This window comes from Pinus tabuliformis, chromosome 5_1 (assembly GCF_031772625.1).
Source record: "Pinus tabuliformis cultivar Carrire ecotype Pingquan chromosome 5_1, CPIR1, whole genome shotgun sequence".
Lineage (NCBI taxonomy): Eukaryota > Viridiplantae > Streptophyta > Pinopsida > Pinales > Pinaceae > Pinus > Pinus tabuliformis.
This window is the reverse complement of record NC_142305.1, coordinates 564464774-564608952: the sequence shown is the minus strand read 5'-3', so window position 1 is coordinate 564608952 and position 144179 is coordinate 564464774.

Below are 144179 nucleotides of genomic sequence, written 5' to 3'. Positions count from 1 at the left end.
ATTAATGCATGTATCTTATATAAATATAATTATGCATATTTTTTGTAATGCAGTATCAACTTTACACCTTAATGGTTTTCAACGAACATCACAATGGGGTTCCAATAGCTTGGGTGATATCATCACGCAATACTATAGCAGATCTTTCTAAACGGATGTTGGCCTTACCTGCAATTGGAAACAGAGAGCGACCAGATTGGCATGTTCTTGCCTTCATCATGGATGATGCTACTGCTGAAATTGAAGCATGGAGGTGATGTGTTTATTATTTTTATAAGAGGCATAAAAAATATTGTTAATGTATAATCTCTCTAAAAATTATGTTATTGCAGGTCTGAAATCAAGTGCAAAGTATTATTATGTGTGTGGCATGTTCGTCGTGCATGGTTGAAAAATGTTGGAAACAAGGTTAAAGGGAGGGAAAACCAAATACGCGTTTTTCGTGGATTAGGTGAAATCATGCACATGTGTACAGATGATGAATCTGTGCGAAAGAAAGTTTAAAGCTTATTTGAAGAATTCAGTGAACAAAAAATATTTTTGGAATATTTTAGAAATACTTGGCTTTCCAACAACAAAATATGTAAGCTTCTTATTGGTGGTTTTAATGACTTTATTTTTCATGTCATATGTATACTTATTAATATATAACTAATAAATTTCTTTCTAGAGTTATGTGGGCAAAAGCATACAGAAATTTTCCACATTCAAATCAAGATACGAACAACGCCATTGAATCTTACCATCGGTATATCAAGGAAAGGTACCTATGTGAGAAGAACAATGCATGACACAGAAGGGTTGATTCGTTAATCTATGTTTTGTTGACAAAGGTTGTATTATTTTACAATCATATGCACCGTTTAAAAGAAGCCAGTTTTGTACGACCCAGAAAAATACAGGAACAACTGAATTCATCCAAGTGTAGAGCTAAGAAAATCCCAAATGAAGATTGTCTGCCTGATGAAAAGAGTAATGACTACTGGGTTCGTAGCCAAAATAAGGATACTCATGACATTTGGTACAATGTCATATATAAGGGTTCTAATCTACACTTCTTCCGTATATGCGCACATCTTCCGTATATGCGCACATATTCCGTATATGCCCAGTTTCCGTATATGCGCACATCTTCTGTATATGCCCAGTTTCCGTATATGCGCACATCTTCTGTATATGCCCAGTTTCCGTATATGCACACATCTTCCGTATATGCACACATCTTCCGTATATGCCCAGTTTCCGTATATGCGCACATCTTCCGTATATGCCCAGTTTCCGTATATGCGCACATCTTCCGTATATGCCCAGTTTCTGTATATGCGCACATCTCACGTATATGCCCAGTTTCCGTATATGCGCACATCTTTCATATATGCCCAGTTTCCCAGTTTCCGTATATGCGCACATCTTCCGCATATGCCCAGTTTCCGTATATGCGCACATCTTCCGCATATGCCCAGTTTCTGTATATGCGCACATCTTCCGTATATGCCCAGTTTCCGTATATGCGCACATCTTCCGTATATGCCCAGTTTCCGTATATGCGCACATCTTCCGTATATGCCCAGTTTCCGTATATGCGCACATCTTCCGTATATGCCCAGTTTCCGTATATGCGCACATCTTTCGTATATGCCCAGTTTCCGTATATGCGCACATCTTCCGTATATGCCCAGTTTCCGTATATGCGCACATCTTCCATATATGCCCAGTTTCCGTACATGCGCACATCTTCCGTATATGTACAGTTTCCGTATATGCGCACATAATCCGTATATGTCCAGTTTCGTATATGCACAAATCTTCCGTATATGCACAGTTTCCGTATATGCACACATCTTTCGTATATGCCCAGTTTCCGTATATGCGCACATCTTCCGTATATGCCCAGTTTCCGTATATGCACACATCTTCCGTATATGCCCAGTTTTCGTATATGCGCACATCTTCCGTATATGCCCAGTTTCCGTATATGCACACATCTTCCGTATATGCGCACATCTTCCGTATATGCCCAGTTTCCGTAAATGCGCACATCTTCTGTATATGCCCAGTTTCCGTATATGCGTACATCTTCCGTATATGCCCAGTTTCCGCATATGCACACATCTTCCGTATATGCCCAGTTTCCATATATGCACACATCTTCTGCATATGCGCACATCTTCCGTATATGCACACTTTCCGTATATGCGCACATCTTCCGTATATGCCCAATTTCCGTATATGCGCACATCTTCCGTATATGCCCAGTTTCCGTATATGCGCACATCTTCTGTATATGCCCAGTTTCCGTATATGCGTAGTTTTTGTATATGCACACATCTTCCGTATATGCCCAGTTTACGTATATGCGCACATCTTCCGTATATGCCCAGTTTCCGTATATGCGCATAGTTTCCATATATGTGCAATTTCTGTATATGGAATTTGTACACATCTTCGGAAGATGTGTGCATATACGGAAACTGGGCATGTACGGAAGATGTGTGCATATACAAAAACTGCGCATATACGGAAACTGGGCATATACAGAAGATGTGTGCATATACGGAAACTGGGCATATACGGAAGATGTGCGCATATACGGAAACTGGGAATATACGGAAGATGTGCGCATATACGGAAACTGGGCATATACGGAAGATGTGGGCATATACAGAAACTGGGCATATACGGAAGATGTGCGCATATACAGAAACTGGTCATATACGGAAGATGTGCGCATATACGTAAATTGGGCATATACGGAAGATGTGCGCATATATGGAAACTGGGCATATACGGAAGATGTGCGCATATACGGAAACTGGGCATATACAGAAGATGTGCGCATATACGGAAACTGGGCATATACGGAAGATGTGCGCATATAAGGAAACTGGGCATATACGGAAGATGTGTGCATATACGGAAACTGGGCATATACGGAAGATGTGCGCATATACGGAAACTGGGCATATACGGAAAAAAACCAGAAATCCAAAAATCACAAGGACTAACCTGTTTTCAAGTGAGATTGCACTTTTTGGGCTAAAAGGTGCGCTCTAGACTTTAGTTCCCACTTTTTGGGCTAAAAAGTGCAATTTCTGCTCCTTGATTCTCATTCAGAGAATCTCGGAAAAAATTGTCATCTCTGTCGCAGCTAGTTCCTGTGACCTGCGGAAAAGAGCAGAAAGCTTGTGAAACTAAAAATTTTAACATATATAAGATTAAAAAGCTAGGAAACATTACGAGACTTAAAAAAGATGAAACTCTAAGCTGAAAACTGAAGGTCACCAAGGTTTCTGGATCTGAAGTATAATTCCAGTGGAGTCACCAATTTTGTTGTAGTGTTTTCTTCTCAAACATGTACAAAAAGAACCCACTTAAGATTGTGGATGACAAACAATCTCAACAACATAAATGGTTGCTAAACATTATAGATCTCCAGCAACTCATAGAAGCAAATCCTACCAAAATTCGGATCTATGCCACAATCATAGTTAAACAACAAAAATAAATAGTAATAACTCCAATCATCCAATAGAAACCAGATATACAAAGAATAATTTTGTTATAACACCTGTGAAGGGAACAAATAAATGTTGCCAATCCCCCTCTATGGGATGGGTTCGTGGCTGTCCTCAAACATCTTCAACTTGTATAGAGTCTCTCTCCTCTATAATGTGTAAACCCGACAAAAATATCGTGTGCAACAATGAAAATAGTCAGAGTTACAACAATGAGTGCAACAATGAAAATAATCAGAAGTGAATAATGAATGGAAAACCCTTCTATTTATAATAAAATATTGAGTTATTCTCGAATAATGAGAAATAATAAAAAATTATTAACCCCATTCTTAGAATAACCACTTGAAATACTTTATTATATTTGGTTAGGAGGGAAAAAGTGTTTAAACTTTTATTTAGAAATAATAAATAAATAAATAATTTATTTATCATCTCGAGGAATTAGTTGAGGAATAATAAACAAATAAGGATTTATTTAATTATTCCTAAGGGTTTTAGTTAAATTTGACAAAGAATAATAATTAATTAGTGATTAATTAATTATTCTTAGAGAAAAATAAGATAATTTATGATTTATCTATTAATTTTTCATGATTGGGTCAAGTATGACAACGAATAATAATTTAAAAATGGTTTAATTAACTATTCCTAGAATAAAATCATATAAGTAGTAATTTATTTAATTATTCTTCATTAGTTTAACTATAAATTACTTAACAAATGAGGTTTATTAAGCAATTTCTCACAGTGAAAGCAATTTTACTATGGTAAAATTGGCTTTACATGGTGTACTTCGATCCATCTAGTAAATTAGGCTAGATGATCAATTTTTTGGTGATAACACTCCATTTGTTGTGTTGATGCTAACTATGAAACAATAATTCTGATGACCTTATAGATATAGTTAATAAAAATCTTTGGCAACAAGAATAAGGGGATTATAATTGTGTATATTATATATATATATTTCATATCACAATCTAAATCCACACTTTTCATGACTATTTGTGAGCGGAAATGCAAGTAGAAATCATTGAGGAAAGCCATGAATCAGATTGTTTGAGCTTTTTCGACTTGAACATTCTCTATAAGAAAATTTATCTTCTTTGTTACAACTATATTTTGCATTTATGTGGGATGGAATTACTAATCATATGATTCCTAGTATGTGCATTGAGCAATATTTACTCTTATCACCATATTAAGCATCTTCAATATAATATGATACTGAGTTATTTTTCCTCGTTACTGATGGTCATCTTAAAACCTCTTATTCATTAAAGTTAAGTGCAATTGGTCATACACAAACAAAATTTGAAAAAAGTAGGAAAAGGACCCCATATAGCATGAGCTACTCTTTTTCCCTCAAGATTTAGAGGCAAGGATCTATTAGGAGAGTGATGTATAAAAGTAAGTTTATGATTAGATATTTTGTATATCGATTCATATTTTCGACAATAATATTTATTTTTAATCATTTGATATTTCTTATAAATAAATTTTTATTACATAAGACCTCAAATAGATCATTGCCATGTTTAGTATTTTAATTAGTGTAATAAATCCTCACTACCCATTGAATCAATTTGGAGTACAAGTTACGGATTTAGTATCGCTCTTTCATCTAAATCGATAGGGTGTTCCCCTTAACTCGTATCATCCTTCTACTAGTAAAAATAAAATATAATTACACATTTAAATACCATTTTGAACATGGATTTGTCCACTTTTTTAAGACTTTTAAGTCATTCCTACTTGTGGAGCAAGTTCTTCAAACCATTTTTTTTTTCTTTCTTATATTTTTTATTATTAGTATTTGGTGTAATGGTATTTCTCACATGTGATACACTTCTTCTTATTGGTGTTATTTAATGACAACAATGTTGGTGAAATCTAGTTGTGTCATCTACTCTCATAATCATGTTACAGTTATTAATGGTAAACAAAAATACATCCACACCTTATCATAGGATAAGTATTTGACGTAATGCATTAAAAGTATATTTTTATACATAATGGACTAAAAGTATTTTTTTTATATGGTATCATCATGATAATTTCATTGAAGTGATCCACAACTAAGATAAGATAGTCATTATCCCTATTAATGGTCAACAAACATCCAATAAATATATTAAAATTAATTCCCATGGTTTTCTCATTAATAAAACTCCAAGAAATTCTCACAATTTTTAAATTATTGAATTAAATGTTATTCAGAGAAAACAATATTTGAAAAATGTGGTTACCATTTGTGTCATCTATGAAAATAAGAAATATATTTATAGTATGGTATTCTTCTCCACCCCAAAGTTTCCTAATATTTTATTTGTTTGAAATTTATTCTCCAAGAATGTAAATTTAACATATAACTTGTAAATGAGAAAAAAAATCTAATTGATCATGGCTAGGGATGATATATTTTTCCAAATTTACCAGAAAGTGCATTGATCTCCATCCATATGAAGTGGTCCCTTGTGGAGGCAAATTAGCCATGAGAAACAAGCATGTACTTCATAGGTAATCAAACTTAGATACAAAGGAAAATCACACACTACTTTAACCACCCATGCTAGACCCCATTGACCATGTTTGATATTTTTGAGAATGGTGTTCCTCATGCAATGGTGGTAATATGTGAAATCTTGAAGTAGCACAAACAGAATTCAACTTTAACAAAATGTTTTTTTTTTCTAGGTTGTCTTATAGTTATTCAAGTTTTGTTTTTATCATAAAATTCCATAGAATTTGTATATGCATATAAAGTATAGACACACTTAAGCTTATTTGAAAACATTTAAACCATAGTGTTAAATTGCAAAACCATCATCAATCCAATTGCTAGTCACCATGATAGGAGATCATTGTCATTATTTGTGCTTTCCTTTTGGTAATTAATCATGATGTTTAATTTATACTAACAAATAAGTGATTGACTTCACGTAACATTCATCATAATGCTATTCTATGTTTGTGGAATTTCAAGGTGCTTATCATCATTGTGAACAATAGTTTATTTCTTGAGTAAATATTGTAGTGAATGTTCACTACTTAAACCAATATATACATATGTTGGTGATGGATCTTGAACATTTAATTAATACCACCCATATGGCATGTTTATAGGAATCCATCTCAATCTCAAATGCTAGATGAATATCATGTGAGATGAGAATCATGGTAGTCTTATGAAATGACACATTTGGAAGAGCACCTCCTTGATAGAGGTCAATGTGGTTCTCCAACTTATAGGGTAGATGACTTTGCCTATGTTTCCCTATGATAGATTTTAGAAATAAATCAAGCCAATAATAAGAAAAAGAAGTCTCATTCAAAATAAATTTAAATGTGCATTGTAAAACCTATTATATGGGGTGTTAAAAAAGTAGGAAAAAAGAAAAAAAGGAAAAAGATATGAATAAAAATTAAAATTCATTTGGATAAACATTTTTAGAATAATAATTAGCACCATGTAACATTTCATTAGCTTGAAATGCATTTGTTTTGGAGATAGAAACCATATAAAATTCAAAACAGTTAACCATTTAAAGTGATTCACTAACCACTTAACTAACTTAGGGATACCAAATTTCCATATGTATCTTATTTATTATAATACATTACATTTTTTTATAAAAAATAAAAAATGTTTCATGCGATACTCAATGTAAACTAGCTAATATACCATTTAAGAACATTGCTTGAATCATAAATATTTTGATAATAATCAATTTATATGATAAATATTTTTATATAAATAATGTAATTTTTTTTAAATAGAAATTTATTTTTAAATACATTTTCTTAAAATATTTCCAAAATAACCCATTTACTTATAGAATTTATTTTACAATTCAAAATAAAAATAAAATAATACCTATATAAATATGAATAAAAAAATATCATTACCCTTTCAACTATTAAAATTGTTTGTATATATACATAATACATTTCACAATACTGGCCATATAAAATTCAAAACAGTCAACCATTTAAAGTAATTCACTAACCACTTAACTAACTTAGGGATACCAAATTTCCATATGTATCTTATTTATTATAATACATTACATTTTTTTATAAAAAATAAAAAATGTTTCATGCGATACTCAATGTAAACTAGCTAATATACCATTTAAGAACATTGCTTGAATCATAAATATTTTGATAATAATCGATTTATATGATAAATATTTTTATATAAATAATGTAATTTTTTTCAAATAGAAATTTATTTTTAAATACATTTTCTTAAAATATTTCCAAAATAACCCATTTACTTATAGAATTTATTTTACAATTCAAAATAAAAATAAAATAATACCTATATAAATATGAATAAAAAATATCATTACCCTTTCAACTATTAAAATTGTTTGTATATATACATAATACATTTCACAATACTGGCCACACTTACAAAAGAATAACTTGAATGAGAAAAAAAAACTTGAACCCGAATTAAAAAGATGATGATAAACTCTTGCAATAATATTTTAAAATCACTTTATTAAAATCGTTTACAAAATAGAAAATATTAAAATTGTGCTGGGTTCATATCACTCGTTTACCGAAATCTAAATTTTTTGGGAATTTAACAACAATGTTGACAACTCTGTCAAATGGAGTGAATGAAATATCAAATAAATCTATCTAATAAGCAAATTCAAAGACGAAGGTTGGTCAAACAAATCCACATATTAAGAAAATTCAATGACAAGCTTGTTCGCCAGAGTATATTTCCAAATATTCAACGTTGATTTCAAAGATTTGACAGTGAGGATATTTCTTTCACCAATTGCAATTGCTATATAAAGTAAATACATATATTATGTAAATTCAATAACAAGGTAAATTTAACATTTATTTCTAAGGTTCAAGCTTGTAACTTCCTCCAATCACAACTTGCTGGAATGTTTAGCCTTCAAAGTAACAAGCCTAGTGGGTTTAGTGAGAGCAATGCTAGTTGAGCATATATGCTCTATGTATTGTTTGCGTGACTTGAACCCACGTGCTTTCAAGTCCTTTGGCGTGATTTTGGTCCTTTTAAGCATAGCATCAACATTTATCTTTTTTGTTTTCTGTGGAAATTAAAACATTATCAATAAATATCAAAATCCACATAGATATAATGAAAATATGGGGACCATGTAACGAATATGAAAAGACAATGCATTGACTAGCTATCAACAAATATCAAAATCTATATAGATATAATGAGAATATGGCGAACATGTAACGAATATGAAAAGAAAATGCATTAACTAGTCATAAAAATATATGTCAATGTTATTATGAGCTAAGATATGTAGTATATAACTTACCTCTCTTAATTTATTTTGAAGTCTAGGTGAATGCCGCAATGGTTGAGGAGAATGTGATTTTTGGTGACTATCATGTCCACCATCATACATGTGCAAAGGTGTTTTAGGAAATGTATATTCATTACTCTGAACATTAGATTATACATAGATATAAATATGACTCAAATAGAATTAAATGTAAAAATATGCTAAATTTACAAGAGTATAAATAACTTACCTTGCATTGTGACATTGGACGTGAAGATGGTTCTAGCATTTGAACCATTTCATTTCCATTCTTCTTAAGACTTCGACAAGGGGTTTTCATTGATTGTGATGGTTCCAAAGGGAACACCTGCACCATAAATAAGAAATAACACACACACACATAATCAAAACAAATCAAGGATAACGATATATAATACAAAACATCCATTTCTCATCCCATCATTATGGTAAAACATAACAATTTATATATTAATGTTTTTAGTGGAATAGGTTATATGGATTAAAAACTTACTGGCCCAATAACCCCTTGAAAACCTTGAAATCTAGGTGAGCGGCGTAATAGTTGGTGGCTTGAACTTGGGGAATTTTGTTGATTAGGCTACCCATATCAATAGCAATGAGAAATTAGTATACAATTATAATAAATATAAATATTATTTAATGTTAAAATGTCTAAAAAATTAATATACGCAAAAAAATGGACTCAACTGTGTTGTGAGTGTCCTGATTAGTTTCATCAAAGTTTAATATATAGTTGTGCCCATCTAATCTTTCTTCCCCCACATCATCAGGAACCTCAGTCCTTGCTTTCTCTTTTAAAGCAATGTCTATGCGCTTCATTTTATCCATACGTCTATGAGGTAAACTTTGATCCCAACGTTGAATTTTTTCACAAATCCTTTGCTTTGAAGTATCATTAAGCTGATCAAATGTAACAACTGACTGTGAAAACAAGTGTCAATGAATTTAGTCCACAACAATAAATTAATATTAATAAAAAACATATACAGATAAATACTAATAAATACTTACAGCTGAAAGAATTTCTTCATTGACAATATTACTAAAAAAACATATACAAATAAATACTAATAAATACTTACAGCTGAAAGAATTTCTTCATTAATTTTTTTTTTTATATGCTTGTTGTCGTGCACGACATAGCCTTGCATCTAAATCATATTGTATTTTGGCATTTTGCCTTTTTACTACACTTGTAGATTTAACCGCCCATGTAGCATTTGCATCTCTTACTCGACCTCTTTGACGTGGAGGAATTGGTGGGAGATTGTGGTTGGTAGCCCGATGATGATTATGGCAAAATAGCTTAGATCGACTCAAGTTCCCCGCACAATCACCAACAAGACAAGTGAACAATTGCTTGGTGCCTTTGATAGTTACCTTCCATTCATGTCTATTGTCCTCCATTTTCTTACTTCCTTATAATGAATATGTAAACAATATTGTTGTTAAAAACATCATAAAAACACTTTAAAATAAAAATCAATATTCATATCTATTTTTTGTGGTTACCATAACTATCAACTTTTAAATAACACTGAAATATTTCCAAGATTTCATGGATAAAATTGAAGTAAACCCATTATTCTCATTTTTACCCCTAAATAAATATGAGATCTACCTTCAAAATAAAAATATAAACATGACACATAATTTGAACAAATTTTATTTTCGAAGAATAATGGATAAACTGAAAATAATGGGGAACTGAACTGATTTGATAACAGTTACGACAGGGTAGTTAAAATTTGAAATATGCAAATTATATCACTGAAACATGGAATGTTAAGAACTATCAAATTTGAAAATTAAGATTCTAAGAAGTCCCAAATTTCCATGAGAATAATTACCCTAAAGAAGACAAAAAAAACATCCGATAATTAAAATTACATGAACTTTTTTTTTTGAGATAATTAAATAAAACTGAAATATTTCCAAGATTTCATGGATAAAATTGAAGTAAACCCATTATTCTCATTTTTACCCCTAAATAAATATGAGATCTACCTTCAAAATAAAAATATAAACATGACACATAATTTGAACAAATTTTATTTTCGAAGAATAATGGATAAACTGAAAATAATGGGGAACTGAACTGATTTGATTTGATAACAGTTATGACAGGGTAGTTAAAATTTGAAATATGCAAATTATATCACTGAAACATGGAGTGTTAAGAACTATCAAATTTGAAAATTAAGATTCTAAGAAGTCCCAAATTTCCATGAGAATAATTACCCTAAAGAAGACAAAAAAAACATCCCATAATTAAAATTACATGAACTTTTTTTTTTTTGAGATAATTAAATAAAACTGAAATATTTCCAAGATTTCATGGATAAAATTGAAGTAAACCCATTATTCTCATTTTTACCCCTAAATAAATATGAGATCTACCTTCAAAATAAAAATATAAACATGACACATAATTTGAACAAATTTTATTTTCGAAGAATAATGGATAAACTGAAAATAATGGGGAACTGAACTGATTTGATAACAGTTACGACAGGTTAGTTAAAATTTGAATTTAAATTGTTAAATCTATATAAATTCCAGTAAGTTAAGTTTTCGTTTTTTGGCTTTATTCATTTCTACATTGAATAATATATATAAAAAAATTACCAACTTTAATCGTATTATATACAAGTATTTGGATGTATAATCATGTTTAATTTTGGAAGAATTAATATTCTATTTAAAAATTTAGGTTGAATATAATCTCATTTTATTCTATTTAAGAATTCAAATGTAATTACATCCTTGTCAAGGCAGAGAGACAGAACCGTGGATCATCTGCGGAGACAGGATGAGGAGTTCACTGAAACAATCTGAATAGTTAGCGGACTTGCTGCAGGGGCTGAGTGGAACAACTCAATCAAGAAGACAGAACAACTCAATCAAGAAGACAGATTACTTTTTATGTGGATTGTCGATAAAAAGTTAGAGGTTCAAAAGTAGAAGAGTTGGGTATTTATATTTTTTTTAGAAACAAAGGGTTTCATACATGGTTTTTCTATCTGGTATCGAATGATTTTATAACTTACAAAAATAGAAAATCAGAGTAAGAAGCTCAAGGAAAGTAAAAAGATCTAAGAAAATAAGAAACTTCAATCATGGAATACACAATGAAAGTTCAGGCTAGGAATACCAACCACATTAAAAATCACTCCAGAAAATGGACCCAGTTCAAAATAGTTAACTTGAGTGGGTCTAATTTGATAACTGTGCGAATAACCAATGAAAGTTGAGGCCAAGAATTGCAACAACATTAAAATAACCGTGATTTCATAACTGTGCAAATACCCAATGAAAGTTCAGAACACCCAATGAAATTTCAGGCCAGGAATACCAACAACATTAAAAGTCAATGCAGAAAATTGATGCAGTTCAAAATAGTTAACTTGAGTGGGCTTGATTTGGTAACTGTGCAAATACCCAATGAAAGTTGAGGCCAAGAATAGCAAGAACATTAAAAGCACTGCAAAAAATAAAGGCATAAAAGAAAATCTCTAACCAGTTCAATGCAATCCAGTAATGGCAGCGAGAAAGTTCAATTTATGACTTGGAAAAACGGAGAATATTGTAAATGGAGCCATTGGAAAACAGATTATAGAGTGCAGAGTTAACGATATATTTATCGTCCTACAAAGATAGATATCCTATAGAATATTTTTATCAGACACCCTCATAAAACCAAATTCTGAAGTACAGAAGTATAACAGTACTAGCATGCATGGTGGTAGAGCGTTACCAGTTTCCAACGGCTGCAGGGGATCACCAATCTCTGTTCGCCGCTGCTCTACCGTGCTCTTCTTCGATGGTTGCAGGGTCTGAATCTTGTATGTAGTTTATGGATCCCGGCAGAGTTTACGAACATTAATGCGTGGGTTGATAAACTACGGAGGCGTGCAAACTATGGATCCCGGCAGAGTTTATGAACATTAATGCGTAGGTTGGTGAACCTCATTAAGTCCTCACACCGGAGGCGGGCAGGGACACCCGCGCCATACACGGGCAGGAACATGCATTGCCGGAGCTGAGTGATGAGATGTAGATGCATGAATGCATCCCCATGATCGGCTCTTCAGGTGACGTCAATCTGGTGTCAGGTAGGTGCATTAATGATGCTATAGGGTATGAAATAGGACTTGCCCTCTCTTTCGGCCAAACCTGTCATAATGCATTGAACAAAGTTACAGGACATGATGTTAAGATTGAATGCAGTAAAAAAAGAACGAACTGCATCAGATTTATTTATATGTCGATGAGACGCGCAGCTAACTTTATCAATCGCCTTGGAAGACGTGACAAAGAATATAAACCACCCTACATCACATTTCCTCCCTTAATAGACCGTGGATGTGAGCGGACTTCAACCCACACCAAGTAACCACCCGGTATCAACTATCAAGAAACATGTCCACAATTGAGAGCTGAGAGTTTATATCTCACTCTATGTTCTGCGCATGTCTCTGGGATCAACAAATATAATAAGCATACCCTTCTGGTTTGAATTTCCATTTAATGTTTACCTTATACAGCTATTTTGGATTTTATTATTTGATGTGTAGGTTAATCTGGATTTTGGATATTTTTGATATATCAGATTTTACTTTTAATTGAACTCTGATGGTAAAGTGATTTTGGGTTGTCGTTTTATGGACATGGACAGGAGTCTAGCTTGAAATTAGTTCAGAGAAATAGCAATTTTATCCCTCCTTTCATTGGAACGAGTTTAGAGTTTATTATTTTATGATATTTAGAAGATTGAGAATGGAAAATATATTTTTTAATTAATCCGCTTATATATATAAAAAAAAAAATTATTTATTATTTTTTTTAATATTTTAAGTAATATTTTATTATATTGGTAGCCTAATTTAAGTTTTATTTATTAGTTTGTTTTTTACCAAAAAAAAATATGAAGTTTAGGTATAATTTAATATTAGAAATTTAATTTTTGTTATTATTATTTAAATTTATTTATTTGTAAGTTGCTTGGTTGAATACTTATTATGAGTTGCTTAGTAATTTTTATTTCTATTAATTATTATTTTACTTTTTACTTTTATTTCTTTTTTATTTAACTTTTTTTTCTATTATTTATATTTTCATGAATATATTTTTTTTCTGTTTTTTTTTCTATTATTTCTATTTTCATGAATTATATTTTTTTCACAATATTTTCAATTTAAAATATCTTATTATTATATTAACAATATATTTTAATAAATTTAATTCTAAACAATTATATATATTAATAAAAATAAAACACACATAAATAAATAAATAAATAAATATATTTGTATGTTAAATGAAACAATATTAATATCATATATATGTTAATCATATTTTATAATTTTTAATGATAAAATATAATATTTTATTAATTATTTTATTTTTAAATAAAATCTTTATCTTTATTATTTTTTTATATAATTAAACTATATTTAAACTAAACTACAAATACTAAGTATTATGAAACTCATATTTTATAATATACTTCAATCTTAATAAACATCATATACATAATTAAATATCCATTATTTAATTATCTTAATGATCTTTCCATAATAATAAAATTTGCCATCTTTTACCCTATATTATTCTTCTGCACATAATTAGATCATATCGGATAGATAAAGATACGCCCAAACTAATCTGTACACAATTTTTACCAAGGTTTTTTCTACTGTCTCTTTTCTTTTCCATTTTAAATTTACGTTCTATTTTTAATTGATTTATTCCAATTTTAAATTTACGTTTTCCTTTTATTGATCTATAAGCACAATGCGTTAGCTTTTGGATTTGGACCGTCGCGAGCTGACTGTACACGAATGGTGGGTCAGATTTTAAAGTCTAAGGGATTATATTTCTACAGCTTGGTAGAGGCAAATGGGTTGTGACATCTATCATACAAGATGTGAGTTAGCTTTCAACAACTTTATATGATTCTAATAGGACAACCCAGCAATTACAGGTAATCACTGTAGTTGTGAGTCAGTAATTACGGTGATAAGTGAACCGCATTGTTAAGATATAGTGTTAGTTTTGAGAAGTAGTTTTTAGATTTTTAAAATATTGATTTAAATTACTAATTTTTTTTATTAATTACATCATCAGGATTTGGTTGATATTTTGAACTAATTAATGTGGTTTATGCTCAGGGAAAAATGAGAAAATCATACAATCTTTAAGAATAAATAGCAGGGATACATCATAGCATGTGTCAGTCATTGAAAAATTAGCCTTTGGAGATTAGTGAAATAGGTAAATAGAAATTCTACAAAGTTAGATTGGAATTATTTGATATTCTAAGTTTAGTTATAAATTATTTAATATTCTAGTTATCCTAAATATAGTTATAAAGTAGTTGTTATGATAAATAATAGTAATAAGTTGTTAAGAAAGTTAGAATAAGTTCTTAATAAAAAGAGGATGAGAGAATATATAATAATAAAATAAAAATAGTTGTTATGTAATTTTAATTAATAATCAGGTTATAATGTTAAGAGTAAGATTCAAAATATTCTAAGGAATGATTTATTATTATAAATTTAGTTATAAATTAGTATGGTTAGGAATACTCCAAAAATTAATAAGATGGTTAAGAATAACCTACAAATATCACTAATAACAGTTGTTAGGAGATTATAAAAATATTAAATACTAATGAGGTCTACATCTAAAATATTATATACTATAAAGAATAAGGTAAAGAGGAGTTAAGATTTAAAATATTATATGTTAATGAAGCAATGAGGAGTTAAGAGTTAGATTCAAAATATTATATGCTAGTGAAGTAATTAAGAGTTCAATAGTATATATTAATTATGTTAAAATAGGGCCATAAAATGAATAAACATAAGGGATAATATATGTTATCAATATATAAAGAAAAGGAGAGGAGGTAATTTACTTAAAATAAAGTACTTAGGAGCTTGAGAATTATTATAATTATGTTAAATAATAATAAGATAAAATATATAAAGAAAAGGAGCGTGAAGGAGGGACGAAAAATTACGAGGACAGAGACAAGAGGATCATAAGGAGAGGGTTGGAATCCAACTCTTACTCAATTTCCAAACATCCTCTCTGTTGAGATTCCTAATATGCCTTTCAATTTTGATCACCTCTCTAAGCTTCCTATGGTGGAAATGATCAACCCTAGCAATGACTCTAGAATCCTCAATATAGACATGGTGTTTGGATTTCTCCGCATGCTCAGCCACAGCCAAAGAGAGGGAACGATTTTGTCTTATATCTGTAGCGTGCTCATGGATCCTCTGGTTAATTTCTCGACCCATTTCTCCAATATAAGGAATACCACAGGAGCATGGAACCAGGTAAAATCCTTTCATGTCCTTCAGGTTGATAAGGTCCTTAACCGAGCCAAGAGAATTTCTAATGGTCCTTAGAGGTTTGAGGGAAACATTATTCCTTCTATGGATATGGGCAATACTCTTTGTGGTCCCTTGAATAAACGGGAGATGAACCTTCGAGTTAGGATCAACATGAGCAATTTTAACTCTATGTCCTTTACAGGATCTTTAAAAGGCCTTGAGGCTCTGACTTTTGCTATACCCATTATTTTTAAAAACTTCAATGGGATGAGATTTCTCCTCCTCTAGGTGGTCGTCATCAAAGATTCTCAGAACCCATGTAGCCAAGGTGTTGAGAACACCAAATTTTTTTAGCAGGAAAATCATGAGAGCTAGCATGAAGATATCGTTTCGTGTGAGTATTTTTGTGAAAAACTTGGTGAGAAACGGAGCCATCATTCATTCTATAGAGGAGAATGTCAAGGAAAGGAATGCATCCATCCACCTCAACTTCCATCCTGAACTTTATGGATTCAGATTGAGAATTAAGGTGGTTTAGAAACAGATCCAACTTCTCATGATCGTGGGGTGAGATGGTGCAAGTGTCATCAACAAACCTCTTCCACTTCTTAGGGAGAAATTTAGCTGAGGATAAGGACTTGAACTCAAAATCTTCCATAAATAAGTTAGAAACAATAGGGGAAAGAGGGGAACCCATAGCAACACCACATGTTTTCTCATAGAATTGACCCTAGAAACTGAAGAAAGTTGAGGTGAGGAAGAGGCCAACCAATTTGGCAGTGTCCTTGCCAGTGATTTGACTTATGAAATCAATGGTCTCTTGAATGGGAATTTGGTATATAAGGAAACAACGTGAAAAATAACAAGCAGATCACCTGGGTCCAGCCTCACATCCTTCCATTCTTTAAAAAAGGATGCAAAGTCCTTCACATAGGAACCAGTGCGACCCAAAAGAGGATTAAGCTTAAGAGCTAAGAATTTAGCTAGGAGATAAGTAGGTCCACGTATTGTGATAACAATAGGTCTCAAGGGGACCCCATATTTATGAATCTTAAGAAGGCCATAGATTCTAGGGGTGAGGGCATTGCTTTCAATAAGCATTCTGGAAAGGGGATTGAGAGACAGATTCAACTTAATGGCTACCGCTACATCCTTAGAAACAAACTAAATGGGATTCTATGTAAGCTTGATGTAAAAACCACTATTAGAGAGATTGTCAATCATTTTGTTGACATAGTCAAATCTATCCAAATGACGACGACTACATTTATTAAATTATTTAATGTTTTTTATGGTGTCAAAATTATTTGTATATTTGAAAATGTTTGTATCACATAACGTATAGAGAGATGGTGGCATCTAAAGACATTGTTTTTTAATAGGCTACATTTCACATCAATACCATGAAAAAAATTATGGGTGCGTATAAGTGTGAACCTACCGGTAACTTGACCGTGTCAGGTTTACTCTAACAACCCTAACAATCACCCCTTAAAATTCACTCCCAAGATTGACCTATTCCCAATAATTAACCATCTCATTAGATTTAGAATCACAAAGTATCGAGAGAGTAGTATCTAAAGACAACCTTGTTTGATCTCACTAGTCAACAAGACAAACAACCATGGAGTTTTTTGCCCTATAAATAAGCTACATCATAGATAAATACCATGTGAAAAGAAATGGGTGCTTCTATATTTGGAGCTCAAAACCACTGGTAACTCAAACAACCTTAACAATCCCCCCCTTAAACATGACTCTAGGAGATTGACCTTGTCCCATTCATCAACCATCTCATCTAAGTTTTCACATTCCCCCTCCTCAAACCAATATACTAATACACCTACCACCCTAGTACCTCTCCAAGTGGCCTATTCCACAACTTGATGAGTATATGCACCTCTGCACTACATGTATGCATGAGCAAGCTCTTAAGGCCTTATAACCATGTGTACTCCACACATCATGTATATATGAACATCATGTCTTACAGCTTCCTAGAGAAATGAGTTTTTTGGACCAAAAATCTTAGGGTGCTCACTCATTAGACACTATCTCCTTCATTAAACTTTAGCAATCTCAACTCCATCTCCATTCTTTTATTTCTCTTGTGCATACCATATCTCTTTCTCCTTCTATATTAAGAGATCCATACATTGATTAGCCTTGAATAGATTCCAGAAAATGGCATTGACAAATTTTGAATCCATGGCATTTTCTATTCTTCAAACTTTTATTTTCCTTTGGCTAAATTTTGCGATGTAGTTTTACATTTTGATTTCTATTTATTTATTTTGTCTTTGGCTTAAAAGTGCCTAATATCTTTGGTTTCCATTAAATATATGCACTCTTCCATTGGATTTACCATTGTTTATGAACCAATCAACACATATATAGAGTACAGAACAAATTTTTAGACTCGGCAAGTGTCGCTTCATCATCTACTAGAACCTTTCTTACCTCCTCTAAAATGTACTTATTTCAACATTGTCACATTGTGTCTTATACAATTTGAGTAACCGCTGCACTTGGTAGGTGGAGAAACTTCTTCGTGCAAACTCAAACCTACCCATAATGGTTCTTCACATTTCATAGCTTGAAGAAAAGCGTAAAACACTTTGCCACTCTGAAATTTACTCCTTCAAGCATATATTTGGGCCTAAACCACTGTAGGGTTATGCAATCCCTGAGTCATCTTAACCATTGTTGTGCCCTCAATTTGTCTTCGTCAGAGCTCCACAACCTAACCATCATGGCTACTAACAAGCTTGCAATCAATTTCATTTCCTTCATTACTAAGAATGACAACCTGCACTGGTACATCATATGTCATTCCTTATTCGTCAACACAATCCTGCAAAAATATTTGTTCAAGGCCAATTTAGTGCATCATATGCCATGCTTTATTTGTCAACTCAATCCCACAAAACTAATCATTCAAGGCCAAATCTATTTTACATTGCTTTTTTTTCATGGAGTTTCCAAATCCATGGAAGATATTCTTAGCATTTCATTCATATAAGCATATGTGATCCAGGTGGATATGAGTGGCCACCTTCCTATCCCACTTGGACCCCAAACACTGTCTCTTTCAGTTTTTCGGTTTCCTTAATTGTAGCGCACTTTACATTTCTTGGTAGTTTTTCGGGTCCTGAACTGCCGGAGCTGTTTTGTGGCCCTGAATGGTGTCCTTAGGGAAACCTAAGAGACCTAAAATGTCCCAAACTGGCTTGCCCATTTGTTTTTGGCCTTCTCTTTGAGATATTTGAAATGAGGTATTGTGATAACCAAACACAAATCGTATGCCAAAGTTATCACCCCAGGAAGTCGATGTACCAATTTACCCAAACGGGGCACATAGTTTTGCAGCTTCATCTCCTAGGGTTAGTGTTTTGGATGTTTAGGGGTTTCCATTGTTTCTCAATAATAAATAGCTCTTTGAGCCTAATTGTAACACAGTTCAGAGGCATGTAGCTGCCACTTCTCTCCTCAAAGATAAGCTACCATCGCCCAAGCTATCTTATTTCCATTCTGTTTGTAAGCATAGTTTAGTATTTTTCCATTAATGAAATGAAGTTTTTTTATGCTGCATCTCTCTGTTTATGATTATCATTGTAAGCTGTTGCATTCATGTTTAAGTTCGGATTAGTGGTATCATAGAAGTATTCTCTTTCTCTGTTTTTCTTTTCACTTCTGCAACGAGGTCAAGGTATAAGGAATTAGGGCTCAATCTGGTTGAAACATTGCAGGATCAACCTCGCAAAACCCAATGACATCCCATGGTAGAAGAAAAGAAAGATGAGGGGCCAAGAGATCCTTTCAAAAATTTTATCGAAGAAGCTCTCAAGTGACAGAGGGACGTGATGATGGATAACTTTGCTCAGATCCTTCACCGAATTGCCACAGGTGATGCATATTCGTTTAGCAGCCACTCTAGAGGTGCCTCTCCTTTTAAGGTACAAGTTAACACCGATATTCCCGTATTCGAAGGCTTGATAGATGTAGACATCGTAGACAAATGGTTAAATCTATTCGAAGGATATTTTTCAGTTCATGACTTTTCCAAACAGGAAAAGATTACATTTTCACTTCTCAAAGCCACCTCACACCTCAAGGACTGGTGGGAAACCTTTTGTGAACAAAAGGACGAGAGTGAATCCTCATTGTTTTCAACTACACCCACTTGGAATTTTTTCCCATATTCCATCAAGGAACAGTATTACTTTGTCGGGAGCTATGAAGATAAATTCATAAAGTGGACCATGCTACGACAGGGAAGGGACCAAGATGTGGCAGAGTTCACAAATACTTTCCATACCCTTTGCACGATGCTGGGTATCAATGATATGGAGCAGCAGTTGGTGTTCAAGTACCGTGGTTGTCTACACAAGTACATCCAGGACAACATGAAGTTCCTGGACATTTCCTCGCTCACCACGGCATATCGGTACGTTGTAAAGATTGAGCAGAAATTTAAACAGAAGAAGCAGGACTTTGGAGCTACGAATCCTAAGCAAGGAGAAGATGCCCCCAAACTTGAGAACAAGGGACCAAGCCAAGGCGAGGGTACCTAAGACAACCTACCGAAACCGCAAGCAAAGAACACACCATCAAGACGAAGAAGGACACAAGAAAATGGTGTGAGTTTCATAAGAGCTCCACTCACAATAAAAGTGAGTATTGGGCCAAGCATTCACTGGTGGCCGAGATGAAGGCTTCTTAACCATATGTAGGTTTTGACTCTGAATCAGAACCCAATAAGTGGACTGACAAAGGGAAGTAGATCATTGATGTGGAGCCTAGTGCCACCATGGCCACCATAAAGATCCAAAAAATTGAGCCTGAAGTTCCAGAGGAGGGTGAACGCCTCTTCCACTCACAAATGTGGGTGAAGGGTTCTCCACTACAGTTCATTGTTGACAGCTGGAGCCAAAAGAACCTCATTTCTACAGAAGGAGTGAAGCAGCTAGGCCTAAAGACTACAACACATCCATAGTTGTACACCATTGGGTGGCTTCACCAAGGACAAGATCTTCGTGTTAGCCACCAGTGTCTCCTTACCTATAGCACCAAGCCCTTCACGAATGAGGTATTGTGTGACATTGCTACTCTTGAAGTTTTTGATGTATTTTTAGGACAACCATACTTGTGGAAGCGACATGTTGTATATGAATCTAGACCTCACTCTATGATTATTACTTTGGCTAATAAGTTGTACAGGATACCGGAGGTAGCCCTGCATACCACCATCTCTTTGATCACTGCAAAGAAATGCAGTAAGATCATTTCCCAGAACAAGAAATTCATTTTCCTTATGATTCACCCCCAAGGCAAGAAGAAGGTTATGGCCACAGCTTCTAGGCAGGGCTCCTCTGCACAACAAAAACAAATGGACAAGGTCATGGATGAGTATAGGGACATTTTCGCCTCACCGACATGGGTACCTCTGCACTGTCAGGTCATGAACTCCATCGATCTGACCCCGAGTGCACCTCTACCCAATGGATCAACCTATCGACGCTCTGTTCTTGAGAACGATGAGATCAAGAGGAAAATTCAGGAACAACTACAGAAATGGTAGATCAGGCCAAGATCATCACCCTGTGGAAGCGTGATTGTATTTGTACAAAAGAAGGATGGGACCTAGAGATTTTGCATTGACTATTGCGCACTGAACAAGATCACTTTCCAGAATAGGTACCCGATTCCACAGATTGATGACCTTCTAGACCAGCTCAAGGGGGCCAAATATTTCAGCAAGATTGATTTGAAGTCACGTTATCACCAGGTACCTATCAAACCCTCCAATGTGTGGAAGACTACCTTCAAATCCAAGGAGGGCCTTTTCGAATGGTTGGTCATGCCGTTCAAATTGACGAACACGCTTGCAACCTTCATGAGACTGATGGAAGACATCTTGTGGCCCTTCACCAATGCATTTGTGGTGGTGTGTTTATATGACATCTTCATCTTCATCCAAAGTTGGGAAGAACACCTACACCATATTCGAAAGGTCCTTCAAACACTTCGACAACACAAGCTCTGTGCTAACTTGGAGAAATGCACCTTTGGCCTGACCCAAGTTCAATATCTTGGGTACATCATTGATGAGTAGGGTGTACATGTGGACCCATCCAAGGCATAAGTCATTCAAGATTGACCAGCCCCAACCACTCTAACATAGCTCTGCAGCTTTTTGGGTCCTGCCAATTTCTACTGTATGTTCGTGTTGGGGTTCTCTCATATCACTTAGCCTTTAGGTCAAGTCACCAAGAGAGGAGAAAAAGAAAAGTTCTTTTGGTTGGAAATCCAGTAGCGAGCATTCTCTGAGTTGAAGAATGGCCTCTGTTATGCACCAGTGCTCACATTACCAGACCTGCAACAACCATTTTAGATTGAGACATATGACTCCAACTATGCTATTGGGGTAGTTCTTACTCAACATGGGCATCCAATGGCTTACCATAGTGACACACTTCCAGAGATAGCCTGAAAGTACCCCACCTAAGAAAAAGAAATTTATTCCATTGTGCAGGCCTGTCATCAATGGAAACATTACATTCTGAGGAAGGAAAGGGTCATCCACACGGACCATCAACCTCTATAGTTCATATAGACATAAGGTAGGGTGCAGAACAATCTCCATCAGAATGGTCCACCTATCTGCAACAGTTCCATTTGAACATTAAGTATAAGAAGGGCAACACCAATAATGTTGTTGATTACCTCATCAGACCACCGGTCATGGCACTAATCACTGTGCTCAACTCATGTGGGCACAAGGCATCAGGGTAACCCCATGTTTACAAGAGCGACCTAGAATTAAGTAGCATATACCAGACACTCCTGGAAGGGAAAAAAGTTCCAAATTTTCAGCTTCATGAATCACTATTATGCCACTTGCGACACATATGTGTTCCTTCAAGAGAGTGTGCCAAGATGATTTAGGAGGCGCACTCCAGTCGGGTCGCTGGACATTTCAGAGTAGAGAAAACATTGGTGGTATTACAAACGTATTTTTATTGGTCGAAACTTCATGAGGATGTTGGGAAGTACATTAGGTCCTACACCGCCTATGCCATTACCTAACCAATCATCAAGAAGAAAGGTCTAAATAATCCTCTACCTACTTCTAACTAACCTTGGAAACCTGCCTCCATGGATTATATGTCGGGCCTTCCATCTACTAAGCATGGCAACAATTGCGTTTTCGAGGTCATGGACAAATTCTCTAAGATGGCCATCATGGTGGCCTGCAAGAAGAGCATCTCAATAGAGGCCACTACTAAACTCTTCTTTTAGCAAGTGTGGGTACACTTTGGGATCCCATAGTCCATTATCTTAGATATAGACAACAGATTCCTGAGTGCATTTTGGTCAAGTCTCTAGTCATTGATGCATACAAAACTCACTAAGTCCACTACTTTCCATCCCCAAACTAATGGCCAAACAGAGGTTGTCAACTGAATGATCGTACACATTTTGAGCATGTACAACTCAAAGAATCCATGCACAAGGGATGAAAGTCTCCCCTATGTCCAACACAGCTACAACAGAGCTCTCCACAGCTCAACAAGCCACAACCCCTTTCAGGTAGGGTTGGGATTTTAGCCATTATGCCTCATCGATGTGGCCATACCATCTACAACCACTCAGGTAGATTCGGCTCACATGCAGTCTAAAGCTGAAAGGGCTAACCACTTCATTAAGTGTATTCAACACATTCGCCAATAGGTCCATGATATATTTCACAGATCTAATGCTGAGTACAAGCAATGTCATGATCACCATCAAGTGCCGCACGAGTTCCAGGTGGGTAGAAAAGTTTGGCTTCATTTGTAGAAAGAGCCCCTTTCTGGGCCCCACCGCAATCTTCGCCCACTCCGATATGGGCCATACACCATCACCAACGTCGTTGATGAAAATGTCTTCGAGCTCAACATCCCACCGTTCCTTGGTCTACACCTAGTGTTCAATGTAGATCGCCTTCGATCATACTTCCCACCATTGTTGGACACATCTCACATTGTAAAACAACTCACACCAACAGAGCTAAACCAAGCCTGCATGGAACAGGCCACCACTCATCGGATCATGGACACACTGATCAAGAGCACTCGCCAGAAGAAGATCCAACTATATAGGGTTCTCAAAGCTGGTCAACTCCCTCACCAAGGCAAGTGGCTCACCAGGGACCAAGTTCAGCAGAAGTTTCCCCATCTCATGAAGGCACTCAACACAATGGGGACCATTGCTTCCTAAGGGGGGAGGAATGATCTGGGTCGATATTGGTGGCCACTTTAATATTCCACTTGGACCCCCAACATTGTCTCTTTCAGTTTTTCAGTTTCCTTACTTGTAGCACAATTTACTATTTTTGGTAGTTTTTCAAGTCCTGAACATCCGAAGCTGTTTTGAGGCCCTAAACGACATTTTTTAGGAAAACACAGAGACTGAAAACGTCCAAACTGGCTTGCCAATTTGTTCTTAGCCTTCTCTTCGAGATATTTGAAACAAGGTATTATGATAGCCAAACGGAGATCGTATGCCAAAGTTACGACCCCCGGAAGTTGATGTACCAATTTACCCAAACGGGGCCCACAGTTTTGCCACTTCATCTCCTAGGGTTAGGGTTTTGGATGTTTAGGGTTTTCCATTGTTTCTCAATAATAAATAGGCCTTTGAGCCTCATTGTAACACAATTCAGAGGCATGTAGCCATCACATCTCTCCTCAGAGATAAGATACCATTGCCCGAGCTATCCTATTTCCATTATGTTTGTAAGCATAGTTCAGTATTTTTCCATTAATGGAATGAAGTGGTTTTCTGTCGCATCTCTCTGTTTATGATTATCTTTGTAAGTTGTTGCATTCCTGTTCAAGTTCGCATCAATATGGACTTAGCACCAATTTGCACTGCATTTTTACCACAATAACAGTGCACAACCATGTCTTTGATTCTCGACACTCCAACTCGTTAGGATCATGTGCCAACTTTGATACCAAATGTTAGGATCACATAACACTAAGAGAGATGGTGGTGACCAGTAATACAAATAATCACTATTTTGTTTTCTATAAATAGGCTACATTTCATAGCAATACCATTATTACATTAATACCATGAGAAAAACCATGGGAGCAAGGCCGAAACTACTCATAACTTGAGCAAGTCAAGTTTACTCTAACAATCCTAACAGGAAATTCAATTTAAGTAATGTAAAATTAAATTCTCACTTAGAATATAAATATGTTTACATTCTATCTATTACAAAATTATAAAAAAAATATACCAAAAACTATGAAATTAACTTTAAAATTTAATAAATTAGACTAATACTAAAAGAAATTAACATATTCAACATGATGATGTTAACCCTGCGGAATGATTTACCTTTTTAAAATAAAAAGGTAAAAATATTGAAAAATAAAAAATAAAAGATAAAAATATATTTTTTCAACTTATCTCCTTACGTTTTTACTCAAATTTCGAGTAGGAGCACTTGTTGGATCCAAAATTTAATTCCTTATCCAAAGAGTACCCATGCAACATATTTTCAATGTACCCCACTACAAGAAAAATGAGAAATACATGAAAATATTATTGCAATCGTGTGTTTTCGTGTATTTCTCATTTTTCGTGTAGCAGGGACCATCGAAAGTATGCAACATGGGTACTCCTTGGATGAGGAATTAAAGTTTGCATCTAAGGAGTTCTCCCACTCAAAATTTGAGTAAAACCATAGAAATATAAGTTAAAAAAACAAGTTGAGAAAGTAGTTTTTTCATTTTTTCTCTCTAAATTTTGATGATGTAATCTAATTTTATTTTATTATTTCCAATATTATTTTATAATATTCCTTAGGGGGTCCATTTTAGACCTCAAAATTTCTCTAATGTTTGATGGTAAGAGAAATGTTTTTAGCATTTGAAAATCACTTAATTTTTATTGAAATGAGTTTGTTTTATTTTTTATTTTCTTTCCTAAGAAAAAATGTAATTTTCATTAATAGTCCTAAAAATTACATTTTGCATATGCACAAAGATGCATTAAAAATGGATGTTTAAAATCATTTAACCGTCCACAAAAAAGAATATAAGGTTTGTCCAGCCTTTTCCAAAGTATTGTGTGATAATTGCATCACTTATATAATAAATATTGAAAATGAAAAGCTTACTACCATCCATGAAATTTCTCAGAGAAGAAAAAAAATCAAAAGACATATATGTCATCAAAACATGATCAAATCTCTAGTTGCAGTTCTTCTATAAAAGGTCAGTGGCAGTACTCATAGTGTGTGTCTCTAGACTGTTCCATGATCTTCCAAGAACCCAAGTTTTGTTCCACGCTTGCCTTAGAAAGGGCACCAGTTGTGGTATTCCTCTTCCTATAGATATGATAACAAGAAATCTAATCAAAATCACTTTTTAATTCCATGGTCTCATCAAAATGGGAATAGTGTGACCATGTGACATGTGGCGACGCCATAAAGTCAATTTATAACAACAACAAAGTCCTAAAAAATCTGAAGTTTTCTACCACCCTTTTTTGTAACAAAAAAAAGAAAAAACTTTAGATTGTATAATTCAACATAATTATTGGTGCCACTGCCAAGCTCACCTTGAAGTTTAATCAAGTGAATTTCATTTATATATAGAACTATACCCGTGCAATTGCGTTCAGTAAAGTAAGGCCCATAAAAATATGCCCATGGATGGGAGTGATCCACTACTTTTGGTGTTACATTCTGTGGCATGTGGAAAACATAATATCACAAATCAAATCATAAGTAGCTAAAACTTGAGTGGCCACATTTTCAAAAGTTATTGTTTTTTCTTGGAAAATGATGTTGTTTCGAGCAATCTTAATGCCCCCACTCATAATTAGAAAATTTATGATTTTTTTGAGTTGCTTATTCCCACTATAATGGCCAAACATCCTTACAAAAGATACCTGCCACATAAAATTTAAATTATTTTTAACCAGCATTATTTATTTATTTATTTCAAATTTTATTTTTATTCATTTTTATTTTTATTTTTTTATTAAAATATTTTTTATTTATATTATTTTTTTATCATATTTTTTTTATTTAAAAAAAATATTCGTATTAATTTTGATTTAAAAACATATATATTAAAATATAATTAATTATTAAAATATTCATCTCATTGATTGGTAATTATAATACTCACGAGTAATTTTGTAAATAAAGATAATAGTAATATGAAAAATTAAACCACTTTTAAGATAAGGATTTTCACCATTATGATGCCACTTGATTTTGCAAACATTGGTTGATCACCATTCTATTATTTGGTAACTAGGTGATTCGAGAACTGAGTGCTATTGGTAAGAACTGGGTGTGATGAAAACTGTAGATTGAACGCTGCACGTAAGGCGAAAAGCAGCATCAGAATTAACCAGTTGTGATTCGAACGGGTAGAATAGAGACCCATGGGCAGTTGTTAATAAAGCAGTAACTTAAAGCAGTAACTTCGGGTCTCAATTTTTTTTAAATGTCATGGTTGTGTAATTAGTTTTACATGTGGTAAGAAATCTTTAAACCTCGTGGATATCCTTACCACTTAAGTATGCTCGCGTTTCATTTATAGAACATTGTCATCAGATTGTTTTTATAATATTATGTAAATCTTTTTATAGAATGGGTATTTGGATATATTTAGGTATTTAGGTATATTTATGATTTTTTATTTTATTTTTTATATTTTTATCATTTAAAATAAATATATATATTTTGTTTAAGTTATATTAAATTCATAATTATAACATTCCTAAAATTATATTGTATGAGTTTTTAGAATGTAGAAAATTGAGAATGTAGATATAAGTATCTTGGAAAGTTAAAAGGTTTGTTTAAATTTATATAAAGAGTTAAGTTGGGAATGGCATTATTATATATTAAAAATTATTTTAAATTACAATAAATTAAATGTGTTAGAATTATTGTATCATATTATGTTAGATTTTATTATTTTATTATGTTAATATATGATGTAGGATGATTTTATGTATATAATTATGACAAGAATTTAATTTCCACTTATGGAAAGTAAAGTTACTAGTATGTTAATGTGAATGCGACATAAGTAAAAATTAACACATATAAAAATGAAATTGAGAAAAATTCAGAAGAGACAAGATAAGAGATTAACATTTTTTTCATTGTGTATTCACATACACATGAATTTATTCTTATAATTAGTGTACAATTGTTATATGTGTTATATTTTAGCATATGTGCTATCTATTTCACACCAGGTTCAACAAATTTTATTTTATTTGAAGTTCCGACATCCTTTTCCAAGTATGCGAGCTCCTTCATGTTTCAGTGTCTCAAGCTCTTCTTCTTTCTTTCCTTTTTTCCTTTCTTTTTTCCAACTTCCTTAGCTCTCCTTTTCTCTTGTCTACTCAATGCCTCTAAACAATGACCAAAAGGCTAATTTGTCACAATGGTTCAACTTCCCTAGTTATTTCCTAGTTTATCAAGCATTCTTACATATGTTGAACATTCATGGTGGCTCCACTCCCCAAGAAATCATTATTCCAATTGGTTATGGAATTTGGATATTTTCTTGATTCAAAGGTCTTGTTTTTATCCATGTTTGGGCCCCATATCCTAATGTGGGGTGTAGGGAGGCTTTCCCCATACTATTTTCACCAAGGGGTCTGGGGCCATCGGGGCAACAAACCTTTGGAACACCCAAAATTAGGATTTGTGGATGGTGCCACCAAGGAGAAAATTTTAGAAAATTTTCCTTGTGAAATATTTCTATTTTCATGGTCAATTTGGACCATACATCGTTAGGTCACAAATATGATGATAAATTTTATTTTAGGGTTTTTTTTCCCTAGAAGGAAACCCTCCTTTTATGAGGGAATTCTATTATAGTTGTGTAATATTGAGAGAGTATTGTAATTGGGAGGGAGGATACCATGCCACAGAGAAGAAGAGGTTGCAGTGGATATGATATTGGTTGCAATCCGTTCATTTTGTTGGCTCGTATAAAAGGAGAGATTGGTTATTTCTCCATAGATATAACCCAAATTGGGTGAACCACATATATTGTTGTTTCCTTCGTATTGTTTTATTCTATGTTTTATTTCCACATTCATTTTAACTTTATTTATCTATGATTTTATTCCTAATGGTTTCCTCATCTGGTTTCCCATCTAATCATAACTTATTTTTTTGATTCCACAGTTGATCATTACTTCTTCACACAGGTAGTCCCAAATCTCCATGAACCATTTAATACAAATGAAATTGTTGTAATCAAGACCCACAATGTTTAGTAAAGTTGTAACACAAAAACAATATTGGACATCACTCTAAGGTGGTGTTGTTGCAATGGTTCCATAACAATGTAATAGTAAGGTCATGTTGCAGTAGTGTCATAGAAATTGTACCACAACAGTGTCACAACAAGGTGTTGTTGCAACAACATTTCCATGGCAATGGTGCCGCAACAATGTAAGAACAAGATGGTGTTGCAACAATAGTCTCACAACAATGGTGTCACAACAATGTAACAACAAAATAGTTTTGTAGCAATGGAAAAATAGAATGGTGCTGCAACACTCCTATTTCATCTAGTAAGCTACTAATTGAAATCATTTGATTCCATATTTCATTTGGCTAAGTGTTATATTACATCAAACATTGGTAGGAATAATATGATATTCAACTCATGTGGAGTCAATTATAACTATTCTAGAGGATGAAGGTCCTTGTAGGTGTGCCAACTCTTCTTTAGAAACCCATGATGCATCCTTAGAACCTATTTCCCCCCACATAACCAGATGCTCATAATACTCCTTGCTTTAGGTGGTCTTGCTAACCCTCTTCACTAGTACCTGCTCTAATTCATTAGTTGCCTTGATGATAAATTGTTTATTCTTCACATCTATGGCACCTCCTTCACCATCCTTTTCCCCTTCATGAAATTCGTACAAGTAAACAATATTGAATATTAAATAAATGTCAAATTCCAACTTATAAGCATTATAGAAAGTCCTCTTCAAGACTCAACATGGTCAAATTTTTTGTACATGATTTTATTATATCTACCTTTGGGAAATTGTTTTTTCATTAAATGTTCCATTACCATCTCTCCTCTTCAAAATCATTTTTCTTCCTTTTTATATTTATCCTTTTCTTATATTGTGCATTTCTCTACTGAATCTTCTATTTTCCTTACACATGCTTTTATTTTATGTCCTATTCAAAATCATTTTCATCAACACTCCTTCTATATTCCAAATTTGGAAACTTAACCAAATCCAAAGTCCTCTTGGTGAACTACCATAAGCAATATGAAATGGATTCTTTCCAACAAATCTATTTATTGAGTCATTGTAAATGAAATTAGCATGTGCCAAAACTAAATCCCATTGACCTAATTTTTCCCACTCAAATTCCTTAGCAAATTTCCAAGACTTCTATTAGCCACCTTGGTATGTCTGTCCATTTTTGAATGGTATGTGAAACTATCCAACAACTTGGAACCCATTTTCTTCCAAAATACCCTTTAAAAATTCCCAAGAAATCTAATATCTCTATCAAAATTGATACCTCTAAGAAGTCCACGTAATATCATAATTTCTTAGAAGAATAAAATAATAACCTCAACAGCTTCATTGGTTTGCTTTCATGGTATGAAATGTACCATATTTGAAAACATGACTACTACAACCATCACAAAATGGTGACCTTTTTATGTTCTTGATAGTACCAAAATTAAGTCCATAGTTACATCTTCCTAGGGCCTCTATAGTACTCGTAATAAAGTATAAAACCATGTCTTATAGCTTGTTTCTTTTGCTAACAAAAAATATTATAACACTTGACAAACTTTTTTTATATCCTGGTTGATGTCGGGCCAATGTTGAACAAATTGTTGTTATTGATGACAACAGTGTTATATCATTTACATTATATGTACTTATCCAAGTATATTAAAATGGGGATGCTCTTAAAGAGGTGAAGTCAAAATAAAAACTGAACTTACAAGGAAAATGTGTAAAGTGAATTTATGTAAAAAAAGTAAAAAATTGAAAGGGTGGTTTCAAACCCATGGTTTGGGAAGCCATGCTATTTTACCATGGTATTCGAAAAAGTGAAATAAAATGGGAATAATTATTTAATTAATGAATTGACGTGTCTTATGAATGGACATGTATTTTCAAGAAGGGTTATGATAATGTATAAAAGGAGAAAGTATCAAAAGGAAAGTGTGCGTTTGTGTAATATTATAATTTATGGATTGAATGAGTCATGTTGGCATTTTTAATATAACATTACTTTCTAAGATGCTTCAAATGGTAAATTTTTGAGAATGTTTAGAAGAGATCAAAGGGAACATCTCTTAAAATTTTAATTTTTTCTTTACTATACTTCAAATACACACTGTTGAAATTAGGGTTTGTGATTAATGTCGATACGTGTTTCAAATGAGTCATTTCATGATTTTCACTATAGTTTCTATTCTAAGATATTTCAACACATGAAATTTAAAGAAAATCAAGAAAACGTCACATGGTACTTGTAACATAAGTTTCATATTCTAGTTCACTAAAATTCTAGAGATATACCATGTGGAAGTTAGGGTTTTTAAAAGGTCCTAAAACTCTTTTTAAATGAGTGATATTGAAACTTTTTCTACAATTCTATTTATGTGAAGAACTAGATTGTGAAATTTTGAAGATATTGAAGAAATATCTCAAGGCACATCCATGAAAGTCTCATATTTTGATTTACTATAAAATTGGAGATATACTCTTGGAAAATAGGGTTTTTGAATGGCCTTGAAATCAATTTCAAAATAATAATCATGGTATTTTGTATAATGTTTTTTATGCATGTTATGCAACCAGCTCACAAAAAAGATAGATCAATGACTTACAAATTATCCTCTTCAACGGGGAAGCTCCTTTACATTACATAAATGAATAATTCTTGGATGATACAAATGGAAAGATCTCCTTGGTATATATAGGATTCTAAGAGGTCATAATATAAGCAAAGACTACATAATAATAATAATAATGTAAGGGCACAACAGTAACAATAGTGTGCTTCTACGGGGCACACCAATAACAATATGGGGGCTATATGGGTACAACAATAACAATAGGGGGCTACACTAACAATAAATATAAGGGGATTGCACACTAGTATTATAGGGATATAGCATGCCCCTCTCCTTCCAAAACATTTTGTCCTCAGCGCTTAAGTAGTTTTAAATGCTTATGTATAAATTTCTCATCCTCCCTTGTGGAATCTTTAGTGAGGTCCAAAAATTTCTAGTGAAAATGGGATCTTTGTCACATAATAACATTTGGGTTTCCATGTAGCTTTTGAATTGTTTCCATAAATGTAGTAACAACTATGCTGGATTTAAAAGGATGAGATAATGCACAAAAGTGTGCATACTTGGTAAGTATGTCAACTACCACCATGATGACACTCTTTCCTTCATACATGGGTAAACCTGTGATAAAATACATTGAGATCTCCTCCCAACGTTGACTTGGAATGGATAAAGCTTATAACAAACTCAGGATATTAATTGTTTCAACTTTATTTCATAGACAAACCAAATGTTCTACCACAAATATTTGAATATAAGATTTAAGGCCATCCAAAAAAAAAATCATTCTTGAACCTATGGTAAGTTTTTAAAAATCCTAATTGCCCTCGTAAGGGGGAGGTGTACAATTCCAAAAGAATATTTTGTTTGAGTTGGGAATTCTTATAGAGATATAAGTGATCTTTGTAAATGTATCTGATGTACTAGAATCTTGCTGCAAATTTTGAAGAAGTGTCCACACCACTTTTTCATTCTTAAATTCATCCCTTTTTTCAGTTATCTAATCAGGTTGGATAACAAAAATGGCACAGAGAAATGCTTCCAAATCTACATCCTTTCTTGAGAGTGAATCTACAACAACATTTTTCTTTCCTTTTTTGTAGATGATTTCAAAGTCGTAACCTAACATTTTTGTGACCCATTATTTTTTCTCTTCTAAAGATAATGTTTGTTCCAAAAATTATTTAAGACTATTGTGATATTTTTTTACCTTGAGTTGTCTTCCCATTAGGTAAGGCCACCATTTCTTTAGTGCATGTAGTATTTCCAACATTTCCTTCTCATAAATGTGTAAACACTTTCCTTTGATTGGATAACTTTCAAAAGCAATGGGTCTTCCTTCTTACATTATAACAACACTAAGTCCATTTCTTGAGGCATCACATTCCAAAATTAAGGTTTTTGTAAAGTTTGGCATAGCTAAGACTGGTGCTTGTCATATTTCCTCTTTAAGATGTTGAAAGGCCGTAGTTGCTTCCGGACTCAAAGAAAATGCATATTTCTTTAGTAATGTTGTTAAAGGTGCTGCAATTCTCCCATAATTCTTAACAAACTTGCGATAATGCCATATCAACCTAAGAAATCCTTAAATATTCTTTAAGGTTGTGGGCTTTCCATTCCTTAATGGCTTTAATTTTGACAGGGTCTACCTTAACACCCTTTTGAGGTACAATATGACCCAAATATTCCACCTCTTGTACTCCAAATAAAAATTTGGAGGTTTTTACATATAATTGTTTGTCATACAATAGTTTGAACACCTTGTCAACACGTTGAACATGTTCCTTCCAAGACTTGATGTAGATTAGTATATCATCAAAAAATACTAACAAAAAATTTCTAAGGGTTTTAAAATGGAATTCATCAAACCTTGAAATGTGGAATATGAATTAGTAAGGCCCAAAGGCATGACCAAAAATTTATAATGACCTTCATGAGTTCTGAATGTTATGTTTAGAATGCCTTCAATCCTAAATCTAGTTTGATGATATCCTGAATGAAGATCCAGCTTGGTGAAGTAAATTGATCCATGCAATTCATCCAAGAATTCATCAATAACAGGGATGGGAAATTTATCTTTAATGGTGAGCTTGTTGAGGTCCCTATAATCTAGATACATATGCCATGATCCATAATTTTTGTGCACCAAAACTACTGGAGAAGAGAAACAACTTTGACTTGGTTGAATTATACCAACCTCTTGCATTTCTGCAACCATACATTCAATTTCACTCTTTTAGGCATAGGGATATTGATAAGTTCTAATGTTTGGAGGAACACTTCCTAGAATCAAGTGAATAACATGATCATAATCACAAATTGGTGGGAGGCCTTTGGGAGTCTCAAACACATTGGCATGTGGTGAGCACCAGTATTACAGCAATAATGATGCAACTCTTGGCGCTCCCTACTTTACTTTTATCAACTCGGTAGTTTGTAACAAACTTGGAAGTGACGATGTTGTATGCACAAGTACTGGCTCTTACTGCAGGCTTTCACTTGATCAGCTGGTGCAAGTTTGCTAGGAGCTTAAGCCAACTTCTATGAATTCTCAGAAGAAGCTTTCAACTGTGATGAAAGAAAAATAACTCTGAAGAGGCTATTCTACCTGCGGAAAGAGAAGGAAAACTAAAATGTAACGCAAACCCTAGCAAACCCTAATTTACCCACTAACCCTACTGTTGTAGGAAAAGAGATCAAAACTGATGAAATGAGTGCCATTGACTACTAAAAAGGTAAATTGAATTTTTTCAAGCTAATTCTAAAAAGAAATGAGAAGAAAACATATTTTTGTATTTTTGAGTGTTTTTATGTGAAATTATTATGCTTGTGATTTATCTAGATATGACTAGTTGTGGTTGTGCAGAGGTTTGGTGGAAAAGGAAGATGGAGTTGGCTTTTGCAGAAGGTGAAGAAGGTGTGGAGGGGTTCTAAGAAGCCCCTAGTACCATTCTGAAGACTTCCATTGTGATTATACTTTGAAAAATCACTCACAAGGAATTCTATAGGAGGCTGCACGGGATCTACATGAGGATCTATAGGAGGAGGGCGAAAATGGTTTTTGGAGGTTTGAAGGTGGAAAATTGATGGGAGAGGGGAAATTATGGCTGGATGAAGGTGTTGGGGGTTCTATAATTTTTCAAGGAAGGATCAAGAATGAAGGAGACGGTTGGATTTGTTCAAGGGGCAAGATAGTAGCTTTATGGAAAAACGCAGAAATTAGGGCAAATTGGTGAAATGTTGCAAATGAGCTACGAAATATGTGAGGAGTGAGTAGGAACTGGTTGTTGCATGGATGGATGGTGAGCTGGAAGGTCCTACAATAAATTTGCACAAAATCTAATCAAAGGAAGAACTACTATACCATGAAAATAGAGCTTTTTCTATCTTGGCCTAATTTTTGACCTACAAACAGAAAAAATGTTGAACAGTAACTTATGAATAGAAAATCATGTGGAGAACTATGTTAAAGAGTAGAAAATGATATAAGCAAGTGAATCTGAACTAATATCAACTTTTCCAAATCAAGTTATCACACTAGTAGTTGCATGGAAGAGCAAAAACTGTGTTTTTGGTGGCAGCAATAGTGGCTTGACCTCAAATCATAGTCCCAAGAAGGGAGAAAGGAGATCAGGGCCTATTGTGGCCTTTTGAATCTTATTTTGTCACTGCAACAACCTACCTGAGCAACTGAAACAAAAACAACTATGCTAACCATCAAAAGCAACCTATTCTATCAAAGCAAAATGAATCTATGCAACAGAAATTAACTCATGAATAGAAGTAAGAAAACGTATCAATATACAAAGGAGGTGTTGGGAAGCTTGGTTTGGGCCCTAACCCAAGAGCTTCAGCCCTATGGAAAGGATTATTACTGGCTCAAAAATTGTTCCATCTTCATTTATCAAAAAAATAGTAGTTACATCACATAAACTGTCTTCAAAAGATCTTGAAAATGAGCTGAGTACAAGGCTGCACGAAAGTGAAAAAATATACTAAGAACTGGCTAACCTACTGAGGCTTGAAGCCTTCTTATTTATAGGAATGGGGACTCCCAACAGTCATCCTAAAATTAAGGAACTCATCTTCCTAGAACTAAATATAACAATAGTCCTACTTGACTTGCTTGGCTGCCCCTTGGAATCATCAATGTGGACCTTTGTACTCCAAGATGCTGATGGAGGATTTGAGGAAAGGGGTCATTAATGAAGGAGACACCCTTCCTACAAGTCCTCTTCCCTATTTCCTCGAGTTTGGCTGCCATTTTGCTCATAAATTCCTGGTCCTTGTCCAAAATTATCCAAAAAAATTACAATAAACACTTATTAGACTACATGGCAAAGTGAATAACCCAATCCACTCTACTGACATAAATATATTCAAAAACATGCACAAAACTACTGAGATTGGTGGATTAAATCGAAATAAGAAGCAGAATGAGCCCATATAGTTACCTATTTCTGGGGCTTATCATCAACCCCTGCTAAATGGGTTGCTCATCTTCTGAGCAACTAATCTAAATCTTCATCTTTAATAGCTCTCACAGATTCCCTGAAATCCAGAGCCTCTAATGTGACGTCTTCCTCTCTGTCATGGAATCCTACTTTCCTATCTACTTCCTCCCATTGTTTCTATTCTTCCTCCTCTTTAACTCCTTCCAACAGTCCTGCAGCAGTGGAGGACTGAGTTTAAGACCAATCCAGTTAGCTTTCAAGTTTTGCATTGATTTCTTATATAGGGGCACTCTCCTCATGGCTTCCCTCATTCTAGTTCAGGAGTGATACTCGCTGATCCCTAGGCTATATGACAATGTATTCCACCTTCTCATGCAGGGATGAAGGCAATCATCGCCAAACAATCTCTCAATATCCTTGAAATGGGCAATAGCTTGGGTTTGCCTGTCAACATAGTCAGGGGAAACCTAAGGATTGGTTGCAAGGTGTTGGTGGGCATAGATGAGATCCAAGGGTTCCGTTGGTTCTGCTCTAATCATCAGGGGTTCATTTAACTCTTTTTCCATTATTTTCTGAATTTCCACTCCTCTCTTTTCTTCATGGCTCATCGAAGAAGCCATAGCCATTAGCTGCAAATATCCCAATGCAGCATTCGGATCCCATAAATTCATGTCAGTAAGTGCCATGTTGTGTAGGTAAAATTCTTCTAGCTTTGCTTTATCCTCGGCTAAGTTGTGATCACATGAATGCATAAATTGGCCATAATTTTGAAATGGTATTGTGCCTCTCCAGGTTGGTGTATTAATCTAGAATTGGAGCAACTAATCTTTGCAATACAATGCATATGATTTGGCTGGCTATCTGCACTGCAAGGCCTCCGTTTCCCTGCTGGCCATGCAGGTTAGTTGGGATTCCTTTTCTTGTAGCTGCCTTTACAAGATCAGCACTTCAGTTTCTGCCTGGGATTCTTTTTCTTGCTGCTGTTTCATCAGTGCTTCACTATCATCTGTGGTTCTTCTTCTTATTGTTATTTCTCTATTGCTTCACTATCTGCCTGGGGTCCCTCTTTTTTCTACTGTCCTTCCAAGATTGACAACTTATTTCCTCCTTGAGGTTCCCTTTCTTGTAGTTGCTTTTTCAACAATTCATTTTCCTCTTGTAGTTGAACTCTTCTGATGCTCTCTATGTGCTTTACCATGCCCAATTCTCTACTCATCTCTCTCAGCTTGTTTTCCATGTGCCTTATATCTTTGAATCCTTTAGATTTTGCAATTTGCATCCAGGTGTGGGTCCCGCCTATTCCCTTTTCTAGTTCGAAGAAAAGAGGCACTGCAAATTTTTGTGGGATGATTTTCCCACCTGCTAGAAGTTTGTAAGAGGAGCCTAGGTTAGGTTGAGGTTCAGGCTCAGGTATCCCTTATGCCTTACCTTCCTCTTGGGACTGTTCTTATACCTTCTTTTCCAGTTTTTCAATTTATTTGAGCTTGGCCAGTGTCTCGTATAGAGAGGTTTGTTCCTCTTGTAGGACTGCTTTAGAGTCCATCAATTTGATCATTTCCTTCCAGGTGGAGGTCTTAGGACTCCCTCTCTCATAGGTGATGGAGATTTTGGAGGGAGATTCCTCCTTTATCACAGTAGGGGCATCCTCAATGATAATAGGTTCTTTCGAAGGTGGCTGGGGCTTGCCCACCTTAATTTTGGTGCTCTTTCGGGCTTTGAAATACATCGATGTCTGTCATTTTCTTTTCCCCTTTTTCTTATCTGGAGTGCTCAGTGCAGTAATAATAGCTATTACTTCCCTTGTTAGTGTCTCAGGGGACACTTCTTGTTGTTTTTCTTCTTCATCCTCTGCAGTTTTTCTTGTGCTTGTTGTTTTAGCTTTTGTTTCTGTTGTCTTTGGTGGTGTTTTCTCCTTTTCTTGCTGGGTTTCTACCTTCCCTGTGGCAATCTTTTTCTGGGCTTTCTTGGGCTTCTTTTCACATCTTTTGTTCTCTTCCTCCTCTCTGCTTTTGATGTTGTTTTCTTTTCTGCTTTAGGTTCAACTATGGTTTTGTCATGTTTCTCTTCTTCTCTCTATTTTTCATATTTTTCTTCTTCTACTTGAATATTTTGTGATTCCTCATGGATTTCCTTCTCAAGTTCCTCTTTCTGCTCCTCCTCTTCACTGCTAGATGGGCTAAGGTCATCAATAAGAGTTTTGATGTCATCTTCTCTAGACATGTTCTTGAAAATTTCCCAGGCTATAGGGATGGTGTATGTGTGGAGGGCATCCTACACCAACAATTTGATGAGCCCATGGTGGGCCAATTGGTCTGGAACCCTTGCATTCAGTTTGTTGCCAAACTCTATCAAAGAAAGGTGGAGAAAATATGGCAGACTGAGTTTTCTAGATGCAGGTAGGTCCATTCCATACATTAGTTCATGCAATAATCTAAAGTGATAACCATAGATTATACTGTATCTTCCTTCAGAGGAGATATATTTCATGATCTGGTAGCTGACCTCTCCCCATGGATGAGGTATACTTGTCCTTCTGACCCAATTCTTGTCCTCTATAGGTTGTTTATCAGGCTAAAAAAATGTCTATTTGGCAACCTCTCCTAATGGTTTTTCTTCTTTGCTCTAGGGGAGCCCAAGTGGAAGATCTGTGACTTTGCTGATGAATTCTAGTGTAAGCTCTATGGTCAAACCCCTAAAAATGACGGTAGGATGGGTTTCTTAATGGGGTCTTAAAGACATTAGAAATTCTTCTATCACCTCCTCGTCATATCCACAAATTCTCTCAAAGAAAGGCATCAAGTTTGCCTTGGTAAAGAGGGCTACCACTTCTGGGTGTTCATGCAATTTGTTGGAGTTCAAAGGCTCCTTTCTCATAAAGCCTCCTATCATGGTGTATAATGACTACCAGAAATGTTCAAGTGAGGAGGAAGGAAACAAAATTTCAAAACCAAAAATAGTGAAATAGCTAAGGTTTGTCTTTCTAGAATTAGGAATTTTTCGTGTTCTTCTTTTTCACAACATCAATTTGCAATTTTTTCGTCCCTTCAAACCCTCTTTTCAACCTGAATTTACTTCTTGGGCTTTTGGAGGAAGTCAATATTCTGACAGAACAAAGGGTATATAAAACAATGTTTTTCTTTCTCACAGAGTAAACAGACTTGCAAATTTGTTTCTCACAGGTTTGATTTCCTATGGTTGCATCCCTTATTTTTACAGGAGAATACGAGGAAGAGAAAGATAGATGTTTAGTGCAGAGAAGAAAATGGAGAGACTATACAGAATTCAAAAAAGCACAAGCAAACTTTTGTGCTCACTTTCCTTTCCTTTCTCAACCCAATACTTTGCTTCTACTCCCACCACCTTGTGTAGATATATCAGATGCAGAGTGGGCCTTTGAGCCTACCTTTTTTCATGCTTGAATTTGGTAAAAATTCCGAATTTTTCCTCCTTAGAGCTGCTCTCTCACCTTCCTATAGAAATTCTCCTGTAGACAGCGTTCCCGCTCCTGTAGAATGCGATCGTGCTCCTGTAGAACCTGATAAGCAGGAGGGTTTTGAAAAACTAGTAGAGAATGACTGGTTCGATGTTCTGAAGGGGGTAGGTGAGTTTCTGCAGTCGAGAACTCGTCGATGAAAATGAAACAAAAGGTGGTGGATTCTTCGACAACAATGTACTTAAGCTGACGGCATGATCTGCGGTGACGAGGTGAGGTGGCGGGATGGGTACGTTATCCCCATCCAGACCATTGGTCCTACTCCAGTGTCATTATGGTATTTCATGTCGCCACCCGCCATCACTTCCATCATTCCCTTTATACGCCACCACCACTATCAGTTCTGAGTTTTTCCTTCCTGAGTTGACGGACCACACGTTCTGACTGCATCTTCTGAACTGCTGTTGAATTGGACGAGGCTCATTTGAACTCAACGCGGGTGGTTTGAATTGAACGAGGGTGGCCAGTTAGCTAGCCACCAATTTCATTTAATCGCAACCATATCAGTGGTTCATGCAGTTCCTAAATAATATTCATGCAGAGGGACAGGTTTTAACCACTTACCTGTTAGTCGCTACCGTGCTCTGCATGCATGGACTTTGGCACTTCATTTTTTTTATTGTTGTTGTTGTTGCTGTTCATGGCCTCTAAATTGGTGGCTTATGCTGGTGATTTTTTATCAGGCACCACTCCTTGCACATTGCATACATCTTGGTTGCACTAACCCTACCTCTGGAGCTTTTTTTTTTTAAAGGGATTAGCTACTACATGAATCCTACAGGATTTCCTGTAGCTACTTCTCCCTCTAAAATTTCTAACTAATTCTTGAGCAGGGACTGAAGAGAAAGTTGAAGAAGGTCTGGAGGAAAGGGGTAGTAGCTGGAATACATCAGGTAAGCAATAAGTGAAGATTGTTGTTGTGTTATTCATCATCATTTTTTTTAACTGAAAGAAACAAACTTTTGTGCTTTCTGTGCAGGGAAGGAAAAGCAAGTGGAAATGTGGGTGTGCAGGGATGGAATGGAGAATTAGGAGGATAAATTGTGGTAGGGAGATCCACAGGCCTTCTGGAAAAATTTCTAGCCCTCGAATTCTTCTCTAAACTTAAGTTTGAGCTCTCTATAATTTCTACAGGAGCCTCCTGTAGAATGCACGGAGTTTCCTGTAGGATGCAAAATTTTTAGAATAAGTCAGACCAAGGCCTGGGAGAAGATAATGGTGATGGAGGAATGGGATATCAAGGGTGTATGTAGCCTATTCATGTCCTTTTCTCCCTCTGTGACCCTCCTGCAATCTACAATGCATTCAAAAGAAGTTAGTTTTTTTTCTGTTTTTTTTTTTTATTTTTTATAATTTTTTTTTATGAGACAGCTAGGACGCCTCCGGGAGGTTTTCACCCTCACTGCTTGCCCTTAGCGCCTCCAAGAGGTTTTCACCCAGGGATATTTTATTCCTTTTTATATTTTTTTCCCTTTTTTATTTCTTTTTTCTCTTTTTTTTTTGCTTTTAGGGTGTGGGTTAAGTGGAGGCAGAGACTTGCTCTAGTACCAACACTGTTTTACTCAGATTCTCAATGAATTCTTGCTTGGAAAGGGGCTTCCTGTAGATCTTCAACCTATTCCCATTGACAAGCATGGGGATGGCTTCGTCATCGATAGTCTAAACCAGGACTGAACCATTGTCATTGCATTTTTCTACCGCATATGGTCCCAACCATCTTGTCCTTAGTTTTCCCTTGAAATCTTAATCATACAACAGTGCCCAATCTCCTTATTGGAATTGATTTTCTTTGAGGTGTCTATCATGCCATATTTTTCATTGAAGTTGGACTACCTCTGAGTGGAGAAGGGCCTGCAATCTCTCCTCATCCAATCCATTTAGCTGAATTAGCCTTTCCTTTTGTGCATGCTTGAGATCTAGGTCCAACTGAGCTACCATCTTTAATGTGTTATATTCAAATCCTATTGACAGTAGAGCCTTCTTCCCATAGACCAACTCATAGGGTGTGAACCCTGTGGTGGTTTTCCAGGTGGTGTTATAGACCTAGGTGGCCTCAACCAATCGATCTGCCAAATCTTTTCTATTGCTACTCAATGCCTTAGTCAAAATCCCTTCCAAAGCTCTGTTAGTGACTTCCACCTATCCATTTGCTTATAGATGATAAGGGGTAGAAGTTCTATGCTTAATCTTGTGATGTGTGAGCGGGTCTTCAATCAGATTGGAGGTAAACTGACTCCCTTGATCTATGACTAATTCTCTTGGATAACCAAACTTGTAGAAGATATTTTCCCACAAAAACTTAGCTAATTTTTCTTCTATTGCTGCCTTGATTGCCTTTGTTTCTGCCCATTTTGTCAGATAATCAGTACACAAGATTTTCGTTTTGAAGGAGGGTTGATAGGACCCACAAAGTCCATTCCCCACTTCTCAAATGGCTCGAATGTTACTTGAGGTTGCAAGGGCATCTCATCCTTGGAGTAGGTTTTCCCATCCTTTGACATCGGTCACATTGGCTGATATATCTCTTGACATCTTGATGAAGAGTGGGCCAATAGTAACCTGCTTGTAGAATTTTGAAGGCAGTCCTCTTTTCTGAAAAATGGCCCCCACAGGGCCCATCATGACAGGGTAGGAGGATGTCAAAAACTTCCTCCTCCTTGACACATCGCCTCAAAATTTGATCTGGGCCAAGTTTAAAAGGATTGCCCCCAATCGAGGTGAATGGGGCACTTTTCCTCATGATCTTGCTCTTCTCTTTTGAGGATAGGTGTGGTAGAAACTATGCTGAAACCAAGTAATTTTCTATATCAAGAAACCATGGAGAGAGAAATAAAGTGGCAAATAGGTGTTCATCTGGCATTTGATCGTCCACCATTCCTTCTTCACTTGCAGGCAGATCTAGTCTAGACAGAACATCAGGAACAACATTTTCCTTACCTAGTTTATCAACAATGGTCAAATCAAATTGCTGCAATAAAAGTAACCATCTAAAAATAGGAGCATTTACATCTGGTTTATTCATCAAATACCTAATTGCATCATGATCAGTGTGTACAAATATTTGATAGCCGGTGATGTAGTGTCTGAACTTATTTAGGGAATGGAATACAGCTAAGAGCTCCTTTTCGGTTACAGTGTAATTTAAATATGCCTTGGACAAGTTTTTACTGACAAAATATATGGCATAAGGCAGAGTCTCATCAACTTGGCCTAAGGATGCTCCTATCACTTTAGGCATCTGTGTGAATGTGGAAAGGTAGGGCCCATTTTGGACCTCTCAAAATCGAGGTAGTTACTAGTTTACCTTTCAAGGCAACCAGAGCCTCTTGACAGTTGTCAGTCCATATGAACTCAGCATCTTTTCCCAATAGACCAAACAATGGAGAGGCTAGCTTACTAAATTCCTTGATGAATCTTCTATAATAACTTGCTAAGCCTAAGAAACTCCAATCATCTCTTACCTTTTGAGGAGGAGGAACCCTTTGGATGATTGCAATTTTATTGGGATCCACCTGTAATCCTTGCTGAGAAATTGTATGACCTAGCACAGTCCCTTCAGTCATCAGGAATTTGCATTTTTCTGGACTGAGGGATAGGTTCATTTCAATACACTTGGCTAAAAAATTTCCCAGGTTAGTAAAAGCTTCCTGGAAGTTAGAGTCGTAAGGGGTAAAGTCATCCATATAGATTTCCACTAAGTCATGAACCAGTTCAGCAAATATACTTAATACTACTCTCTAGAAAGTGGCGAGAGCATTGTACAACCCAAAAGGAAGGACCCGGTATGCAAAAGTCCCCCAAGGACAAGTGAAAGTGGTCTTATCTTGATCTTCCAGACTGATTTGGATCTGGTTGTACCCGCTAAACCCATCTAGCAAGGGGAAGAACTTCTTCCCTGCCAGGCCATCTAACACTTGATCTATGAAAGGAAAATGGAAATGATGCTTCTTGGTGGCCTTGTTTAGTTCCTGATAATCTATATAGATTCTCCACTTCCCATTTTTCTTTGGCACTAGCACCAAAGGAGAAACCCATTCGCTATCAGAAATAAGGTAGATGAATCTTGCATCCAGCAACTTTTGTAGTTCTTTTTTGACGATGTCTTTCAGGGCTGATTCATCCTCATTTGTGGCCGCCTAACTGGTTTGAAATCTTCTTTAATCTAAATGTGATGAGTACAGATTAAAGGGTGGACTCCCTTCATCTCCTTATAGCTCCAAGAAAAAGCATCGAAGTGATTTTTCAATAAGCTACACAGTTCTTTCTCCTAAGAGGTGTATAGGGATGATTTGATCTTCAAATTTCTTTCACAGCCAAATTCCACATTCTTAACTCATAGAGAGGTTGGATCAGCCACATAGAGATCAACTAAAGGATTGGCTTGGGTTTCTTCCACCAGCTCTTCTAGTGGCAACACACTAGAGGGTGGATTTTGAATCAAGTTCTTAATAAGATCATCCCCAGTTTGTGGACCCCCCATGGTAGTTTCCACTGTGCACAGTGGTGCGGAATAGACTTCATCCTCATTTTCCTCCTCCAACCAGAGAGGTAAATCATGTTCTAACAGAGGTTGGGCAAGAGGATATAGGACTAGCTATTTGGACATATGCCCATTCTTGATTGTCATGTTCCTGGCTCGATAACTGATGTAGGCATTTGTAGTATCCAACCAAGGTCTTCCCAGGATGAGAGGATACCCAGTGAGTTTTTCCTTTGGTTGGAGAACTAAGAAATCAGCAGGGTACTCCCAGGAATTAATATAGACCATTACATCTTCCACAATCCCCTCAAGTGTCATGGTGGAGTGGTCTGCTAGCTTCAGTACCATTGTGGTCTTTCTCAGGGAACCCTGGAGGTTGAGCTTGAGCATAGTGTCCTTGGTCATCACATTAATGGTAGCCCCCAGATCAATCAGGGTATGGGGAATCACAGTGCCCTTGATCTGGACATCGATTATAGGACTCCCAGGGTCTAGATATTTTGGACAGATTACCTACCCCAACATCAGGTCAGACAGTTGTCCTATGACATTGATAGTTGGAGCATCTCTCTTGTGCCTACCTAGGTGCCTGAAGCACTTCTACTTGATCATATTGTTGTATATAGGGACATCTTTTATGGCTTGAAGAAGTGGTATATTTACACATAAATGTTTCAATTCTCCCAGAAGTTCCTTTTCTTTGGGGGTCAGTTGTGTGGTTCTAGTTAGTCTCTCAGGAAAGGGTGGAATGGCTTTTGGTTCACTTTCCTCTTTCTCTTCCTCATCCTCCTTAGGAGGAGGTTGGATATCTGGGAGAACCTTCCCAGATCGTAGGTTAATCTCCTGAATCTCCACAGCATAGGTTGGGCATGATGTTTCTCCAGTATAAACCTGCTGGGTCTATCTGTTATTGGGGTTCAAGTTTGGTTGAGCAGGTATTTGGGGTTGTATTGGTGGAGCAGAAGGTAATGGTTTTGGTTGAGCAGGGGGTGGAGGTAAAAGAGTGGGAGAATAGTTGCACTGGGGCCTCCACCCCCGATGAGGTGCATTCCACGGAGGTTGTGTCTGAGCATAAGAGTGAAACAAATGAGCAACTGGCAGAGCCTGGTATTGAGGAGGATACGACCAAGGAGGGGGTGTGGACCAGGAATGATGAGTAGGGGGACCCCAAGAGGGCATGGAAGTTGCTAGATTAGGGTTGTAATAAGTCTGGGATTTACCTTGCATCCCCTACTGGTAAGGTTTGGGTCCATGTGGCCTCCTTTGGTTCATGAAATAGAGTGGTTCAATGGCTCCTTCGACCCCCTGATATGCAACTTTAATTCTAGGCAAGGAAGGGCACTGATTCGTAAGGTGGTCTTCTTCACAGACTAAACACACTTCTATAGAGTGCAATGGACAGTCATTCCTAGGATGCTTTCTAGTGCAACTGGGACAAAATATGCCCAAAGCCCTCTCAGCTTCCTCTTTATTCCTTTTGATATGCAAGGTATCCATTTGCATGGCAAGAGTCTACCTCACCTCGCTCTTGAAATCTTCTAGCTGATTCTCAAGTTCGTTCCTAAGGGATGAACTGGATGAGGATGTACTGGCTAAAGGTTGACTTCCCCTACCTCTCTTTCTAGCTGACCTAGAATGGTTCCTAAACACAATCTTTATGTCATCATAAGGTAGTTGGTAGATGTCTCCCCCAGCTAGAAAATGGAGGGTATCTAGAAGGTCTTCAGGGACTTCTCTGAGCAGAACCAACGTTAGAGATTCATGGTCAAGTGTGCACCTAGCCCTTTTATAACTCAGTTGAAACCTCTCTTCATAGTCTTCTAAAGATTCATCACTTCCCATGGGCATTCGAAAGATTTCTTCCTTGGTATCCTTTGACCTATAGTAGTCCCGGTATTTCTTGTTAAAGGCTTGCTGCATCTGGGCCCAAGTTGTGATAGTATTTCCAGGTAACCCCATGAACCAGTGCAATGCTCCATCCTTGAGGGTAGAGGGAAATAGTTTCAACTTCTACTAGTCTTCTGCATAGTCATAGGTTCAACAGAGAACAACAAACTCAAACAAGAAGGTATCAGGGTCTTCGGTAGTCAATCCATGGAAGTGAGGTAAGGCTAAAGGACTTATGTTTTTTATTTTTGTGTCCCCATTGGTCTCTCTTATAGGAAAGTCACCTTCTATTCTTTCCCCATCTCCTCTAACATTTCTATTTTCAACCATGGTCTCAGGAGGATGGTCTCTTGCTCTTCTTCTGTTATAGGATCTTCATATATCTCTGAAATTTCACCTATAGGTTCTTCTGGATCACCTCCACCAAAGAAGAGAGAAGGGTGACTTAGTGATGTGGTGGGGGTGTTGGGTAGGAATTTTCCTGAATTGTCTCTGATCCTGCAAGGAATGAAAGGAAATATCTTTTTGGGTGATTTTTGTTCTTTTTTTTGCTTGTACCTGTGAAACTGAAATGGATTGAACAAAAAATTACAACTAACTAAAATGAACTTGCTGAAATGAAAATTGCAAAATTGAAATGAAAGAAGGAAATACCTAAGCTACGCTTGCTGAAATGGAATTGTAGAATTAAAATGGAACAACTACTCTACTTTTGCTGAAATAAACTACTTAGCAGAATGTTGTAGTAGAAAATAGAAGAAAATCAGTAATCACAAAATACTCCGATGCTTCCCCGGAAACGACGCAAAAAAGAATGGTGAGCACCAGTATTGCAGCAATAATGCTGCAACTTCTGGGGCTCCCTACTTTACTTTTATTAACCCGATAGTTCGTAACAAACTTGGAAGCGATGGTGTTGTATGTAGAAAGAGCTATTACTTGTAGAAAGAGAAGGAAAACTGAAATGTAACGCAAACCCTAATTTACCCACTAACCCTACTGTTGCAGGAAAAGAGATCAAAACTGATGAAATGAGTGCCATTGACTGCTAAAAAGGTAAATTGCATTTATTAAAGCTAATTCTAAAAACAAATGAGAAGAAAACATCTTTTTGTATTTTTGAGTGTTTTAATGTGAAATTATTATGCTTGTGATTTATCTGGCTATGACTGGTTGTGGCTGTGAAAAGGTTTGTTGGCAAAATAAGATGGAGTTGGCTTTTGTAGAAGGTGAGGAAGGTGTGGAGGGGTCCTAAGAAGCCCCTAGTACCCTTCTAAAGACTTCCAATGTGATCAAACCTTGAAAAATCACTCACAGGGAATTTTACAGGACGCTGCAGGGGATCTACAGGAGGTTCTACAGGGGGATCTATAGCAGGAGGCTGAAAGTGGTTTTTGGAGGTTTTAAGGTGGAAAAATTATGGGAGAGGGGAAATGAAGGTTAGATGAAGGTGTTGGGGGCTCTATAACTTGTCAAGGAAGGATAAAGGACAAAAGAGATGGTTGGATTTGTTCAAGGGGCAAGAAAGCATCTTTATGGAAAAACACAGAAATTAGGGCAGATTGGTGAAATGTTGTGAATGAACTGGGAAATCTATGAGGAGTGAGTTGGCACTGGCTGTTGCATGGATGGATGGTGAGCTAGAAGTTCCTGCAATGGATCTTCACAAAAAGTTATCAAAGGAAGAACTACTATACCATGAAAATAGAGCTTTTTCTATCTTAACCTAATTTCTGACCTACAAACAGAAAAATGTTGAAAAGTCACTTATGAACAGAAAATCATGTGGAGAACTATGGTAAAAGAATATAAAATGATCTAAGCAAGTGAATCTAAACTAATATCAACATTTTCAAATCAGGTTATCACACTAGCAGTTGCATGGAATAGCAAAAACTGTGTTTTTGGTGGCAACAGTAGTGCCTTGACCTCAAATCATATTCCCAAGAAGGGAGAAAGAATATTAGGGCTTGTTGTGGCCTTTTGAATCTTATTTTGTCACTGCAGCAACCTACATGAGCAACTGAAACAAAAACAGCTATGCTGACCATCAAAAGTAACCTATTCTATCAAAGCAAAATGAATCTATGTAATAGAAATTAACTCATGAATGGAAGTATGAAAACAAATAAATACACAAAGCGTTGTTGGGTAGCTTGGGTTGGGTACTAACCCAAGAAATTTAGCCCTCTGGAAAAGATTAGTGCTGGCTCAGTAAATGTTCCATCTTCATTTATAAAAAAATAGCAGTTACATCACATAAATTGTCTTCAAAAAGAGCTCGAAAATGAGCTGAGTACAAGGCTGCAGAAAAGTGTGAAAATTTACTAAGAAATAGCTAACCTACTGAGGCTCGAAGCCTTCTTATTTATACAAATGGGGACTCCCAACAGTCCTCCTAAAATTAAGGAACTCGGTTTCCTAGAACTGAAGATAACAACAGTCCTACGTGACTTGCTTGGCCGCCCCTTGGAATCATCAATGTGGGCCTTTGTACTCCAAGCTACTAATGGAGGATTCTAGGAAGGGTGTAATTAATGAAGGAGACACCCTTCCTACAATTCCTCTTCCCTGTTTCCTCAAGTTTGGCTGTCATTTTTCTCATAAATTTCTGGTCCTTGTCCAAAATTGTCCAAAAAATCAGCAATAAACACTTATTAGACTACATGGCAAAGTGACTAACCCAATCCACCCTACTAACATAAATATATTCAAAAAAATGAAAAAAACTACTAAGAATGGTGGATTAAATTGAAATAAGAGGCAGAATGAGTCCATATAGTTACCCATTTATGTGGCTCATCAGCATGATTATCCAAGAATTTTTGGAGAGATGGAGAAATAGATGATTTCAATGTTTGAACCTCTAGTGAGCATAATTTTGCAATTATGCCCCATTGTTATTTCTTCAAAAGATTTGTGATGCCATTAAAGATTATTATCTTCCCTTGTTTCACTATGATGCCCCTCAATTCAATTTCCTTTGCTTCCCATAAAAAACTCAAGAAATTTTCTTGAAAATTAAAAGTTGTTGTCCCCAAAGATTGTAACCATTAGACTCCTAGTACAATATCATCACCACCCATTGGAATGGAAAGAATTGGACTATTCAATACAAGTTATCCCATGGTTAGCTTGATATTATGGCACTTTATACAACAATTTATAGTTCCTTCATTTGCAACAATCACTTGACACTTTTCTGCTAGATATAGAAATCAATTCATATCCTTGGCTAGCTTACAATAAATAAAATTATGGGTACTACCGAACTTAATCAACACTATTACATTTTTCTTCTTGATATATCCTTATATCTTAAGAGTCTGAGAAGTGGAAATTGTCATCAATGCATTACAATTTATCATCAGATTCGTTTCTTCTTTTTCTGCGGTGGATTCTTATTGGCTTAGGGGGTCCTAACCAAGGTTCAAAGTTAGTTGCACCAACAAAAAAATCCCTACTGGCCCTTTCGGCAACAACCCACGTAGTGCAGGCTACAACCTCACCCAAACCAGTATGTGGGGATGGAAGAAGCAAGTTTTTGCGTCCAAAGACTAGTGTGATGTCTTTTATCACCCCTGATATTCCATCGTGCATATCGATAAAGTCTTAGGGAAATCTGCTACAACTCTATCAAAACGGCCTTCAGACCTTCATGAAGTTTGAGGATTGGTCTTTGCAGACCCTTAACGGGAAATCTATCTACTTACATGCATCAGAGAGTTGTCCTAAATTAGGGTTCGTGCAGATTTACTTAAGCTATTAGTAAACGTCAGAGAATGCATCAGAGTCTACACAAAAGTATTTAAACATGCATCTCATACATCATTAACGGTTATTCAAAAGAATCATGCAACATTTAACTAATATTCCATAAAGCACATCATTCATTAACAACATATATCATAAACAAAAGTAAACAGAACCACACAAGAACTCTTCAGAAATAGTCTTTATCGATCTTCAATTAATGACTACATACTCAAAACTACCTTGCACACACAGCTGTAGGGGTCTGCGCTCTCAGTAATGGACTCTACCTAGGCCTATGTACACTCAGCTACAGAGCCTTTCTTCTCCTATCTAACCCACTTTCTTTTCTATCACCTCTAAGACTCCATCCCTTATCATGGAAAAACATGCCTTAGACTCTCTAAGACTCAACTATTTATAGCCTTTTTCATACAATGCCATGGTTCGCAGACCATGGGTGGGTCTCAAAACCGACTTAAACTTTACATAAAAAAAGGGCTAAACCCTTTTGACTCTTAGCCATCTATGTGCTCTGCATCCACAAATCGCGGAGACTTTACATTATTTACAAAAACTGATCAAAACTTGGGTTATCTTAACCAAAAAACTAAACCAAGGGAACCCATCGCAATAGGTCCCCAACACAAGATCATGACTCACCCTTGAGTCACTCTACTGGCGATGCAATCTTACTACAAGGATCTCACAGATCCACCTGGATCACTACAACTTTGGCAACGCTTTGTGTTGTTTCCTACTTGACTTACTCAACTAATCTTTCAATTGTTGGTCCTTCGATGATGAGCCTCATTGTCTGTTGTGTTTGCTATAAGCCTTTAAGCTTATCCTTATTGGTACTCATGACTTGATAAGCTTCCTCCAACCATGGCTATAATCTATCCTTGAGCAAGGCCTCCTTCTTCTTCGCTTCTTCTACCTATGCTAGGAGCTACTTTCTCCCCTGTAATTTGGCTAGGTGCTGCACTAGTGCTATGGAGTGTGCAGTTTCCCTAACTTCATCATACTGAAACTACAGCTCCCTTACCTCTGTATTCAGCATATGTAGGTTCGGATCCTCCATCAGCTTGATCACTAACTCCATTGCTTGCTCTAACAATTTCATATAGTTAGTTACTGTATCTAGGGTATCCATTCCTTCTTTTATCGTGGCTTCGCACTGCTCCCGGACGTCAAGTGGAGTCATGGGGTGCAACTTTAACTCAAACTCTATGATCTTCATGTTGAGCTCAAACTAAGCTTGGGCAACCTCTACTTTAGCATCGTGCACACCAATGTTAAGTTTTCTGATCTTTGCTTCTGGCTATGCATCCTTGAGGATGTGAAGCTTAGGCATTGTCTTGCATGCCTCTGTGTCTGCTGACTCTAGTCGTGAACTCTACACCTGTAGCATCTCCTTTTCCTTCAAAGCTTGTGCCTTTTCAGCAAACATTTGCTCATTTTTTACTCTATATTTGTTGATGAGGTTGAGGGTGCACTGCTCCTGATCTCTCAATTCATCTGCCACCATTGCATGCAATGTATGGAGGGTCTCATTGGAGAGCGTCGCTATATTCGGCCTGCTGTTTCTGATAGTACCCATGATAATGTGATCATTAGCAGACTCTGTGTGAAGGAATCCATCTGGCAATGTTATGTTTCCAAGGTCTATGGTCCTTACTTACTCTGCTACTTGGCTTGTCCCAACGGCTAGTCTCGCTTGCTCCACGCTCGCTTTTCCAATGCCCACCTGTATTCTACTTGCTTGGATCTGTAGCTCACGCAGATCATTTTGGATGCTCCCCAACATCTACATATATTGTTGGTCAATCTACTGCAACACTTCAGTCATGGTATACCTGATCTTATCCTTGATCTCATCGAGATCACCTTTTATTAAGACCATAGGATTAGCTTATGACTTATCTGATTTATGCTTCCTCCTTGTACCTTCTTGTGTGCCTTAGCATGTTTCTTTAGAATGAATGGAGTGTTCTGGCCCTTATCTCCACCATCACCTTGCCCTGAAAGTTCCTACTCCTCTGTCTCCAGCGAAGGTGGCTTGTCACTTTTTTGTGATTCACGCTGCTCCTTTTCCGTCTGCTCCTTGGCAACATGTGCTTGTTCTGCCTGAGCCTTTTCTGCGGCTTCATTATTTTTCTTCTCGGCGAGTGTACATGCAATTGGCTTCGCTGCCTCCTTTCTCTTCTACGCAACATAACTTCCTGCACCCATGCTTATTCCAACATCTAAGTCTGAGGGGGCGCACCAATCTATAAGCCATCTCGTTACCACCTCCTACACATCTATTCCCATTGTTAACACCCAGGTTGTTCCCTATGACTCCCAAGGGAATACGGCCGGGGTAACCACTAACCAATCTTTGGATCACAGTTTCTAGCCAAACTGTAATCAGAGAGGGCTCTCTCTTTATGATTTGTCTCTGTTATGATGGTGTTTTAGGCTAGCTATTATGCTCAGGTTTTGGTTTATGTTTTGGTTGAAGGATTTCTTTCAGGTCTTAAGATGTAGTGTTTAGAGAGTAAAATATCATTGGGCAATGGAGTCTGGAGTTGTGAAATGCTTAGAAACGAAGGATTGGTGGTGCTCAAACTGCAGGGCCAATTTTGTATTTCAGACAAACAAATTTAGCTTAAATGGTGATGTATGTCAACCAACAGAAAGCAATTAAGAATTTTCTATTAAGCTGGTGAGGTGAAAGTGAAACACGCTGCACAGGAGCAAACTCGAATTCCTGTGACAAAGGCCACTGTGAAAGATGTATTCTGAAAGTGCAGCAATTAAGAATTACACTTATCAAGATTGCATCTGAAGAAAACATTCATTAACAACACAGATTGAACTTAGGGTATTCATTGAATAAATCCTGAAAGTTATTCTTTTTCCTTGTTGCTAAACATTTAAAGTTAGATAACGCATGGGTTTTAACAAAACAAAATACATAACAGAGAGAGTTACAGAGACTTATTGTATGGTGAAATACACAGGAATCCAGCAGTTTTCAACAGACACCAGAACACATTCAACACTTCAGAAATCCGAGAAATTCCATCACTTTCTTTATTAACTTCTGAAAGGATTACAGCATAAGAACTTCTTCAGGAGAAATCAACAACAACCCTTGCAAGCTCATGCGAAGGGGACTTTATAGAAATGCATATACAAAATATCTCAGGCATTGAGTCATCTGAGAGAGAAAATATCTTCATAAATTCGTACAGAAAGTAGAAAAGAAGTTATTACAGCTTTGAATGCAACATAAATGCTCTTTAAGTCTGTCAGAGGATATTTTGACCTTTGGAGGTCATTGAGTCGGTTGAACCGCTTTGCTTTAACGCTGAATAATGTGTCTTTACTTTTGGCTGCGCTGTATTTTCTCGGCTCTGCCAGCTGTGTTTTCCTATTCTTGCTGTGTTGGCCAAAATCTTTGCTGAGTTGGCTCAGCTTTAATCTTTGATGCATGCTGATTTTGTTTAAACTGTGCTTTGCATGACAACTGATATTTTTTAAAAACAAAATTTGGTGAGTGGCTCCCTGTCTATAAAATTTTCTGTATTGTATTTGCCCACCAGTCTTGCGTAGGGAGTTGATGCCTGAGAATGGCATCCATTGTCTCCTCTGCTTCTGTATATTTATAAAAATTTGGGGCCACATCAAACAAGTGCGTGATTTCATTCATTATAAAAAATAGATTTTCTATCTTACTGTAGAAAATCTGTCCTGTAATAGGCCCTGTATCATCTGAAGTACTAGCCTTCTCATTGATCTGGGTTGAAGCAAAAACGTTCACTCTTTTGGCATACTGTTCATGGGTGAATAGTTTCCCTCCGCTGTTTAGTAGGCTAGGGAGTCCTCTGCTCTGTAATACCTGAAATCTCTCCATGAACCTGTTCACCTCAGTTTGCATATCCTGGGTTCGTCTTTCCAATGTCTGCACCAGATTTCTCAGAGTAAGAACCCTCCTGACCATTTGGATAGTCTCAGTTCTGTTTGTAATTCCCATGGTAGCTAACTGAGAACTTGTTTTATGGTTAAGTACGTTGATCATTCTGGTGGCCACTTCAGGCATATTGCTCAATAAAGCTCTTGATCTGTGAACCTCCTTCTGTGCCTTTGGGATGAGCTCTAGTTGCTCATGGATTGTCTCAATATATTGCCATTGATTGGTAATTGATTGGCCAATATTGGACCATAGCATTGCTCTAATTTCAGCTACAATTTTGTCTAGTTTGAGCTCATTTTCCAGCTCTTTGATCTTGTCTTTAAGGGCTTTGATTTCCCTGCCCTTTTCTGCCACTTCTCTCTTTCATTTATTATGCCTGTCATTGACTTTGGCTAACTTTTCCCTGGTCTCATTTAACTCTGTCATTTGAGCTTCCAGGATTTGGATTTCATTCTTCAGCTTTTGCATATCCAGGCTTTGGGCCTGCTCTGTAGTTGTTGGCGCTGCTGAAGTATATGTTGTTGTCTGTTCAGTCTGTTGAGGAGGAGGAGCAGTGATAGGAGCAGTTTCCTCGAGATTGATGATCTGAGGAGGAGGCTGAGAGGTCTGACCCTCTTCTCTTTGTTTCAATGCTGCTTGCAGGGCGCCTTGTGTAGCCTCAGATTCTCCCAATTTCTCTTGTGCCTGAACAAGCTGTTTATAAATGGAAATCAACAAGGCTGTGGTATCATGCTCATGCCTTTGTTGGGCTACCTCATCTGTCTGAGGGTGAATGGTAGCTGGGAGTTTGATTTTCTTCCTCAAGGCAGCCATGTCAGCATCCCTCAACTTCAAGATTTCCTGTATTCCTTTAATATCTTTGGGATCATGCCCAATTTCAATGATTATGTCTTCCAAGGACCTTATTCTGTTGTCCTTCGCCTGGGATGATGCCCTCTCCAATTCCAGCTGAGAGGCTGTGGCATTAAGGCTGCTCTCTAGCTTGTAATTTTCTAATGTTTTGTCTGCCAAGGAGGCATACACCATATCACCAGTCTGTTTGTGCAGTTCAATTTTATCCATTGGGTGTATGTCTTTGGCCAGGACCTCCAGGTTGGTCCTGAGGTAATCTGAGGCAGATTGGGGATGCAGTGCTGTGGGCAAAAAATGGCTCATAGTCAATTTTCCTTCTTGCACATCAAATGCAGACATCAATCTTTGTTGGTTGGTGGGAGCCATTTTCAATAAATGGTTATATAGCTGTATCTTGATGGGGTCACTCCTTCTTTTGATGTCTATGAATTGCTGCTTGATGCTTACTTCTCCTTCTTTTTGCTGGCTGGAGGAGCTGACCTCCCCTCCCATAGTCCTGTCCTGTTCCTGCTGGAAGGAACTGGCTGAGGCTTCTCTGCTGGGTGGGCCCATGCCCAATGCTTGTCTTATTGCTATGTCATCCTCCGAAAAGTCATTCAATCTTTGTCTTTTCTCTCCCTGGTTGATAGATGAAGTCAGAGGAGTTTCTCTATCCCTTTTTCTTCTTAAGTCCTCCTTCTGTGGAGTTTGGAGGACCGAGGCGTCAATGGTGACTTCTGGCCTAGGAGGCACTATGTTCTGAGCCTGTTGCTCAGTGGAAGTTGGAGTATCAACTACTCTTTCCTGCTATAAGGGCTGCTGTCTGTCATGTTGCCCTTCTTCTTGCTGCAATTCTTGTTGCTGTTGTTGCTCTGCCTGCTGCTGCCTTTCTTTATCTGCCTGCTCTTGAGTCACTGGAGGTGACTGCTCCTTCTCTTGATGTGGTTGCTCTGTCTCCATTTCCTTTCCTTTGCCTTTGCTAGATATATTTTCAGTGGCCTTAGTAGATTGTTGTTTGGCAGTTGAGGAGGATGCAGCTGCTCCCACTTGTGTGCTCGGAAGTGTGAATACCTATGAACAAAGTTCAAGGTCAGCCATTTTCCTTAGATTCCTTAGTGCCCTCTGGTTTAGCTCTTCTTGTGACATGGGCTCTTCTAAGGTCACTCTCCTCCATTTATCTTGGTTAGCATATTTTTCAATGTGAGGGATACTATGGTGATCATAGGCAGATAACTTATATTTGAGCCTCCTCATAGTTATAAAATGATTAGGGTCATAGGGTGCCCATAGGAAACTAGTTTGCAGGCCAAGGGACTCAAGCATTCTATCTACTTCCCTCCATCCTTGCTCCCTCTCATTATAGATAAAATGGCCAAGTTGGCTTTTCACCTTCAACTGTGCTTTTTTGCCTTTTCCTGAAAAGTGAAGCACATCAACCCGGCCAAATTGCCTAAAGTACTCTAGGGCAAATAGCCTCATAGGCACATACTTATGTAATCTGAATGGAGGCAAATCATGCCCATATATCCTGATGACGGTGTGGTTTTGGTAGAAGTACCAATCCCCAATGCTGTAAGATTTGGACAACTGTAGAATTCTCTGCATGTCATTAGTGAGTCTTGGAGGAGGCGAGCTCATCAGCATTGCCATAGCTGGATGGACGAACAGATCTATGAATTCACAGTAAGTGTATGGAGACTGAGGTGTAGTGTGGAAGACAGAAGACCAATAGACCACTGATCTGGGATTGCCTTGGGCATCCACTCTTTTGATTGAAAAATGAAATTTCTCATGTTGATGGTACAAGATCAAATGGTAAATGTAGGAGGTGTATCTGAACATCCTTTCTCTCGCCAAATTCATTAATTGCTCATGAATCTTGTTTGATATGTAGGTGGCATAGTCATAGCAGATTGGTGACTTGCCAGGAGCAAACATAAGCATCATTACCAGCACAGTTGCATCAATATGCTCAATTGAATTATATCCCAAGATGGGACAAATCATATCTGCAAGGTCTCTGCCCAGCCCATTGAGATATGCATGACCAATTGGAGGGTACATCACAATGTCAGAGTTAATGTACAATTGATTAAGTTTGATAATTTGAGCATCTGTCAGTTTAGCCCCTTGTTTTATCAGGTTCACTAGTGACAAAGGGACCAACTTCTTCTGAGGGTTGAAGCAAAGCATGTCTCTGATAGCTTGAGGGGTAACATAGAAAAGTACTGAACCAGATGGGTCAACAACAGCCCTCTGAGAAGCATCATAATGTTCAGCACACAGGTGGATTAGTTCAGGGAACTGGTTGACCTGAGGGAGCTTGAAAATAGGGAGGAAAGAGTCCCATATGCCCAATATATCTGTCCCATTTTCATGCTTGGCTTTCAACTCATTCAACAGATGAATGTGGAATTTGCTGCTCATAAACATTTCTTCTGTAATCTGGTAATCCATATCTGCCAAGGCTTGCCATTCCAAGTTCCTTTGAGGGGCATTTAGAGGCTGAACATTTAGTACTACAGGTGTCTCCATTGCAAAAGAGGATTCTGAATTGAGTGCAAAGTGGTTTCAATTGAGCAGGACAGTATAGAGGAATGTCTCTTTAACAGGGAGGTGAATTTGTAAGGAACAGGGAGTAGTTCTTGCAAATAGCAATTGAAATACTATTCGCAGTGCAAAATAGGACAAATGTTTGGCCTCACTCTGTCTTTCTCAGTAGTTAAATTCAGTTTGAATGAGTCTGCCGCGATTGCGCGAACAGAGCTTGATTTTTTAATGAAAATGCAGGCAAACAAGGCTCGGCTAGTATTGTTCGAGTTCACAATTGTCAAAGGACCAGGTGCAAGGATTTCTGCCGGTGAATTCAAGAGTTTTTTCTGTTATAAGCTCTTTTGAGGGAAATAACAGACAAAGCAGGTACGTGAAGGATTTTCAGTGGAGAATACCTGGTAAAGAGTAAGCAATGGTCGCGGATGACTGTGGAAATGGCGCGCCGCCGGTCTCCTGGTCAGGTTCTGCAGGTTGGTGGACTTTGGACGTGAAAATCGCATGCAGGCGCAACAAAGTCTTTTGTAATAAAATGGGAAAAAACACGAAATTTCACCATAATATTGGTTTTTTGGACTTTTGGCGCGTTTTTCTGCTGACGTCAGCATGATGTCATAGGTGGGGTCAGGGCCGGCTGACGTCATAGGTGAGGTGGCAGTGACGTGGGATGATGTGGAGGTGATGTAGTATAGGCGGGATAACCGAAACTGGAAACAGCCAGCGGTTTCATATTGCACCGCTCATGGTACGGGGGGGGAATCTGTCAGGCGTACCTCCGATGAGCTGCGGCGGGGACGCGTGGCTGCCGAGTGACGTAACCCTTTTATGGACATCGGAAGATATCCGTCGGATGTGAGACCCGCTCCGATATCAACGATGATCGTCGGATCTGGAGGGCCCGATCCAACGGCTGTCTGGGGAGTGATGTGATCGGCAGATATGGCGGGTAAACAGCGGACATCAGAGCCGCTCCGATGTGATAAGAGCCATTGGATGTTCAAGCTCCGATCGGACGGCTGTCGGGGTCAATAAAACGATCGGTCAATATGGAAGGGGGCAGGGTTGAGTTAATGTATATCGGGGTATGCGCTTTGGCAAAAAACATTAGATTATGGGTTTTTCGTGAATAATTTGCAAAAATGCACCCGGCCTTTAGACTTTGGATAAAGGAAAAAAGTGGGTTTTGATGCATTACTTGGCAATTTGGAGCGGGTAAGGGTAGAACAAGGTTTTTACAAAGTTTATGTGCAAACGGGGGGTAATGAGTTAAAAAGTGGATTTGGAAAGGGGGAAGAGGGTTTGGCTTAGGTTTATCAAGATGACCAAGTGTCATTTGATCCCTGACATAGGACTTATTGGCTATAATGCCAAGGGGGGGGGGATATTTATACAAAATTTGGGGTTTATACACCATGGTGTTAATAATATTAGGGGAAAGGTAATATAAGGGATTTACATAGTAGAGTTAGGGTTAATATGGATGAGGGGAGTGAATAAAGGGAGAAAACACTAAGTTTGTTTGAGACTGACTTAGTTTAGGGAGTAGATCAAAATGAAAAGAATTTTTAGACAAGAAATGTGGCTTCTAAAGAAACAAGAACCATCATGAAACCATAATCTTCTTCCATGAATCTCAGCTGACGAGGGAGTGTTAGTAATGAAATGGAAAGGGGAAGAAGGGAGGTTAGTCATGCTTTCTGTTTGCTGCAACTTGATGAAGAAGAACACCTTCTCAATTGATTAACTTTTCTTTGGTAAACAAAGTTAACACACCTACAATGGTAAAGATAATCTTTCTGCAACCCCAACTACTTACCCAGCTACTTGCCTAGCATTTTTTATTTCTTCTTGAAGGGTGCACTTGGACTTGCAGACCCTTACCTGCCTTTTATTTTCTTTGGCTTTTTCTTTTGTTTTTCTATCTACTTCTACCCTTATTTCTTCCAGGGTCCCAGATTAAGCTGTTGGGAGCCTTTTCTTCTCTACCTGAACTATTTGTCTGCCAAGATTAAACAGTTTGGACAGACTCCTTTCTCTATTCTACAACTGAAAATTTAAACCATGGAATGATCCAAATTAGACTGTTGGAACATCCACCAAAATTTTAAGTCCATACCAAGCTATGAGCACAGATTGGATTCTCTTGGAAATATGTGATCTTTGAATCATCAAAGCAGAGCATATTTGGACCTTTCATAGCCAATCATGAAATATGAAACCTATTGGTATAGGTAGCTAACACCCATCTACAAATATAGCAAGTCATGCCATTTCTGTTGTGGATCCTTCCGCGCTTGAATGTACACTCGGTGGAAGTCACCCTTGAATGCCGCATAGGGATGAACAAGGTTCGGGAAAACCTCGAACACTGGTTAATGGCCATGCAAAGACTCATTTCCATAGGACCCACAATATTTTCATCTCTGTAATCCATGTGGGCTCCTTTGTGGCCCATAAGGAAGTAAATTACACTTCCATCAGTAATCCTTCCTCAAGCGGAGGAAATTGGCTATCCTCCGAAAAATCCCATGCAACAAACATAATTGAAAGCAACAACCAAGCGTAGTGGAACGACTTGGTTTCATCTTGGGCCTCTCAGCAATTCACTAAGAACTAATGATAGATGATCTAGATTTAAACATGAATGCAACAAATTACAGATATAACCATACATATAGAGATGTAGCAGAAATAATACTTCATTTCATTATTGTAAAATACTAAAATATGCTTACAAACAGAAATGGAAATAAACTAGCTAGAACGATGGTAGCTTATCTCTGAGAAGAGATGAGGTGGCTGCATGCCTCTGAACTATGTTACAATGAGGCTTGAAGGCCTATTTATTATTGAGAAATAATGGAAAACCCTAGACATCCAAAAACCTAACCCTAGAAGATGAAATGCCAAATTGTGGGCCCTGTTTGGGTAAGTTGGTACATCAACTTCTCGGGGTCGTAACTTTGGCATACAATCTCCGTTTGACGTGCAAAATATATCGTTAGAAAGATCTATGCGAGAAATAAAGCATTGGGATGAATCAAGGTTACTCTCAATTCTCCCAAAAAACTTTGTTCAGGGTCTCAAAACGGCTCTAGAAGTTCAGGACCCAAAAACTACTAAAAATAGTAAACTCTACCACAATTAACGAAACTGAAAAGAAGAAATAAAAAATGGTGGGGGTTCAAGTGGACTTGGCAGGTGGCCCCTAATATCCACCTAGATCATTCCTCCCCACTTAGGAAGAAATGGTACACATTGCGTTGAGTTCCTCGATGAGATGAGGAAATTTCTATTGAACTTGGTCCCTCGTGAGCCACTTGCCCTGGTGAAGGAGTTTGCCCGCTTTGACAATTCTATACAGTTGGATATTTTGCTGGCAAGTGTGCTTGATCTGTGTGTCCATGATCCGATCATTTTCATCTTGTTCCATGCAATCTGTATTTAACTCTGTGGGTGTGAGTTGTTCTGCAGTGTCAGATGTGTTTAGTAATGGTGGAAAGTATGGTCGAAGGCGGTCCACATTGAACACTAGGTGCAAACCAAGGAATGGGGGAATGCTGAGCTCAAATGCATCATCTCCCACAACCTTGGTAATGGTGTGAGGACCATATCGGAGTGGTCTGAGTTTTCGATAGGATCCAGTAAGGCGTTCCTTTTGCAAATGCAACCAAACTTTGTCGCCCACCTAAAACGTGTGTGGCAACCGATGTTGATCATGTGACTACTTGTACTTGGCATTTGATTTCTCCAGGATGTCATGGACTTGCTGGTGAATATATCGGATGTGCTTAATGATGTTGTTTTCCTTATATATTTAGGAATGGACATGAGCCGAAACTGCGCGAGTAGCTACAAATGGCATGGCTGCATCAATGGGACATAGTGGCTGGAATCCCAAGCCCACCTGAAAATGGTTGTGGTCAGTCAAGTTGTGGAGAGCCCAGTTGTGGAGAGCTCAGTTTTAGTTGTGCTGAACATAGGGGAGGCTCTCATCCCATGTGTGTGGATGCTTTGAGTTGTACTTGCATAGAATTTGTAGGATCATCCTGTTGACAACCTCTATTTGGCCATCAGTTTGAGGATGGAAGGCTATGGACTTAGTGAGTATGGTGTCCAACATTGACTAAAGACTGGAGCAAAATGTACTGAGGAAATTTTTATCCCGATCTGAGATGATAGACTGTGGGATCCTAAAGTGTACCCACACTCGTTCAAAGAAGATTTTAGTAGTGGCTTCTACTGCGATATTCTTCTTGCAGGATGCCATAATGGCCATCTTCGAGAACTTGTTGACGACCAAAAAAATAATCATTTCCATGATTAGTAGAAGGAAGGCCACAAACGTAATCCATGGAGATGGATTCCCAAGGTTGACTAGGGGTAGGCAGAGGGGTATAGAGGCCATGTTTCTTGATGGTCGGTTTGGCAATGGCACAGGAAGTGCATGATCTGATGTACTTCTTGGTCGAAGATTTGGCCAATAGAAATACTTCTATAGTACTACCACTATTTTCTCAACCCCGAAGTGCCCAATAGCCTGACTGTAGTGTGCTTCCCAAATCATCTTGGCATGCTCGCTTGAAGGAACACAAAGGTGACCCAAGTGGCATAACAAGGCATCCTGGAGGTGAAAATCTAAAACATGCTGACCCTCCAAGAGTGTCTGGTATGTGTGGCCAAATTCTGGATCTCTTTTGTAGAGAAGTGGCCAATCAGAAGTCTCGTGCACACAAGGGTTGAGCATGGTGGTTAACGCCATGATCGGTGGTCGACTGAGGCAATCTGCAACATTATCTGTGCTACCTTTCTTATACTTGATATTCAAATTGAACTATTGCAAGTATGATGACGACTTATGATGTCAATAATTCTGTAATTTTCCTTGGGTCTGTATGAACTACAGCAGTTGGTGGTCTGTGTGGATGACTATTTCCTTCCCAAAATGTAATGTTTCCATTGTCGGTAGACTTGCACAATGGAATACATCTCTTTGTCATAAGTTTCATACTTTCGGACTGTGTCTGAAAGTGTATCACTGTGATATGCCACTAGATGCCTGTGTTGAGTAAGGACTGCCAAAATAGAATAGTCAAAGGCATGTGTCTTGACATCAAATGGTTGTTGCAAGTATGGTAATGTAGCATTGGTGCTAAGCAGAGGCATTATTTCAACTCTATGAATGCCTTTTTTTTAGATTTAGACCAAAAGAATTTTGCTTTCGCTCCTCCCTTGTTGACTTAACTCAAGGGTCAAGTGAAAATCAGAAAATCCCAACACGAACCTATGGTAGAAGTTGGAAACACCTACAATGATGTGGAGCTCTATCAGAGCGGTTGGAGATGGCTAATCTTGAATGACTTGGATCTTGGCTGGATCCACATGCACCCCTCATTCATCGATAATGTATCCTAAATATTGAACCTAGGTCATGCCAAAAGGAAATTTCTCCAAATTGCCACATAACTTATGTTGCCGCAATGTTTGGAGAACCTGTCGGATGTGGTGGAGATGCTCTTCCCAACTCTAGCTGAAGATCAGGATTTCATCCAATTATACCACTACAAATGAGTAGGTGAATGGCCGCAAGATGTCATCCATTAGCCTCATGAAGGTTGCAGGAGCATTCGTCAATCCAAAAGGCATAACCAACCATTCAAGAAGGCCCTCCTTGGCTTTGAATGGAGACTTCCACACATTGGACGGTTCGATTGTTACCTCATGATATCCTAACTTCAAATCGATCTTGCCAAAATATCTTTCCCCTTCAGTTGGTCCGGGAGGTCATCAATCAATGGGATTGGGTACCTATTATGGACAATGATCTTGTTCAGCACCCGATAGTCAATACAGAGTCTCCAAGTCCCATCCTTCTTCTGTACCAACACGATCGGACTCCTAGAAGGTGATGAACTTTGACGGATATGACCTTTCTACAACAACTCCTGAATCTGCCTCTTCATTTCATTGTTCTTTAGAATGGAGCGTTGATAGATTAATCCATTGTGCAGCAACACAGCTGGGGTTATATTGATGGAGTGCTTAACCTGACAATGCAGAAGAACGCCTGGGGGGGAGGTCAAGATGTTCTTGTACTCCTCCACGACCTTGTCCACCTGTAGTTGTCATGCAGAGGGGCCCTTCCTGGAGGTCGTGGCCACTGTCTTCTTCTTTCGTTGAGGGTGTATCATTGGGAAAAAAAAATTCCCATTTTTGAAAATGAGCTTACTACATTGTTTTGTAGTAACCAAGGAGATGGCGGTAGATGGTGCTACCTCCGGTATCATGTACAACTTGTTTCCCAAAGTAACAATAATAACACGGGGCCTTGATTTGTATAGAGTATGTCACTTACACAAGTATGGTTCTCCTAATAATGCATCACAAACATCAAGGGGAGCAACGTCACACAATACCTCATCCGTGAAGGGCTTGATGTTGTATGGAAGGTGACACTGCTGGCTCACACGAAGATCTCATCCTTGGTGAAGCCACTCGATGGTGCATGGTTATGGATGTGTTGTGGTCGGTAAGCCTAGCTGCTTCATGACCTCTATCGAAATGAGGCTATTTTGGCTCCTGTTGTCGAAAATGAACTGTAGTAGGGAGCCCTTTACCCACATCTGGGAATGGAAGAGACGCTCCTCCTCCTCTGGATCTTCGGATTACTCTTTCTGGATCTTCATGATGGCAACAATGGAATTGGGCTTTGCATCGATAATCTGCTTCCCTTTGTCATTCCCCTTATCGGGTTCTGACTTAGAGTCAAAACATGCATTTGATTCTGAAACCTTTAGCTCAGCCACTAGTGACTTCTTGGCCTGACACTCACTTGTGTTGTCAGTGGAGCTTTTATGGAACTCACACCACTTTCACGTGTCCTTTTTCAGCTTCGTGACACTGTTCTTTTCTTGCAGCTTTAGCGAGTTGTGTTGGGATACCTTGCTTTGGCTTTGTCCTTTCTTTTGTAGTTTTGGGGCACCTTTCCCTTGCTTCAGATTCACAGATCCAAAGTCTCACTTCCCTATTTAAACTTTTTCTCGATCCTGATGGCATATCGATATGTCGTGCCAAGCAAGGAGATGTTCAGGAATTCTATTTCTTCCTGGATGTACCTATGCAGGTAGCTGTGGTATTTGAGTAATAAATTTTGTTCTGAATCCTTGATACCCAACTTTGTGTGAAGGGTATGGAAAATATTGGTAAAATCGGCACGTCTTGGTCCCTTCCCTACCACAGCGTGGTCCACTTTATGTATTGATCCTCATAGCTTCTGACAGGGTAGTACTACTCCTTGATGGCAATCCAAAATGAATTCTAAATGGGTGCAGCTGAAAACAATGAGGTCATACTTTCATTCTTCTTCTTGTAGTAGGCTTCCCACCAGTCCTTGACGTGGGGGCGGCTTTGAGAAGAGCGAAAGTAATCTTTTCTCGGCCGGAAAAATCATGAATAGAAAAATAACCTTCTAGCATATTTAACCATTTATCTACGGTGTTTGCATCTATCCAACCCTCAGATATGGGAATGTTAATGTTAACTTGTACCTTAAAGGGTGTGGTGCTTCCAAAGTAGCCGTTGGAAGTAGATGTGCTGCCCCTAGGTAGCCGATGAAGGATCTGGGCAAAGTTGTCCATCATCGCGTTCCTTTGTCACTCAAGGGCCTCTTCGAGCAAGATTTTGATAGGATCTACTACCCCCTCGTATTTATTTTCATCCACGATGGGAGGTCCTCGGGATTTGTGAGGCTAGTCTTGTAAAGGTTCAACCAGTTCAAGCCCTAACTCCATATATCCTAACCTATTTGGAGACATGCAAAGAAAGACATTGAAAGATAAGACCGCTCTGATACCACTGATCCGAATTTAAACATGAATGCAAAAAATTATAGATATAACCATACATATAGAGATGCAACATAAATGATACTTCATTTCATTATTGTAAAATACTGAAATATGCTTACATATAGAAATGGAAATAAACTAGCTAGCGCGATGGTAGGTTATCTTTGAGAAGAGATGTGGTGGCTACATGCCTTTGAATTGTGTTACAATGAGGCTCGAAGACCTATTTATTGTTGAGATACAATGGAAAACCCTAAACATCCAAAAGCCTAACCCTAGAAGATGAAACACCAAACTATGGGCCTCATTTGGGTAAATTGGTACATCGACTTCCCAAGGTCGTAACTTTGGCATACAATTTACGTTTTACGCTTACAATATCTCATTAGAAAGATCTATCCAAGAAATAAAGTTTTGGGAGGAGCAACATCATTCCATGGACTAGTGTTGCTCCCAGGTTTCCCAAAAAATGTCGTTTAGGGCCTCAAAATGGCTATAGAAGTTTAGGACCCAAAAAGTTGCTAAAAATAGTAAATTTTATTACAATTAAGGAAAATGAAAAGCTGAAAGAAACAATGGTGGGAGTCCAAGTGGACTTGGTGGGTGGACCCCAATATCCAACTGGATCAATAGAGGTATCTTGACCAGTTAAATTGTACACCCTTCGCCCAATGTACAACTAAGGAAACTATAGGCACCGAAACATCATCTGCGCAACATTTCCTCATAACCTTCACTACCAAGATCTCGGTGGCTAACGGAACTATTGGGTCTATTATATATAGAATTGAATACCCTCGTGACTCCTTCACATGGCCATAATCTCTCTTCATTCTTTCTATGAGGTCCTTTTCCCCCGTCTTTCCACCAAACTCCTTAGCCAGGTTCAGGCCTTCATACGGTAGGTGCATGATTTTGTGAATTAACATGTCTGTACTAGGTATAGGCCCTCCTAGCCATAGACACCCATCGTGCACCAATGTGAGAAGTTGGCGGACATAGATTATTTTAATGGGGGTACGGTGATAATGTGGCACCCATAGCAAATTGAGCAACCCCAATTTCTCAACACCACGGACCCATTCCTTCGTTTCTAGTACTGTAACACATGAATCCACAAAGTAGACATGCCTCGTGTACTTATACATCGCTAACTGTGGAAAACTATCATGATCTACAAGGTTTCAATCCTCCATTATCAACAGTGGGATCTGCACGAGCTGCAAACCTTCAAAAGGGACCTGCTCTGGTAGCAGGGGCATGGAAACAATGAACTTCTCAGAATCTATGTCCTTCGACGCCTTTCCCTTTGGTGGAGGGATATACTCGTGTATCTTGGCTACAGTTTGTACTCCTTGAGCATCAATTTCTTTTGTTCACTAGCCTTCCTCTGCCTCCAGGTTCACTACCTTATACTTATCTTTCTTTAGCTTCTCTCTTTCATAATGATTTCTTAGGGAATTGCGGACTGGCACTGACTTCTTTTGCTTGTCCTTCTTTGATTTGGTTAGTTGGGTTTCTCTAGTAGGTGTAGGCTTTTTTCTAGGTGACCTCAACGCCATAGGCACAACAACTGGAGCTTCCATACTTACAACTTTCAAGGCAGTGCCCCTCAGAGGCAATATCGCCCGTACTCACAGTTTCCATAGGACTGGGTACAAACATTTTTTCAAGAATAATCTTCTAATTTAGCTCAAACAACTTAGAAAACATGGGGATCATGACTAAATCTTCCTAATACGATCAATTTATAGGCGACAAACAATAAATTTCACTAACAATTCTGAGAGCACAATTTTTTCTCTGTTGGATGGCACGCATAATTTATAGGGAGTTTTAAATTAAAATTTAACTATTCCTTCCAGTTTTTTATAAGAAATGTTGTTTTGGCGACAAATATTCAAAAAAAAATTCCCTAAATACTGCCATACCACTCCCCTTAACCATCTTTTGGCCATCAAGTCATGAACAATGACTCCAATGGTTACTTTCCTACTATGCTACGTGGTACTTCCCTCGATGGTGCAGCTTCCTATGTGAACTTGATAGGTTGCAGCTTTGTTAATTTCCATGTAGCCTGTTCGCTACATTGTCCTCCAAATTAGGTAGTGTATTCTAGAGTCCCGCGCTCCCTTGCAACTACCTGGATCACTAATACTATCCTACTGCCATATAGTCACTGCGTAGGATCCCTTGTATACAACTTCAATCTACTCCCATTCACTCTTCCTAGAAAAGGTTCCCCATTCAGCTTCACGAGTTCAACTGCGCCTCCATCTATAATTTCTTTGATAATGTATGGCCCTAGCCAATGCATCTGGAATTTACCCAGAAATTTAGTGAATTTACTATCATATAACAAGGAAAGGTTGTTTACCTTGAACATGTGAAGCTTTATGTTGTAATTGTGCCATGCTTTTTTGTGTTCTTTATGTACTTGTTGATGAAATCCTACAACAAATCAATCCTCTTCAAGCTCCATCAACTGTGTGAGCCATTCCTCCAAGGCCTCGTGATTTGCCATACCTGTGAGAGCTTCTATGCGCAGACTAGGTACAATATGCCCCATCGACATTACATCATCTACACCATATACCAATCTAAACAGTGTTTTCCCTATTAGCTTCTTGCAAGTATTCCTATAAACCCATAATACTACAACTATGCACACATCCCATTCATTCTGTTGCGCGTTGTAGATCTTTGTCAGCATCTTCTCCAAAATCGTATTGAAGGCTTCAATAGTTCCATTGGCTTGTGGGTGATACAGTGTATTCTTATGATGGTAGACCTGGAATTCTTCAGTCAATGCACTGATCATCTCCTTCAGAAAGTGCATACCCCTGTCACTCATCAAAACTTTAGAGTAGCCAAATCTAGTTAAGACTTACTCGAATAAAAGCTTTACTGTCATAGCCCTTGTAATGTCCTTAACCAGCTATTCTTCTGCCCATCTCATTACATATTTTGTCACGATGATATATAGTGCACACCTATTTTATATCCTAGGGGATGAATTGGCACATCAAAATCAATCACCCATTTCTCAAATGGTTGCAAGGATAATTGAGGATGTAATGGAAATTCATCCCTTCAAGATGGTCTATCGATTCTCTGACATGCATCACATGCCTTACAATATGCCTTGGAATCCTTGTGCAATGTTGGCCACCATAGACCTGTGTGGAAAATATTCTATGAAGTTGGCTTTCCTGCATAATGACCTCCAGCAACTCCCCCATGAGCTTCAGCAAAAATTCTATCCCTCTAAAAATATGTCACATATCTTTCCAATATTTCATCAACACCCATCTTATACAAATTTCTTATGATAACTAAAAAGTCTGCAATGCACACTACTAATTCCCTCTTTTTCTGACTTGTATATCCTTCTGGTGCCATCCCCATAGTCAGGAAGTGAATATTATCAGAAAAATGATTATTTGCTACACACACTGCAAGGAGTTACACATCTGGAAACCCTTCCTCCAGATTATTAGGGTCATTGCCTGTTTCAATTCATGATAGATGGTGATGTCCTACATTCAACCTCCCTAGATTCACAATGACTTCAAAGTCATACTCCTAAAATAGTAGCAACCACCTTCAGATCTCCTTCCCCAACACAGGCTTATTAACTAGGTATTTCAAGGTAAAATGATCTATGTACATCTTGAAATTCCCTCCTAATAGATAATGCCTTAATTTCTGTAATGCGTACACCATGGCCAATCCTTCGCACTCAATCGTTGAATAATTATTCTTATCCTTCGATAATTTCATACTGGCGAAGGCTATAGGGTGGTCCATTTCTCCTTCACTAGCCTGTGTTAGAATTGGACCTAACACAATGCAAGAGGCATCCACATGTATGTGAAACTCATTTTTCCAATTAGGGAATGCCAAGATCAGTGTGGTGACCGTCTTTTCTTTTAATACATCTAAGTTGTGATGACATTCCTCATCCCAACAGAATGTTGCGTCCTTCTTCAGCAACTTCTCCATGGGTGTAGTAATTTTAGCAGAGGTTTTGATAAACTTTCTATAATATCTTGTATGTCCCAGCGTGTCGTGCAATTGCTTAATGTTCCTCTGCACCTCCAAATTCAATATCACTGCAATCTTTATAGGGTCCACGATCATTGCTTGCTTGCACACCACGTGAAACAGCAAGATCCCAAAGGGAACACAAAATATGTATTTCTTCAAATTCAGTGCGATCTGGTATTTGCGACCTGTATCAATCATTAGGTGCAGACTTGCTACATGGCGCTTCACCAATCCAAACATTATCCAGTCATCAAAGTATACTTCTAGGAACTTATGGATGAACTCATTGAACGTTGTGATGACATAGCGATAAAATATCACACGTGCATTCTTGAGTCCAAATGGCATCACAATGTACTGAAAACAACCCCACTTCATCACGAAGGTCGTTTTTCTCCTATCCTCAGGTGCGATGCTAATCTGATCATACCCAAAAGACCCACCAGTGAAGGAATAGGCCTCCTTCCCTCCAACATTGTCTAATACTTCACCGATAAAATGGTGTCAAGAATGGGTTGTGGATGCACGCATCATTAAGCTTCCACAGATCTATGAAAATCCTTATTTCACCCTTTTGTTTCTTCTCCCAAGCCACCATCCAACTCACCTAATTAGATTCTTCGGATAGTTCTACAATGTCAGCCTCCAACAATCTTATCTAACTCCTGCAGAACCTTTTCCTTGTATATAGGATTAAGGTAATATGGTCTTTGCTTAACAGGTTTCATGTCTGGCTTGAGAGTGATCTTCATAACACAAAAATCGCCAATTATGCCCTTCAAATCCAAAAACATTGTGGGGAGAAGATCTTGGTATTCATGGAGTAACTTGACAACTTTATCCACTATGGCATCATCCCAATAATCTCCAATCTTTGCAAACTTCAGTACTTCATTAGTGCCAATGTTTACCTTCTTTGTCTTCAATGGCGCGGTGATGTTCGGGTTCTCTATTTGTGGGCCTTCAACTTCACGATGTCCTTCTACATCTGGAATGTTAATGATTATGGGATCTTCATCCTCCTCTTCATCAGTTAAATTATAACATTCTAGTGCATGGTGTAGCAGGGTGCTCTAGTCTAGTTGGACCCATTCCATAGGTTCTTGCACCATTCTGAAGATAACAGCCTTAATCTCCTAAAGAGCTTCATCGATGCTGGAAAATTAATCTTCAAAGCTGAAGGTCAATAAGAACCCTTCCCTCAATATATCCCACTTCGTGGTGCCATGCCAGAGCTCTGTTTCTAGATACCAATTCATGGGAATTGTATCCAAAGTATGGAAAAATATGTGTACCCACTCTGGATGCAGTTCCGTCCCCCACGCTTTAATCCATCTGGCTCGGTGATCGCAGGGATCATCGCTTTAGTTATATTTCTTAGAAAATCAAGTGTTAGGACTCCCAAACCATAATCTCATCATATTTCCGTAATCTTGTTATCCATCAAAACTATCTTTATGTGTACCCTACCATTGAGAAAGCATAGCATGCAGGTCCAATTCTAATGCTTGGAAGCAGTGATACTTGGGGACTTCGCGCTCAAATTCATCCAAAAAATTATCTACAACAGTTAAACCATCATATTAAGGTATTTTCCTCGCCTCCGATGAAACACATGGCAACGACTTCATCATCACATTGCATCGTATTGTGGATACTTCATGCAAGCAATTCTTCCATTTCTCCAACTCTTCGTCTGAATCTGAGGTGCAGGAACTCTCCAGGTCCCATGCAATCCATCCATCTACCATCAGGTTGATCTTGTCGTAGTCTTGCACTATTATTTTGTAGATCTAATCTAGTTCATCCTCACTTTCTTCATACTCGCAGACTAGTTCAGTATAGCACGCCTGTTCTGCAGGGTCCGGCAGTACTACAACTCGAAGTGATTTTCTTTCAAACGACATTGTCCTCTTATTTAGATTGATGACCCCATTCATATCAATGGACAATTCAATTCCCAGGAGCATGGGGTATTGGTTACTATCATCGATGATCTCTATAACCTCAAAATTGGCCATCGCGCTCGCACCTTCTATATCAATGGTTACTCCATATAATCGTCCCATGGGGATGATCTTCTACTGGTTCGCCATTCTGAGCTAAATCAGAGACCATTGTAGTGCATGTCTTCCCATCCTTTCCCATTTTTGCTTTGACAAAATGTTCGCATCAGATCCCAAATCCAAGATGACCTAATCCATCTCATATTCACCTATCTACGCATTGAGCCTCATTTTGCACCACATTCTTGCCTAATGTTTGCCAATATTTCTGACTATGTGGTGCCCAACATGAACCATTTCTTTGCTGCCACATTTATTTATTAACTCCTACAGGCCTTCCCGATATTTTCTATCACGCAAAAGTTTTATGTAGGTCTCCAAAAGCATAGTAAGAATAGAGGGATCAACCTATACAAGAGCGCTAGTTTCTTGCGCCTTGTTCTGGCCTCCTGAGGTGGAGGCCTCAGCAAAGCTCTTCTTGGATTCCATAAAGGTTTCCTTAGCATGCTCTAGATCAAAACCAAGTTCCTTCTCTAGGGCCTTGCAGACCTATCCGTCCTCTTCAGGTTTTTTACCTTTGTCATCGTTGGTTGCTATTCCACTTGTCAACACTATATTTATGCTTTGATATTTCTCATCAGGCTTAACTCTCATCATCTCTAAGTTTTGCATAGGCTACTAAGGTTGAAATTTCTTCTCTTGCATTTTAGCTATGAACACCGAGCACTCTTCTATAATATGGTCAAACTGGCTACAATATTGACATGACGGGAGTGTTTGATTCTAGAAGTCTCCCGCATAGTGCCCTGGCATTCCACAATTGTAGCAAAAGAGCTGACCACAACCTCTACCAGGTCCAGCTCCTCCACGACCGCATCCTCTTCCTTGGTAACCTCCACGTACCCCTCTAGCACATTAATCTACAGGCCGAGTTTCTGCTTGCATCTGGTAAGTAGGTGTTCTTTCCGTTATCAGCTCATAGCTTTTACAATGGTGCTCATCGTGGCCCATAAATTTGTAGAAGTTACAAAATAGAGATTGAGGTGTCTGGATGAACTTTTGAAGTAAATGGAAATTATCTATCGCATGTTGTCTAGCAAGCTATCAAATAAAACACCATAGGGAAACCCCCATGCTCTATCCCACAAGGTTCATGGTTTCAGGGGAATCGACCACCCTCCTGTAATATAATTCACATACACTAGATAGTGGTCTTTATCGTGCCCTTGGCTCTTGCACTTCAAACACTATACTTTCGTGTGCACTTCCGAATTAGTCTCCTTGTCTCTCTTCAAGCTCTACAATTCTAAGTGTAATGTCTCTAATTGAGAGTGGATGTGTTGTACCCCCAAGGTGGCATATTGAATAGGTGTCGCATGTAGTCACATCACGATTTCCAAGGATTCTGCCTATGTTCCTATCTTCTATTGTGACAAAGAAATTCTCAGGTGGGGTGGAAGTGAATTGATAAACCATTCGCGATGCTGACTATCTAAGAGCTACATGTTAGCTTCTCAAATTTGACACTTCAAATTTTGATCTAATTATCACAGCGTATCATTAACCCTCATCATGATCTCTTTAAATCCAATTACTGACTGTGAGTCAGACTTAGGTTTACTAAACTCCTTTTTTGAAGTTGCCTTAGTATCTGCTAGCGATGCAAGAGGATTATTAGAATAATACTTAATATACCAAGTTAGCATGTGATCCTTCAGAGAGATAACCAACTATGCCTTCATTATATTGTCATCAGTAATATGTTGCGTTATCCATATAGTGTTTGCAACAAACCAAAACTATTATATATCTTCACTCCCTATGCCTTTGAAGGTTGAAAATTTCATCACGTTCGCCATGTCGGATGGTGGTGGTGGAGGCAGAGGTGTGGGCAAAGGTGTATGTGTTGGAGGTGGAGTTGGAGGTGGAGTGGATAGATGATTTACTCTAGGAATCCCCTGAGTGATTAACTGAACAGTGCTTCGAGGCAGAGTCCATTCAGCCCCTTTGTCATCACTTAAAGGAGGTCTAATCAATGGACTATACTTCGGTCCTGATCCTTCATGATTTCGAAATAATTTTCCACTTCGCATAGCTCCGAACATCAAAGTAATGGCATCACCCATTTTTCACATTACAAAATTTTAACCCAAGTACTCAATGATCTTAAATACTTACCTTGCGGTCCTTTGAAAAATCTTCGCTCTAATTCATTGGAACTGACTGAGGTATCAACTGCAAATTCTATAACAAATCCTCCTATAATTTGATAGAGCGAATGATCGACAGCCCGCGTGACCTTGTTCTTAGAAACTTCTAACCATCGCACTAATTCTGGAGTCCACACTATAGGATTATTGAACTTCCACCTTCCTTGGCTATCTGTCCATTTAGCCAACCACTCATACAGTTCAATGGGAAAAGTGCAGAAGAAGATCTCACGTATCTCCATGTATAGGTACATGTTCAACCACTCATCCTTCGAAAGGTTCAGATTCCTATTTTCATGTGTCGCAAACTTGTGAATCTTTTGATCCAACCACTTTTCAATCTCTCTTTTGGTCATATTCGAATGATGTGACATCACACATCTCCTTCAAGCACATCTTGGTCCTGACAATGGAACCATTTTTTGGCTTAGGGGGTCTTGACCTAGTTTCGAAGTTAGTTGAGTCAACCAACAAATCCATACACTACTGGCCCTTTCAACAACAACCCACGTAGCACAGGCTGCATCCTCACCCGAAGCAGTATGGGGCTATGCAAGAACCAAGTTTATGCATCCAAAGACTAGTGTGATTTGTTTTATTGCCCTAGATTTACCTTCGTGTAGATCAATAAACTCTTAGGTCACTCTGCTGCAACTCTATCAAAATGGCCTTCAGACCTTCATGAAGGTTGACAATCAGTCTTTGTGGAACCTTAACAATCATTCTATCTACTTATGTGCATCAGAGAGCTGTCCTAAATTAGGGTTCATGCAAATTTACTTAAGTTATTATTAAACATCAAAGAATGCATCAGATTCTGCACGAAAGTACTTAAGCATCCATTACAGACATCATTAACAGTTATTTAAAAGAATCATGCAACATTTAACCAATATTCCATAAAATGCATCATTCATTGACAACATATATCATAAAAATGGGACTACCAGATTGATTTTTCATTATATTCCTTTCAATGTTACAATACATATATATACATGCCAAAGAATTCATAAAACCCAATCCATTAACCTTGTATTAGAACATAATCATAGTTCCCTTGCCCAAATCTATAAAATACCATGGGTATAAAACCATCGTGCCCAAAAACATTGTGAAACTCATGCACAAAAGCATAGGTAGGTCATCCCCCCTGTGACCCCCTCATGTGTGCGACTAGTCATGGAAATAATATAACACACACCCCACATTCTCCCACTTGTTTGTTTTATTTTCCACACAAGGGGTCACAAGAGATCTTAGTCATTGGTCCAACACAACAACACCCATTATTTATCTACACAATGAAAACTTCTCAATGCTCATATACTTCATCAATGCATCTACAACATTCTTCAACATGTCCACCTTTACCAACAACAAATTTTTGTCCTAAACCATATCCCTCACAAGGTGATCTCGAACATCAATGTTGTTTGTCTTTGAATGATAAGTAGGGTTCTTTGCCAATAAAATTGTGCTTTGGCTATCACAGTCCATCCTTATAGCTTGATGTACTAACCCCATACTTGAACACTATCTATGCAATGAAAATGCTTCCTTTTTTACACGAGTGGATGTCATGTACTCTGCCTCTATAGTTGAAAGTTCCACTACAAAATATATCTTTCTCATCCAACTAACTTCACCTCCAAATAGGCTAAACACATACCCACGTAGATCTTCTCTAATCTTTATCTCCAACCGAACCTGCATAATTTTTTTTATAGATGTTTAAAACTTTATCCAATCCTCATCTTCCTTGGTAGCAAAGACCATAATCACTACTACCACGCAAATACTTGAAAATCTGCTTCACTATTGTCGAATGCTCATTCCCTAGTTTTAACATAAACCTACTCAATATTCCCACTGCATGTGCAATGTTTGGTCTAGTGTAGACTATTCAATAAACCAGGCTACTGAAAGTGCTTGTGTATGGAACACATGACATGTCCTCTTCCTCTTCTTGTGCCTTGCGACACTGTTAAACAGATAAATTTACACCTAAAGCAATAAGAACCTTCATCGGTTTACTATCCTGCTTATTAAACCTCTGCAGTATTATCTCGACATAATTCCTCAAGTTTAACCAAAACTTCCTCTTTTCCGATCTCATTTAATTTCCATGCCAAAATATATTTTACAACACCAAGATCCTTCATGTCTAATTTGGAGGACGATTGGGTCTTCAAATCCGGAATAATTTCTTTTCCATTTCCAATCAGCAACATATCATTCACATACAAGACAAGATAAATAACATGGTCACTAATTAATTTAAAATACACACAATGATCCACTTTTCTTCTAGTGAAGCCAAGTCCCCATATAAATGTATCAAATTTTTGATACCACATCCTTGGTGACTATTTTAACCCATCCAAAGTCTTTTTTAATTTCCATACCAGTTCTTCATTTCCCTTCGCCACAAAGCCTTTAGGTTGCTTCATGTAGATCTCTTCTTCCATAACCCCGTGAAGAAATAATGCCTTCACATCCATCTGTTCTACCTCAAAATCAAAAGAAGAAGCAACTGATAAAATTAACCTAATAGAAGCTACCTTGGCTATTTGGCCATCTCCTTGTAAATTTTTTGGACATTATTACTGGCATGTATCAGATATCAACTCATTGATCCTTTGGTAATCTTCCTGAAAAAGTAATAAACTATATTTATATTGATATATGAAAACTAAATACAACAAAATTAATATTAATAAAGGAATGCTTTGTAGTAATATATAAATCTAATTCTAGAAAAGAAATTTAATTAAGAATATTATTTTTTGAATGACTATTTTTTGTTGTTGTATGTTTTTTCTACTGGAAGTCTTACAAGTATCATGGACCATTTCTTTGAAAATTCTTCTTCTAGTTTAAATATAATTTGGTGCCTGGAATAATTGGATTGATTTTTGTATTATAAGTGGAAAGGACGTCTATATGTCCATTCCACTATATCCTTCATAGTTTTGTAAAACTTCTTTCCCCTTTCATTAATCTCCAATGCCACTCCATATGAGCTATGGACCAGCTTATCATCACTTAAATGTTCTATAATTTTTTTTCTTAGAACGAAATTATTTTCCTTCATTATTGGTCCCTTTAGAACTTTAAACATATGTGAATAAATATATATTTTTGGTTGTTTCTCAAGTTGTTTGTGATCATCCATGCTTAACATGTGGCTTGAGGAACCATGACCGAAGGGCATCTAAGCCTTCAAAGTCACCTGGCAATTGCACCCAAATTATGCCACACTAACCCTTAGCTGATTGTATTTTTTAGCATGTCTCCTCTCCGTAGCACATGGTACAACCACCAGTTGTGAGGTTTGATCATGGGTCTCCTTGCTGACGAGCCCCATCCTCAACCGGTTATGCTAGTGAGACTTGACATATGTGAATTAATATATTGTTTGAAACATGTTATCTAATATTCTTAAGTATATTATTAATAAAATTAAAAAGAGAAAAAACTCATATTTAATAACATTTTTCCATTCCCCCGATTCATCCTTTTGGAATTTTTCTATAATGCTTTTATGCTATTCTACACTTATATCGGAAATAATCTTACTGCACTTCCTCATTTTGTGGATTTTTATGAGAAAAACTAACCAATACATATTAGTTAAACATACATATAGTTCAAACATATTAATTTTGTAAATAAATTACAAAGAACTTGCGTTTTTTGGTATTTTGGATGTGTTATCATTGTTTCGATCAATATTTTTTTTACATGACAACTTGTCAAATATTTTTTTGATCAATATACAACCTATACCATTCAATATAGAAGCATTAAATATATTTTCTAAATAAACGACATAATTTTCAGCCAAAAAGAGGTAAGGTAAGCGGTGTGTTTATGTGCCTAAATGCCCCGGAGTGCTACATTTTGTAAATACGATGAGGCATTTAATTATTTAACACTGACAATGAAAATTGATTTTTTTTAAGATATTTAAATTATGATGATGCGATATGTAATGATAAAAGCACATCCATCATAGTAAAAAATAAAAGCATAAACAATTAAACACAACTTTTTTGAACTTAAAGGTGTTATTTGGTAGACGTGCACTAAAGTTATTTATTACTTAGGGTGCACTGATAAATCAAATCCATTAAAAAAAACAAGGCCAATAGGGTTTGAATTTGTTTCAATAAGTGTTTTCCTTTCTTTACATGTCAAACACATAATATATAGTAACATAAACCCATTAAATCTAAAATTCCTAAAATGAAAAGCCCTAATGGTGAAGTGGAAGAGGAAGTTAAACCCTAAGGTGAGATTGTGTAGTCACATAAGCAAGAAGAAGCAAGTGCTTAAGGTAAGTATTGATTTTCTTTGTTTCTTCTGAATTATAGTTAAATTTAAATAGTAACAGAGATTATAAAAGAATTTATTAGTAAAATCAATAGTAACATTTTTAATATGCAAGGTTTATATTTTTTTTCTTAATTTTAATTAAATCTAACAGAAATTGTAGAAAAATTATTAGTAAGATCAATAGTAAAATTTAAAATTTTTACTATGTCGAGTTTTTAGTGAATCACCATACCAGTCAAATTATGATCTTCTAAAAAGTTATGTTGTTCCAAACTATTTTGTTGCTCCACAGTGCTCCTCGTATGTATCTCTTGTAAATATCTCCATTGAAGTTTTGGGAAAAATAATGAAATAGTGAATAATTTCTTATTATTTATAATATTTTATGAAATTAGATTTTGAAAAATAAATTACTTCTTATTTTTAAATTTAAGAAAAAAAATCACTCCTTTTTTCTGAAGTTTTTTTAGAACATCGGTGTGTTTCATATTAAAAAGCACTGTGCATATAATAGTAACACATATCGATGAAGATAACTTATTGGTGCACTATTTTTTTTAACGCATCAACGAACACCGTTGTGTTTCATATTGAAAATCCCTAGTGCATTTAATAGTAACACACATCAATTAAGATAAATTATTAGTGCACTAAATTTTTTTAACACATCAATATGATATAATTGCTTTTTTATTTTCAAAATCCTAGAAGCCAGTGTGGTTACTATTTTAATGCATCGATGTTGTTATTTTTTTTTGGGTCAAGTAAGAATGGAGCTTTCTATTAACTGAACAAGTACATTACATATGTTACAGTGTAAACCAAAATCCTTTGATTTACCAAAAAATGGTCCACATAACCTATGAGAAGTTTTATTGGCTTTAAACCTCTAAAACTCAAAACCATTCACTCTATCGGAAAATAAAGATTACACCGGAAAAACACAAAACCCGACCAACAACCCATAAGGTTTGACTTCAAAAATAATACATCCACGACCATAAAAAACCATCTTCCATCTCATTCAATGATCCAACAGCTAATGTTGAATCACTAAAACACATATCAGTGAATCACAATTCCAACTCCACTTCCTTCCTCTGATCGTAGATCAACCACTTGCACGACCAAACCTCCATTGTTGATATACCCTTCATGGATCCAATGGTCCATGTTGATTTCAGGTGGACAAGTAGCACGAGGATTAACCACCTGAAAAGTGGTTTCCTCTCTCCTCCTTGTTGCTACATTTCACTTGAAGAGTGGAATCAGAGGCCATTCTTGAAAAAACAATTACCATTTAGACCCCGCCCGAAATACCACTTGTGGTTCGAGAAACCATTTGCGTGCGAATTAATTTGTGCACTCTTCCGCCAAGTGAAGACCGTCGATCTATCCCATCTGACAGTTCTCGTTCCTTCCTCCTTACACTGCTGATCTTCTGTTGATCTATGGATTTGCGCTTAAACCCCAATTTCTCTACCATACTCTGTTTAACACACAGACACTCATAGATAACAATATTTTGTTAATCAATGAGTTTCCATCGATCCATACAGTGATTGATGGTCGATTAAACCTGCAGCACTTCCAGAATCGGTCCTCACGCCACTGCATCCTTGGTCTTCCTCTGTTGATCTCAACCTTCCACTCAAATCCAATGGAATACTAATTCCAATACAATCTTCGGACTACTGCTAAACAAAAAGAAAATAGTTTAGGCTTCCCTATCCTCCTGCCTGTCTCCTGATCCTCCTTGATCCATCGTGTCAATCCATTGCTCCCTATCTTTCATAGCCTGACAGAGATAGCTCTCTAACAGTTTACCTGGGGGTGAAAACTCCCAAATGTGCTGAGTGTCCCTTTCTTTGTTAGTCACTCCTTCATTCGCAAAACAATCAGCTAACATGTTAGCTTTTCTTTTCACATGGACAAAGCTTACAATTTTTAAGGTTTGTAGGTGGGTGTAGATACAGTGAAAGACCTGTGATAGCCTCCAGTGTTTTGACACTTTATTGGTGATGTACCATTACATATTTTCTTGGCCGCTCTAATAATCAATTCCGAATCTTCTTCAATGATGACATTATGTGAATTTGAATCCACCAAGATTTCCAAGCATTGCACTAAGGCCATGAGTTCTACCATGTTATTAATGGTCTTCCCCAAGTACCCATGAAAGATCTTGTTTATTTGACCCAATTCATCTCTTATAACACCCCCAAAACTAGCTAACCCTAGGTTGCCATTAGAAGCTCCTTCTATATTAACCTTTAAGAAACCATGTGGAGGAGGCTGCCAAATATTTATATCTACATTTGTTTGGCTCACACCCTTGATTATTCCCTGTGGGCTTATAGACTGGAGACCCAAATGTAGTAGAATACTTGTACCTTGGGGGAGAGGAGAGTCCTTAGGAAGTGTCCTCAACAAGCTACTGACTGTGTCTTTGAGCTGCCTTAAAGTTTGATCAATTATGTGCTGGGGCTTGCTTGCTTTGTTCTTGAAGATCCGACTATTGCGCTCTTTCCAAACATTCTAGATGACAAAGCCTAGAACCAGAGCCTAGGCTTTATTAATGATTTCATTCCCTAAGAAATTTTTCTTCCAATTCTTCAAACTGTTGGAGATGCTGAGTCTGTCCCTATCAGTGTACCCAAATATTCTGGCCACCCATTCCCACACGGTGGAGGTGAAAGGGCATACATTGAGAAGGTGATCCATCGTCTCCTCTTGTGAGCCACAAAGGTAGCATTTGGATGGTCTAGTGAAGCCTTTCTTTAGGATATTCTCCCAAGTTAAGATTTTCCTTTGATGAACTAGCCAAATAAATAACTTTATTTTCATCCAGTGGAGGCTCTGCCAAAGATTCTTCCAAACTTGATCAGGGTTTAGATAGTTAAATCCTGTTACTACCTGTTTAGCTTCTTTGAGGTTAAATTTTCCTTCGATGTTCTTTCCCCATCTTAGTTGGTTAGACAAGGAGGATACCAGAATTATCCTATGTTCTAGATCCTAGATAAGAGAGTCTACCTGGGCCTTCAGAGGGCTCTCTTCACTATGGCCTAGATCCTTCCAAGTTTTCCATTTTCAATTGTTCCTATCCTAGTCCCAGATGTCTTTTACCATAAGTATACCTTTTTTGTCTGTGTCATTCTTGAGAGCTACTAATTCATCCTTATACAAGTTGGGTTCCTATTGCCAGTTGTCCTCCCAAAATCGAGCTAGGTTCCTTGCTCAAATTTCCCAGAAACTATGTTTCTGAACAATACTTTTATTTCCCCAGGCAAGGTTCCAAATGTGGGAGCACTTAATATGCCTTGACATTATAATGGGATCCTTCTCCTGCCAATGCTTGGCATATTTTTGTTTCCAAAGCTTAGCGCGAGGAGTTGTCAATTCCTTGATCCACCTCCACTAGAGTTTAGCTCCCAAAACTCTGCTAATGGTTTCAGGATCATGAAGCCCCGAGACACCATGGCTCTTGGGTTTGCAAATCTTGTCCAAGGAAACTAAAGCCCATTCCTTTTTCTCTTCTCCTCTACCCCATAGAAATTAACCTTGTATGCTCCGGATATGTTGCTTAATTCCTTTAGGAGCAGGAATAGTTGAGAACATGAACATGGGAATGGCCTACAAGACAGCCTATGTGAGCACAAGGTGCCCCGCCAAATTTAAAAACCTACATGTCCATTTTCTGATCTTGTCTTGAAGTTTATTTATAATTGGCTCCCACACTTCCTTGCTCAGAGGTTTATCTGTGAGAGGTATGCCCAGATACTTGGAAGGTAGCTGGTCCCTTTTAAACCCAAGAATTTAGGTGATATTTCTTTGAATATCAATGTCTGTGTTAAAGAAAAAGACATTTTATTTGTTGAGGTTTACCTCTGTGCGAGAAGCCATAGCAAAGTCATTCAAAATATGTTTGATCATTCTGGCTTCCCTTACTATGGGTATGCCCTATAACATTGTGTCATCTACAAATTGTTGATGAGTGTTAGCCACTCCATCCAAGGTGAGTTTGATGCCCTGGATTCTTCCTTCAGCATTTTCCATTTTAATCGCTCTGCCTAGCCCTTCCATCATGAGAACAAAGAGGAAGGGTGAGAGTGGATCCACTTGTCTGAGACCCTCTGGAGGGTGTGAAGAGTCTTGAAGGAGCACCATTAAGCAGGATTGAGAAACTAGTCGTGGTAACTAGTGCCATAACCCATCTTATCCAGTTTTGGTCGAAGCCAAAGGCTCTTAGAACTGCCCATATATAAGACCAACTTAGCTTTTCATAAGCTTTTTCTAGGACCAGTTGAATGATCATACGAGCTTGTTTGTTTCTTTTGAGAGAGTGTACCACCTCATGAGATTGAATGATATTATTGAGGATTTTTAATGCTTCCACATAGCCCGTTTGCTCCTCTGAGATGAAAGCTGGTAAAAGGGGCTTGAGTCTATTGGTGATCACCTTGGAAATAATTTTATAAGCCACATTACATAAAGCTATGGGTTTGAATCCTTTCGGAGTCATGGATTTTTTCTGTTTTGGTATCAAAGCTTTGAAGGAAGCATTAAAAGCCTTCAGAACCTTTTCGGATCTTCTTGAGTCTTCCACCACCTCAAGGATATCATGTTTTACTATTTTCCAACATGCTTTGAAGAATTCTACATTGAACCCATCCGGGCTTGGAGCTTTTCCATTTTGCATTTCATTAATCACTTCACTGACCTCTTCTTCTGACACTGGACTGTTAATATTGTGGTTATCTTCTTGGGTAACCAACTGAGGGATATACTGAGTGAAATGGTTGATGAACCTGGATCTATCCCCCAAAGGCTCATTTGCAATACTAAGGAAATGTTGTACAAGGAGAGATTCCATGTCTTTGTGAGAGACGATTTCTCTCCCTTAAGAGTCTTTGAGATTTGTGATTCTGTTGTGTGCCTTGTCATCCATTGCGGATTTATGAAATAACTTCATGTTTCTTTCCCCCTCTCTAATCCATTGTATCCTTGACTTCTATCTCCAGAAAATATCCTCTTCTAAGCACCGTTCTTCCCATTCTTCCTGCAAAGAATCAGCTAGCCTTTTTCGTTCCTCTCTAAAGCCCTCTGTAATGTTGATATGATTGATCTCCTGGAGTTTTTGCTCCACTTCTCTTTTGGCTTTGAAGATATTACCAAATTCCTTTTTGTTCCAATGTTTAAGCTTGGATTTGATATGTTTAAGTTTCTGTTGGAGCAGGAACATTCTAGTGCCTTGAATGTTTAGATCCTCTCTCCACCATTTGTCAATATTAGTGGTGAATTCAACGTGAGAGAGCCAGACATTCTCAAATCTAAAAGGTCTGTTTCTTGGTGTACCCATAAAAGCGGCTTCTAGTTGTACAGGCCAATGATCCAAACCTCGAAAGGGAAGAATAGAAGCTGTTATGGTAGGGCCTGAGAGAAAGAGGTCCTCTGAGATAATAAATCTATCTAGTCTAGATGAAACCAATGAAGCCCCTCATTTTTGTTGTTGCACGTGAAGGTCCCATTTATTTTTCCAATGTCCACTAACCCCATGTTCAATATGAAATTCTGGAAGGCCATGGAGTCTCTACTTAGCTGTCTGATACCACCTTTTTTCTCTGTAAGAGATCTTATCATATTGAAATCTCCTACAAAGATCTAGGGAATATTATGGTGTCTTGCTCTTAGTTCCTCAAGCAAGGTGAGAAGTTTGAGTTTGTCTTCTTGCTTTTGAGGTCCATAGAATTTTTTTTATCATGTATATATCCTTATCACCTAAAGGTTGACAAACCAAAAAAAGATAGTTCCTAGATGCCTGGACATCCAGGATTTCAAATTTCTGTGGATCCCACAGCATGAGAATCCCCCTCGCTGAGTTTTTTCTTTAACCTCTATATACTCATACTTGATTAGCCATTTATTATGAATTTCTATAATCTTATCCATCGAACATTTTGTCTCCTAAATAAAAACCATATTTGGTTTTTCTTATTTTATTCTAGTACTGAGATTTCTTTGTTTCCTTCTATTTCATATGCATCCAATATTCCAGGTTGTGAGCTTCATTAAGAAAGGTTTTTAAAGGAGTAACTGGTAAGCTCTTTCATCTTACCTAAGTTAATAAATAGTTTCCCACATTCGTTCATCAACTCGTTCTGTCTTTTTCTTCCTCTTTTCTTGTCTGGGTTCTTTGGGGATTGTGCATGTGTCTCCTCCATAATTTTGACACCTCTATGCTCCTAGCTTTCATGATTTATTTTGACTCCAGTTCCCTTCAATTTTGATCTCCATAGGAAGAGCTGTTGAACCCTGTCATATTCCTCTTTTGGCAGGGAGGCCACTCCTTTGGTCGTTCCTTGTTCCAAAATTTTCTCTAGATCCAGATTTTCCCTATCTAAAATCTCCTATAGTTCATGGTCCTCCATTCCCGCCTCACTTTGAGTCATCTCATGGTCTCTATTTATCTCCATCATGTTTGTTATGATATCTTCCATGCTTTCATCCCTTTCCTTTTCAGTGATAATGTTCTCCATTTCCTGGTTTATTTCTTTGTTTCCTTCTTCTTCTTCTATGATCTTAAAGCTATTGTGGCTCAGTTTTCTTTACTCATTGATCTTCTTTTGCAGCCTCTTTCCACCTTTCCCTTTGCCCCCAACCTTGGTAAAACCCTCAGGATTTTTATCCATAGTGTTTTTCACATTTCTCTCGATGTTGTTTGTTGGGAAATCTCTATATAGATTCCCATGCTCATGGAATTCGCAGCACCTAAATGGGATGTGCTCATAGTCCACCGCCTGTACGCATTCTTCATTATATACTTCTAAAATTATCGCATCCAGAAGTGCTCCAGATAAGTCCATTTCCACATAGATCTGGGCGAATGAGGTGTATTTTCCTTTCAGAGTTGCATCTGAGATCTTTAGAAAATGCCCTAGTTTGTTGCCTATTATTTTCAACGATTTCGGTAGCCAATAATCTAGAGGAAGGGAGTATAGTCTGATCCATACTAGCACCGATGTAAATGTCTCGCGTTCTGGAACAAAATTCATCATCCATGGCTGCATGTAGAGACCTGCAACAACATATAAATATGGTCCTCCTTCGAACACTTTGCCTTTATCCTCTAGGCTTATGAATACTACTGTGAAGAAGCCCTTGGATTCCAGATGAAGGTGTATTTCCCCCTTTGGCTTCTAGTGGCTCCTTATCCATACATGTAGTACCCTCTCCATCGACCATATTCCCATGAATTTGTAGATGACTGCATGTTCCGTCATATGATCCCTATGTGCTTGTAGCGCACGGTCACTCGAGATGACCTAATGAATGATGTTCGACTTAGGTTTACAGACCCCAGATGTCCTTATAGAAGTAGGTTTTTGACTGCTATCCCCTTTCTCCTTTTCGTTACTAGTTTCCTACTGCTCACCTTCTTGTTCATGAGGTATGTTTCCTCCCAATGTGTCTGTGTTACATGACATTGTCGCCTTCTCCAGAGGTTTCTTGAAATGTTGCTTTCCAAAATCCTTGCTTCTATCTGTAACTACTTGACTATAGGAGGGATCAGCGCCCCCACGCCTATCCCACCATGGTGCCCAATGTCAAAACCCTAACCCTAGATCAAGCTGCAGAGCCTCCCGTGCATCACCCCCGTTCTTAACTGATCGATCATAATTATGATATATCACCTTTTCTTATCAACATTTTTATTATTTAAATGCATTGATGCAGTTAATTTTATAAGCATGCCAATATTCTTTAAAATTTATTTGAATTTTTATTTTCACATAAAATGTTGTATTCATCTCAAATTTATGTAAATATCTCACATTCTAGAACAAAGTTCATTATCCCTGGCCGCATGTAGAGGCCTACAGCAGCATAGAAATATGGTCCTCCTTCAAACACTCAGTCTTTATCCTCTAGGCTTGTGAATACTACTGTGAAGAAGCCCTTGGATCCCAAATGAAGGTGTATTTCCCCCTTTGGCTTCCATTGGCTCCTTATCCATACATGCATCACCCTCTCCATCTGTCATATGCCATGAATTTGTAGATGACCTCATGTTCCATCATATGATTGCTATGTGCTTGTAGCAGAGGGTCGCTCAAGATGACCCGAGGAATGATGTTCGACTTAGGTTTGTAAACCCCAAATGTCCTTATAGAAGTAGATTTTTGACCGTTATCCCCTTTCTCCTTTTCCTTAGTAGCTTCCTGCTACTCCCTTTCTTGTTCATGAGGTATGTTTCCTCCCAATGTGTCTGTGTTACTTGCCATTGTTGCCTTCTCCAAAGGTTTCTTGAAATGTTTCTTTCCTACGTCCTTGCTTCTATCTGTAACTACTTGATTGTAGGAGGGATCAACACTCCCCGCTACACATCCTGCCACCATGGTGCCCAATGTCAAAACCCTAACCCTAGATCAAGTTGCAGAGCCTCCCGCGCATCACCCCCGTTCTTAACTGATCGATCATAATTCTGATATATCACTTTTTCGCATTGATATTGTTATTATTTAAACACATCAATGTAGTTAATTTTATAAGCACACCAATCTTCTTTAAAATTTATTTGAATTTTTATTTTCACATAAAATGGCATATCCATCTCAAATTATCCTTTAGGATGCATCCACATGAGTTGTAGTTTTTTATAATATACAATTTCCTCTTAAAGTCTCCTTATTCTTGAAAAATGGTTTGAGAATTATATTGAAATTCAGATTGTGGTTATATGGTTCTTGAAAATAATTTTACTTATGTACACAAAAAATTGTTGTTGATTTTGCTCAAATGCAGGGACGAAAATTTAACCATCGTCCTCCCACATTTACCCAAGCTAACTGGTCCACCGATGTAAACATCTGAATAAGAGTTATTATGATATGGTTCAACTTGCCAAGTACAACTAAGGAAGTGGAACTGACAAGACAACACCAATATGACCTTCCTCGGGAGCTATAAAACTTTTAGGAGACATCCAACCCTTTCAAGTGCCAAACCCTTGACACAATTTGATGTTTTGTTGATATAAACCCCTGGTCGCTCCCATGACAAGCCATGCAAATGACTGAGGCTCTCCAGTCACTACCACAACATGGCGTGCATGTGACTGTGGCCTTTTCCAGGAAGTTATTTTCTAGCAACCCATATTTTGTGCTACATTTTCAAGGCTAGGACTCAGGCCATTGCCCATAACCTCATGGAACTTGAAAATATAATTGACATTGTGATAAGGTTAATAATGTAAACAATTGAGCAAGAACTTGATCTGACCCCTACTAGCCATAACATGCATTTTGTTAAACATATTGTAAACATGAAATATATAGGTCATAACAACATATTTGAACATAGGGATCTCATACATCTTAGAATCATTAAGAAGGATTTATATCTACTCGCAATAGTTTTGTTGTCTATTAGGTCATTCATTCATTATTATTTCTTCTACTAACCGGAATATGATGAGATCCATACATCAATATTATCATAAAACATTCTCATAATCAACAAATAACCAAAGATATTTTAATGATGAAACAATTATTAAAGGCACATAATGACAAGAAATGTTTCTCATGAAAATACAAAAGGAAAAGGAGCTCTTATTAACATATGAAAATATAACCAAGTCAGGGACTTCCATGTACCACCCAAATATATATTGAGATGAACCAAATATCTCTTTCAGCCAGTCAACCCTATGCCATATTCCAAGCATGAATGTGGAATCTCATGAAAAGAATCAAACAAAACCAAACCAGGGATTCCAAAGGCCAAACCACCTCAACTCTCAACTAGTAATTCCACCTCACAGTCAAACATTACTAACCATAACGAAATCGGTCTCCACCCAAGTTTTCCAAGGCACTAGATCGTTTATTCCAACCAAGGCTTCTAGGAATAGTAACTCAATCCATAACTACTACCAGGCTCAAGAGAGTTTGTCCAACTAGGTATTCCAAGACTAGTAACTCAACCCACCAAGGTCTGTGGAGAATTTTTCCAACTACGACTTTTAGGACTAGTAACTCAACCCATGTTGTTACAAGGATTCTAGAGTGTTTTTACAACCAAGGCTCTAGGATCCAGTAACTCAACCCGCAACCATAAGGAAGGTGAGAACCAACTAGAAAATAAAGGGAACAAAACCAACAACACCATGGCTATCTAGGAAATGGAAAGGCTTGGAAAAACCACTGTCAAACTAGGCAATCCTCCATGCCAACGATAGATCATAACCAAGAAACTACATTCATGTGCCATGCATGCCAAAACGAGCAAGGAAATCATACATGCAACTCACTACCTACAAGAAAAACCCTTTGTTGCTGGAGATCCTGATGTCCTCTTATGTTTTCCTACTCTTCTTTCCCCTTGTTTCTCCAATTCCTAAGTATACCACACCCTTCAGGAGTGCTCCAAGAAAACTCTAAGTATCAAAGAGTATGAGAGTGAGAGATAGTTGCAAGGTAAAACTAAAAATAAAATAAAATAAAATAAAATAAAAAGTCTATGAACTTATCCTTAGACTCCTTTTTAACATTGAGGCCTCTATTTTCTTCAGTTTTCCTCATGTCAACCTGTGATGTTTCACCTTCCTTTTCTGCTATTTTCCATTATTTTCATAAATAAAATGCCAATAAATTCCTCTTTGCCTTTCCATTACCATTGTCAATTTCCATAGCCATTTGTTAATCACAAGTGATACCCATCACTATGTTTTTTTTCCCAACATTCAGCTTGGAATATGTGCCCCATGACCTTGGTTATTATTTTTCCTTTATTAACTTTATTACATGGGTTTTTTATGAGAGCTATTATAGAAATCTCATAATACCAAACGACCAATTCTTCAAATTATAGTTTGTTCGATATCGCTCAAAGCCTTTCATGGAGTTGTCCCCTTCCATTTTTAGTAATAATTCATTTATATTTCGATTATCTAATTCGTTTTTTTTAATCCATGTCAATTTCAATAAAAATTTATCCAAATTTGCAGGATCCTAATTCAGAATTGAGTTTAGATAAAAAAAAAATATTCCACGAGTTCAAAAACATCAGAGGCTCTCATCAAGAAAAACATACCACAAGAAGTTGGTAGATGAAAATGAATAACCACTTTACCATGCGAATTGTAGCATGCCATCTTCCAGCCGCAATCCCAAGTCAGTGATGGTAATAATTGTTTTGGTATAATGTAATATCAACAAAGCATTTTCATTGTTCTTACTAATATCATTGATGTACTAATGTTCAAATTTTTGAAATTGGGATTCTAGTGATGATGAGTGACCCACCTACCATCTTCCGATGCAAACCATTACAATCTCAAATTGAGGGAAGGGTACATTAAGAGAAATACTTGGAGAGGAAGAATACGAAGAAAGGTTGAATCAACCTCTTATTCAATTCCCACTATGTCTAGATTCACAATTTAGGAATGACTACAACAATTGTACTTCTTCATCACAAGTTGGAAATGGAGGCAATCAAATGGAGGTTGGTATGTATGACTACTTACGGGATATGAATTCCATGGATGAAATGTTGTTATATAAATTCCGGAACAATGAGATAGGCAATGATGCTCATATCACTGATACCATTTTCGAAAGCCTAAAATCTACTTCCACCACCCTTGTCTTTGGATTAGTGGTTAGTCAAAGTATACCCAGATGGGGACAATGATGTTGCTATACAAATTGAAAGAAAATTTTGGCATGTTGAATGCATGCTTATCGAAAATATTGAGGCAATTGACAATGATCAAGTCCCTTATATTTTGAGAAAACTTCTCACACAATCAACATTAAAAATGGTTGATTTTATGAACATGAAATATTGAAATTGTTCATTTATATTTCCCACCAACTATACGTTATTCAAAGATAAGGTTCTTCTAAGTGATAATGTCTTTCTTGGTAGCTGCAAAGATGAAAAGAAATTGTTGAAATTGTTGGGTGTTTAGTAGATATCATATCATGCATGTCCAAATTATTTTATTATATATAGAGGAGAATATGAGGACAAAGAGATATGTCTGAAATTTAGGCATGATAGGTACCATAAATGAAAAAATAGGGTAAATCATATGGTCCTCCTCATAAGATATTGACGCACATTCCTATAATCCCAAGGATTCGAAGTTTCTTTTGTTGCAAGGAATTAACTATGTTGTGAGGATGGCATGCCTCACACAAAATTAAGTAGGGGGTTATGTGAATCCCAATAGATTCAATATCCATGAAGCATATAGGGGATACGTGCCCCAAAACAATTCAAGGATGAAGTATGAAGTCTATGACTCAACACAACCATGGATGATGTCAACCCATATTCCCTCTTAGACAAAAATACTATATTTTTCCTATAGTAGTGATCAATATCAATATCCCCCCATGGTTGTATGTGAAGAATGAACATCTTATGTTGGATCTAATAGTCCCTCGTAGAAAACAGGTGAAGAATATGGATGTCTACGTACAACTATTAGTAGATGAATTGAAGGAATTATGGGAAGGGATACATGTATACCATGTATCAAGACCCATTTCCATAGAGAGGTGTTTTACATTGTATGGAATATGTGCTTACACCACACATGATTATCCAAGCATAAACGTTTTGTCTTGCAAATTACATGTTTATTGATTTGTTTATATACATAACAATATTGTTTCACATATTAATTTAATTCGTTGCAATTTTTCTAATCTTCGTGATGGCTAACATGCCCTATTATATAATAATTTCACAGGTCTTGTAACAAAAGGGTATCATAGAAGTAAATGTTGTGGAATTTCTTGAAAGGCTAGGTCGTACAACCACATATGAAAGCTAGTTTATGATTTCTCTAGGGTACTCCTCCTAGAATAACACCCTTATAGAAGAGCGACATCCACTTTCAATGGTAAACTAGAGAGCACCCAAAGACCTTCAATAATGACACTAGTTGAATGGCTTAGAGAATATAAGAGAGAGAAGGAGAAGGAGATGAAAAATATGTTCGATCCGAATGGGGAGCCTATGTTCGATGATCCAAAATTCTTTGACACCTATTTTAAGAAATTTCCCTTTGGGATGATAAGGAAATATGTATTTTATGAGGTCCCATGTTGGGAGAATCTTAAGATTTCCCACTTAATAGATCCCATGCATATATTTAAAAATGTTTCATCTTCTTTATGATGGCACATATCATCGAAATAAAATGACACATTGGTTGTTAAGGGATATCTTATGTCTTCAAAAACTAAAAATAAACATTGGCCAAGACAAGAAAGTAGAGGAGAGGCTTGTTCTTCTTGGTATTTCAAAGAAGGTGATGTCTCATGGATTTTAAAGAACGATGATCTTTATTTGGCAAAGGAAGTTAGAATGGGTGTCAGGGTGCCTTCTTTATATGGGTCTTCACTATAGTGCTACTTCACTATGGAATACCATTTGTTGGGGTTGAAATCACATGACGATTTGAACCTTATAAGAGTGAGTATGTCAACAACATGATTTTATTATATGTTATTATTTTTATTCCATGGAACAAAATATATCTATTTTATTATATGTTTAATTTTCAATTTAATTATCCTTTTCTTGTGCGTAGCTGTGTGAACCATGACTTCCCCCAAGAACTACAACGTGCCATATCTAAATTATCTACATTTGTACATTAGATCACATCAAAGGAGATTCATATGAATAGAATTCAATACTGGCATCAAGTGATATCTGAGTTTGTTTATATGTTTGATAAGGAACTACTCACAAGTTTCATGGAGTTGCAAGTTCATCTTATAATTCACCTCATAAATGAGGTTGAATTAGTTGGGATAGTCTTTTGTCATTGTATGTTCTTCTTAGAGAGGTACATGAAGAAATTTAAAGGATTTTTTTGACAAAGAGAAAAATATGAGGGGTCTATGGTAGAGGGGTACATATCATATGAGTCTTTGTATTGTGCCACTGAGTACATCAGTCAGCTCAATAAAACACTAGGTGCGATCATTTGCGATGATGAAAGGGATGAAGATAGAAGAGAAGGGGAGATTTTTGAAATGAATGGAAAATGGTGTATGATAAACAGTAGGTGACTTGTCATTTGTAAAATTTATACATGATAATTGTTCACACTAAGTTTCATAATGTAGATTTTTATCTCATATGTACTATATATGCCAGTTTGATTTCATCATTGAATTCATAAATTTAATCCATCAACAAGTGGATTATTTACAACTGGGAAGCGACACAACCATGGATCACATTGTATGAAAAAAAAAGGAGGAAATGGGAATGTGATAGGAAATAATTCAGATGGTTGAATGGTAGAAGCATGCCTTATCCTGATCATTTAAAGGAAAATATGCCAATAATATGCCCCAACAATTCAGTTATTGACCAAATCAGAGAGAAATACAGTGCCTCTAGTCATTACCCGTGTGTCGAAGAGGATGCACTTAACATAGGGATTGGGTGCAACAACTTGGTAATAATATATTTTTGTGCATTTTTAACTTCATAATGCACCTTCGACTTGTAACATATATATTTTATATTTTAATTATGTTTGATTTATTAGACACATGACACTATGACTTTTTGAATTTTTTATAGGTGCATTTTTTCCCATCTATGTGGGAATATGGACATCATTTTCACATGACAGATGTCGATGATGGATGCATGAAACAAGACTATGGAGTGGAAGTCGAGTTCGACCAATCTAGTTGTGCTACCCATCACAATTGGAACCTAATACAAGGGATGTTAGATTATGCCGGAAAGGTAAAATAGATCATTGAAGTGGACTTCTCTTTGTTGCAATGTGTTATTTTTAGGTGCAAGTGGTGCGACACCTTTGATCATAATTGTGTAAAGGATGATGATGATAGTGGGTTGATATCTATCAACACTAGAAAGATGTGGCATGAAGCTAAGGATCCTTCTATGTTCACCAAGCACTGCAACCATGTGTTTTTTACCCATATGTGTTGGACAAGGATTGGTGGTTTGTATTAAGACATGACCCTAGATCAAAACATATTTTTTAGAACAATGATGTTATCATGCCAAGAGAGGAAGATAATCAGGGTGATTAAAACAAAGAATGATGTGTAGTTGTGTTATTTGATCATTCATACTATTGTTGTATCATTTTGTTTTCTTTATTTCACTAATTATATTGGTTTTTATTCATCTAATTCTTGGTATTCTATATAATTGGGAAGATCCACAAACATTTTTACATGTTTTTTTTGGAAACATTCTTTAACTTAAAACTAAGTATTTCCAATTGTACAATTTATAATTTAAAAATTAAAATTTTAACATATTTGTTTACTTCTAAATTTCTGATAAGTTTAATTTGGATTTTGTGATAACTTTGTTTTCAACTTAGTTGCTTGTTAGTTTACATACTTTTATCATTGCTTTTGGAAATATTTAAATTATTCCCCCAATGCTGACTAAAACCTCAATTAATTAAGTAATTTAAAATTTTGATAGCAATCATCTTATGAAATTATGGAAAAAACAACAAATGTAGGAACATTTGCATCCATAAAATTTGAGGACTAATAGAATGCATATGATTCGATATCATAACATATTTATAATAACAATTTTTAGGGTAGAAGTGTCTATTAAAAAGAATAAACAATACAATTGAAAATAACATTTATTCATATGTTATTATTTTTTGAAAAGAAAAATAGTTAGAATGAATATGTATGAACTATCTATACAATGGAAAAATATTTTTGGTAATTTTACAATTATAGTTTCAACCATATTAAACTTAGTAATTTAAAAAAATATTTTTTCGTTTTTTATTTAATGTAAGTCTTTTTGCATGTAATTTCATATATAAAATTTTGATGTAAGTTCACCAATATATAATGTATAATAAATATATATCATTTTGTTGAAAATAATGCTGAGAGGGGGGGCGAATCAGTATTATCAAGACAATTCTTTTCAATTCTTTCACATATTTGTATACACTACTTTAGTTAGATAAACTAGCGTATATACGCAACTTCAATAAAGAAAAACTTTGTATAACTTATAGACTTGTAATTCTTCAGATGTTGATTTTAAATTTGTGTGTCAGAACCATAGAAACAATAACCAGGAACAGGAAAATGTAGACAGTCGCACACAAGAAAACAAGATATAAGATGGAAACCCAATGTGGGTCAAAACCACCTGCTACAATATGTCTCTATCTTTTCAATTAGAAACTTATTTTTACAATTATTCTGTACTGGTGCACTCCTTTAACAGTACGCAGGCTGCAACCTGCAGAGAGCTACAACCCTCTCTCATTCTCCAGCTTCTCCTGGAAGGGAGCTACAACCCCCTTAGCTCTTGTACTCGCTGAGATACTAGCACGTAGGTGCTGACCTACAGAAGGCTACAACCTTCTCTTTTCTTCCAGGGACCATGTTTCATAAATTTTCAAATTGGATCGAGGGACATAAATCAAACATGAAGAACTTCTGCATCAAACAATCTCTTTTTCACCAATTAAAACTGAATCAAGTAGACACTTCTTTGACAACTGTACCCAAAACACAGTAATGGTAACCATACACCAATTCTGAACCTAGATCACTGCAGTAATAAATAGGAGCAGCTATAACATAACTTAAGAGATGTACACTACTTCAATATTCAGAAACCTACATGCATACGCTTTTGTGTTAAGACCAACCTACGTATACACATTTTTGACTAACAGAAACAACGTGTATACGCGCCTTCGCTTCACTGAACCTGCATACAGATCTATAAAGATAATTCACTCCTTAAAATATTCAGACATTAGTTAACCCAGATTATCAAATTTATAGATCAAGCGTGCGCCAGATCAAAATCATACAAAGATACTATTACTCAAGCCTTAAGATTTTGACCCATCAATAGAACTTATCCTTTTCTTTGCGCTTAGGTTCCTCCTTCGTTCAGATCCAGCTCTGAACCTTAACCTCAATCACCAGTATTCCAGATCTATCACTTTATCAGATATTCAATAACTCAAATCGTGACCTTGCCTAATGTTCTCCTTTCTATTTTATAGCCTTAGGCCTTTCACAATACCATGGTCCAAAACCATAACAAATCAATACCATGGACCCAATACTTGGGATCAACACTTTGGACCAGATACCATGGTTCAAAACCATAGGTTCAAATACCACGAACCAAACATAAGTTCTACCACATGTACACGCTTTTCCTTGCTTGAAAGTGCGTGTATACACATACGTGTCTTTGGAACATCTAACCCGCATGTGTACGTGGCTTGGTCACGACGAACCTACGTATATATATTTTTCCTTCATTCTGATAGCCTAAAATGAGATCTGTCACTAGAGTGAGTTGCCATCAAGGACAGCACCTGTGCCATAACGCCAAACTTGTGTCATAATGCCAACAATCTCCCCCTTTGGACTTGATGGCAACCCCAAGATCCTCAAAATCATTCTCCCCCTTTGTCATCAAGGGCAAAGGGTTATGCTCCCCCTGAGTACATGCTGAAATCTCCGCTCTAATGTGCTGGCTATGATCCCCCTGACTGTAGGCAAGATTTGCAAAACGATGCTATTCAAGAAGAACCATGACTCATACATCATAACTAACCTTCCTATCATCAACGACTCTATACATACATCTATCACCCAACCAAGTGGGGATCATCCACCCAACCAAGTGGGGATACATCAGAAATTTACATATGATAACCAAGTACATTACATCATTCAGCCCAAAACACTTGTGTACTTGAACCAAGAGCTTATAATGTAATGCCAAAAATGCATTATTAGAAGTTTATCTGCTCCCCCTGAACCTGTGCCAGATGGTCTCTTTCAGACCCATATCAGACTCTCTTCAACCAGTGTCTGTCCCCACAGATTTCCTTCAAACCACCATATACGCGACTGTATCTGCATAAATTGGCGTATGTACGCGGATCCTCCTCATGCAACTCACATACAACCACATTTCTCTTGAAATAGACAGGTTTCAACAGCAATATGATGCATCAACTACCCCCAACTTCTGTCTGAGGTATTCAAATGTCTCCCTGGGTAATGGTTTGGTGAGAATATCAACAACTTGTTCCTTGGAGGGAACATACTCCAATTTGACCTTTTGTTCCAGCACTTGTTCCGGGAGAAAATGATACTTGATGAGTATGTGCTTCGTCTTTGAATGAATGATAGGATTCTTTGAGATACTGATAACACTTGTATTATCAAAAAAAATGGAGATAGGTGGAGTACAAGTGATTTGAAGATCTTGCTATGTTTGCATCATCCAAAGGAGTTGTGTGCAGCAAGATGCAGCAACTACATATTCTGCTTCAGCTGTAGATAAAACAATAGAACTTTGTTTCTTGCTGAACCAAGATACTAATCTAGGACCCATGAAGAATGCACCACCACTAGTGCTTTTTCTGTCATCCACGCTTCCTGCCCAATCCACATATGTATATGCATGAAGTGTGAGATATGTATCTCTAGGATACCATAAGCCATAGTTTTGAGTTCCTTGAAGATACTTCAAAATTCTCTTAACTGCCTGAAGATGAGTTTCCTTTAGATTTGCCTGAAACCTTCCAACTATTTCCATTGCATGCATAATGTCTGGTCGGGTACCTGTTAGATAGAGTAGACTACCAATCATGGATCTATAGGTTGGTTGATGTACTGCTTCTGATTCATCATTTGCGTTGAGGCTGCATCCTGTCACGATAGGTGCACATACTGTTTTCGAATCCTCCATACCATATTTCTTCAAGATCTGCTTAAGATACTTGGTCTGTGATAGAAAGATGCCATATTTGTTTTGTGGGACTTGTAAACCAAGAAAATATGTGAGCTCACCAATCATAGACATTTCAAACTCTTTCTGCATTACGAAGGGAAAATTTTGACTCATGTCTTCTTCATTGCTACCAAAGATGATATCATGAACATACACAACAAGTATTAACAACTCATCATTGTCAATTTTTATATAAAGATTGCTATCAGTTGATCCTTTTATAAAACCTTGTTAACGAAGGTATTTATCCAAGCGATAATACCAAGCCCTTGGAGCATGTTTAAGGCCATAGAGTGCCTTTTTGAGTCTGCATACAAGCTTTGGATCATTTCCAAGGATAAACCCATCTGGTTGCTCAATATACACTTCTTCATCCAAGTCTCCGTTTAGAAAAGCAGATTTCACGTTCATTTTAAATACTTTGAACTTCTAAAAACTAAAGAGAGCAAGGAACACTCTGATGGATTCAAGTCTAGCAATGGGAGAAAAAGTTTCTTCAAAGTCAATTCCTTCTTGTTGAGAAGACCCTTTACAAACAAGTATGGCTTTGTTTCTAATAACTTCCCCATTTTCATTCAACTTGTTTTTGAATATCCATTTTGTCCCTATGACATTCTTATATTTAGGTCTAGGAACCAACTCCTAAGTGTTATTCTTTTCAATCTGCTCAAGTTCTTCATCCATTGCCTTGACCCAACATTCATCTTTGCATGCCTCTCTTACATTTTGTGGTTCAGTGGAGGAGAGTAATGCCAAATAGCTTGAAGCTTCTGCAATTGTTCTTCTTGTTTTTACACCTGCCTCTTTCTGCCCCAAAATTTGAGATTCTAGATGATTCTTCTGAACGTATCTGGATGGAGTCCTTTCTTCTATCCTTATTTGTTCTTTTGGTGCCTCATGGGTTTCTTCTTCATCATGAATATGATTTGACGTTGAGGGATAGTCCTCATCATCTTTGAAAACTTCAGAGCTTTTCTGCCTAGAGGTATTTCCTTCTTCATCAATCACTACATCAATACTTTCAATAATTTTTCCAAGTCTTTTATTGTAACACTTATATGCTTTGCTATGGGGAGAGTAACCTAGGAGAATGTATTCATCTGCTCTAGGTTCAAACTTGCCAAGATTTTCATCAATCCTTTTAATGTAGCATTTGCTTCCAAAAATTTTGAAGTATTTTACCGTGGGAGTCTTACTATACCAAAGCTCATGAGGAGTTTGAGTGCCGTTTACACGGACATTTGTCTTGTTAAGAATAGTTACTGCAGTAGATGCGGCTTCACCCCAGAAGGTTGCGGGAGTTCTAGATTCATCGAGCATAGCACGAGCCATTTGTTGAACCATTCTGTTCATCCTTTCCACTAGTCCATTATGTTGAGGTGCCATTGTAGCACAAAATTCCCTTCTTATGCCATGTTCTTCACAAAAATCGAAAAAATCATCTGGGGTAAATTCTCCTCCTCTATCAGATCTGAGGCATTTGATTCTGTGATCTGATTCGTTTTCAACCAAGGCTTTGAATGATTTGAACTTTTCGAAAGCTTCATCTTTATACTTCATGAGTCCTATCCAACACATCCTTGAAAGTCATCAATGAACAATATGAAGTACTCTTCACCTCGAGGTGACCTTTTCCTAGTTGGACCACATATATCAGTATGGACAAGTTCAAGTGGCCTGCTAGTTGATCCTTCCTTCTTAGGGAAATTATTTCTGGTTTACTTACCAAACTGACATGATTTTCATATTGTATTGTCTGGAATTCTGATGTCAGGAAGATCACGAACCGCCTGATATTTGCATGCTTTCCTTATCTGAGAGAAGCTAAGATGCCCCAATCTTCTGTGCCATAGTGTTCATCATTCTTGCTTAGATAGCATTAATGTTGTCCTTCTTTGAATATGTATAAATTATTTGGAGTTCTTATGCCTTTGATCACTATTTTTCCTGTATCAAGATCACGGACACTACATCCATTTGATCGAAATATTACCTCAGTTCCTTGATCGCACATCTGACTCACACTCAATAGATTATGCTGTAAGTCATCAACATACATTACATTTCTAAGGCACTATATGATGGAAGTTGTTCTTTATCACCTTTCATATGTTTTGAACATCCACTGTCGATGTACCATTGATTTTCTTGTCCTTCTGCATATAAGGCTACCCCACAACTTTCTGGTTGTGGTTCTTTCTTTCTCCATGTTTTGGTGTTCAATGAAGCTTGCTCATTCTGAGTTGTTTTCTGGAACCTGCTCCTGCATTCAAACTCTACATGATCGAAGTTGTTGGAAATAGAACATTCTATTCCATTTTCAAGAGCAGAGAAGTTATTATAGGTTCTTTTCATGATTCCTGTCATACTCCTTTGTTTTTGAGCTTCCCTAGTCATGATGGTCTTGTAGGCAACACATTGAGCAACTTTATGACCAAAGTTATGACAAGTGAAACATTGGCCATTGAAAAAATTCCTGCGATTATCAAATCTACCGACCATATGATTGTAGTTTCCATCCATTCTTGAGCCAAGTTGAGAATGATTTATCTGTGGTAATTGAAACTTCTATTCACCCTTGAAGTAGATTGCCCCAGATTTACTTGATAATCTTTGATCATTCTTCAAGCAAATTGTCCTTTATTTACCTGGTGATCTTCATTATGCTTTTGCTGTCGATTGTCACCTTGTTCACCTCTCCTTTCTGCATCAAGATAACGTTTGGAGGTGGATGGCTTCTGCACTTGCTTCTAAGCTTGAGATGCTTCTTCGGAATATGCAAGACCTATCTTGATTAGAGGAGAACACTGTACTTTGATAATCTCATCTAGAGTTTTAGATTCTTTAGCAAATCTGAGATTAAGGGCTTTTATTTTCTCAATTTCTTTTCTAAGTCCCACAATTTCACATTCTAACTCTTCATTGTGTTTATCCTTTTCAGCAAGTTGGAATGTTAGAGTATTTATAATCATATTCTTTTCCTCCAAACAAAATTTAAGTTTAGAAATTTCTTCATAAAGACCTTCTTCATTTATAGCATCCAAGAAATCATCGTCTTCAAAAGCCATCAAAATTCTATCATCATTACCTTATTCATCTTCATCACTATTTGAAAATCCATCACCGTCTTCATGCGTGTAATAGCTCTTCTTATTTACATTCTAATTTTTGTTCCATCTAACAGGTTCCTTACCTTTGTCTATTTTATCTTTATGAGGACATTTTGCAGCATAATGACCGACTCTTCCACAAGCAAAGCAATTTAAAGGCAACTTACTTCTAAATCTTCCAGTTCCCCGTTGAAGGTTCTTGACAAAATTTGATTCTTCCTCTTCTTCTGACATATGTCCTGACTCATAGTAATATCCTTTGCCTGAAGACTTGAATGCAGCTTCTCTCCTGTCTGATGGTCCTCCTTTCCTCATTTCATAAGCATTTAGAATTTGCAGTTGTGACATGGTAAGGCTTTGTAGATTCTTCTTTTCTTCTATGGTAGAAACTTTTGAATCAAACTTAGGAGACAAAGATCTTAGAACCTTTTCAACCAAAACAACGTCTTTTATTTCTTCACCCAAGTTCTTCATACAATTTACGATCTCATCTATACGTAGGAAATAGCTAGCCACACTTTCATCATTATGCATTCTGAGACATTCATATTGAATTCTAAGATTTTGTAATTTTGCTCATTTTACCTGTTCATCTCCTTCATAGCTCAGAATGATCTCGTCCCATATTTCTTTCGCACTTTCGAGCTGCATAACCTTGACGAATTCTTATTGAGATAGACTTCCTAATAGAGTGTTGATAGCTTTTGCATTTGTTTCATATTTCGTTTTACCAGCTGCATCTGTACGAGTTGCTGATGGAAATGTGTATCCTGTTTCCACAATATCCCAAGCTTGTGTACCAAGAGATTGAAGATAGGCAATGATTCTTACCTTCCAATAGACGAAGTTGCTCCCATCAAAAATCGGTGGCCTGATATATGCTTCTTTTTCATAGTTGCTCATGATGATAGGTCTTCCTTTCAAGCGATCAAGCTTATTCTGAAGGACCTGCTCTGATACCAATTGTTGAAAATAATACTGAGAGGGCGGCTGAATCAATATTATCAATACAATTCTTTTCAATTCTTTCACAGATTTGTATACTCTACTTTAGTCAGATAAACTAGCATATATACGTAACTTGAGTAAAGAAAAACTGCGTATAACTTACAGACTTGTAATTTAATTATTCTTCAGATGTTGATTTTACATCTGTGTGTCAAAACCATAGAAAAAATAACCAGGAACAGGAAAATGCAGACAGTCACACACAAGAACACAAGATATAAGGTGGAAACCCAATGTGGGTGAAAACCACCTGCTGCAATATGTCTCTATCTTTTCAATTAGAAACTTCTTTTTACAATGATTTTGTACTGGTGCAGTCATTTACCAGTACGTAGGCTGCAACCTACAGAGAGCTACAACCCTCTATCATTCTCCAGCTTCTCCTGGAAGGGAGCTAGAACCCCCTTAGCTCTTGTACTAGCTGAGATACTAGCATGTAGGTGCTGACCTACAGAAGGCTACAACCTTCTCTTTTCTTCCAGGGACCATGTTTCATAAATTTTCAGACTGGATCCATGAACATTGATCAAACATCAAGAATTTCTGCATCAAACAATCTCCTTTTCACCAATTAAAACTGAACCAAATAAACACTTCTCTGACAGCTATACCCAGAACACAGTAACAGTAACCATACACCAATTCTGAACCTAGATTACTGTAGTAATCAACAGAAGCAGCTAGAACATAATTTAAGAGATGTACGCTACTTCAATATTCAGAAACCTGCGTGCATACGCTTCTATGTTAAGACCAACCTGCGTATACGCACTTTTGACTAACAGAAACAACGTGTATACGCACCTTCGCTTCACTGAACCTACGTATAGATCTATAAAGATAATTCACTCCTTCAAATATTCAGACATTAGTTAACCCAGATTATTAGATTTATATATCAAGCGTGCGCCAGATCAAAATCATACAAAGATACTATTACTCAAGACATAAGATTTTGACCCATCAATATAACTTATCCTTTTCTTTGCGCTTAGGTTCCTCCTTCGTTCAAATCCAACTCTGCACCTTAACCTCAATCACCAGTATTCTAGATCTAGCACTTTATCAGATATTCAATAATTCAGATCGTGACCTTGCCTAATGTTCTCCTTCCTCTTTTATAGTCTTAGGCCTTTCACAATACCATGGTCCAAAACCATAACAAATCAATACCATGGACCCAATACTTGGGATCAACACTTCGGACGAGATACCATAGTCCAAAACCATAGGTTCAAATACCAAGGACTAAATACCACAGAGAAAAGATAAGTTCTCCCACATGTACACACTTTTCCTTGCGTGAAAGTGCGTGTATATGCATATGCGTCTTTGGAACATCTAACCTGCGTGTATATGTGGCTTGGTCACGACGAACCTGCATATATCTATTTTTCCTTCATTCTGAGAGCCTAAACTAAGATATGTCACCAGAGTGAGTTGCCATCAAGGATAACACCTGTGCCATAGCACCAAACCTGTGTCATAATGCCAACACATTTCATAAAAATAAACATCATGGTGATAACCATCTAACAAACATAAACATAATATAAAATACACATTCAAATTCACTTACACCTCTAGCACATATAAACGTTATTAGTTAGCACACAAATTTAATAATTTAACATGGCATTGTCATCGTGATAACATTTGACAATATCTCATGCTAATTATATTGTCTTTTATTCGTCTCAAATATAAATTTAAATTGGTAAGAGTTGCTAAAAATATTAAAAAAAAAAATCTTGAAACTCTAATAAGTTTAGTGATAAATTAAATTTTATTAAGATATATAAATTTTAAGTTATATTAAGTCAAAATTATTAATTATAAACATTTTGACTTCAGATTTTTAAATTCAACAATGAATTAATTTTTATAAATAAACTTAAAATATTATTTTTGCATTTTTTAAATAAATATTATTGGCAATAATTTATTGATTGCATTTTCTTATTTATTAATTTAAATATTAGAAATTTAAAAAATAATTATATTTATAATTTAAGAATACATATTAATTTAAAAATCATATTTTAAATAATAATTATAATTAATTAGTATATTTTTTAATGATACTTGACTCATAATTATTATTAGTAAATAAGTTTTAATCTATTAAAGTTATAAAATCAAATTAATTGTAATGTTATTTTTATAATCTAATATTTTATGAACATTTTTTTTAATTATAGTTGATTTATAGACCAATGAGTTATATATTTTAATTTTATTAAAAACATTTTGAAATTTTTATCTAGTGAGTACTTGTTCAAATACATGTTTTGGAAATTAATGGAAAATATTAATTAGATATTGTCTAACTCTTGTATTATAAGTATAGGTCACAACTTTGTAATTTCTACAGTAGACAATGACTAGAAGGTTAGTTTTGTTTACAGGTTTGTACAATTTAATTGTGTGTAATTGATTTTGTTTTGTAGTGACTTTTTTTTAGACATGTTTTATAAACGTTTTTTTTTTATATCTATGTTTTCTATAGGCAAGGACTATGCTACTCGCAACCCTTGTTTGAATAAGAATTTAGTTAGAATGAATTTGTATTCACTCTCTATGCCATAGAAAATTATTTATGGTAATATTACAATTATAGTTTCAACCATATTAACCTTTGTAATTTATAAAAACATCTTTGCATTTTTTATTTAAAGTAAGTCGTTTTGCATGTAATTTCATATATAAAATTTTGATATAAGTTCACCCATACATAATCTATAATAAATATCATTTCATAAAAATAAAAATCATGAGGATAACCATCTAAAAAACATAAATACTATCTAATATACACATTCAAATTCAATAACATCATCTAATTATATACACCTATAGCACATATAAATGTCATTAGCTAGCACATAAATCTAATAATCTAAGAGGGCATCATCATCATGATTACATCTAACAAAACACACACATTGTCTAACATCATCACCATGAACATCCTCAAATATACATCTCAGATTGTCAAATAACTTCTATAACACACAGTTGACCCACCTATGGTTTTGTGCATGATTTTCACACATGTTTTTTGGACGCGATGGTTTTTCGGTCCATGGTATTGGACGTGATGGTTTTCGGTCCATGGTATTGGATGCTTCAGCATGTATAAATGTGTATTGTAACATTGAAAGGAACATAATGAAAAATCAAGCTGGTAGTCCTGGTTTTGTGATCCAGAGGAAAAATCTCTATGTATATGTGTTTTATGTGTTATGCTCTCGCATTGTTTATTTTTCTGTGTTTTAGAATTTGTATGCAGGTAATTTTTGTATGGGGTTAAAACCTACATTTAGTATTAGAGCAGATTTGGCTTCAAGGGGATGCCTTTGTTGCTGAGGGGTTTCACTTAGGCATGTGGTAGACCCTATTTAGTGGGTGATCTGCGAGATCAATTCTGGTGGTGAAAGAAGATGGCGAGCAGTGGAAAGATAGAGATCGAGAAATTTAATAGTTAGACTTTTGAGTTGTGGAAAGTCAAGATGGAGGATCTGTTGGTGGATAAAGACCAGTGGATTGCAATAGATCTGGGTACTAAGAAAACGAGAGTGTCCGATGAAGAATGGAAGAAGTTAGATTAGAAGGAAAAGAGCACAATACGATTTCATGTCTCAGATTCAGTATTATTGAATGTATCAAGGGAAGCTACGGTGAAGGCTTTGTGGGACAAGTTAGGGACTTTGTACCAATCTAAGTCTCTGGTGAATAAACTTTTCCTGCAGAAAAAGTTGTACAACTTGAGGATAAAAGATGGAGACTCGGTGACAGAGCATATGAGTGCATTTAATACTGTGGTAAGTTAGTTAGCATTTGTTGATATTAAAATTTCAGATGATGATAAGTGCATAAGTTTGTTGTGTTTTCTACCAGATTCGTGGGATAGTCTGGTTATTGAAATAGGTAGCAATGCAACTGCCTTGCATTTTGATGAAATAGTCTCATCCTTGCTAACGGAGGAGATGAGACATAAAAACACGGGGAGAAAAAATGGTGATTCCTTGTCTGTACGAGGGCAGACCCAAAACAGAAACAAAAATAAGTCATCGAGTGGGAGATCTAAATCTAAAGGGAAATCTAAATCTCCAAGAAAACCTGTAAAGGTGGTGTGCTAGAAATGTGGAAAAGGAGGGCACTACAAAAGGGACTGTAAATCTAAAGCTCCTGACAAAGGAAAGGGATCTGATGAGGCTCCTTCTGTAGAGGTGAAAACCACCTCAGATGAAGCTGGGGATGTGTACTTGGCTTCTTCAAGTACACATGTAGATCATGAGGCATGGTTGATTGAATCAGGTCCATCCTTTCACTTCACTCCCCATAGAGAGTGGTTCTGCGAGTATGAGAAATATGATGATGGTGATGTCTTCTTGGGGGATGACAGGAAGGCTAGAATCATTGGTCATGGAAAAGTAAAGTTGAAGTTGCAAGGTGGAAGGGTTAGAACACTTCCAGGTGTTCTACATATTCCTGCATTGGCTAGAAATCTTATTTCTGTAAGAAAGATGGATGATGTAGGTGTAAAGCAGTGTTCAAGATGGATACCTGCAAGATGGTTCGAGGAGCACTGATATTGATGCGGGGAGTTCGGATTGGAACTCTATACAAGCTACAAGGTAGCATTGTTATTGATGGGTGCAATAGTTTTGTGGTTCCTAAAAGTGGAGTATAAAATCTAGTGGTCTCTGGAGAGAAGACCATGCTGTGGTATCAAAGGCTTGGACATATTGGAGAAAAGGGCCTTTGGATACTTCATGGTAAAGGTATGGTAGAAGGTATGAGTAATAGCTCTTTGGATCTTGATTTCTATGAAAATTGTGTATATGGCAAGTAGAATCCGGTGAGTTTCCCCTCTGGTAGTAAGAGGGCGAAACAGATATTAGAAATTGTGCACAGTGATGTGTTTGGACCTGTGAAGGTTCCATCACTATGTAAGTCTGTGTATTATATATCATTTATAGATGACTTCTCAAGGAATACATGGATATATTTCCTTAAGAAGAAATCTGAAGTCTTTGACAGGTTTAAATAATTTAAGGCTCTGTTGGAAAACCAGACAGAGAAGAAGATAAAGGTGCTGAGGACAGATAACGGTGGAGAGTTTTGCAGTAAGGAATTTGAAGGATTCTGTAGGAAGTGTGGTATATCACAACAGAAGACTACTCCATATACACGTCAGCAAAATGGAGTTGCAAAAAGAGTGAATAAGACGTTGATGGAAAGGGCAAGAAGCATTCTCACTGGTACCGGGTTAGGACAGGAATTGTAGGCAGAGGCGATGGATACTGCATGTTACCTTGTCAATAGGTCACCTTTATTAGCGTTGGAGGATAAGACTCCACAAGAGGTATGGACTGGTAAGAAACCCTCTCTTTCGCATCTGAGGGTATTTGGATGTGATGCATATGTACATGTTCTGAAGGAGAAACAAACCAAGTCAGATAGTAAATCTGAAAAGTGCATCTTTATTGGGTATAAGGATGGTTTAAAGGGTTATAAGCTTTGGAACACAGTCACATAGAAGGTTGCGTACAGCCGAGATGTGGTGTTCAAATGAGGTGAAAGATGTTATTAAACATGAAGTCCAATGAAAGGAACCTGAGAAGATAGAGTTTGAGCTAAAAGACGAAGAATCAGACTCTATAGCAGAGGTGGAATTAGAAGATGAAGAGCCACAAACTTTGTTTGTGAGAAGATCAGTTCGAGAAAGAAGGCAGCCTGAAAGGTATAGTCCATCTACTCTTTGTTCAAAGTTTGCTTTATCTATTACTGACAATGATACCAGAACTGTGAAGGAAGCAGTAGATTCAGAGGACGGAAAACTCTAGAATGAAGCCATGGTTGATGAAATGGCATCTTTGCACAAAAATGAGGCTTGGGATCTGGTGGAGTTTCCGGCTGGAAGGAAACCCATTAGCAGCAAATGGGTGTTCAAAAAGAAGACAAATGCAGAAGGAAAAGTGGAGAAATACAAAGCTCAGTTGGTAGCAAAAGGTTATTCCCAGGTGCTGGAATTGATTTTGGTGATATTTGTTCTCTTGTTGCCAAGGTAACTTCTATTAGATTACTTTTATCTTTTGTTGTTGCTTTTGATTTTGAGGTAGAACGGATGGATGTGAAGACAACATTTCTTCACAAGGATTTGGAAGAGGAAATCTACATGAAGCAACTTGAAGGCTTTGTAGTGAAGGGTAAGAAAGAACTGGTATGCAAGTTAAAGAAGTCTCTGTATGGGTTAAAACAATCACGAAGGATGTGGTATCAGAAATTTGATACATTTATACGGGGACTTGGCTTCACCAGAAGAAAAGCAGATCATTGTGTGTATTTCAAATTAATTGGTGACTGTGTTATTTATCTAGTCTTGTATGTGGATGATATGTTGCTGGTTTGAAATGACAAAGAAATTATCCAGGATTTGAAGACCCAATTGTCCTCCAAATTCAACATGAAAGATCTTGGTGCTGCAAACTATATTTTGGGCATGGAAATTAAAAGAGATCAGGAAAAGAGGAAGCTTTGGTTAAACCAGAGAAAGTATGTCGAGACAATACTACAGAGGTTTAATATGCAGGATAGTAAACCGATGAAGGTTCATGTTCCTGTAGGTGTGAGGTTATTTGCTGAATAATGTCCCAAGACACAAGAATAGGAAGAGGACATGTCCCGTGTTCCATATGCAAGTGCAGTCAGTAGCCTGATGTATGCAATCGTCTGTACTAGACAAGACATTGCACATGTAGTGGGAGAATTGAGCATTTTTATGTCAAAACCAAGAAAGGAGCATTGGACTGTAGTGAAGCGGGTTTTCAGGTATTTGTGTGGCACTAGTGATTATGGTTTGTGCTACCAAGGAAGACCAGGATTGGACAGAGTGTTGGATATTCATGGCTTTGTTGATGCAGACTCGGCTGGAGATTTGGATTAGGGAAGATCTACAAGTGGGTATGTGTTTAACCTATTTGGAGGTGCAGTCAGTTGGATGAGTAAGAAACAATCTGTAGTGGCACTGTCAACTATAGAGGAAGAATACATGGCAACCACTCATGTAAGCAAGGAAGCAGTTTGGTTGCAAAGATTGTGTTCAAGTATGGGGTTAGTACAGGAAGCTATAAGGATAGACTGTGACAGCCAAAGTGTAATTTTCTTGGTAAAGAACCCTGCATATCATTCAAAGACAAAGCACATTGATGTTCAGTATCACTTTGTGAGGGATATGATAGAAGACAAAAAGGCGTTGCTAGTAAAGGTGGACAGTTTGAAGAATATTGCAGATGCATTGACAAAATTTGTGAGCTCTGAGAAGTTCTCTTGGTGTAGAGAGACAATGGGCATTTTAGGGCTGCGAAAATGACTAAACTCTCTTGTGGCCCCCTGTGGAAATAAAACAACAAGTGGGAGAATGTTGGGTTGTGTTATATTATTTCTACATATTTAACAGGGGGTTTGAAGGGCACCTGTAACCCCACTTTATGGGGTCCGAGGCAGTGCCCCGAAAATTTTTGGTTTTGGACACTATGTTAGGTTGGGCAGACCCACCTATGGCTTTGTGCATGATTTTTGCACATGTTTTTTGGACGTGATGGTTTTTTGGTCCATGGTATGAGCGATGGTTTTCGATGCATGGTATTGGATGCTTCGACATGTATAAATATGTATTGTAACATTGAAAGGAACATAATGAAAAATCAAGCTGATAGTCCCAATTTTGGGATCCAGTGGGAAAATTTCTATGTATATGTGTTTTATGTGTTATCCTCTCACATTGTTTATTTTTCTGTGTTTTAGAATTCCTATGCAGGTAATTTCTGTACGAGGTTAAAACCTACAATATATATATATATATATATATATATATATATATATATATATATATATATATATATATATATATATATATACACACTCACAAAAAAGTCAAATAACTATTATGAAATATCTGATACAACAGCAGTAGTGATAACCTAGTATGTAGCAGAAGACGATGGATGGTTAACTGCCTGATCAGGAGTCGAACTATGAGGTGGAGGAGCATGTGTTTGTTCTTCTCTCTTAGGAGAAACATTAAGCAGTGGGTGATCATGATGTGAATTGGGAGGACTAGATGGTCGGGTACTAATAGGAGGATCGTCGACACCTTAATCATCATTTGATGCATGTCAATCTCAAGGAGGTGGAGTACTACCAGAAGGATCATCACCATGATCATCATGATTTGATAAGGTAGTACTGGGTGAAGAATTTTTACATGATTCATGGTGGAAATCCTTCCTCAGTGGCTGTATAAACCTGTTAGCCAATTTCGTCAAAATATCTATGAGCGTAGGATACACCCTCATGTTTTGAGTCATCCCAGGGCACATTCCCACCTCAACCAGAACTCTAGAGAGTTGGTCATCCAACTCCATACTAAATCGAATATCGGGCCTATGACATGGCTACATGCCCACATGTATCTAATTCAAACATACGACCTCACCCTCCATGGCCTAGGCCATCTTTGTGTCTCCATCAAGTGTGGGAGGAGGCATGTCCCCAACAAATGTGTTGATGTCTAAAAAATATATAATACACAACAAGTTTAAAAATGTGCTAGAATAAATTTTCTTCTAATTAATTAAGAAAATAAAATGAAACTAGATTAATTTAAAGAAAACACTAATATTACCTCTATCATCTGCTAGCCCACCTTATGTGAAGAGGATTTTTGGACATTGGCGCCAATCCATCCCCGCGTAAGGATATGTAACTAAGACAAACATGTGGTCGGCCTCACTGCCTAGTAGCTATAGTGCCTCAATGAAAATCTTGGTTAGATACTTTGGCTGACCCCTATTGGGCATCGTCTCACCCCACATGTGCATCCACACCCCAATCATCGACTTAAGAGGGAAATGGTCAAAATTAGGCCTTGTTTATGGAAACCTCTCAAAAAATAAAATAGAAAAGCATGGAATAAAATGGAAATTTTCCCTCCAATGTATCATAACAAAAAATCTATCTAAAGCTATACACAAATTTTGCAACGAAATGGCATACCATCTGATACATCAATGCCTGTGCACCAAAGAATCGACATAAAATAAAAGAGGGAAACTAATGCTCTTCCCTTCACTAGTATAGTGCATAATGGTAGTCACTAATAATCACAGGGACCTAACCTACTCTACACCAAAAGAGGTGGTTTGTAGTTGCCCACTACACACCTGAATATCTGCTAGATAAACTACATTATCCCCAACATATCTATGAGATTAGACAAGCTGGCTCTCTACTACAACACCATGTGGGTCATCAAGGAACAAGGGAATATCCTCCCCTCTCATAGATAGGTCCGTGATAAAATAAATTTCCTCCTTAGTCTATTGAAACCACTGATCAGGACTAACACAAAAATATTGTTGGTGGAAATCCCACTGACAGATCAACAATCGCAACAATCCACAGTGCCCCTTCAGGTATGTAGGCTCCTCATAGTACTTAAGGAGGCCTACATTCCTCAATAGGTTTGGGTCATTGTGGTAATAGGGAAAGAGCTCAAATCCCTCTCTCTCTTGTGCCTCCTGCCCTCGTAGCATATTGTATTGGTCAACTCTCTACTCTTCCTGTTATTGTTCCTCTCTCCTATGATGTCTCAACCTTATACATAAAAATTATTTTTTTTTAAATGAAAAATTTGTTTAAGAATATGAAAATATAACTTTCAATTTAAAAAAAAATTAACATTCATGCGCAAAAAAAGAGAGGAACAAATAAGACAAAGAGTGCCAAAAATACAGGAATGCATCGAAAACGGCGTGTACATCAACTTGATCCACCGCCTTCGATTCACATAAATACATAACATTATGTATGTTTGTTTTTCAATGCGGTATGTCGACATAAAATTTCACACTGGTGCATTAATTTTATATTAGTGCACCATACTTGAACGTTGAGGTTTAAATATTGGGTGGTGTGTTGGGAAAAAATAAACACACTAGGAAGTTAATTTTACTAGATGTACCACTTTAAAAATTATAATTTTTAAAGTGCTGGATCACGGAATTTAGTGGCCCAGTGCATTTCAATTTACCTAATGCACCAAACCACTAGAAATGCATTAACATTACGCATTCATTTGCAGTGAACCCTGTAAATTTACTAGGTGCATTTTGAATGGTGCGACCTGAAGGTTTCAAATGCACTACGAAGAAAAAACAAAAAAAATATAAAGAAAAATGCATTTTGTAACATAATTTCCAATTCTACTTCTCTAAAAAATTAAGTTAGCGATAAACATAGACATTAATTGGACATTTTCTTGTCAGAGAGGAATGGTTTCCAAGTAAACAAAAAAAATAAAATTTTCTTATTGAGGTTTAAATATTGGGTGGTGCATTGGGAAAACATAAATGCATTGAGAAGTTAATTTTACCAGATGTGTTGCTGTAAAAATTGTAATTTTATAAGTGGTGTGTTGTGGAATTTAATGGCCCGGTGCATTTCAATTTACCCAATACACCGAATCACTAACAATGCATTAACGTTACACACCAATTTGCGGTGCACCCTGTAAATTTACAAGGTGCACCATGAATTGTGTGAGGCAAATGTTTTGAACACACCGCAAAGTTTTTTTTTGAAAAATAATGTATTTTTCAACTTAATTTTCAATTCTAATCTGCTAAAAAAATATGTTAGGAAGAAGCACAGACATTACCTAGGCATTTTCTCGTCTCAGAGGCATGGTTTCCAGGTAAACGAGGAAACAAAATTTCACCACCATTTCACAAAATTTGAAAGGCACATAGTGAGAAATGAATGGAAGGATGTTAGGCAAGGGAAGCACTGATGGCTAGGCAATTCATAGGGGAAAATGTTGCACCGGTGCTTGAGAGCTCTACAACACTGCAAATGAATTTTACGCTAGTAATTTTTTTTATTTAACCATGTTCCAATGTGCTTGAGTAATGCCAACAAGGTGGGTTATTTATGAAGCACGCAGTTTCTTTTTGAATTAAAAACATGTCTCAGTGCACTATGTTATTTATGTACTAGGGAATTTCAGAATAGGAATAACAATGGTGATTCATAGGAGTATAGCACCAAAATGGTGAAAATAATTTTTACGACCGATATCTTTTAAATTAAAAATTTTTCTGGTGCTATCGAGTAGTATACACATGGTCGCTTCGATTTCACCTAATGCACTATTTTTTCTAAATTAAAAACCCTACAATGGTGCACCATGTTGTGTATGCACCGACATGTTCCCAAAATGTCAAACCACCAGGGCTTCATGGTAGTATAGCACTGAAATAGTGAAAATGAATTTTATGATCAACATTTTTTTTAATTTACACTAGTCTGATGCTATCAAGTAGTATATGCACCGATGCTCCATAGTTACTGAGCACACCATTATTTTTTATTTTTTTTTAAATAACCCTTGAATGGTGCACCATTAACTAATATGCACTGGGGCATACAATTCGTTTTATCGCACTAGTGCTTATTATATGAGCAACACACTGTTGTTTTTTAAAGTAAAAATCTTTCCCAGGTGCACCATGTGTTTATGCACCGAGGCTTTCATAAAATGGGAAAGAACTAGTGCTTTATGTGAGTATAACATCGAAATGGTCAAAATGAATTTTATGATGAACATATTTTTAAATTTCACCCTTATATGATGCTATCGAATATTATCTAGATTTGAGTATCTGCCCAATTTAGCTATTTGATTTCTATTTTTTATTTTTCAAAATATAATTTACAATAAAATTGTGTCTTTTAATATAATTTTAAAATATAAAAATTATTTAGCACCTTCAAAAACACACAAATTATACCCAATTACAATTTAGACAATTTCCTCACAAATTTAAAACAAAATTCATTGAAAAAAGTCATGAAATAATTAGAGTATATTATTAGACATCTTTTCAAATTTGGAGGATGTCGTCGTTGGCCTAACAATAAGATTCCACTGCAAATTGAATACGATCATGGCAAAATTCAATAACTTTTTCAAATTTCTAGGACACTATTACCAGTCTCATAATAATATTTTAGGATTCCAAATTGATTAACCATTTGAATTTCAGACCATAAAATTTAAAGTGATTTGAAAATTTAGAAAATAGTGCAATCAAACTTTTTGATGTTTTGATTTTTTTTTATAAATAGTTTTCAATCAATATTTAGCACAATGTTGACAAGAATATATCATACAAAAGTTTGATAAGAATAAGTGATAAGGCTACATGATAAGGAATTATTTTGACAATACATACATATATCATATACAAGGTATAAATTATGAAAATTTTAACCCATATAAATTATATAATAAAAATAACCCTGCCATAGTGCGCTACTATTTATTACTGGGCATAAAATTCTATTAAATGCAGTAGTGCTTTTTTATACAATGTACACTGTCATTTGTAAATTAAATACTCTCATTGATCTAGGTGATCAGTAAAGTGCTACAAAATGAAAGTGTTCAAAAGTTCTCGAAACAGTCGCCAAAGCATAAATCTTATCGTCTTGAATCCCATGCAACTTGAATCCCTCAAAATCAATATCCTATGCTCCAAATATCATGTTCTGGTCATTTTCCTAAACAACTAAAAAAATTTCAAGTTGAGGTACATGACTACTAACTGGGAAGTTTTTATGATGACTAAGTAGGTTGATTGTGCACCCTCGGGAAAATGACAGGCTAACAATAGTAGCCTCTGAATTTAGCACATGATCAAATTTTCATTGGATGGTGGTTTTATTAGGTGGTCCAATGGATGAGTTCCATGTGGCCCAATCATGGGCTTCCATATGGCACCCTGGTGGCGAATAAATTTTGTTAAGGTTAGACTAGCCTCAACTAGGTTCGAATCAGTGACCTTATGGCAAACAGGGCAACATTCTACCATTGTGTTGCTGTGGTTCTTGTTAACCATAGTTGAGAATATCTATTTGAAGGTTCCAAAATTCAAGTTTGGGGGATGGGGCTAGGGCTAAGCCCCTGACCCACAACCACTAGATGCCCATAGAACCAGAGGTGGAGCAACCAAGGGCTTGAGGCTTAGCCCCAACTCATGATCACACCACATGTCACATGACCTGAGGGAGTAGAGGTTGCAGGTGTTGTTAGGTTGGGAGTTGGGTCAGAGCCTAGATCCAAGTCCCATGAATCACCACGAGATTAACAATGGAGGAACTAGCGCTAATGTGAAGGGGGCTTGTGTATGGCTTGGCCGTAGGGGATATGAAGAGCTACAGAACCATGGGTGAGTGGGAAAGTTGTCAGGAGGTGTGTCCAGAAAAATGGGGGCCAACTGTGGGGTTTATACACTATTGGATAGTGACCTAGAGATTGGGGGCTAAACCAGCAAGGGTGGACAGTTAGCCCCAGTCCCCTGCCACATGGCCCCATGTGGCCATATTTTTCCTCCAAATGGTCATTGGGCATTTAAAATAGGCAGAATTTTTCACCCAAATGGTCAAGAATCCTTCCAATGCCAAGTGAAATTGGCGCTGGGTGGCCCCCTGAATGGAAAAATTCATAGAGCAGTTGGACAGAGAGTCCAATTTGTAGAGTAGTTAACAACAAAACTTCTCTAGAGAATAAATTTCTCAGCTTTTCGCCAAATTGAGCCCAACAAGAACCCCACCTAGGGTTTTTGGGTCTTCTAAAGCCATTAGAGACATTATTTTTACATTATGAGGATTCTAAATTGATGAAATCAGAAATTTGAGTACTTAATAAAAGAGGCCCAACATTGGAAGCTGGACCAGGAGATGTAGTCGAGGAGGGGTGAACTCCTTTCTCATTTTATTGTCTTGTGTTGATTTATATGGTATATTTGTCTCTATTTATTATGTAGACTAAGTTTTAAAGCCATAAATTTATGTACTTTTGCAAATTGATCCATTTCCTAAAAGACATAAAAATTTAGTTGCAAATTTTCCATAAACCTTCAAGTTTGTAATACATCTCAAGTTTGGTATTTGAGCTCAAGGTTATTTTGAAGGTTTGATTTTGTTTGCAAGTATTTTCTAATGTTTACAAGGTTGGAGCTGAAAAGAGGAGAAGGAATTCTTGTATAGCCAAATCCTCAAGTGGGCTCAAGTAAGCCACAACATGCCTCAAGCTTCACCAGTCATGGCACATGAAGAAGGTCATGAGGGGATGTCTGAGGATGAGAGATATTTTAGAAAAAATTTCTTTGAAATGTACGAAATGGTGAAAGTTCTATTTGAAGAGACATACACAACATTGCAAGGAGAGAGCACAAATCCTCCAAAAGGCAATGGACGAAATGGTGACAAACCACAACCTCCACCTCCACCTTTTTCTTCACCTCCATCTTCACCCTCATCTTCTTCTACTTCAACCTCTTCACATACTCCTCCAAGAACTCCAAAGGGACATATTAAAGCTCCTTTGTTAAATCTTGATGTAAAAATTAAATTTCCTATGTATAATGGGGAAGTAAATGCTAAGAAATTGGATAATTGGGTTCATCAGCTTGAAGTCTATTGCAGGATAAAAAATTGATCATGATTCCACTAAAGTTCAACTTTCTTCTCTAAGGTTGTAAAGTAAAACACTCATTTGGTAGGTGGCCAACACTCAAGAGGATATCAAGAAAAGTGGTAATATTATTTACTTTTTGAATGATTTTGTAGCTGCACTAGGAAGATAATTTTATCCATTAGCATACGTGCAGAAAGCAATAATGGACTGGAAAAAGTTTAGACAAGAAAAAGGTATGAGTGTTTATGTTTATACCTAAGATTTTAGAAGAAGATATCTCATGTTGGGTGTATATTTATCCTCTCAAGACACTCTCCTTAAATACATAGGTGGTTTACATAGTTACTGGAGGCATACAATTCTTATGTTTAACCCTACAAATCTAGATGAAGTTTGTGTACAGGAAAATCTTTTAAAAGCAAGAGAGAAAAAATTTCCTCAAGAGATTAACAAGAAGCCATTCAAGAGTGGAGACAAAGGAAAGGGGAATTTCAAAGGCAAGGGTAAAAATAATTCTTTAATCAAGAAAGAGTGAGATAAACTCATACGTAAACATTGTTCAAAAGAAGGCCATGATGAAGACCATTATTGGAAACTTCATCTTGAGATGAGACCCAAAAATTTTAACAACAAAGGGAAACAAAATATTGTTGCAACTATGCAACGTGACTTATGATCTGATTCTAGAGATGAAACAAGGATCACAACCATCGGATTGAAATCTAAGTATTCTATTTCAAGTACTATTCTTCTAGAAATCCCATTGAAACTCAAAGTGAAAAAAGAAGGAAGTGAGCTTTTCCATATGAGGATCACAAAAAAAAATAACAAAGTAGATACTTTGTTTGGTAGTGGATCCCAAGCCAATCTTACTTCAGAGGCCATTGTCAAGAAACTAAATTTGGAAACCATTCCTCATCCTAAAACTTATCCTTTGGGTTGAGTGTGTAACAATGCACAATTTCAAGTGACGACAAAATGGATAACTAAATTCATCATCACTACAAATTTTATTGCTGAGGTAGAACTTGATGTAGTACCACTTGACATATGCAAGATTTTCGTTTGAATCCCATATATATATGATATGAAAGTCATATTTCATCGCCATGAGAAAAAGTGTCATTTGTTTAAGATGGGATTGAGTATATTTTTAGATCACATTCCAAGGAATTGAATTTGTCTCTTGTGAATGTTGGAAAAATCAAGAGCCTTGTTAATGTAAGTAAGAATTTGTACTATTGACAATTAAACCCAAAGATGATACTAAAAATGAAGCCTTCCAAGGATGTGATGAAGACATTAAATATGATTTGGTTGAGGTTGTTAAGAAATATGATAAGATGTTTCATGAACCTGAAGGATTGCCTACTAAAAGAGGAATCAAACATGAGATCCACTTGCAACAAAATGCTCCTCTTCCAAACATTAGCATGTACAGGATGTCAATTATGGAGAATGTAGAAATTAAGAAACAAATCCTAGATTTTCTTGATAAAGGGGTCATTATACCAAAGCACATCTCCTTGACTACAACAAAACCCTGTGATTAGCATCCCTTTTTTCTTTCTTTTTTGCATCTAGAGCCCATTTTTGGTGCTATTTGTGTCCATTTATCAAATATGGTGGAAAAATTGATGCAAAGTTTGCATAGAGTTTTTCACCAAATCTTACGCCAATTTTAGCACCAGGTATTGTAATAGGTTTTGCATCAAGTTTTAAACCAGGTTTTATGCCAAATTTTGTGTCATCCTTTGCACCATGTTTTGCATCAAGTTTAGTACCTAATTTTGTTTTTCCAACTTTTGTATCATTTATTTCATCCACTTTTTGCACCTACACTTGCATCAACTTTTTCATCATCTGTTGCATCCTCTTTTCCATCATTTTTTAAATCATTTTTTGCATCCATTTTTACATCATTTTTTGCATCCCCTTTGCGTCAAGATTTGCATCAGGTTTTGTGTCTCATATTGCATCTACTTTTGCATCAAATTTTGTTTCATAAACTTTTGCATCATACTTTTCATCCCTTGTTGCACCCATGTTTACATCCACTTTTGCATCCCTTTTTGCATATTATTTTTCATCTTCATTTGCTTCTTTTTTTGCATCTATCATTACATCCACTTTTGTTGCGACACTATTTGTACAATGTTTTGTACTTACTGTTTTACCCATGTTTGCTTCCAATTTTGCATCCACTTTTGCATCAAAATATTGCATCTATTTTTGCATCCACTTTTGTGTTGGGTTTTTCATCTCATTTGTATCTTCTTTTGCATCTACTTCCATTGCATCCATTTTTTTCATCCAATTTTGTTTCTGCTGTTGCACCCATGTTTGCATCCACTTTTTCATCCCTTATTGCATCTTGTCTTGCATCCAAGTTTGCATCTTTTTTTGTGTTATTTATTACATCCACTTTCTCATCCCCTTTTGTTGTGCCATATCTTGTGCCTATCATTGAAACACACATTTTCTTCCAATTTTGCATCCACATTTGCATCCTCTTTTGTGTCCAAGTTTGCATCAAATAATTTTTATGTTTTTTGCATCCCATTTTGCATCTACTTTTACATCCACTTCTGATGCTTCCAATTTTGAATCTAATTTTGTGTCCTTTATTGCACCCATGTTTGGTCCATGTTTACATCCATTTTTTAGTCCAATTTTTCCTCCTTTTTGCATCCAAGTTTGTGTCTTTTTTTTTGTTCATTGTTGTATCCACATTTATTTCACAAAAATTCATGCTAATTTTTATGCCTACTATTACACCCATGTTTTCTTCCACTTTTTCATCCATGTTTGCATCCTATTTGTGTCCAAGTTTGCATCAGCTATTGCATCTACTTTTTGATCCACTTTTGTGTCAATTTTTCTGTCTTGTTTTGTATCTACTTATGTTGTGTCCACTTTTCATCCAATTTTACATCTATTGTTGCCTGGGCCATTTTTTGTTTTTTTTACTTTTGCATCCATTTTCCAACACTCATATTTCTTTTTGCATTGATGATATTTCTTATGACATTAACAATTATGAACAACTGATGACAATGTCAATAATTATGACGATGATGACGATGACATGAATTGTGATTATTATGATAATCAAAATGATGATAAAGATGATGGGGGTTATAATGACAATGATGATGGCGATGCTAACGACCTTGGACAATCTTCCCAATTTTTAAATGTTGTCATGGTCATAATCATAATCATTATCTTTAGAGTCATCTTACAAGTCATCATCATTTGATCATCATTATCATTATTTTCATCTTGGTCATCATCAACAACAATAATGGCAAGTATGATGATTATGATGTTCATGATGAAGTTGAAAACAATAATGATAGAAATTACATTAATTATGATGATGGGGATGATGAAAATTATAATGACAATGATAATGGTAGTGATGATGATGACCATCGATCATCTCTAAAAATTAAAGTTTTCATTTCTCTTGCATATATCATGTTTCCTAACAACCCTTTTGAGCACTCATAATATTTTTTGGGTTGATGATATTTATCACAACACCTATAATTATGAAAAATTGACAACAATGTCCATAATCATGACAATGATGATGATGACGACATGAATGGTGATTATGAAGATAATGCAATGATGAGATTGATGCTGGTGATGATGATGATAATGAAGATGATGACACTCCCTTTAAACTAGGGAGATACTCATAATGAGACAAAAAAGTACTCTCAAGTTGAAATATTCATATAAGAAGGGATCTGGATTGATAAGAATCAATGATGATTTACATCATCATAGCCAACATTGTGAAAATAGAAAGGCCTTGACTAACAAGTTATATCTCTCCATTAGATCATAGCACAATGTTGGGAGGCATAAATTTGGACACCACTGCCTCTTTAGGCACTTACCACACTAGGATGTTCATCAGGCATGTCCTTGCATGATCATTTCCTAATCCACTATCATAATATTTGACACCAGGAAATGCCGATCCTCATGAATATTCTTATGTTGGATTAATGTACTTGACTTATGGCGGTTAGTCCTAGTCAAAGCACAAATTATCAAAGAATATTGGTCCCATATGTTTATCTAACCCACCATTCTCCCTATTGGTGTCTTTAGTAGGCTTACAACTGTTAGTCCCGGCTATAGTACATGACAAATGGATAATATCGTGTTAATGCTCACTCACTCTCAACCAGGGAGGAGACATCCACAAGCATAAGCGTTTCTCAAGAATACCCATTATTTTCATAGTGAATAACATCATTAATTTGTTTTCATCACATGATGCCTTTATGATTAAGCATTGATAGATTTGTGGCAAAATATTTCCCCTTTTGTCATTTGTGATGAAAGGAAATCAAAAAGTGAAAGCAAAAATCATTAAAGATACACTATAATGATTTATCTAAGTCTAAGGTATAAGGTTAAAGTGAAAATTTATGTAAATATTATATCTATCAGTTGTTCAAAACTTATCAAAACCTTATTCCCTAAGTCCTATATATAAGAGAAATCAAAAGAAATAAAAATAAGGCACAATGAATGGTAACTCATGTATTCACACCCTCTTTGGAAAACATATGAATATATACACTCCTAGTCACACTTGATCACATGTTTGTGATGGTTAAATCATGAAGTCCTCTTTTCCCCTTTCATTTTCACTTCATCATTTAAGAATCTAATTGAGTATCTAGGGAATTTTTCTTGCCGAAGTGTTTCATGTCTACTCTTGGTTTACTTATGTCACACTACAGTCAATCATGTGACGGAGTGAATTTCTTAAGTTTGTGGAGTTATTAGAACAGTGTATTAAGTTAGTCACCACACACACATGTATTACATGTCATTGATCCACATGTCTGTGTTGGAGACTCATTGCTTGAGAAATTTAAGGGAAACTACTTTAGGGCCTTGATGGTATATCTTACAAAATCTCTTCATAAACATTGTGATTCATCCTTTCTTTTCCTTGAGACACTTCATAATATTGAAGTCACTCCCAATAATCCATGGAGATGGGGAGTATAAATTACTTGTGCTGGAAATAGAATTGAGAAATAGAGGTTTTCTATTTGTGATATTGGAGTCATAGACATTGGATGCATGGTAGTAGTCCTCAATGTCAATTAACTAAAATTATATTCTCATAATGCGAAAAGAGGTAAACATATTGGTAACCTTGATGTCTTGATCGTTCCAAATAATAGCCTTTCCACCCAAGTATATCTAATCATCGATCACTACTACTTGGAAATTCCTCCCCCATTTTTTAATTATATGAGGTAGAACCTCACTTAGTATTTTTATTTCTTATATCAAAATTATTGATGGGTGCTTTCTATACCATTTTTCTTTTAGGAGTATTTGTTTTCCTTTACTATTGAGGTCCCTCATGTTCCATGAGACTATTTTCATCGAGAATTTACATAGAAAGGAAGTATAATGTGACTAAAAAAAACATGTTCCAAGACTTAAGTTCTTGGACAATGCCACTTCATGAATCCTATATTTCTTTAACCTGGGTCTGAATGGTGAACTTGATAGCCTTAAGGGAAGTTAACCAATGAAAATCTCAAAAAGAGGTGACTTTTGAATTTATCACATACAAGTTAATATACTAAAAAAAATATCCATAGAAATTTCATCAATGAATGAATCCTTAAAAAAAATATCCAAAACAATTTCATAAAGCAATGAAGCATTACATTATAAATTACAATCTATAAACCTTTTGGGAAGTTTTTGCTAAACCATGTTCAAAATCAACATATTTAATATCAATATTTAACAATAATATGGAAAATCACACCATTTCATAAATTAAATAACATGCTATCAATCCTAAGAAATGTCACTAACATAAAACTAGAGAGCATGCAACTAATGGGAGTGACCACTCAAGGCCACCATAAGACAATTAATCTATTAAGACAATGATTAATGGGGAAAGAAATCTACAAAGGACAAAGGCAAACCTATTTTAACTTTATTGTTTTATTAGATGCAAGTTGAACATCTCAAGATATAATGAAGAGAAGAATTAATTTTATTGCATTAAGAAAACCGAAGCACATTCTATAACTTAGCAAGGAAGAGATCTATAATACCCATCTCAGTGACACAACGCATGGCATTAAGCTACTTTTTTATATATAATTTAAACTTATATCATAAAATCACAAATTTAGCATGAATGGATGTTTAAAATCCATTTTTATAAAAAGAAAATATAAATTTTGTTATAAAAAAAACCAGAAACTAAATATATTTTTTTAGAAAATAAAAAAATACTAAACTGAAAATATATTAAAAAAAAACTAAACTTAAGCAAATAATATATATATATATATTAGAATTTTTTAAACACTTCCCTCCATTCTAAGAAGCAAACATAATAATAGAAATAAGGGCGGACCAAAAATATTCCTTTCCTTGGTAAGTGTTTCCCACCATTCATTCCACTCACTCGAGTTATTTCATAAAACAGAGATAAGTGTTACTTCACACTCTTTTGGCAAATCCTATTGAGCTTCTCTTATGATATATCTATTCCTTGATGGAGTCCTTGATATATTGATCAAGTTTTGATTCCTTGGAGATTATTTAGAGCAAAGAAAACATGAGTACTCTTAATTCCAAGTTCAATGCCTCTAATGGTGGACACAAGGCAACGGAGGGGTTTCTATCGTGGTCATAACTCCAAGTTCATTGTCTCTGATGGTAGACGAGGCAAGGGAGGGGGTTGCGGTCATGGTCGTGGTCGTGGAGTTTTCTCTTTTATATTATATTTAGGGAGTTCAAAGCAATTTGAATGGAATCATTGTCGTCACTAGGTATAACGGATTAAGTGTGATAATGGATAGAATGAAGTAATTATTTGTGAGCATTTGTTCTTGAACGAACATTAGGATCCATATTATTATAGAGAAAAGTACATGCATTAAAAACAACTCAATATTCCATGTGAAATTCATATTGTATGCGACTTATTTTTCATTAAAAACAATTTACTTTTTCATGTGACATTCTTCTTTTGTTAAAAATTTTCTATTTCTAATCTGAATTACAATTGTAATTTGAAATAAAGCTTCGAGTAAATATTCATTTACCAATTTTTCATGGAAATCATAAGAAACACTCACAATATAATATTAAGAACAAATGGGTACCTACTTCATATGGATTAAAAAATGCTTCTACTAATTAATGTGAATTACAAGTGTAACCTTAGTTGGATCTCCAATATATCTTAAGCCATATTTTCATTTTATTTTTAGTACTATTAAATGTTATTATGTCCTACCTCATTTTATTATTAGCATTGTAATAAAAATATGCATTTTTCTATATAATTAGTACTAACATGTAATATTGATTTTTTTTCTAGAACGTTATAGCTAATGACCACAAAGATGATGATATAGACTATGTTTATATTACATCATATATCAAAGATGATGAGGATGAGGATGGCAATGGCATTAGTGATTATTATGTGGATGATATTATCAGGATGGTTACGATGATGATCATGGAAATGATCATGAGGATGAGATTGACTATGATTTTCGTGGTGGTAGCTAGCCATGTGTTATTGTTATATTTAGTTGGATGTCTTAATATGGTAATCATACATTTGAATTTTAGTTTATTTGAATAATGATGATGATATTATCGGTACTATCTTGTTACCTTATGAATATGTTGAAAATTGTTTACAATTTTTTTATGAAGAATTATTGTGTATGATGAGATTCCTATTTTTTATGGATGTTGTGAATTTACCTTAGCATAATGATATCTATGAAACATTTTTATTTGGTAATCTTACATTGAATTTTAGTTGATTTGATTAAATATGATGATGATATTATCATTTTTATCTTGTTATTTTATGTATATAATCAAAATTATCAACATTATTTTAATGGAGAATGATTATGTATGATGATATTACTATCTTTTGATGGATGTTGTAAATTTATCCTAGAATAGTGGTGTTCATGAAATATTTTGATATGATAATCGCACATTTCAATCTTACTTGATTTGATTAAAGATGACAAGGATATTATTAGTATTATCTTGTTACTTTATATATGTGTTGAAACCTGTCAATGATTTTTTATGGAGAATGATTATATATGATGATATTACTATTTTTGGATGTAATGTTGTGAATTTACCTTGGAATAATGATATTTGCGATAATTGTTGATTTAGTAGTAATATATGTATATTGAAAATTGCCAATGATTTTCTGATGGAGATTTGTTATATATGAGGATACTACTATATTTTTTACGAATGTTGTCAATTACCCTTAAATTTGTTTGCAAATACTAAGTTATGAATTTGAATTATGATATATTCTTAAATGTGTTATACATGAAAATACCTTCTGACCATCTTGGAGGAGAATACTATGTTGTTGGTTGAAATACCCCTTTCTCCTAAACTATATAAGCCTATAATACAAGTTATGTACCATGAGGACCACGATATCCTAGTCTATAACAAGTTGTCCCCTTCATCAAACTTTCATTACCAAAATTCTCACATTAGAGGAATTTTCAACTCAAAAAATAACCACCTAAGAGAAAATTAAGAAACTAATAGAAAAATGCCATGTAGACAATTTTTTAATATATCATTTTTATTATTCTTTTACCAAAAATTACCCAAATAAATGTCATATTTATCAAAATAACTATATATGTATTTTATATTTGAATTAATATACTAGCACAAGATTTAATAAAATTTAAATTTAAATTAAAAAAGAAAATTTAAAATAAAAAAACAAATTCAAAATTTAAAGGAAATTTAAATTTAAATTTAAATTACCCAAATAAACGTCACTTTTATCAAAAATAACCGTCTACATGTATTTTATATTGAAATTAATTTATTAACACAAGATTTAAGTTAATTTAAATTTAAAAGGAAAATTTAAAATATAAATTTAAGTTACTCAAACAAATGCACTTTTATTAAAATAACCGTATATTTATATTTTATATTTAAATTAATTTATGAATACAAGATTTAATAAAATTTAAATTAAGAAAGTAAATTTAAAATTTAAATTAAATTTAGAATTTAGCATTTTATATTTAAATTTATTTATTTAGCATGCGATGATTTACCCTTCATTAAAAGTATTCTCGATATTCTAACTTTTATAGATTAAGATATTAATTTTATTTTTAATATTTAATATAGTTTTGGGGCACTTGGGCTCCATTCACAGTTAAATTAGGTAAGTTATATTATTAAAAAAAATCCAGTCCCTAGTCACACCTGTATGTCTTTTAAATTTTAAAGGATTTTGATTGGCTTACACATTATGACATCGAAATTCAATGTTAACATTTTAAAATGAAAATTCCTCTAATGCGAGGAAAAAAACTCAAGTTAACTAGAATTTTACACTCTTGTTCACTTTCGGAAACTCATATGGTGGAATGTGATCTATTTATCCTCATCTCTAGATTTTTCCTAAAAAATAAAAGCATACAAAAGTGGGAAAGAGCCCTAAAGCATGGGGAAGCATTTTCCTCAGCACAAGAGCATCTAAAAAGTGGAAAATGCCATTTTTATATGAGGAAATATTATTCACCCAAAAGATTTTGCCAAAATTTAACTCATGAGGAATTTGGGAAATCTTCATAGCCTTCACTTTCCTATATATTGGAGGCTTGGCCATTGAGGAAATGATGGGAATTCGTGTATTGTCACGCTGCTAAGATCTATCTTGAGAGGGAGAGTTTTGGAGCTAGCAGTTGGGGAGGTGTTGTTGCAACTGCATCTGATGGTTGTAACTTTCCTCCAACTCCTTTATTAATATAGATTAGTTGTTCTTCCTTCCATATGCTACTATTCATTCTTTACTTATCCTATTTAACTAATGAATGTATGGGATTTTGGTTCATATTTATTTATTCATTAATATTTATATGTATATGATAGTTTCAATTATCAAGATATTGTATTGTGAATTTCTATTTGTTCTTTATCTTGTGTGTAGTACCAAGATTTGGAGCTATCTAGGAGCACTTCCCAGCTACACTAAAAACTACAATAAGACCTGCATGTGAGGACTCACATGAATTCATTCTTCCTTTCTTAATCTATACTCTACATCTTGATCTACTAAGAATCCTGAGCCTTAGAACAACCTTTCTCTTAATCAGACTATCTTAGGTTTCTAGGATAAACTGAGAGGGTTTTATGTTCATCTAACTGTACATTAAATCCTACAGCAAAATTATATTTAGAAACTATAATATGTTTCACTATGTAATAAAATGGAAGTAAAAGTAAAACTCTAAACAAGAAGCCAAAAGTGGATGTAACCATCGATGCAAAATTAGGAGTAGAATTGGATGTTAAACTAGCCATCAAAACAGGATGCAAACAATGAGACAAAAAGGGTTTTAAAGTAGAATTAAAAAAGGGTGCAAAACTAGACACAAAGAAGGGAATAAAATAGGGCATACAAAAAGATACCAAATTGGGCACAAACAAGGATACAAAAATGGACACCAAAATGAGGATGCAAAGAATGGTGTAAAATTAGGATGCAAAATTGGGTGCAAAAAGGATGTAAGAAAAAACACAAAACAAGAAGCAAAATGGGACTAAAAAAGGGTGAAACTAACGATGCCAAAAATGATGCATAACTAGATGAAAATTCAAACTAAAATCTAGGTGAAAAATGAGATGCAAATGTGGACACAAAATGTGGCAGAAAAAAGGATACAAATTTGGATGCCAAAAAGGATGCAAAATTAGACACCAAAAAGGATGCAAAATTGGACACAAAAGTAGAAAAAATGGTAATAAAATGAAAATAAAAATGGCTCAAATTTGGATGCAACATTGGATGCAAAATGAGGTGCAACAAATGATTCAAAACTTGGTGCAAAAACAAATGCAAAAGTAGACGAAAAAATGGCTCAAAATTGAACGTGACATTAGACACAAAATGGGATTCAAAGGTGGATGCAACACATGGTCCAACATAGGGTGAAAATTTAGATGCTCAAAAGGATGAAAAACTGGATGCAAGAAATTTTGTTAAATATAGTGCTAAATTGGATGCAACAAATGATGAAAAATTAAGTGCAAAATAGGATGCAAAAAATGGAGATAAATGAAATGAAAAATTGGATGAAAAAAATGGTGCAAAAATGGATGAAAATTTTGGCACTCAATCAGATTCAGCATATGGTGCAAAATTAGATGCAAAAAATGGTGTAAAAAAAGGCAGAAAAATTGGTGCAAAAATAGATGTAAAAATAAGTACAAAATTAGAAGGAAAAAATGGCATAAGACTAGGTGAAAAAACTAGCACAAACTCAATGCAAGAAAAGGCACTAAATTAGATGCAAAAGATGGTGTAAAACTCGATGAAAATTATGGCACAAAAATAGAAGCAAAGAATGGCACAAAATAGGAAGCAAAAAATGATGCAAAAATGGCACAAAACTAGAAGCAAAACCTATTGTAAAACCAAATGAAAATCTTTGTGCAAAATATGATGCAAAAAATGATGCAAAATTTGGTGTAAAAAAATATGCCAAATTTGGCACAAAAAATGTTGCTTTAAAAATTGTACAATAGAGCCAGATTTAGAGAAAAATACACTAAAATCTGGTACTAAATCTGGCGTAAATTGCTTGTTTTTTTGTAGTATATCCTATTGTTTTCGTACCAAAGAAGGATGGTACATGGCACATGTGTGTGGAATTTAAAGCCTTAGAAAAATCATGTTAAATAATTGTTATCCTCTTCCTTGGATTGATGTTTTTCTTTATCAATTGAAAGATGTTGTTTATTTCACTAAGTTGGACTCGAGAAGTGGCTATCATCAGATTAGGATTGTTGAAGGATATATTTGGAATACAACCTTGAAAACAAAGAAAGGCTTGTTTGAATATGCCATTTGCGTGTTTTAATACTCCTGCAACATTCATGAGAGTAATTAATGATGTTTTAAGACCATTTCTTGATGATTTTGTGATAGTCTACTTAGATGACATACTGATTTTCACCATGACTTGTGAAGAGCATGTCAAGCATGTTAGGCAAGTTCTAGATGTCTTAAAGAAAGAAAAGTTGTTTTTGAAGATGTCTAAATGTCAATTTGGAAAAACATCGTTAGCATATTTGGGTCATATTGTTGGAGGGGATGAATTGAAGATTGATCCCTAAAAGGTTGAATTCATTTTGAATTGGCCTAAACCCAACAACGTAACATAAGTTAGAAGATTTTTGGGAGCAACCCAATATTGGAGAAATTTAATTTCTAACTTCCCATCAATTGAAACTACATTACATACTTTGATAAGTGTTAAAGAAGATTTTTAGTGGTAAAATGCCAGTTCTTGCACTTCCAGATCTAAAGGAGTCATTTGAGATACAAAGGGATGCAAGTGACCATGCTATGGGAGCAGAATTGATGCAACATGGAAAGCCTATTTTCTATCATTCTGAAACCTTTAATGGTACAATAATTAACTATCCAAAATATGACAAAGAATTGTATGCTTTGGTGAAAATTTTGAAAAAATGGAAACATTATTTGATGGGAAAGGAAACTATCATTCACACTAATCATCAACAATTGAAATAATTGCAATCACAAACCAAGCTAAAAGAAGTGAAGTATTTCATATGGATGGGTTTCTTACAACAATTCCACTTAGTAATTAGGTATAAGAAGGGTATCTATAACAACGTTGTCGATATGCTATCAAGACCAATTTTTACTGCATCCATAATTCTTAAGAATAATTCTGTCATGAATGAGATCTATGTTGAAAAATATGATTTGGATGGAGATTCTGAGGATATATATGCAACTTTGTGTCAAGGCAACCAAGTAGAGGAATTAGATTATCATGTTCATGATAAACTATTGTATCATCTTGGCAAGCTATGTATGCCATAGGTTGGAAGAGTCAACATCATAAGGGAGGCACATACTTCTCTTATTTCTCACGACTTTGGGACAAGAAAGATGGTGGAACAATAACAGAGGTATTTTTATTGGCCTTGTATGAATGAAAGTGTTTCGTGATATGTAAGAGGATGTTATTTGCGTGCTACTAGTAAGCCTAGAAATAGAAAGTTGGGATTGTATACTCCACTTTTGGTTCCTTCTCGTACTTGGGAAAGTGTTTCTATGGATTTTGTCAGAGGGCTATCTGTGTCTAGGAAAATTCATGATTATATTTATATTGTTTTGTATCATTTAATAAAAATGTTTATTTTGATGCCTTGTAAGAAGCAAGTTACATTTGAATATACTATACAAATGTTCTTTCAAAATGTATGGGTGCATTTTCGGTTGCCCACATCAATTATTTCTGATAGAGATTCTCGATTTATTGGGAAATTTTTGTCAAGCTTATGGGGACTCATGGACACCAAGTTGAAGAAGAGCATAAAATTCCATCCATTAACTAAGGGCCAGACAGAAGTGGTGAAAAAAACAGTTGTACATATCCTTCATGGATGTTGCAAAAAAACATCCTAAACTTTCGGATGAACACTTACACTACATTCAACATGCTTACAAGTGGGCCAAGCATTCATTGACTCAAACATCTCAATTTCGGGCATGCCTGGGATACTTACCAAAATATCCTTTAGATTTTATCTTTGGGAAATATTTTTCTATTGATGGACATAATGACATATATAAGGCCAAGTGATTTATAGAACAAGTTCAATTGGTGCGTCAAATAGTTCAAGAATAGCTAGAAAAGAGTCAAGCCACATACATGACAAGACATGATAATCATTGTGTTGACCACAATTTTCAGGTTTGAGACGAAGTTTGGGTTTACATTAGCAAGGAGAGGCTTCAAGGCGAAGGTAAAAGGATAAAACCAATTAGATATGGACTTGTTAATATTTTAGAAAAGATTGGTAATAATGCCTTCTAGTTGGATTTTCCTCCATATATGCAAGTCTATGAAGTTTTTAATGTTGATAAATTGAGATTACATGAGCCTCATTTGATTGAAGATCAAGGAGAGAATGTTCAGATTCCATCAATTGAATATTTTTCTCCTAGATATATTGAAAATTACAACAAGATACTATCCTTGATAGAAAAACGAGAACTTCAAGAAGAGGGAACATGGAGTACCTTCATATACGGCTCCAAGGAACAAATCCAAGCAAGAATAAATGGATTGAGATTGGAAGGGTGAGGGAGTTGTATCCTAACCTATCTATGGATTGAAAATAGTCTTTTGGTGGTCCAAAATATTTTGGTGGGGAGGACTGATCCAGGGGATTAGTAAAGTGTTCAAAAATTCTCGAAACTGGTGCCAAAATGTAGATCTCATTGTCCTAAATCCAACACAACTTTAATCGGTCAAAACTGATATAGTATGTGATAAATATTGCATTCTAATCGTTTTCCTAAACATCTAAAAAAATTTGTAGGTTGAAGTATAGGACTGCTGATTGGGTAGCCCCTACGATGAGTTAGCAATTTGATTGTGCACCCTCAGTCCAATGATAGGATAGTCTCTAAATTTAGCACATGGTCAAATTTTCATTGGCTGGTGGTTTTATTAGGTGGTCCAATGGATGGGTACCACATGGCCCAATCATGGGCTGCCACATGGCACCTCAATAGTGAATAAAATTTTGTTAAGGCTAGACTAGCCTCAACCAGGTTTGAACCGGTGACCTCATCAAAAACACTGCAACACTCTACCATTGCAATGTTAGTGGTTCTTGTTAACCATAATGGACAATTTCTATTTGAATGTTCCAAAATTCAAGTTTGGGGATTGGGGCCAAGGCTAAGCCCTGGCACCTGATCACTACACGCCCACAAAATCAGAGACAGAGCAACTGAGGGCTCAAGGCTTAGCCCCGACCCAAGGTCACACCACATGTCACATGACCTAAGGGAGCAAAGGTTGCAGGTGTTGTCAGGTCGAGAGATGGGTCGAAGCCTAATTACAATTCCCATGAATCACCACAAAACAAACAACAAAGGAACTAGTGCTAATGTGGAGGGGGATTGGGTATTGATCAACTCTAGGGCATATGAAGAGCTACAAAACCATGGGTGAGTGGGAAAGGTTCCATGTGACGAGTATGGAAAAACAGGGGCTAACCCCGGGTTCTATGCATTGTTGGAACCATGGCCCAAAGATTGGGATCTAAACCTGTGGGGGTGGGTGGTTAGTGCCAGCCCCCGACCGCATGGCCCCATGTAGCCATATTTTTCCTCCCAAGGGTCATTCAGAATTTAAAACAAAGTGACATTTTTCACCCGAATCAACGAGAATCCCACTGGCACCAAGCGCAATTCATGGTTAGTGACCACAGAAATGGAAGAATTCATAGAACAATTAGACAAAGGATCTAGTTTGTAGAGTTGTTAGCAATCCATACTTCTCTAGAGCATAAATTTCTTAGTTTTTGGCCAAATTGAGCCTATCAAGAGCCCAATTTTGGGATTTTGGGTCTTCTGAAGCCATGGGAGACATTATTTTTACATTATGAGCATTGTAAATCCATAAAATCATAGATTTGAGAACTTAATGAAAGAGTCCCAACATTAGAAGCTGGACCAGGAGATGTAGCCTAGGAGGGGTGAACTCTTTAATCATTTTGTTGTCTTGTGTTGTGTTGTATAGTATATTTGCTCCATTTTTATGCTGCAAACTAAGTTTGAAAAACATAAATTTAGTATGTTTTCAAATTGATCCATTGCCTAAAAGACATAAAAATTTACTTGAAAATTTTCCATAAACCTTCAAGTTTGCAATACAGATCACTTCCACATGCACCATGTTGTTTACACACTAGGTATTTTGTAAATAAGGATAGCACAGGTACTTCATGACATTATAGTATGCAGCTAATGCATTTTATAAATGTAGCCTTCCAATGCTTTTACTTGTATAAAATATAACCCTGCAATGGTGCACTGTTTTATATTAAGCATTGGGGAATTTAGTTTAATTAAATGCACCAATGCATATAGTATAATATGTGCACCATTATTTTTAAATTAAAAACCCCACAATGATGCACCATATTTTTTATGCGCTAAGGTATTCGGACGTTGGTTTAGTATCGAGGAATCATGAGAGTGTAACACCAGATCAGAAAAAACAAATTTTACGACCGACATTTTTTCAATTTAACCCTTTTCTGGTGTTATCACATAGTATACACATCGGTACACCTTATTTACTTAGCGCACTGCTATTTTTTATTTTTATAAAAAACAAATATACCATGGTGCACCATATTCAATTAAGCACTGGTGCATTAGTGTATTATAGACACATCGTTAAAAACATCCTATAAAATATCTGCCCACCTAACTCCACTACAAACATATTTTGTTGCTATTTTTATAGGGGCTTCCGCAAAACCTTCTCTATATGGTATTTTCCTTGTAATGAATACTTTAATATGATCACTTGTTTGAGTGAAAATAAAGGAAAAATAAAACACTTACATCCCAAATTAGAGGATTTGCGAAATTTCATCGAGAAAACAGACATGGTGGACATTAAAACCATCAGTATGATCTTCACTTAGAACAACATACCAGGTGGTTTAGCAAACATTCCCTCTCGGTTGGATAATTTTCTCACTTGTAGCAATGAATTATTAGTGGAGGTCCTTCCCTCAATGGGCTCTAACCACTGGCCTATCTACCTCTCATGGAGAACATTTGGCAAACCCATCAGGTGTCTTTTTAGGCTTGAGTAGTTTTGGTTCACAAATCCCAAAATCACCAACAAAATTCACAAATGGTGGAGAATCATGAGCCACATAAAAGGATAAAAAAAAATGTTTACTTTTTAGTAAAAGCTCAAAAATATCAAAATCCTCCTCAAATAATTGAACAATGAGGAATTTCGCAACATCTTCTAGGAGAAACAAGCTCTGGAAAAAGAAAAGGCCTCTCTCCAATACGAAATCATAATCAATGGCCAAACGAAGGAAATTATGGACATAGAAGCTTCTCTCACTACAAAACTAGAGGATCGTTGAATATTTACTAGAAACAAAAATCTAGATTTAGTTGGCTCAAGGAGGGGCAGCGCAACACCTGATTTTGTCATATCTCCACTATACGACACTGCTCCTTGAATCAAGTCACATCTCTCCACACTGAGAATGGGAAAATACTAGAGAAATAGGAGGAAGGATCTTTAAGCTTCCCTAGTAAGCCACTACTCGAATCTACTCTCTAACCCTCAACCTCAACACAAGGAATCCATCAATAAGATCACAACTTACGTACTCAAGCTAGTCAGTCACCACATGTCTCTTATCAAACCCATCAATGTCAATGAGTCTAATTAAGAAATTCATCAAATTGTTGATGTAAAAAACCCAAGACCTCATGAATTCATGGTCTCCTTCTTCAATCATTGATGAAACTTTCTCCACACCGATATCCTTGAAATCATAGAGGATTCAAAAGCACATAGATGCATTCTCCTAGATTTCAATTCCACTTTTCTTGTTATGATGCCAAAGGAGGAAAAAGTATCTTCCTTGGGTAAGTTCTAACCCTATGAAAATTTTCAATGTCATTTACAAACTTATATCGAAAATGGATGCCAACTACCTGACATCCATCCTGCCTATCCTTATCTCCGCTGAGAAAACTGGTTATGTGGAAGAAAAGAAAATCCTTGATGGTATCAGCCTAGATCAAGAATCCATATACTCCCTCAAAACTCTAAACAGACCCAGCATACTAATCAAGATCGACCTCTCCAAAGCCTTTGAAAAACAGAATTTTGACTACATGGAAAGTATTCTCTTAACATTTGGCTTCAATTACGACTGGACTCAATGGGTCATGTCTCTTTTTCCATGCCCTTCTTCTCTATTATTCTTAATGGATCATCTTCTAGCACTTTCAAACCATCTCGATGAATAAGGAAAGTTGATTCACTCTCTTCTTTTATTTTCATCCTCATGGAAGAAGGATTGGGAAGATCCATTAAGGAAGCTCTTCAATAGGGTACTTTACAAGGCCTTTCTCCCCATGAATATATCACCTTCTTGCACCAACAATTTTTATATGACACCCTTCATTTGAACCACCCATCGGTTAAAGAATCCAAAAGAGTCAAGGAAAACTTATACCTTTAATTGGAAGCTTCCAGAACCTCCATCAACTTGGAAAATTCCAAAATATTTCTCTTCAACACCTCCCCTATCACCCAAGGAAACAATATCAATATTATTGGCCTTTCCCTTGCCCCCATTCCATCCAAATACTTGGGATCCACCCTAATTCACTGTTCCAGGAAATTTTCGTGAGTGATTTCAAACAAAAACCCCCATCATACAAGACCTTTTATTGAAACTTAGATTTACATGTGAAATCATGAGCAATGCATATTCTAACAACTTTAGCAAATCATCAAAATGAAACAAGTAACAAATAATCATGATGCACACATAAACACATGAAATGATAACAAAGTTCATCTAGTCTAGATGATGTTCTGAGCCCTGGGTTAAAAGTGGGTAGGTCGCTTCATTAGTTGTTGCAAGAAGATGATGAGTACATGATGTAATCTCTATCAATACAATGATGAACCCCCGTGTCTAAAGTGGCATGTCTCTCTACAAGACATTCTTCGACAAAGAACTCTCTCTCACAAGATATTCTCCTGCAACATGACAAGAAGCAATATAACATAAAGTGGCATACAATGATCCTATCACAATGTGACATACATGGATCTTAGAATCAAATCGGCAACTCAACAAAAATCAAATGAACACATGACAATAATTCACCTTACTCCAAGTTTGGGGAAGGCCTAGAAATCGGCTACTCTATTGAATAAATGGCATGCAACAATGCGTTCCTTGAGAAAGGCCATGAAATATGAGTATAAACAAGACTCCTTTCTATGACAGTCAAATCTTGGATCCCCGAGAATCATTTAGATTCCTCACAAGATTTTCTTTTGGACGCAGGTGAAAAATATGTTGATCAAATGAAGAAATGCACTGCACCATCAGACTCTTGGAAAAAAACTGGTTCAAATGAGTATAAACTTGACATAATTCTGACATCTTCAAAATTTTGCCTCCGTGGAATGTCCAAGATTCCTCAACTATTCCTCATAAAGAATATCCTTTTGAAGATTCCCTAATATATGATCTAACAATATTCCTAAAATCTTCTTGAGATTTGTGTCTTCATTGGCCTTCCTGCGACCTCATCTCTCACGTATTCTACATGGCTCCCTTTCAACCATCTTAATGAAATTTTATAACAAAGTGTGAGGGTGAATAAGACACAGTGTGTGGTTGACACAATGCTTGGCATAGTCATATTAAGTAACTTTTTGTTGAGGAGGTTTTTGGTTCAAAACCCATCAACTCCCAATTTTTCTTTAATATGGTTTTAAAGGTCAATTTTGGTTTTAATATAGTTTTCAAACCATATAATATATGGTAAATGTATGATCATCTTTTAACAACTTCCCAAACCATGAGAATAAGAAAAAAATGGAGGTAGCACCATGCCAAGGCCTCTTGGGCCCTATGGCGGGCTATCATTGGTCCACATCATATGCCACTTTTGTCACCTACTTACCATTTGTTGACTTGTGGTGTTGCCACATCACTTGCTTGTGGGTCCACCTGATTTGCTAACTGAGATGCTACATTACCTATGTGGGTCCCAATAGGCCTACTGACTTTGTTCCCATGTGTCATTTGTATATCCTAACACATGGCAGAAGGTTGACTTTGACTTTGGCTTTTTTCCAATTTGATGAAAACTTTGGCTCAAAATAACTTTCACATACAAACTCTGATTAAGGTGTTGTTTGTACCATTAGAATCATGACAAGGTCTATGTTACAGTCTTGGTTTTGATGAAATCCAAATATTTTTTTTTATTTTTTTATTTTTGAGCCATTATGGAGGAAATTGTATCATTCCTCCCTGCTAATGAGATTTTGGTCCTCCAAAAGCACGAACATTATCTACAATCTTCTTTGCTCCCTCATCTGCACAACAAGTTCCCTAATAGGCCACCCTTCATTCTCCTTCACCTTTCTAATTTTTATCCATAAGTGTTGAACCAATGCCTACATCCTATGCAAATCTGTAATACAATCTTGCAAAATACATGTTCTTTTACAAGACAAAACATAACCCAAGAAAACCCCGTACTTGCTAAGAGTTTATAACACACTCATTGGTCAAGTCTACATTAGAATAATAAAAAAAGGCAATACCCCAGCTATCAATAAAGGCAAAAAATATCACTATGTTGCATTTATAAGTGATGGCAAGCAGTTCATCACTTTTACAAAATTTCACAACACATGGTTTAAAAAATGTGGCCATGACATACTACTATCTTTAATACCACCATTTCTCACTCAACAAATTGAATGGGTCATCTCCCTGTACCTGATTCACTTGTTGAAAAAGTTCATTAGCTGGTTCATTCATAGGTTCTTTATCATTCTTGTGTTGTTGCTTTAGATGGAGCCTCCAACATGTGGATCTCTAATGTACACCTTTCTTGCAATGGTTGCAAAAGTTCATATTTTGTCATACTTTCCTAGCCTTATTCCTTGTATAATGCAGAGAAGGGTTTTCTTGTATTCTACCTTTCCTTGTAGCCATTTGTTTCCAACACTTGGAAACAACATGGCTATACAAGCCACCAAAACTACATGGCTTTCGATGCCATAAATTCTTCTCATCATTAGCAATCTTCCTGTAATCAAAAGGAACATTAGCATACAAAGACTTTTTATACCTAACTTGGTTGTCTCTGGTGATATTTTGGTGATGAGATCTTCCCTTAGCTCTTCTTCTATAATGTGCACTATCATGGGAATATTGTGATGTGTTCCCATCATCCTCTTTCCTCTATTGTTTCAACAATGGATTGGATTTTTTGTTTTTAGAACCCCTTTCTTCTATTGATTTCAAACATTCTCCTTTAGTGTATCCCAATCCTGCAAATTGAGGCCTTTGTATAACCTCCACTCACTGAGTAACTCCTCGGACATTAACACTAAGTCCTCCTTTATACCCCATATTGGTAAGGACTCTCATGTTGGTTCCTGAAATGGGAACTTCCAAGCTTCAAACTGAAATATCAACATGTGGAAATGAAACTGGAGAACTATCAACATTGCTTACCTTGGCTATGTATTCTGAAGCAGGTGATGATGGCTTCCCTAAGCCTTCATTGCACTTCAACTTTTCCAAGGATTTTTTCATGGCTTGTAATTGCAGCTACAATTTCTGCTTCTCCTTCTTATAGAGGTCTCCACAATTCAAAATTCTCTGCTTGAAGCCTCTAATTGATCTCCTCATTTGAATGATGAGAAGAAGATGGAGAAGAATAATATTCACCTGAACATGGAGGTGGAGCACCATCCTCTACTCTCTCTTTTTCCTCTTCCTCTTTTTTCTGTTTTCTCCTCATAATCTGCATACATTATATATACCATGTTTTCCATCCTATAGAATACCTCGTAAAGATATTTTTTATCCTCCACTTTACTTCTTGTCGCATGCTAATTCACAATCCCTGGAAAAAATGTTAGACCACTCTAATAACAGTTCATACAGGAAATTTTCGTGACTGATTTCAAACAAAAATCATCCCCCATCATGCATGACCTTTCACTAAAAATTACATTTTCTTATGAAATAATCATGAAATCATATTCTAACAACTTCAACAAACCATCAACATGAAATAATTAACAAATAATCATGAATCGCACATAAAAACATGGTGTCATAACAAAGTTCGCCAAATATGGACTAGACCTCTGGGCCCTGGGTAAGAGTGCGGAGGTCGCTTCATTAGTTTCTGCAAGAAGATGATGATTACATGATGTAATCTCTATTAATATAAGTATGAATCCCCTTATCTAGAGTGACATGTCTCTCCACAAGACGTTCTCCTACAAAGAAATTTCACTCACAAGTTGTTCTCCTTCAACATGACATGGAACAATCTCACATAAAGTGGCATAGAATGACCCTCTCACAATGTAACATACATGGATTTTATAACAAATCATCATCTTAAAAAAAATCAAATGAACGCATGACAATAATGCACCTTACTCCAAGTCAGCAGATGACCTAAAAATTGACTACTCGGTTGAAGAAACAACATGCACCATCATGTTCCTTGTGAAAAACTGTGAAATCTAAGTATAATCGTGACCCCTTTCTATGATGGTCAAATCTAGGCTCCCCGGGAATAATTTAGATTCCTCACAAGATTATCTTTTGGGAACATGTGAAAAATATGATGCTCAAATGAAGAAATGGACTACAACATCAAAATCCTCATGAAGAATTGGTTCAAATGCATATAAACTTGACATAATTCTGATACCTTCAAAATTTCCCCATGGAATCTCCAAGTTCCTAAAAGATTCCCCATAGAGAATGTTCTTTGGAATATTTCCTAATATATGCTCTAAAAATAATACTAGAATCTTCTTGAGATTCATGGCTTAATTGGCCTTCCTGCACCCTCATCTTTCATGTATTCTGCATGGTTCCCTTTGAACCATCTTATTGACATTTTATAACAAAGTGTGGGGTTGAATAAGACAATGTGTGAGGGTGGATCAATAGTTGGAACAGTCATATTAAGCTACTTTTTACTAGGGAGGTTTTGGGTGCAAAACCCATGGACTCCCAATTTTTATTTAATATGGTTTTAAAGCCCAATTTTGGTATTAATATAGCTTTCAAACCATATAACATATGGTAAATGTATGTCCATATTATAACGACTTCCCAAACCATGAGAGTAAGACAAAAATGGAGATTACACCATGGCAAGGCCAGTTCGACCTAATTTTAGGTTCCATGTGGGACAATTTCTTTGGGCCTAATGGTAGGCTCTCATTGGTCCACATCATGTGCCACTTTTGTCACCTACATGCCATGTGTCAACTTGTGGTGCTGCTACATCACCTACCTGTGGGTCCAACTGGTTTGCTAATTGGGCTACCACATTACCTCTATGGGTCCGATTAAGCCTGCTAAATTTGTTTCCACGTGTCATTTGTACATCTTGCGACATGGCTGAAGGTTGACGTTGACTTTGAAATTTCCCTAATTTGACTAAAATTTTGATTGAGCATAACTTTTTCATACGAACTCAGATGGAGGCATCGTTTTTACTATTGGAAATAGGATGATGAGCTTTACATTCCAATCTTGATTTCAATGAACTCAAAATACTTTGATTTTTCAACCTTTCTGGAGCCACCTAGATCACTTATTCAAGTATCAAGCATTCATCATGGAGAGATCTCTTGGAAAAAATATGAAGGAAACTTGACAATTAGACCTTAAACTCTTTGAACATAGCAAATCATATCACTCTCGTAACGTATGTCCTCGCATAAATTCCCACCTATCTCTTCTATGTTCTAGCTGTCCCTAAGTGGGCTCTGAAAAATATAAGAGATATCCAAAGAAATTTCTTATGGCTAGGACTCACCTCAAGGAAAAATGGCATCTCGTCAAATGGGAAACCTTGTGTTTCTCAAAAGCAGTTGCAGGACTAGTAATGCATGATCTAGAAAAGGATAATAGGGTTTTTGGAGAAAAAAATTGGTGGAGATGGGTGAAACATATAAAGGAGAAATGGGTGAAACTTTGGCATAAATACGCCAAGGAAACCAATAGATATAAGATAATATGCATTTTCTCATAGGCTCAAGGCTCCCTCATATGGAACCTAACAACCCTCAATAAATCATTGGTTTAGATGCACAAATTCTAGGTAGTTAAGGATGATAAGTCAACAAGACTATGGTATGACTCCTAGCAGCAACTGCCTAGCCTGAGAAAATCCTTTCAATTTCCTCAAAGTCAAGGACTTGCTCAAATATTAGGCAAATTCATGTCTATAAATATTGGCTAGAGTATGAAAACTTACGAGTCCATAAATTGAAGACATTGATGCTCTATGGGGAAGAAGAATCTGAGATAAATAGGTTATCCTTATAGAAAGAAAACAACAAATGAATTATAAGGAAGAAAAATGGCCCTGGCATCTTGCGTTTGGGCTATGAAAGTGTTGGAACCTTCACAATCAAATGTATCATTTAACAACTCAAGCCCCACTAGCAGCCTTATATCGATTCTAGAAGGAGCTTTGGACTTATAATACATGGCCAAAAGTATCCACGTTTACCTAGCTTCTTGCTAAACACTACATCCTCACATGGATGAACTTGTACAAAAGGGGATTCTGTGGACCCTTTTAGTGTTGCATGTGTAAATATCAACAAGAATCGATAGATCACTTGTTAAATTCTTGTGATGTAGCAAATAATCTCTGGAACAAGTTGGCACAAGGCTTCTAATGTACAGATAGGGTAGAAGGAAGCATTGTTCAAATAATCAAGACCTGGTAAAAAGTTCCCTTATAGAGTCTAATCTTTAATTGACTCTAAAATATGGCTCCAAGATTCCTATCTTAGAAAATTTGGAAGGAATGAAATCAAAGAACATTCAATGACAAATACAAAACTAAAGATGACAACTAGTTTCTCATTCACAAACATCTAGAAGAGACCTTCTTCCCCTCCATCCAGGAGGATAACTACTTTCAGGGGCTCTATAATGAAAAGGTTATCCTAGCTTGGTGGAAACTTAATGCCTCCCACCCCCAAGGGAACATAACTCATCCTCAGGTGAAATCACCAAGTCTGAACACCTGGACTCCTCTGATGGAGAAGCACTATAAGCAAAATTTTAATGGATACTCCAAGGGAAATCTAGGGGTTGTAGGAATTAGTGGAGTCATAAAAAAGCATAGAGGGGAAATGATCAGAATCTAAATGGGATATATCACACAAGAACTCAATAATGTAGCTAAACTTAAAGCATTAATTCAGGGTCTCCTCATTGTCTGAAAGAGTGCACTCCACTCAATCATATCGAGGTAAATTCTTAGCTCGTAATCTAAGATGCTTGAAAACTACATAGTGGATCACCACCATCAAAATTATCCATAAGATAAACACTAGATCAAATCATGCAACACTTGGCTCAAATTCTCAAGCAACAAGAAGCAATAATATTCTCCCATGTTCGGCGCAAGGCAAATTCCATAACAAATTTCCTAGCAAACAAAGGTGGTGGAAGAGCAAGTTCAATGTGAGGACATGCCCTTGGCAACTCCAAAAATTAAGGCTTAGGTTTCCCACCTTAATGACATAGAAATGAATGATCTCAGCTCCTCAGATCTAAGTGATAACACTACAACTGATTTGGGGCAACTATCACATTTCAGCGCTGCATGAGGTTTTAATGGGAATGGATGGGTGTCAACTATTCTGCGAACTCACCATAGGCCACATTCATTGCAATCAAACAACAAAGGTTCAACTAAGGATAAGGAATTTACACATCGTATGAGACAAAAATTTTGTCATTATTGTGTATCCCAAAATTCACTCCCTCCTCTTCTCTGCTCTACGAGTGGATGGTCACTAAGGTTCTGGAGGGGTAGTGAGACTAAGGTGGTCTCAGGTAAAAGGAAAGGATTACACATGTTTTTTTATCTTGGTGAGGGTAAGGGTTTGAGTCAGAAGAGGTGACAAAGGTCGTGTGAGCTAGCCTCTCCCTCCCTAGTATGGTCAAGGTGAAGAACAATTTGATGAGGACATGCCAAGGCATATCGACTGCCTTGTTGCTACTATGGAGGCACAAGAGAGAATGAACGCTAACAATGGCTACTATGTTATCCAAAATTTGATTGGTAGACAAATCTGGGAGAAATAAGAAGCTAGGGAAAGAGTCGAAGGTGGAATAACTGAAATCAACACCCACTTGGTTCACATTTGCACAACCATAAGGAATCTATCCAAAGCGATGGGAATTCCCTTTCCCCCTGCCCCCCTCATCCAGTGTCCTCCAATTTCAATGACGAAATAAAAGAAACAAACTCTTCTCATTAGGGTCAAATATTTTCTAGACTAGCTCATCCAAAACCTCAAGCTAAGAAACAAGAGTTGGTTAGCTTCCATAGCTCTCTTGAACTAGTGGGATAAGCTCCAAACTTGGCCAACCAAACTGGCGTTGAGAGCCAAGCCAAGCGATAACCCTCATGAAGGGAGGTTGACTCCTACACTGGGAACTCATTCATCGAATGGGATCATCCCCCTTGGCTTTCAGGAGGGCATGACAACCCTTTTCTCTACATGGAGCTACAGTAATAGGCTAGGAGGGAAAAAGGCTTAGCAAGGGAAGGTTCAAAGGGAGCAAGCACATCTCACCTAGACCAAGACTGACCAAGATGAGGAACAACCTAAACATGCATGCTAAATTACCAAGATATTCATTCTTAGTGTCTTAATTTGACATGTTACTTTGTTGTTCTTGTCTACTTAGTTGCAGCTATGTTTACTCTATTTTGGTGTCAGACCATTATAATTATGGCTTAGAATTCTTTGGGAGACAATCTAGTTTCCCTCTCATGGGCAGATGGTCTCTCCAATTCCCTCCGCAGCTCACACATGATTTTTATTTGCAAATAACTCCCGGATATAAACTACTCCAAACCTTCATGATTGTATTTAATGTAACTTTTAAAAATATATAAAATTTAGCTCGCTAAAAAGATTAACAAAAGAACAATTTATTTTATTAAAATCCAATATTAAAATTTATACTTTATGATTATAGTTCTTTTTAAATACAAATTAGGATTAATATAATTCTATTTAAATACAGTTTTAACAAAACTATTTAAAGGTTAATTAAAATAATCAAATATATTTTATATTAAAAATTTAAATTAATTAAAAAATAAATAAGTATATTTTATTATAAGGGGACAAATCTGAATAAAGAAAATTCTCAAAATTGTCTTGGAGAAATCTTCAATATTGCATTTTCAAAGTTAATTTCTAACTAATATGGTGGAGGGATTTCAAATTTGAAAAAATGCCATCATAACTTCTATTAAAAAAAAATTGCATTCAAATGGCTATTTAACTAGTTAAAGATGGAATGTAGGAGTGGCTTTGCTTCCCTCCATGTCTTCCTTGTATGATAAGGTCTCCGTGAGATGGTTCTAATACTCCTTACCTTATACTATTGCAAAATACATTACCGGTTGATAACAATAGTTAGCCAACATGAGTTAATACATTACCGGTTGACAACAATAGTTAGCCAACATGAGTTTATAAGTATGTACATTTGTCTTTATTTTTTGATATGACTCTTAGGAGCAACAATTAAAGTTGATTTTCCATGATTTTTGCCCAAATTTTTGGAACACATTGTAAAGATAGATGAGGTGAAATATGATGAAGGAAGATGGGTTTCTTTCCCTTTCCATGAGTGACAAAATGGAAGAAAGAATGTATGCCCTTCTTAATTTTTCCTTGATCCACAATGTATTAAATAACATATTATTTTATTTATTATAAAAAATTAAATTTTATACTGAATATGGAATAACTATAAAGAAATAAAACTACATACGTTATTATAAACATTTCAACCATTAAAAAGGAAGAAAACTCCAAATTTCAAGTATATTAGATCAACATATTTAAGACATTTCAAACATTAAAAAGGAAGAAAACTCCAAATTTCAAGGATATTAGATCAACATATTTAAGTTATTTCATTTATAGATCAAAGTTATGGTTTTATCAACTCAATCTTATGCGATATATTGGAAATTTCATGTTTGGAATATTATCCTCCTTAACCACCTCTTCCTCGGTGACTTTATACATTCAATTATGTTCATAAGAAATATGTAAGTCTCAAACATAAACTATTATCCCAATTCCCCAGTCATAATTATCTCTTTTATTCAACCCATAGAGAACACATGATTGTATTTGAGTCTCTTTTCCCAACATATTTTTGTTTGGAATTTTTTATCATTTTAATGATGGAACTCTCTCCTCTTTCTCACTAGGAAAAAAAAATTAAAATATATTTTCCCAATTTTGTGAAGAATTGGTTCTGGAATACATGTGATAGAGTATTTATCGAGAAAAAGTGACAGGAACCTAACTTGATATTTCAAGGACATTGGATCAACAAATTTATGTTATTTCCTTCCTAGATCAAATCCATTGTTTGATCAAGCCAATTTTAAGGAAATATCTTAAATTTGGAAAATATCATGTTTTGAATATTATATTTCTTGGAAACCTTCTCCATTCAATTATGTTTATAGGAGATATGCATGTTTGAAATGAAAACTACTATCCCAATCCCCAAACATAAATATTCTTCATGTCACCTTATTTTATCCAAATCATAAAGAAAAGTCTCCATGTTATTTTTTTATGCCTCATTTTATCCAAACCATTGAGGAGAGTCTTCATGTTACTTTTTTTATGGCTTCTTATTTTATCCAAACCATAGAGGACACTCTCCATGTTACATTTTGTTTTGCAAGCCATAGAGGGAAAAAATAATTGTCTTTATGTCCCATGCCTAATATATTTTGGGTTTCGAATTATTTATTATTTTGTTAATGGAATTCCCTTCCCTCCCACCAAATCAAAGAAATTGAAGACATAATTTTCTAATTGTGTGAAGAATTGATTTTGAATTATATGTGACAAAGTATTCATACTATTAGGATGGATTCCTTTTCAATGAAATA